The sequence below is a fragment of the Brachypodium distachyon genome, chromosome 1, assembly GCF_000005505.3.
Source record: "Brachypodium distachyon strain Bd21 chromosome 1, Brachypodium_distachyon_v3.0, whole genome shotgun sequence".
Classification (NCBI taxonomy): Eukaryota; Viridiplantae; Streptophyta; class Magnoliopsida; order Poales; family Poaceae; genus Brachypodium; species Brachypodium distachyon.
Window position 1 is genome coordinate 69567813 of NC_016131.3, and position 135748 is coordinate 69703560.

Consider the following 135748-nt stretch of genomic DNA (forward strand, 5'->3'; position numbering starts at 1 on the left):
TCATTCCAGTTTCAATTAAGTTTCGTTCTAGCATGCTGGCTCAGTCTCTCCGAGGTGCTTATAGAGGTAGTGTGTGCGTGTGTGCGTTCATAAAGGTAAGTGTACGCGCGTGTTGTAACCGTCTGCGTTTGTACTGTGTTTCTCAAATTACGCAAAGGTTTCACTTTGATTTCACTCTGGTGTTGGATTTCGCCAGAATTTGACCTATATGGTTGTACTCACATTTCACTAGGCAGAGTTGGTGTGGTAGTAGTTGTATTCCCCTATGATTACAACCGTAGCGAAATTTGACACTATTGTAGTTGTACCACTCTTCTCAAAATGCGAGATGGAACGATCTTGAAAGGGTGGTGTTGTGGCGCCGTTCAAGATAAATATTCCCCTTTGGTTATGGCGCAACGACGACAGAGGCTACGACAAGTGCATTTCTAAAGTGCCACAAAGGAGCATGTAAGTGTAATGTGAAGAGTACTAATAAAACTTCTTTGTTATTTTACGATATCGTTAGAGACACTATATATTTGTCTCTGTGTTCCGCATAACATTTAAAAACACACTAATAAAATATTTAAACATTTCGATTGCTCATAGGTACTACAATGGCTTTACAATGCATAAAACACTTAGTAAAGACATTGCACCATATGTCTATAATAAAAAAATAATGAAAATTGAGGTTGGAAGTAATCCTCAAACTAATCACTATGAGGAAGATTACATGCTTTTTCTAACCATCTAAATCTGACACAAGTTCTTCATCATGTCATGTCCATAATACAAGTAGGATGAGAAATTTATTGCATGTCCCAAACCAGTTAAGAATATTCTTAGCTATACGGATCATAGAACGTGTCTCAAATAAATTTTCTAGTGAGGTCAATTCATCATGCATCACAAAAACTCGTCTACATGATTTTTTTGTTATCTTATTAAGTCGCTAAAACATAAGCCGACATGTAATGTCTCAACCTGCGTCTCTATATTTAAGTCGGTTTCTCTATTAATTGGTATCTCTATGTTTAAGATACTGTCTGTACTCTATACCACCTCAAAGGATTCCATGTATGTTAAAATTTGCCCGTACCGTAATTTTAGGACAAATAACGAAGTGTCTCTAGGAAAATGTTTGTACGCATTTGTGTCGTTGTGAAGGTCCTGATTCCCCCGAAAAAAACAAAGAAAGAGGTAGCCGACCATTGGAACTTACTCACTTCTGATACTTAAATTCTCGTCGTGGTTTTACTCCCAGATGGAGTATCACTTTTGCTCTGTTCAAGCTCCCTCAATGCGAGCTATCAACGGACAGAACAAGAACAGTGCGGTGCAGTTTTCCACCGCATGTCATATAAACGAGCAGAGCAAGCAAAGTACCTGCATCAATGGAGGACACCGGCAAATCTTTTCCACGCGAGTAACTCTTTCCACGCTTTTGCTCTTGGGCCAGAGTGCGTAGACTGTATTTCTATCCCTAGCTAGCCTGCAGAGAGGCAGTCGAAAGAAACTCTCCACAAGTCATCGAACAGGTACAAAAGCGACCTGACCATTGCACCAGCGTCGTCACATGCCGGGCACTCGAACACGGCCGAAAAGTCCGGCTCAGGTTCACGGAGAAGTTGAAAGCTCGCCTCACGGAACCCAACAAGCACAGGGAGAGCAGAACGAGCAGCCATTCAGACACGCGCCCAAGGAAGAAACCAACTCCATAAACCCAAAAAACTCCAACGCCTACTACTCCTGACAATAATTCCAACCAACAAGGGACAGCGGTAGGTACGATGCATCTCGATCCCTCGTCGCCTTTTCTTTCCTCTTCGCCGACTTACATTGCCGTTGCACCTGATCATAAACCGTGTGCCGTAAACTCCAGGGTGACATAGCATTAATCCATACATTCCACTGTTCTAACCACCGTTTATTCCGGGCTGCGGACATGATCAGCCGCTGTAGCGTATTTGCTTCCTGATGCTTTGTTCGACACCTGTAGATTTCACGGTATTGTGTTCGACGAACATAATCAGTCGAGATACTCCTACTATTGTATTGGAAGAAGACGTCCAACTAAACGTATTTAAATATGATACGTCAAGCTATCATATTAAAGGTCAGGAGTACGGCGGCAAGAATAGATTTAAGTTCGCATTGCCGACACATTATGAGATTTAGGACGCTGCAGTTATGTGAACTGTATGCAGAACTGCAGGCCTAATTGCCTAAACAAAGATCAGGTCAGCCAACCACCATCAAAGAATACAGCAAGGGAGAGTGATGCAATGCAACCTATTTAAAGTATCTAACACCAACACATGCATGTACCTGGCGCCACACAGAAATGGAATTAATAAGGATTAGGAGAGAAAGAAGGAAGTTGTACCCATCCGATGACTGTGCACACTCAAAATCATTCGGGAGAGTTTGAATGCTCATGATCACGCACTGCAAAGTTCGCCAGGGCAGGTAGGCACCAAATTCAATTCCACTTTTATGTTCTGCTCTAGTGCCGCGTTTAAATGCGGAGGCCAGTGGCAGCAAGATGACAAGAACAAGGAAGCAAACAAGCTGAAACAACTGGAAAAGACAAGGAAGAAAACAACCGAAGGACAAAGAGACCGGAAACAACAAAAGAAACTTACTTGCAGCTCCAGCTTTACTAAGCCAAAGAAACAAAAGTAACTTAATTGTTGTAACTTCGTTCTAAGATAAAGGAACAAAAGAACAGCGAGAGCACAGAGGGGGAATGGAAGAGACTACTGCTAATCTGGCCTCTACATTACACTGTCCTCCTCTTCCTTCGTTTTGCCTAATTTTTTCACAGCTGCTGCTAGCGACAGGTTCCCCAGTAGCATTACAGGATTGGCGAGCTGCTCGGGTTCCTCTCCCACGGCTTCGCCTGAGCGCCGCGGCTGGCACCGTACGTCTCCGCGGCGCCGGCGCCGCTGCCGGCCATGCCGATCGCACCGCCCATGGGTTGCATGAACACAGAGAGGCCCCTGCTGGCCGACGGGCCAGTCGGGCTCATTCCGAGGCCCAGGAAATCCAATGTGGCTGGCTTGGCACTGAACAGCGATGACTGATGACCCATCATGAGCTCCGGGTTCCCCACCGGGCCGCCGGTCAATTCGTAGGGCAATCCCAGGCCGAGCCCGGCCGACATCATCGGGGCCGGCTCGGGCTCCAGCCGCGGGGGCCATTGCGGCAGCGAACCCTCCGGGAACGACACATGCATTGTGGCTTCCTGTTGCTGATGCTGGTGCTGGTTGTGCTGCTGGCCTGAGGACGTCGACGCCGGGGACGACGACGAGATGTCCAGGCCCAGCCCACGAAGGTAGGAGGAGCTCGACGAGGTGGCGCCCATCTGCGCGGCCTTCTGAAGCAGCGCCGTGGCGGACATGTGCGGCGACGGGGACGGGGACGGCGGCGGCGGCCGGTCAGCTAATGGTGCCGAGAACAGCGAGGACGAGGCGTCAGTCGTCAGGCACAGCGACGGTGGCTTGGCGACGACGGCGGCTTGTGCGCGCTCCTGGTACTGCAGCGGCGCCTGGGCCACGGGAGACGGCGCGAATATGCTGCCGAGGAGGCTTTGCGACGTCGCGGAGACGCTGCTGGTGCTGGCGCTGACATTGGCGCCGGTCACGGAAGGCGGCGAAGGCATCGGCGGCGTGAACTGGACGGGCTCCGGCGCGGCACTGAACTCCCGCTCTGCATGAAGCATCAAGTCTCAGCAAATCAGGAGAAAGATTAAGATTAGGACTATAGAAGTCTACTAGATTAAGAGTAAGCGCTAAAAGCTCAAGCAATAAAGACAGATGCAGAAAGCAACGAGCGCTGAGTCATGATGGGATCTTTTCGCGCGGGCTCGTGCGCACGCTTTTCTCGTCTGGTTCAAGGCTTCCGAACTCCAGAAAGGTACTCCACTCACTAACTCCACTTGGATTACATCACACAAAGGCCCTAACCACAGAATTCAGAAGCAACTTTACATGATTGTGGAAGAAACCAATAACAGCACTCGAGTCCCAAGACTGAATCAGTGAATCTCATTTCTTGCTCTAGATTTCAAATTGTGATGCGCGTGTTAAACGATTGGATTACGAGACGGGCAGTGTGCAAACTATCCGCTGCTGCAATGCAAATGCCACGACCGTTTTTTAATCTCTCATGTCGCTTCCTGACAAAACCTTGACAGTAATTTCTTCCTCGTCCCGCCACAAGGTCACGCAAACTTACAAACGCCATTACACTCCAAAATAACGCAAGCGTGTAGTACTACCGAAGCACAATACTGTCAATTTTGACCAGACCTGAACGAAAGCAGCCAAAAGCGACTGACGAACAGGGTTGGGTTGACCACTACCTTGCTCGTCGTGTTGTGGTTGCGGCTGCGGCGCGGGCTGCGCCGGAGCCGGCGGCAGTTGTTGCAGTGGCACCGGTGTGGCTGGGACCGGCGGCGGGGCAGCCGCCGCCGCTGAGCTCCCTTCCTCCGCAGCCGCTGGCACGCGCGCCTTGGCGCTCTCCTCGGCCAGCGCGTCGCAGAAGGCCCTGTGGGTGATGAAGCTGTCCCTCCTGCAGGCGCGCACAAACTTTGTCAGTCAAGCACAAATAAATGAATACCGGAGAAGAGAATCAGGGCCGGAGGGAAGCAAATTGGACGGACCGGGAGAAGAGGGTGCCGCAGTCGCAGCGGTACTCGCGGGAGCCGCAGGTCTTGGCGTGCGCCTTCCAGTCGGACTGCACGGCGTACTTCTTGGAGCACTTGTCGCACTTCCACTTCTTCTCGCCGTGCTTGCGGCAGAAGTGCTTCTTGATCCCCGTCAGATCGCCGAGCGCGCGGGACCGGTCGTGGTGCACGCAGCTGGGCTCCGGGCACACGTACACGCGCTTCCGCACCTCCTTCCCGCTCCGCTGCCGGAGCTTCCACGGCAGGTTGTGCCCGCGCCGGTGCAGCTGCAGGTTCTGGTCCCGCTGGAACCCCTTGTTGCAGATCTCGCACACGAACCTGTTGGTTGCCATCAGCGTCTTTGGCGACAGCGCGATCACCTCCGCGTCGGGATCTGCAAGAGGCAGAGAGACACCGTCAACGTCGATCTATCGATCGATCGCCCCCCACAAACCCAACACGAGCGCCTCGGTAGAATTAAACCAATCCACCGCGGCCCACGCGCGGCCGGTCAATCGATCGCAAAATTAAATAATCGATCGATCACCTGGCATGCCGGGGAGGGCACGCTTCTTCTTGGCTGGCGGGGCGGGCGGCGGCAGCAGCGCCGCGCCGGAGGCCGACACGCCGCGCTCGGCCGTCGCGGACGAGGTCTCGGCCTCCATAGCAGAATCTTGCTGATTTCTCTTCCGGAGCTGAGAGCACCACCACTAGCGACGCTGCTGCTGCGACAACTACTAGTACGGCAAGAGTCCAAGAAGCGAGCTGCCTGGAGCATAAAAGCGCGGCGCAGAAGGAAGGGGAACGAAGCGGACTTGCGCGGGAGCTACCGGCCGGTCGCGGCCGCGGGGCAACCACCGGTCGTGGACGGCGACGGGGGCGGCTGCTCGCTCGGGTCTGCTGACGAGAACGGTGGGAGGAGGAGGAGGAGGAGCAGACCAAAGCCGACTAGACCAAGTATAAAAACGAGGAAGAGAGGTGAGACCAAGCAACGGGGCAAAGAGCGGTGCATTAAGTTGGGGGTGACGCCGGTGAGGTTACCCTCAGGGGCGACGCGGAGGAATCGCTGTCGTACACGTGGGAGGGAGAGGAGAGGGGATTGGCATCTGGCTAGTGGAGTGGACCGGGGCGCCGAGCATGGCAGGCGCCTTGTCGTCTAGCGCGCCCGCTAATATTCCCTTGGACTTTTGCGGGGCCTCGTTGTTTACGGGTGCTGCTCGTACTACGGGCTGACGAGTGACAAGGAGAGCCAGCGTTTTGGACGGGACGAAAAGGAAAAGAACTCAAGAAGAAAGGAGCTGTTTTTTTTTTACAGGGAAGAGAGGATCAAGCGGCTGTCTCTCTCGCCTTTGATTGCGTCTCCTTTTGCTTACATCCGGTGATTTCTCGAGCTTCAGCCCGAGGGGACGACGTCAGCTGAAGCAAACATATCGCCCAGGTGTCGATGAATGCGTATTTTCGGGCAAGCGTAAATCTAAACTCGCCTTGCTTTCCGGACACCTTCCAGTCCGTGCTAGTATAGCTGACTGCTGCAAGTGCGAAACTAGCAGTAGCAGGTTATTAAATTGTGTGTTGATGTACAGATGCAGCACTGTAAAACGATGATGAAAGATTTCAGTTGTTGCTCTTACCTGACGGTAGCATACATAAGGAGGAAAACAAACAGACGGAACGTAGAGGAATTGGATCGCTTAAGCTGAGGGACATCTCATAGGTCAGGTCCGGGCAGAAGAGAAGTGGACCAGCACCAATAATTAGGAGCGGCCAGAGGCATTGCTTGCATTCGCAAGTAATTTCGGCCGAGTAAGTATTAGTGTCTACGTTAGACATTTGGATGCAAAGCATCGATCAGGAGTTGTAGTTGTTGGATATGCACATGACCATATCCAAAAGGACAGCTCCTCTCCTTGATTGGCACAAACTAATTGACTTCTCTGGCACGAGTAGATGCAGCCTGCAGGGAAAATGGATGCTCTTTGGCTAAACGAAATCGTGTCTTGCAAGATTTGAGCAAGACACGATTTGGCTAGAAAAAGGAGAGATCGAAAAGACCATGGTTCTATCTTCTTATGTTTGCCGTGCGAGTACTCGTAGGGGATGTATTCATCTCACACCGGCCAGTGAATGTTCAATCTCTTCTTTTTTGCACGTGTAGCACGGATTCTTTGCACGGTTAAGCCAAAACTCGTGAAAATGACCATTTAATTGCAAGGGTGTACAACATCTGAAATACGTAGTGTACATGTTACCAATAGTAGAAAACCGAATAGGTTTTGAAATGTATTGACTAACTAACAGCCTTTTCCCACAAGCTTAAGCCTTTCCAATGAACCGTTAATGCATGAATTTGAATACAATTAGATTGCTATCACATCATCCTACTTTGGCTTGTTTAGCATGGGGTAACAGAACTAAACAGCATCGGCACAAAGCTATGTGTGCAAAAACCTTTTTCAGAGAAAAGGTTGCTAGCACCGTCGATTGTGAAAAATGGGAAGATAAGCAGAAACAAGGCATGATACATGATTGATGATATGAGATTATCTTTCACGGCACTTATATTAGGAGTATTGACGAAGCTGAAATGCACGAACAAAAGAATTATTGGTAGACCAAAGGTTAATATTGTGTAAAAAAGAAATACTTCCATGCATCTAGCTTTCTCTAGCCAGGAAAGAAACCTTTCGTTTTCACCAATTATTGTCAGCTAAGTATGTAAGCACTTTGTATTTGTATGTCACTTTCGGTTTCCAGTGCTAAAGAGGAAAGTGACTTAAGAAAGATGCAGCTTTTCTGTTAAGTTCCAAAGCTTATCGATATCTGTAAAATTATTTTTCTTCATGGCATGTCATTTCTTTCGCTAAGAAAATAATACAAAGTCACAGTACTATACAAAAGTGACCGAAAACATTGAAACTCTTCATTGTGTCAGAATGACGTGGAAATATGGGATTTTCCGTTTATTTCTCGCAACGAGTATTAAAGTTTGTATTAGCATCAACCTGTCAAATGGGTTTACTAGGCAAAAGACCAATGTACCTTTTGCTCAAGAAGCACAAAAAAAAACCAATCTCTCCTTATTCTGTAGTGAGCTAGTGGTGGCATAGGTGCAAATTAATTTGTATTTCTTCCGCGTGGACATTTTGGTCTTTTTTTCTGATCAAATAAGCAAACTTCACAACATTAGTGCATTGTGAAATACAACGGCATTTCCCCTATTTTCAACAGAGGCGATACATCTTCTATAATGTCATGTTGTCTCCAATAGAAGAAATAAATTAATTGCTTGAAATTTTCAAGCTCCGGTGTCACAGGCATGAACTATATATACCTCCCCGTCCACACATAAGTGTACTTCTAGCTCTTGTTCTAAGTCAGGCAAAATTGGAAGTACATTTGTTTGCAATCATCGGCGCCTTTCCTAGCTAGGCTGATTTGCAATTACCGAAGTCGGCAGGGGAGCAAGTAGTGTCAGCAGTACTAACATCTTTCGAATTTAAGAACATTTGTAGCATGTTGTACTTTTGAAAAACACATCGGTTGGCGCATGCTACAAAGCGTTTTGAGATGACAGCGGGAGACAGAAACTGCCAAAAGGCCGGCATGGTTTTCTTCTCGCAGGACTTCTACTTAACCATCATTAGCCCATTGACTACTGTAATTGGCATCATCTAACAGCTTGTCTTTACCTTCCCATCAGGTCTACTCCACTGTATTTTAAATGGTTTGGTAATTTGGTTCAGTTAGCCCATCGTGGGGTCCGCCCGATTAACCTATCATCGTCATAATCACTTATCTTATTGAACTCTTTCTGTCCTTTTGTAGTTTCTCTTAATACGACCATGGTTTGGCACGTGTGCGGGGCCAAGCATGTATATAGTCCGAATGTCAGTGGTAGAGCGAGAGAGAGTGTGGGTGTGCAGTTGTGAATTAGGAGTACCGGTTAGTTCATGTTCTAGTATATGTACCAACCTATTAAAAATGTTTATGTTGCAGTCTTGCAGACCAACCTTGTCGCTATCTGTTTAATTTAGTTAAGAGGTTGGTTTGTCTTGCTTGTTTAGTTTAATTATCATGGACAATGAAGATTCTAACTTTCGAGTACTACAGCAAATCTTTAAACAACTGCCTGAACTCGGGATTCTACAGGGCTTGCTGAATCACTAAAACAACTGCCTGCACTCGGTGACATCCCGAATTCCGGTGCGTTCATCAGCGACGTGCACAAGCTTCGTGGCCCGATCGATCTGAATCCCAAGAGTAACCATCGCTCCACCAACTCGTATTACTTCAGCGCACCGTTCCATTCTGATCACCTCACCTACTCCGAATCCTGACGAACAATTTGTGCATGCGGTTGCAATGCAGAGTTGCAGACACAGTGTTCTCTTCTCACCGGTCCTTTTCGGCGTGCTACCACCGATGTGGTTGTCTTCTCCTGGCAGAATCGCTGTGCAACACGCCAAACCGGCCTACACCCAAAGTCAAGAATCAGCTAACCAACGCACGCCACACTGTCATCGCACACCGCCGATGGATCTATCTACACCCCAAAGGGCAAAGACATGCCATTATCTCTTTCGAACACCGGAGGCAGCTCGATCGATGCTGCGCAGATCTTGACCGCCGGCCGGGCGCACGGCCGAGGCAACTATTCTCCGCCTGCAGTGTGATACGGCCATACGGGGTACTGTACGTACTGCTCTGGTCCTTGCGTGGTGTACGCGCAGGGGGCACTTGAATTCTTTCTCTCTGCCTGGCTTGTCACCGATCACCAGGCCGCATGTTGTGCTTCGCAGAATATCAGTACTAGCCCCCTGCCTGCCTACTGCCGTGTCATTGGCGCTCGTTGTTGCTGTAGCGCCTCTGAGCCTGTAGCCTCACGCGGGTTCTCTGCGCGTGGAGGGGACACGGGCACACGCAGCTGAATCCCCGTATTCCAGCGCCGAGCGCGAGCTGGGGCTGGTACACGCGCGGGCGCGGCGGCCTACCGACTTGCCTCTCTGGTCAGCTGGTCTGGACTCTGGTGGCCTGATCTGGTAGATGCGCGCGCCGTGTCGTGCAGACGCGACGCAGCCGCGCATTGAACTCGCCGGCGACGCGATTGGGCGGGGATCTGAGACTCGTTGCTGCTGCTGCTGCTGCCGCCGAGAGTGAGTGCAGGGCCGCCTGGGTGTACGTGCGGGTGCGTGCACATTTAATGTGTTTCCCCGTTGGGACAAGGAAGCGTGCAGCTTTTATCGGAGGCGGGGTAGAGGAGCGGGCGGCGGCCGCAGCATCAGCATTGGCGCCAGGTGGAAACCGTGGAAAGAAACGATGGTGTGCGTGGAACGTGTTTGCGTGTCGGATCTTTTCTTGCCACGCGGGGTTAGTTCTATACAATTCCAGCGCGGGGATTGAACTGCTCGATCATTGTGGGACAACCGAACAATACGGCACCGTAACCACTGTGGCTACCGCTGGTACACTGGTCAGCACTGCGGACTGCCCGTATATGTTGATCGAGAAGGGCAGGTAACGGAGACCAACCCTAGTGCGATGCCTCCTACAGGTCGTACGAATTGATTGCATCCTCGTAATGGCACCGCGGTTGTACGAAGGGATTTTCATACGGAACACTGTGGATTTGAAGTCCCGTCCCTCTCCTCGTCTATGATTCCTGGAATTTTTGGTTAGTGTGCATGCTGTGTGGATGGTAACGTGCACGTGAGACCTGACAGAGCTATAAAAATAAAATTGAGCACGGGTATGTTCCACGCTCTCGAGTTTCTTGTTGTGGATTTTTCAGCCTGTTCTCGTCACATACTCACACAACAAGGTAGCTTAAACACCACGGCGTATGGAAAAACATGATTGGCTATTGAGATTTTTTTTTTGACGGTAGCTATTGAGATTTTGTTGTCTTTGTAAGCTCGTTGCGTGCTCACCCCACACGCTCCCAAACAAACATTGGTTTTGCTAATTTGAGTACCCTTTCAAGCGGTCACCACACGACGCATCTCAAGCGCGGTACCTATTTGTTTTGTGGACTTTTTTTTGACCAAGTGTTTTGTGACCTATCTTTATGTTGTCCAACTCCTGTCGGCTGGCCGTTTTCGAGGTTACACACCAAGATCGTAATCGAACACACACAATCACGAAGTACAGTAAAGTAGATGAACAACAGAAAGTAGAGAGGAACATGAGCTCTTATTAATTTCTGATCTCAAGTGTACGTACCAGAGGTAGCCTCCTCTCCTTTATATAGGCCCAATGGATAAGAGTCCATAACAAACTATTAGGTGGAGGAACGAGTCAATGGGGGTCGGTGGGGGGCGCACGACTCGGTGGCCACCCCACCCGTCGTTGGTTTCTCAACACACACCCTTGGACGATTATCCGTACGCCATATGCCTCAAAAACTCCGAAAAAACCCAGTGGGAAAACACATGGAGAAAAAGAGCATAGGATACGTTGCTATGTTGCACAGATTGCCTCGTTAAAAACATCATGCGAGAAACACAAGAAAACTCGCTGAGGGAAAAAGAGTACAACCTACTCAATCTCCAAGACGAGTACTTGATGGCCATGATCAAGATTTAACGATGAGTATGTGAAGTACCTCCCCCTGAACCTTGCATCTCTCTAAGTCTCAACATACCGATTCCACGCACACACCTTTCAAAAGTTGATGCCGGCAGTGACTTGGTGAACAAATCAGTAAGATTTTCACACGACTTAGTATGCAAGACCTTTACCTGGTTCATCTTTTGCAACTCATGTGCATAGAAAAACTTAGGATCTATATGCTTGGTGAGATCACTCTTCACGTAACCCGTTTGTACTTGTGCAACACAAGCTGCATTATCTTCATAGATAATGGTGGGGGTGTGGACGGTGTTCAGCCCACAGGTGTGCTGAATATGGCAAACCATCCGTCGAAACCATACACACACACGTGATGCTTCATATAGTGCTATGATTTCCTAGTGATTCGTCGAAGTCGATACAAGACTTTGCTTTGACGATTTCCATGAAACAACAGTTTCACCACATAGAAAACATATCCAGTCTGAGACTTAGATGTATGCGGGTCCGACAAATACCCAGCATCGGCATAGCCTATCAAAGATAGGTCTTGATTCTTTCTATAAAATATGCCAAGATCTTTGGTCCCTTGCACCTTAACACCTTTCTAATGCCTTTTGATAGGTTCAGAGCTATACCTAGCCAGCAAATTGACGGCGAACGCAATGTCCGGCCGTGTACAATTCGCGAGGTACATGAGTGCTCCAATAGCACTCAGGTAAGGAAATTCTGAACCCAGAACTTCCTCCCCCTCTTCTTTCGGCCTGAAAGGGTCTTTGTCTTGCTGTAATGACCGCCCAATCATAGGAGTATTTGAAGGATATGCCTTATCAAATCCAAATCTTTCCAACACCTTTTGAGTGTAGGTAGACTGGTGCACTAGAATCCCATCATGGGAATGTTCCAGTTGCAAACCTACACAGAACTTGGTTTTACCCAAATCCTTCATCTCAAATTCTGATTTCAAGTAGAAATTTGCTTCCTCAATATCCTCAGGTCTACCGATGATATTCAAATCATCTACGTATACCGAGATTATACAGAACCCATCTTGGGATCGCCGTATAAATACACATGGGCAGTCTTCATTGCTCGTGTAGCCCTTTTCATGTAGAAAATTGCTCAGGCGATTATACCACATTCTACCTGACTGTTTAAGTCCGTACAGTGACTTCCTGAGTTGAACATTGTATAGACCTCTGTTTGCTCTGTCTTGGTTCGGAACCGGGAGACCATCAGGTATTCTCATATAAATGTCCGAATCCAAGTCACCATACAGGTAAGCAGTAACAACATCCATCAATTTCATTTTTAAGTCCATATTGACTGCCATAGAGATCAAATATCTAAAGGTAATTCCATCCATGACCAGGGAGTAGGTTTCCTCATAATCGACCCCAGGTCGTTGAGTAAACCCCCGAGCATCTAACCTTGCTTTGTACCGTACTACCTCATTATTTTCATTTCTCTTGCGGACAAATACCCACTTATAGCCGACAGGGCGTACGTGGGGAGGGGTTCGACACACAGGTCCAAAAACCTCTCTTTTGTGCAGAGATAATAATTCGGTAGCTATTACCTTCTACCTATCTTGCCAATCCGACCTCTTCTTACAATTAGCGAGCGAGTTAGGCTCAGGGTCAAGATCGATGATTGCGGCAATTTTCTTAGCAAAGTTTATGTCGACATTAGCAGTCGCTCGGTTTATTGATTCTCCTGTGTTAACATAATCTATGGACATTTCGTCATGGGGCGCATCATTCGCATCCTCTGTCTCCACAGGATTTCCCATTCCAGGAGCGAGGTCCTTTAGTTTTTCCGCGCCGATGTGTGCGCTCACATCTCCACCGGGTGCTTCCACTGTTGGAAGGTTAAAGTCCGGAATTCCTTGCGCTCGAGATTCCGTACTTGTGCCAGGTCTCAATTGGCTCCCCTCAGTCTCTCGGGGCATTTTAGTAACCGAGTGTGATAAATCCCCCTTGTCCTTTTTCGTCGGGCGTCCCCGAGTACTTGGGATTTGAGGAACCGGATTTCTCGCCCTTTTAGGCCTTTGGACTCGAGCGGGTAGACCCACAGGATCCTTGGGTATCTCTACCCTTTCCGGTACATTGCACGCAGGCACATGTGATTTTGTCACACTTCTCAAGTCACTAAAGTGATCAGGCAGTTGATTTGCTAAAGCATGCAAATCTATTATCTTTTGGACTTCTCTATGTGTCTCGCTTGTGTGCAGGTCATTTGCGTGCATCCCCGTGGCCTAATCTATCATGCCATGAGCAACATAGTTCAGAGCTTCTAAATATAGTCTTTAAGGTAGTGTACACGGGCGACGCTACAATCTTAGTGTAGTAAAGCCCAGTGTCGAATGAAGGGAATTTTTCAACAACATGCTTACCGTGGGCATCGCGCTTTGTGATAATAGGCACTCTTTACCATTATCATCATCAGTCTCAACATGGAGGTCGTTTGCGCGGATGTCCTTAAAACTCAAGAGAGTTCGAGTCGACTCTGGGTACAATAATGCTTCCTCAATGAGCAAAGTTGTTCCCATGGGGAGTATGATAGTGGCTCGTCCAGAGCCTGCTGTTTTTGACTCGCCCCCTGCGATAGTCATTATACTCTCCGGAGTCTTTTTAATGGACTCGAAATAACAAGTTTCTCTCAAGATGGTGTTTGTGGTACAACTATCCACAAGGCACGTTTCATCCATTCGAGCGCCAGGTGTTCTAAAATATAGCATCTAATTAATTCATGAAGCGAGGAAGTAGCAACATAATTAAGTAAATGCGACATACATTTCAGAACATAACAAGCCATCAATATTAATAAAGGAACTAATGAATGAATTCAATATCCAATCGCCATAAAACAAATATGTTTTGCTCTCGTAGAGCTTACAATAAACCAATTATTCAAATGTATCAAAACACACCACCATGCAAATATAAAGGAATAAAGCAAGCTATGTAGACTCTTCCATGAGACGGCTGACGTCAAGCGCAATGTCGTCTGCGGTCACGTCATCCATGGTGAAAAGTGCTGCAGCGTCTCCCAAGTCCAGACCAGATGGAAGATTCCCCGAGGGTTCAACATCCATCGGTGTGGTGGTGTCAGTAGTGTATGCCTGTAACATCACCAAGGATGGTGGTGTAGGGATCATCTGTGGCGGCGCCACTTGGGGCACCACAGATCCTCCCCCTCTGTAGATGGTGTGGTTGGGCTCATGTGCATTGCTCGCCTTATAAGCATCCGCTACGTGCTGAGGTGCGCGACATTCGTGGGAATAATGAGACTTCCCGCCGCACCTGAAACACACTTGGGGCCCCTTGGGCACCTCGGCCTCCTTCTTGTCCTTCCCTGCCTTCTTGCCCCTCTTCTTCTCGAGGGGCTTGCGGATTTTTAAAGCGTTGGCCTGCACTTCTGGGCGCGCACTAGCCCCAGTGGTTTGATGACAAAGTTTTTTTTTGAGAACCTCGTCATGCGCCTCAGCCACTTGGAGGATGTCGACCAGCTCAGAATATTCCTTGTAGTTCGCCTGCCGGTAGCTCCGGGAGGACTGTACGGCATCCGGATGAAAGGTTGAGAGAGTCTTCTCAATCTTCTGGCTATCGGTGACTGTAACACCGCATAGATGAAGATGAGTACAAATTCGGTGTAAAGCCGAGTTGTACTCACCAACGGACCAGAAATCCGCAAACCTCAACCGGGCCCATTCCGCCTCTGCCTGGGGCTGGGTGGAGTACTTCAGCCTTTCGAACCGGCGTTTGAGGGCGGTCCATAAGGCTAAGGCACTCCGCTCAGCCATGTACTCAATCTTGAGTGTGGCGCAGAGGTGGTGGCGTAGGAAGTGCAAAGTCTGGGCATTCTCAGCCGACGTGGCGGCAGGGGCACCTTTGCCACCCAAGCCAATCGGGCTCAAGAGTTGTTTACCCTCGAGCCAGATTTCCACATCAGTTGCCCATGCAAGGTAGTTACCACCATGCTGTGCAAGTTCGTCCAACTCGCGCTTGGTGAGTGCTGACATCTGCAAATATGCATGATTCCATTTAGATTCCAATGCATAATTGCGATGAAAAATACATTTATGGTTTAATGTGGTGTTCCAATATTAAAAACATGTGATTCTATGTTTCATAATACGATTAAAAGTGTTTGAACAATTAATCTACAACATCAAAACGCACTAAATCAAAGCATGTTAATATTAATGACATGTTAAGCAAATGTAAAGGGCAAAAATACGCCCAAAGAGTACATTCCCGAAGCAATTTTGGCCTAATTATGTGATTTTAGATAAAACAGACAGTTCCAGGAACATAGATGCAAAATAACACAACAGGGATAAAATGCGTGTGATTTACTAAAACATCTCGGACTAAAACGCAAAATTCCTGGCCCAAAAAGCATTTCGGGTTGCCAGCCCATTTCCCCCATTTTTTTTCCAGCCCAGAGGCCGGCCCACCGGCCCATCCCTCGCGGCCCAGATGGGCCAGCCACGCCGGCCCCTAGGGTTTCCCCTGGGCGGCGGCGGCTGCACAACAGCGGCAGGGGGGGGCAAGGCGGAGGCGGCGGCCGGCTCCCGGGGCGGCAGGGGCCCGCGCGCACGCGGCCTGCCGGACGGCAGCGACGCGCTCTCATGCCCAGCACGGCTGTAGCCTGTGGCCAGCGTCCGTGCCCGGCGCGCTCATGAGGCGGCGACGGTCCGCGCCCGAGGCGGCCGCAGCCGACGCACGGGCAGGGGCAGCGCTCGGAGGCAGCGGGGGGGGGGGGGTGCGCTCGCGATTGGAAAATTTGGGCGGCACGGCTCGCTGCCATTCATGGCTGCGGTGGCCGACGGGGCGACGCCCGACGGCGTGGCGCCGTCTCCACCAAGAATCGGTCAACAAGTCCATGTGGCGGCAAGCGACCCGCGAGGAAAATCCAATCTTGAGGTGAAATACAACGAAAAGAAAATAATCGCAAAAACGGAATCGTAACGCACAGAAGAATCCATTTTTGCAATAAAATTTCAGATCCAATACCTCCGTGATTTTTGTCGAGAGCCTGCTTGGGGTTGGCTCGATGAAGGCTCGGGGTCGAGGTTCGTGTTGATAACGTGTTGTGCAACTCCTGCCGGCTGGCCGGTCCCGAGGTTGCACACAAGATCGTAGTTAAACACAGACACAATTACGAAGTACAGTAAAGTAGATGAACACCAGAAAGTAGAGTGTTACATAAGCTTTTATTAATTTCTGATCTCAAGTGTAGGATAGCCTGTTCTCTTTTATATAGACCCAATGGATAAGAACACACAACAAACTATTAGGTAGAGAAACGAGTCAACACGGGGGTTGGTGGGATCGGACGACTCGGTGGCCACCCCACGGTTCCTCGACACTTTACACTCGACTGGTCACGAACATTTGAGATCCGTCAATTGTGTTCGTGACAAGGCCATATTAAATTGTTGACGGCTATGGGCCAGTGCCCTTTTCGATTCCCATGGCTATGGGCCAGTTCGCCCATCTAAATGGGCCTGAGCATGTGACATGCTAAATGAGTATACTCCATGCTAAATTGTTGACGGCTGAGTTGCCGGAAGCCCATATTATTGGACATCGAGCGAAAAGGCAGAGAGGCCACGCTCTGTAAAACCCGGATCCAGTTCTAGATTTTTCCTCCCATCTTCGCCGCAGATCAAACGGCAAAACCCTAGCAACGCCGGCGAGAATCTCACCCCCCTCCGGGTATCAGCGACAGCGGAGGCGGAGGAAGCCATGGATAGCGCCCTCGCCAGCGCGGCGGCGATCGCCGACCAGCGCCAGAAGATCGAGCAGTACCGCCACATCCTCGCCTCCGTCCTCTCGTCTTCCCCACCGGACATCGCTCAGGCCAAGCGCTTCCTCACCCACAGTAACGCGCTCTACTCAAAACCTAACCGTAGATTTCTGGATTTTTGGTTTTCGTTTTGGGTCTAATGGTTGGGACTGCTGCGAGTCCAGTGGTGTCGGACGAGGTGCCGCTCGTGGTGTCGCGGCAGCTGCTGCAGACCTTCGCTCAGGAGCTGGGGAAGCTGGAGGCGGACTCTCAGAAGGAGGTTGCCCACTACGCGCTCACGCAGATCCAGCCTCGTGTGGTCTCCTTCGAGGAGCAGGTATAGCTGCTATGTAATGCCATGATATCTCAACCTGTTTTTTTGGAAGTTGGCAAACATAGAACTAAATAATCCGCACTTTCTCACTAATTATGGTACTTATGGAGCTGCTGCTGAAACGGGGGTTCATGTATTTTAGGATACTGTTATGCATTTTTGTTGATGTCTGTACTTCTCTGTCATTTTGATTTTTGTCTAGCATACTTTTCGATGGAAATACAGCGATAGGTGAGCCATGCCAGTCAATCATGCAGCAATTGCAAGACGTGTTTGGCTGTTAGCCATTAAGAAGACCTAGTGCTAGGTCAGCCAGCCAATTGCAAGCCACATGACGGTCACTTTTTCCAGCCTATTCCAGAAATTTATTAGCCCATATGGTTACTTGTGGTAGTTCGGTACTAGGAACGAACAGGAAATTATTGGTCAATGACTCAGGTTAATGGCCCGAAGTTTGTTAGCCTATTCATTTAGCTTGCATACCATGTAAAGGCTGGTAGGTAGAGATTACACAGGAAGACGATAATTAAGTGATGTGCAAGTTCGTTCCTAGATGCTTGTTAGCCTATATTGAGTAGTCTGTGGTAGTTAGAGGCTGCAGGGAAAGAAAACTGTCGGGCAGGGTTTATAGCTGTTAGTCCATTTTATTAATTACGGAGAAATGAAGGCAACACATTCTGGTGCTGTCGAGGGATTCATGTTCCTTTATAATTACTTGTATGCATGTCATCTTGTGCTGAATTTTGTATATTGTGTGAGATCTTGTGCATGTTGTTTTATAGACCGATATAGCAACCATTTGTTCCTATGGATGCATATAAGTGCAATCTGGGCTCAGTTATTGATTAAATCAATTCATTTCCTTGACCTTATTTCCAAAGATTATGTGTTTACACTTTTTGCTTGGTTTTTTGTTTGTACTTAATAGTCGTGTCTGAGTAGAGAAGACACCACAATACAGGGAACTACTGCTGCCTCTTATTCCATGCTCATAGTGTTGCATTGCATAGTAGAAACCTAAATCTATAGATTGCTTCATGCAACACGGTCCATGCTCTTTCATTGCATTTCAGATAACTGAATATCTACTGGTTGCTTCTTTAGTGTTACTGTTTGGGAGTTCTTGTTAAAGTTGCAATTTGTAAAGTTTCATGGGCTTGAACTTTGTTAAGATGTTGAAAATGGGACCAAAATTGGCAGTTAAGGAGCAGTTGTATTTATCTTTATTGCAAATATGGCAATCATGTCAGAGATCTTAGCTGTTCATTCCTAGACAGTAGTTATTATGAAAGTAAACTAAGATGGAAGAACTGTGTTCTTTTACCAAAATCCTTAGTTTTGGACGTTATGTGTCGATCGAAGGTGGTTGTTGTACAACCATGCAGGAAAAATGCATATTCATGTTGGTGGAGTGAAATTATGCATTAATTTAAGTAATAATAGTACTGCTATTTCAGTTTTTGCATATAAGTGAGAGTGAAATTCTGGTGTTTTCCCCCACTAACACCAGTAACGGATAGTATCCATCCCCACCCCCCCAACTATCACCAGTAACTGATAGTATCCCCTGCTATCACCAGTAAAAGAAGTGTTACATTATTTTTAATCCGTTACTTGGCTGGCTATTTGTGTGCAGGTTGTAGTGATTAGAGAAAAACTTGCAGAACTGTATGAATCTGAACAACAATGGTCGAAAGCAGCACAAATGCTTAGTGGGATTGACCTGGACTCAGGAATCAGGTAGACATTGGCTTTTGTCTCTCCAAACATTTGAGTGGAATTTTCTCCAAGTCGTCAAATTCTGACAATCTTTTAAATTATCAGGATGCTTGATGACACAAACAAATTATCCAAGTGTGTCCAGATTGCTCGGCTCTATTTGGAGGTTAGTGTCTTTTAGCGTTCATTGTCATTGCATTGTCTACTGGACTAATGCAGCTCTTTTTGTAGGATGATGATGCAGTGAATGCTGAAGCTTTTATTAACAAAGCATCATTTTTGGTCACAAACAGCAACCAGGAAGTTCTAAACTTACAATACAGGGTCTGTTGGTGCTGAAACAGTTTAACAACTTATCTATGTACAACTAATGGAAAAGATATATTTACTCAACTCTTTCTTTCCTATCTCTGAAGGTCTGTTATGCACGAATTTTAGATCTGAAGCGTAAATTCTTGGAAGCTGCAGTTCGATACTATGGTATATCTCAGATTGAACAGCGCCAAATTGGAGATGAGTAAGACCTACTACATTTTGTTGCTATTTTTTTTTTCTCTTCTGCAATTTGTTTTCATATAGCCTGCACCTTTTCAATTGCTCTATTGTATTGTATGCTCATCTGTTGTCTTATTGATGCAGTGGTGCCTAATTTATATCCTTCTTGCAATGTTCCAGTATTTTACTCACTACATGTATTTAAAATTTTGAATTGCCCTACTTGATAGCCATATTTTAAATTCTGCTGCATGAGTAAGACCTACTACATTTTGTTGCTACTTTTTTTTTCTCTTCTGCAATTTGTTTTCATATAGCCTACACCTTTATCACTTCCATATCTTCTCAAAAAATTATTGATGGAATATCCTTTGTGTATTTTCTTAGAGAGATTGATGAAAATGCTCTGGAACAAGCTCTTAGTGCTGCCGTGACATGCACAATATTGGCTGGTGCTGGTCCACAACGCTCTCGTGTTCTTGCTACGTTGTACAAGGTATTGGCTTTTGGCTCATGTCAGTAACCTGTGATTTCACACTGGTTTTATTTACTGTCATTTTCATTTCATGTTGTAATAATTTCTAGTAGTATCGATCATTGTAGCTCTCTGGACCTGTGTTTGCCTATTAAAAACAATTAATGTAATACAGCTTTGCTGGAGCTGTTTCACTTATTGAGAGGTTTGGACTGTCCGGGTTAAGTTGCTAACATACATGAGTTGTGGCTTACTGGTTTCCCTTACTTACCCAATATAATCTTGTGATGTCCGCCTTTCTTTGTCCATTTGGTTAAAAACAAATTTCGTTTTACAACACATTGAATTACATCCTAGAAATTTGGAAACACGCCATTGTTAAACCAGTGATAGATAACTCCATCTAAGGTCCAAAACATCCTTGTCATATGAAACTGTCTATCTGCCTTTTCTTTAACCGTGTTGCTAAATCTCTATATCTTAACTATGCAATTGTAGACTGTTCAATGTCTTTCTGATTTCTGAATGACATATTTGTTGGCTATGCTGCCTGAAGCCAACATTTAGTTATCTGCAAATTTACTTGTTTTTCAGAGTACAGCTTATGTTAGTGACTCGTTAACTATGACTTATGACATGATGTTGTGATGCTTTTGCCCCTTCCAGGATGAAAGATGCTCAAAGCTCAAGATATACCCCATACTGCAGAAGGTATCTGATGTTGATAATACTCCCCTGCATTATATTTAGAATATAAGTTATCTTCATTGACAGGGTCTATACTTTTTTCAAATATTCAGGTTTATCTTGAAAGGATTTTGAGGAAACCAGAAATTGATGCATTTGCAGAGGAGCTGAAGCCGCATCAAGTAATTCAATTTTCAGTCCTTTGTAGCTCTTTCCAAATAAGTTATCATTTATGATATTTTGACTGGAGTTTTATTGTCCAACAGAAAGCTCTGTTACCAGACAAGTCTACTGTGCTTGACAGGGCAATGATTGAGCATAATCTCCTTAGTGCCAGTAAACTTTACACTAATATCAGGTAAATGTTAATGGATATTTTTCTACTAGTACATCATTATGGTTCGTTCAATGCAGCCAGGTCAACTTATTTCTGCAGCTTTGATGAGCTTGGAACATTGTTGGGCATTGACCCCAGGAAGGTATTTTTCTTTGCTGAGGTGTTCTTTCATTTCATTCTACAAGCAATTTGGACTGCCTGGCATGTTTGTTTGTGACTTGGGAGAACGAAACTTAAAAAGATTGTGAAGCAAGAAATGAAACATAATAATTTCACAAACCAAAAGATGGAAACATAGTTTAGGATCAGTTCCTCGTTCTTATTTCTGTATCTATTGACTACAGGTATGCAAATGCAGTCACTGCTTTGCTTGATTCTGTCTGCATTTTTCTTTCGGTATAGTTGAGTAGACTTACAGAATTATATAATCTAGGATACTATGCAGTCATTTAAATTCGAGCCTTCTTACTCGTGACTTCTATACTGGCAGGCTGAGAAGATAGCATCTCGAATGATCTGTGAAGATAGAATGCGGGGTTCAATTGATCAGGTATTTTGATGAGTTCCCCTTTGGATTCATTATTTGCTATTAAGTCATGGATTTTTGGATTATATCTAACAAACCATTTTTTTTGGGATCAATTTGAGATTCATTCGTATATGATTGTTTTACAGGTTGAAGCTGTGATACACTTTGAGGATGACAGTGAAGGACTGCAGCAGTGGGACCAACAGGTTTGTTTACCAGCGCATTGTTGTATACTTTTGCACTTCATGCTCATGGTCTAAGCAGCAAATTTGTCTCCACAACTCCACAAGCACCTGCTATGTTATACAACTGTAGACTAAAAACCAATCCGTCAATTTCTAAGCGTGTATTGAATGCACTCCACACCTGCAGATTGCTGGACTTTGCCAAGCGGTGAACGACATCCTTGACAGCATGTCGAGCAAGGGCATCGCTATACCTGTCTGAGGGAGTCCAGCTGCTTCGATGGATACCTGTCTTGAGTTTGCCCATCCAGCTGCTTCGATGGTATCCATGTACTCTTGTCAACTTCCTGGATTAACAATTTTGTAGATATTTGGTGATGCAAGTGCTAGTAATATGGTCATACCTTCAGAGTCAAACCAATACTGTCGAACAATTTCATGAGAAATCCGGGTGGAAAATGCCGCCCTAAACAAGTGCTCTGGTTTTCAGCGGGTGTGATAGGCCTCTTCACTATACAGCGAATTTGTTTCCAGGAAAGGTTGGTGTTGGCGATATACGGCTACATTGGTTCTATCGGTCCTCCGAAGTCAATGGCGATTGTTTAGTTCCTCGTACTGCTGACTATTAGTATCCCGTAAAAAATGGAACTATGATCTCGACCTCAAAATGAACGAACCATGAAAAAGCTAGGGAAGATGTACCATGGCACTGTGTTGTACTGAAAAGGATACAGAAGCATTGCGGTAACTCATACGGAATGTCCTTTACAGTTTTCGTATTGCCGACTGCCGACCGGCTCCCCAAGATATACTACAGTACCTTTATTTACGTGCACATGATGCAAAGAGGGACGGGCTCTTCATATATACAACCAGCTACAACAAGAACAAGTGGGCAAAACAGAAGCACGCTAGTAGGCTTGCCCTCTACCAGAGCAAGCTAAGTTCACCATTATTCATACGTAGTACACAGGAAGGTAAAGATCAACGAGCTGCAGCAAAGCATCTAAAGGTAAAATTGTTCAGGCGCTCTGTAACACGGCGCCCTTGCGAAGACTGTAGCGTTTCCTCAGTTTCTTGGCCGTGTGGTTCTGCAAATCTCCCCAGTCGCCGCCTTCGTCTTCTTTCCTCGGCTCATCTTCGCGGCCTCTGCCTCCTTCCTCCTGTTTCCTCCTTCCTTCCTCTTCTTCACTCGGTTCATCACCTCCTCCACCGCCGCCGCCTTCCTGCTCTCTTCTACGCCTTTCTTCCTCTTCCTGCTCTCTCCTTGCTCTCTCTTCCTGCTCTCTCCTTGCTATTTCTTCCTGCTCTCTCTTTGCTTCCTCTTGCGCCTCCTGCTCTCTCCTTGCTCTTTCTTCCTCCTCCTGCTTCTGCTCTCTCCTCGCCCTCTCTTCCTCCTCTTTCTTTGCCTTCTCCTCTTCTCTCTTCCTTTCTTCCTCCTCTCGTCTCGCCCTCTCCTCCTCTTCTCTCCGTCTCCTTTCTTCCTCCTCTTGTCTCGCCCTCTCCTCTTCTTTCCTTCTCTTTTCTTCCTCCTCTTCCCTCCCCCTCTCCTCTTCTTTCCTTCTCTTTTCTTCCTCCTCTTCCCTCCGTCTCCTTTCTTCCTCCTCTCGTCTCGCCTTCTCCTCCTCTTTCCTTCTTTCTTCCTCCTCTTTCCTGGCCTTCTCCTCCTCCTCTTCTTTCCTTTTCCTTTCTTCCTCCTCTTCCTTCTTTCTCCGTTCTTCCTCCTCTCGTTCCCTCTTTTCCTTCTCCCTCTCCTGTTCCTCCTGCTCCACCTTCTTCTCCAGCTCCTCCGCGCACGAGACGCACGTCAGTATGGTCGAATCACTCTGCGCCGAGAGCAACTTCTCGACAGCAGTCGAGTTGTCCTGCCCCAGCGACAGCGCCAGTATCTCCTTGCCGATGACCTGCAGCGCCGAGAGCTTCCCGGCCAGGAACTGCGGGTGGTTCTGCCCCATGTGCGTGCTGAACCCGACGAACACGAACGAGTCGTTGTTGAATGACATCTGCGCCATCGGGTGGAACCGAGGCACCACGAACACGTCGCCTTCCTTCACCCGGAACAACGAGTTCTTGCACTTGATTTCTTCACCGCCCTTCTCGTGCGGCCCTCTTTTGCCCTCACCTGACGGGCTGCTCGGGCATACCGTCTGCACGATCCCTGAACCGTGGGTCACGATGGCGATCTCCGTCGCTTTCGGGTTCCAGTGCGGCCCCATCATGGAACCCTGCAAATCAATCAAAGGGTCAAATATGTATTTTAGCATGAGAACTGAAGAGCTACTGAATGCAGCACAGGAGCGAGCAGGGAATGTGATACAGTAAGCTAGCTCACACACCGTGGTCAGGTTCACCATGAACATGCCAATGTTGGATTCCCTCAGGTTCTGAAGGTCTTCGTTGGTCATTGTTTTGCTCCATCCGTGGCAGTTCTTCACGTCAGGCTCGCCGGAGTAGAAGTTGAACGTCTTGTCCTTGGACTTCTTGTCCTTGTCCTTCTTGTCCTTAGACTTCTTTTTCTTCTTGTTCAGGAACTGCGGGTCTCGGATTCCCCAGAACGCGTCAAAGATTTCTTCCGCCCAATTCGAAGACTCCTGTTCCTTGCCTTTCGGATTGTATGGTATGATCAATGGTGGGCTCGGCGCCGATTTGATCGGCTCCACCACTTCAGTAGGAACCTTTGGAAAATGAAACAAATTCACGTGGCTAGTCAGTGTACTCCAATTTCCACATGGCAAGGCGTGTGCATATGTACGTTTTACACTAACTGTTCAAATCCCAATCGAAGTTCTGTCTTACCCCAAAGCCCCGTCGGAGAATTTCTACTTCAAATCCTTTCAGTAGATTACTGACGTTCGAATAAGCTTCCGACGTCGGATGCTGCAATAGCGGGGGCAACACGAATGAATAAGCGGCTCACTGTACCAAAAATATAACAAGTGTCGATAATTTAGCTAAGCGAAGAGAGGGTGTTAAATACTCGTATGTACGTACAGAGGGGTCATCAGAGCTGATGGCGCTGCTACTGAAGATGGCATAGATCCGGAGACGCTCTCTGGTGGCGTTGGGGTAGCTCTGGATGTACAGGATGGTGCCCTGCTCCAAGTTGTAGACGTCTCCTCGCTCCACCTCCAGCGCGCTCGCCTCGCTGCCCCCTTCTTGTATGTACGTCACCTTACCCCGTCCTGCGGCCAAAAAATCACAACCGATATTCGCATGAACGCGTGCACTTTCTACCAGTGTTCAAGTTCAGCCGTATGTAACTAACAATCAAGTATTTTTACTTGCTGTTGGTGTTCAAGTCACGTACCGCTGTGCACGTAGAAGACCATGTCGGCGTGGAGCTCGACGGGGAGGAAGAGAGAGCCGGGCTCCATGGTGACGAACTGCAGCCGGTACACGGTGCCCGCCGCGTCGTCGGCCACGTCGGCGGCCGTGACTGTGCCGGCCTCGCTCGCCGCCACCACCCTCCGCCGCTCCTTCTCCACGACCATTCCTCCCACCGTGGCGCCCCCGTTCCATTTCTCCTCCCCGTACGCCGCCGCCGATGCCGCCGACACGAACAGGAGCAGCACGAGCCACCGCGCCGTCGCCGTCGCCATGCTAAATCAGTCTTTGTGTTTCCCTTCGCTCTCCTGGACCTCGCGCGGGTCGATCTGTGTGGAAGGAAGAACGGGAGGCATCGGGGCTTCGTATATGTACGTATAGCCGTGTGCCGGGGCGCGTCGTGCTGGGGCTGCTTGCTGGTGATGGCGTGGCGTGAGCCGGAGGCCGTGGCCGTGCATGCGCGCAACGTGTGCACTGCTTGCGGGAAGAGAGTTTGGTGGCTCGGGGTTGCGGGAGGGCGTGTCGTATGTTGGCCACTTGCTCGTCGTGGCGCAGTGAGGTGGAGCTGGTGCGGTGCGATGCGATGCATATCTCTAGTCTCTGGTGCAGCCCACTCGAAGTTTCCGTACGGCTTCGGCAGCGTCGATATCTTTGGATTGCGGATTTCAGTGTTTGTAGGAGCCGAGGACTTATCGGGAAGTAACCGCTTCATTTCAAATCGTGTTCAAATTGATTTTTTTAAAAGAAATTGATTTTTTTAATGCACGTTTGTATCGTTGTTTTGTCATCTAGTTTGGAGTGAAGTGAATTTCTGTTTTATGTGTTTTCTTAGAAGGCGAGGCCAAATGTTGACTCGAAGATTTGCTGCAAAAAAACTAGTAATTCTCAAGTTTTTTGAAGACCTTTGGTCCTTTATCCTTCCTGAGAGTTTTTGGCACAAGTCGGAGATGGTGGCTTAGAATATTTTAAATCGGGGTGGTTCGTCCGTTCTTGTTAGATTACAAGATGCATGGATATGTTCTTGAGAATCTTTACTCTTTATTTGCTTGTTTCTTTTTTATCCACTTTGTTCAACTTGTGAATGGTATTTCTATAACAGTTTAACTTCACCATCAAATCGTATATCTGGGAGATCTCTTTTTCGAAAAAATACATGCATTATTTGTTTTTCTATAGCACTAACCTATGATCACAAGCTAGTAGTAAAACACTATTGATCTAATACAATACATCAAGAGCACTTCAATCACAAAGCAGTTGGGTGGTGTTGGAGGAAGAGTTCCGAGGAGTGCCTAGGGAAGAGGCGAGTGAAGGAGGTGGAGGTCGGTCACTCACACGTGTCTCTTCACGTAACACTCACAAAACCTTCTATGTTGACGTCATGTCGGAGTGGTGGGAGGGGCATGACTCTCTTCATGCAACACTCACAAACCCTTTTATTTCAAAGTCATGTATGCCTTGCTCTAATTGCTATATTTGTCTTTATTTATCATGTAGATATATTGTCAACAGAGAGACATGAGAAGAAACCGATAGCCTTCTAAGGCAATTAATTATGAGACGAAACACAATACAAAGATATTAAAAAAGACAATACACCTACTAGACATAGGGAGGAGTATAAAAAAGGACGCAAAAGAGCATGATAACTATGCGACAATCCTAGACAAGACCAAAAAAAACCTTTTAAATCCAGAGAAAGTATTAAAAGGAGGTCTAGTTTTCAAGATCTCAACATCAGAAACACAACAACGAAAACGATTTATTATTGGGATGTTCGATTCAAAAGTTCTTACATTTTGTATATATTTTGTTGTGAAATTAATTATCTCGCGTGAGTCTCTTTTCGTGCCTAGGGTAACAAGTGACATGTGCAGTGACTGTCATGGGTGACTCGAAAAGCTTAGGTATATATACGAGCACACGCCGGTTTGTGTAGGTGGAGCCGTAGAGGAGCCCCTTAATAAGTGGCATGTCAAGTATTCCGGATGAGTTTCTCATCGTGAAAGAAAAAAATATATTTTAAAACTAAAGTTAATGAGAAAAAGTCTCAATAAAAAAACATGCAAAAAGGAAAAGACTAAACTAAAAGAAAACCTGAGGAACCATCTTGGGCCGGGTCTGAATGAAGAACTTGTGACCTGTCAGGGGCTGATTGGCCGTCCGCGTGATGCGAGCATTGGGCCAAAATTCCTTTGTCCGGCCGAGATACTATTGTAGTGAAATTATCACATCAGGGCGCGAGGAAGTGATGTGGCCTTGGGCCTCACCGATTGTTTTTTTTTTAAGAATGTCGGTCAATTAGTTTCCGTCAGTTATTTCTTGAACTTGAGTACTCGTAGTTGTGAACTGCAGTGTTTCTTGAACTTGTCAAGTAGTAGTCGATTTTGAAAAAACATTACGGAGTAGTAGTAGTGATTTGATAAAACACACACCCCACAACGAGTTGTCTTTCATCAAAGATTCATCACTGTCCGGAGCTGTATGGTACTCCGTATTCCTTTTTTTTTACGACTGAATAGGAATATTCCAACTGATAAGCAAATAAGTCCACTTGGGATCGAAACGACCGAGAGGACAAATATGGGATATGGCACAGTACTGATATCGCAAGCCCTACCTTGCACACGTGCACTTTCCTTTGGTATCGATGATTAAAAATTGGCAGTTTGGACAATAGTGTGCTCTACATCGCAAACTCCTTCGATTTGTATATAGTCTCGAGATTATCACGGACATTGGTCATGTACGTATCATTCGCATCCATGTTTAGAAATCTCCGGGGCAGAATCCATACCCACCAGTACAAATATACATCTAGATACCGAAGCTTCGGGACCAATTAAACACGTCCACATTACGTACCTAGCTACTGAGTAGTCAACTCCGTGGACTTGTTCTGCTGCCCATGGCCATCTTCCTTGACGCCGTCAACATCACCACCACCACCACCGAAGAGCCTCTCGGTATCCTCGAGGCTCCTCCCCCTCGTCTCCGGCAGGAAGAAGAACATGAACACCCATCCGGCGGTCGCCACACCAGCATATAGGAAGAAGCTGCCGGCGAGCGTGATCTTCTTGGATAGCGAGTAAAACGACATGGTAATGGCCCCGCTCATGATCCGGTTCATGGCCGTCCCGAGCGCGCACCCCTGCGCACGCAGCCGCAGCGGGAAGATCTCGGAGCTGTACACCCACGCGATGGGGCCCATCCCGATGGAGAACGACGCCACGAACGTCAGCACGGACGCGATGCTCACCCCGGACAGCGCCGGCGTCGCGCCGCCGTCGGCGCGGCCGATCACGTGGAGCGCCGAGGCGAGCGTGAGCAGCGAGGCCACCATGCCGCCCGCGCTGGTCAGGAGCAGCGGCCGGCGTCCCACGCGGTCCAGGAGGAACGTCGCCACCAGGATGAAGAGCGTCTTGCTCGCGCCCACCGAGATGGTGGCGCCCAGCGTGTTGGCGTCCGTCTTGATGCCGGCACTCTCGAACACCCGCGGGCTGTAGAGCACCACGGAGTCGATCCCCGAGGCCTGCTGGAAGAACTGCAGGCCCAGGCAGGCGATGAGGATCCGGCGCACGGGCGGCGTCGGGTGGAGCAGGAGCTCCTTCAGGACGCCTTCCCCGTGGGTGCGCTTGCTCTTGCGGGCGATGGCCGCGACCTCGTCGTCGTCGGATACCCCCTCGGGGATGCCGACGGCGTTCTTGATGTCCTCGAGCCGCGCCACGGCCTCCTCGGGGGTGTCGGACGTCTTGTCGAGCACTTTGCGCGCGTCCGCGATGCGGCCCTGCATGACGAGCCACCGCGGGGACTCCGGCATGGCGAGCACGGCCACGGCGAGGAAGACGGGAGGCACGGCGCCCGCGAGGAACATGGCGCGCCAGCCGACCCGGAGCGGGAGGCCGTGGAAGGCGTAGTTGGAGATGTAGCCCAGGAGCACCCCGGTGTTGATGAACACCTCCGGGAAGGACGTGAGCAGGCCCCGGGCCGACGTGGGCGCGACCTCGGCCGTGTACACGGGCGCGATCATGAGCGCGTAGCCCACGCCGACGCCGGCCACGAAGCGGCCCACCATGAGGACCGCGTAGCTCGGGGCCAGGCCCATGATGAGCGCGCCCGCGAAGAAGATGACCGCCGCGAGCACCATGGTGTACCGCCGCCCGATCCAGTCGGACGTCCGGCCGGCGGCGAGAGAGCCGACCAGGGAGAAGATGTTGATGATGCCCGCCAGGATCTCGATGTCCGTGTCCGTCACCTTCAGGTCCTTCTTTATGAAGATCTGCGCGCCGCTCATCACCGACACATCTGCTCGGCGCATGCATGTACTGTATTTATCAGGTCTTTCTAATAGCTGGGCGCATGCATGTATTTATCACATCGTAGTTAGCTTTCTGGCAAGAGGGGTGCACGAACCGTAGCCGAGAAGGATGGAGTTCATGGAGGCGAGGACGGCGCAGGCGAGGGCGTACTTGTTGAGCGGCGCACGTTTCGCCGGCGCCTCGGCGGCGGGGGTGTCGGCGGCGGCGGCGGCGTCCTTCGACATGGCGAAACGGGAGGCCGGAGAGACAGAATCGGCGTCTACGCAGGGACCAGGGATGGATGGAGTTTGTATGTGACGTGGCTCTCGGCACACTCTACCTGTGCCCTGCTCCTGCCGAGACACTGCCGACTCTGTCTCACGCTACTGTGACCGGCGTTCGTCTTCAAATACCCTGCGAGTGAGGACCTATAGCTAGGGTGTTGCTATCGTTTGAATGGAAAATGTCGAACGAATCTGCGAGATAGTCTCATACTCCTTTTTCTTCCTTTGACTCGTAGTCTTGCACAGTGTACTCTTCTTGTGGTTAACCCTCTTTTGTGCCGAGGGGGCTTTAAACGTACGTGATATACAGAATGTACTTCCATTATACATGCATTTTGTCTACCTTTTACATGGAAAGTGGAATGTCTCACAAATCTGCATCTCCGAAGAGTGGTGGACTGAAGCTCGTAAGCACGTCCCCAAAAGCCTGCGGAGAGATTTCAATACTATCACAATCCTTGTCCATTGGAGGCTATGGAAGGAAACGCAATGTCAGAATTTTCCAACAAGAAGCAGCCACGGTCGAGCGGGTGGTTGATCTGATAATTGAGGATCTTCGCTCCTGGAAAGCAGCAGGCTGCATTGTGGCGTTTTGATTTTTTCTGTTGTCTTTCATGTGGTTTTCCTAAGCTGCTCAGTGGTGCCGTGTGGTGCAGATACCTCTCTGCTCCTTGTAGGTCTTTGCTTACTCTTTGTACCTCCTTGTACCCTGCCTTTTATTCCTTAATATAATTTCGGCTCGGCCCTTCGAATGTCTCACAAAAGCTCTCATCGCTTATCAAGGGTGAATTTGTGTACAATTGTGATTGCAATTTCAAAAGCGCAGGTGTGCTGCACAATATAGCTAATTTATGTTGTTTTCAAAAGAGAAAGATGCCACTTTACACTCAGATTTTCTGGGTTAATTACTTAATTTTCGCACGTGGCAAGGTAGTGACGGTGCCACAAATTCCTACCAATCGCGTAAAGCAGACAACGACCTAGAGTATCCCAGAACTGCCGTTCCTATATATGATTTCTTTCATCCATTAAAGGTTAAGAGGAGCAGCGCGTGCACGTATGTTCATGTTATATCTAGGAGCATGATGTGACCAACTGGTAGTTTGGACAATGTGTCTTGCATGTCAGGACTACGGATTTATCAGATCTCACCATGATATATTTGTCGTTGACTCGTTGCTAACCCGTATAGGTTTTGTCGAATCGGGTGTTCTGATCGCTTCTCTTATCTTTCTGCAAAGATTATCCCAAGTGTTCTCTTGGACAATTCTTGTACAGTAGGAAGAAATAAACAATTTTCATATCGAATTATCGTGGCCGAAAAGCTGTTGAATAGTACTAGGAGATCCAGTGGCGTGCATGTATCCATTGCTCATAGGAATTATCTCATCGAAATGCATATGAATGAATCGTGGTGGTGCCACGTAATATCGTCATCTGCATCTATCGATCGTCTTGCGTAATATTCTACCGCTCATCTCATGTTCCACGGATCAAGGGGTAGTATGCCCTCCAGTAGACCAGGCCACTCGGTCCCTGTAGTTCAGTCTTGTGAACGCGAAGCAAAGAAAATGTCACCGGCCGGCAAAGAGGCTAGCTTATTGCAACCTGACACTGCGTCATGTTGAACTTTGGCTCAGATTGACTAGTCCAAGGTTTCGTTTTTCCCGTGAGAAGAGTATTTTTCAGTTTTCTACGTGACAATCACCCATGACTCCGTGGCAGCCACCATGCAAAGCGAGACGGGTCCGGCTGAAGCACTGACTCCTGAGCTCGACCGTGCAAGTGCAGGACACCAGGAAAGGATGCTTGACTGAAGAATTCTGGCGTCAATGAAAGCCACTGGCCGCAGAAACGACATGGAAATTCTTGCCTTCGTTTTACTTGTAGGTCCCAATCGCCAATAATTTAGGACGCCTGGCTCTTACACGGTTACGCCTTTGTCGGTCTTTTCACGGTGATTCAATCGGATTGCGGTTCGCGACAACGCAGGCGATCAGTTTCAGTCTCTGCGCCACCTCTTTTTTTCATTTTGTTATTGTTGATCGTGGGCGGCTGCCATTTTTAAGTATAGCATAGTCTTGGAAGGATTCATTTTTTCTCTCGTCCTGCATCAGGAATTTTTGACTGGCACCTACCGTGTTGGACCGCGACGTCTTAATTTTACCCTGACATAAAAGGTGTGACGCGTACACATTGCCTTCGTGCACGTAGCTTTGGAATCAGCGGCAGATTTGCTGAATCTGATGTTATTTTGTTGCCGAGCGATGCATCCCCAGCACTATTGGTACGAGCTCTCGTGTTTTTGGCCAGGACAGAAGAGGCTTGGAGCAACAGAGGTATTCATGTGGATATCCTAGCTTCTCTGCTAAACTGCTTATGACGTGTGACTGTGAAACGTAGTAAAACGGCTACCACAGGAGTAAGCTAGTGCGGCGGCAGAGTTAAAAGAAGAAAATGAAGGGGAATAAAAATCTCAGTCCACTAGTTCAGCGGCTTAGCCTAATGTGTGTTGCGACTTGCGACCAGTCGATTCTTCGTCGGAATCTTCCCCCGACGACGTCACCGGCGAGAGGGAAGGGGCAGGTCACACGTCACAGTTGAGTTGATGCTTCGCCGGCGTACGATGAGACGAGGAAGACAGCCACAAAGTTGCCTCCTGGACTTGCAGGGCCCACGTCCATAGTAGTGTCAACTGGGCTGTTCTCATCGCTTCCACGGGCCACGACCCAGCGATCCACCTCGCCTGTAGGCTGGCGGAGATGCGGCCGAATATTTTGCAACGCAGCCCATACGCGGGGGAGACTAGTCCACGATCAGCATGGAGCCCGCGGCCCGCTTTGTAAAGTGGGTGTAGCGAAGCACGGTATGGCGTATGGGCTGGGCTGAGAGTTTTGATCAGCATGGAGCCCGCGGCCCGCTTTGTAAAGTGGGGCTGGCCCGCTACTGTAGCGAAGCACTGAGCCTGGGCTGGCGAGAGCCCATAATCGTTTTGTTTTCTCCTTTGTCTTTTTCCAGAGCGAGACGAACAGACGAAATCATTACGATTCTCAAAAAAAAAAGACGAAATCATTACGGTGCCGATTGCCGATGGAGACGAACTGACCCCAGCGGCCCAGCCCCATCCCCATGGCTCTCACGGTGCACGGAAGATTTTCTTTTTTCGAAAAGGACGATGCAGGGAAGATGATCTCGGAAGGAGACGAGGTAAATTTGCTAAAGGTAAGAAAAGTGTCTACGACGCACAAGTCGGTGTCCTGTAATTTCAGAAATCAGGCGCCATCCGCTTCTATTGGCTATCCTCTTCTCTTTGTGCATTTTCCGTAAAGGTTGGTCTTTGGTCGATCGAGTAGGTGGACCGTAATTTCAACGTCGCCATCAGTCATCAGCATGAACAGGGGCGAATAGATGATCCGTGATACGGCTACAAATACTATGGCTACCTGCGGCCCGGCTGCTTAGACCTTGTCTAAGGCTTGACATTGAAATACTGAATTGACGCCTGACGGAGCTTACGAGCTGGGAGACGTGCACGCAGGAGTAAAATAATCCAGTGCTGCAGGCTATGGTGGATCTCCTGACGTCCTTCGGGATTTGACATCCGCAGATGGGCAGGATCTTTCTTATTTTCTCCCCTGATCGATATGGTGTAGAGATTCACGCTTCCGTAATAAAGCAGTGCAAGGGCTCGATTGTTCAGTGTCAGAAGAGGAAGAGTTCCCTATTTTGTTCATTTCGGACGCAAGAGACAGCCGCGTCTCACACTTACCGAAAGAAGCACTCACCGTCATTCGAGGTTGCACAAAAGACTATCCAGGGACCTTCTGTTCCGGCCAGGTAGCTAAAACTTGAACTTCAATGTCTGTCTGGATTCGGTACGAGCACAGTTGAGAGTACACGATCGTTTTGAAGGACGCACCATCACATGTTCATCAATCATCATCATCACTTTATCAGCAGGACAAAGTGAGTAATTGTATGATGGATGGCTTCTCTCCGGATCTACTGTAATACGTATATAACACGAATTGTTGGTGTCAAAATCACTGCAATTAGGTACTCCTCCGTTCCTAAATACTCCATAAGATAGTGTAGCGTTGTCACGAGTTTTAAAATTTGACCAATTTTATGTTCCTGTATATGTGACTGGGACATAGAGTTCAACATGGAAAATATACATTTATATTGCACAAATCAAAATCTGGATAATGAGAACCTTGTGGAGCATAATTCCAGTCTGCAAGTGTACTTAATTGTAGTCACAAAGTACTGTGAGAAGAATTTACCTTGTGCTAATCTGTCCATAAGTTCATAACAGTTCCTTTTAGCCAAAAATATGCCTTTTACCGCGAAAATTGACTACAATCTTTGTCACAACTCATAACCAGTACATGACATATAACAACAATTGTCGTAGTCGGTTTTTGCCACTATCACACGTAATTCATTAAAACAACCTATCACCCTGCTCTTTTAGGAACAACACCGAGTGCAAGATGTAGATACCCATACGCACACAAATACACACAATATAATAATGCTGAGAAAATACCAAGTAGTGGAGTTTGAAGCACGAGAGGTAGCGGTTACCGCCACATTAATTGCGCATTGTTCGCACTCTGTCGCCAAATTGACGTGTGGGGATTTGGTATATTTCCTCTGATTTGAGAGCTGGGGTTCTGTATACAAAATAAACAGGCTATGGATTTGGGCCTTCTTCTTTATGTGATTTTGATAATTGTTTGCAAAATAAACAGGCTAGGAAGAGGTGTGGCCTACTTCAAGTGCATAATGTCTGCGCTGCATTGCCACTGTAACATGCCGCATTGCCACGTACGTTACCAATATCATCTGATGACGTACACCAGTTTAGACTAAATTGAACCAAAAGCCCTAGTTTATAATGTATAATTTTTAATCTTCAACTTAAAATCATTATAGGTGCAAAGTTCATTTTTTGTGTAGAATTAATTACATCATGACCAAACTACCTAGTCTTGAAAAATGAGGCACCAAAAAACGTAAAAAAAGAAGAAGTTAAGAAACCAAAAGTGACTTTTGCTATTATACATGCTTGCTCAACTTCATGAGTCGCCAGCTTGGAGAAGGCGAGAGTAGCACTTAGGATGATGCATTCCAGTTTGATACGCGCTTGGTCGACCCGGGAACCCAGTAATCTTTTCCTTGTGCAGAGGCCAGGGATCGCTTGCCCTTTTCAAAAAATAATAATATTTTTCTCCTTTGGTTTGGTCATCATATAAAGCCAGGTAGAACTGCTTTTGATTTTAAAAAGTGATGCTTGCGGGCGATTATAGGACGAGAAACATATTTATATCTGTCAAAAGGTATAAGTGATGGTTATGTGTATAAGTCGACCCACAAACTAATGGTTATTTTCAAAAACAAACAGACAAAAATCATGTAAATGATCAATGAATGACACAAAAGTACACATGTGCACTCGGACTCAGTCATATAATACACACACGCATGTACATCGCTAGATATGCTACTTACTCATACACTCGTACAGAATCACTGCGCCAAAGCATAACACCAGGCTGTGGAAAATCAGCTGTGATATAGTGCGAATCGTGCACGACATGGGTGAAAAAGATCCGTCACGGGCCACACCGGCTCACCGGAGCCTTTCTACGTCGGTTCGTCACGTCTGTGGAAAATCAGCTGATCTTTCTGCCCGTAAAGCGCTGCTGGGTGTCCCTACATGTTGGCCAAGAGCACAAAGACCAACAACAACCGTTGTGCACGGAAGCCTAAAAAGCTTGGAAATCTAAGCAACGTGTCCGGAATCTAGAGATTCGCCGAATATAAGCTTTGGACCACACCAAGGACGACATGTGTACGGAGTACGGACGTGCATAGCTAGCAGCTCACACACTGTCACTGTTGAGCGACGAGCTCAGTAGACTTCTTGCGCTCATGGCGCACGGCCACGACGGCGCCGCCGTCGACGTCGTCGTCCGTGTCCTTGCCGAAGAGCTTCCCGGTGTCCTCGAGGCTCTTGCCCATGGTCTCCGGCAGGAAGAAGTACATGAACACCCAGCCGGCGGTCGCGACGCAGGCGTAGAGGTAGAAGCTCCCGGCAATGGTGATCGTGTGTGAGAGCGAGAGGAAAGACATGGTGGTCGCCCCGCTCATGAGCCTGTTGAGCCCCGTGCCGATGGCGGCGGCCTGCGCCCGGAGCCGCAGCGGGTAGATCTCGGAGCAGTAGACCCACGCCACGGGGCCGAGCCCGGACGCGAACGACGCCACGAAGGAGAGCATGGCCGCGATGCTCACGGCGCCCAGGGCTTTCGACTCCGACTCCGGGCGCCGGTCCATCATGAGCAGGGACGTGGCCAGCGTGAAGAGGAAGATGGCCATGCCGCCGCCGCTGGCAAGAAGCAGCGGCCGCCGCCCGACGCGGTCGAGCAGCAGCGTGGAGATCGGGATGAAGAAGGTCTTGCAGACGCCGACGGCCATGGACGCGCCCAGGGAGTTTGTCTTGGACTTGATGCCGGCCTGCTCGAACACCCGCGGGCTGTACATCACCACGCAGTCCACGCCCGTGGCCTGCTGGATGAACATGAGCCCGAGCCCTGCCACCAGCATGCGCCGGACCGGCCGGCTCGGGTTGATCAGCAGCTCCTTCCACACGCCTTGCCCGCGCGCGGCCTCGTTGGCGCGCACGATGGCCACGACGTCGTCGGCATCGGTCGCGTCCGCCGGGATGCCCACGACTCTCTTGATGTCCAGCAGCCGCTCCTCGGCCTCCTCGGGGGAGTCAGAGGTCCTCTGGAGCACGTACCGCGCGTCGTCGATGCGGCCGCGCATGACGAGCCACCTCGGGGACTCGGGCATGGCGAGCACGGCGAAGCCGAGGAAGATGGGCGGCACGGCGCCGACGAGGAACATGGCGCGCCAGCTGAGGTGCACGGGGAGGCGCGCGAAGGCGAAGTTGGAGACGTAGCCGAGGAGGATGCCGAAGTTGTTGAAGACCTCGGGGAAGGAGGTGAGGAAGCCCCTGGCGGAGGTTGGCGCGACCTCGGCCGTGTACACGGGCGCGATCATGAGCGCGTAGCCGACGCCGATGCCGGCCACGAAGCGGCCGGCCATGAGGAAGGCGTAGTTCGGGGCCAGGCCCATGAGGAGCGCGCCCGTGAAGAAGATGGCGGCCGCGAGGACCATGGTGTACCGCCGGCCCAGCCAGTCCGACGTCAGCCCCGCCGCCAGCGAGCCGAACAGCGAGTAGATGTTGATGACGCCGGCCAGTATCTCGATCTGCGTGTCCGTGATCTTCAGGTCCTCCTTCATGAACAGCTGAGCGCCGCTCATCACCGAGATGTCTGCTGACGCAATTAACTGGTTAATTTTACACGCCTAGCTTGCATCCGCACGCGTGACGGCGAAAGTAGTTAGAGGTGGAAATGCACGTGACGTACCATATCCGAGGAGGACGGAGTTCATGGAGGCGAGGAGCGCGCAGGCGAAGGCGTACTTGTTGATGGGAGGGCGCTTCGCCGGCGCCACGGCCACCGGGACGGCATCGGCCGTAGTGTCCGTGCCCGTGCTCATCATGGCGCGGAATTAAGATGAGGAGCTTGTGGTGATCTCTCTCGGCTGTGTCTTGGTGTGCCGGCCTATTTTGCTCTGTCCTGGCCGCTAGCGCTCTATTATTGTTTGTACGTTAGGTCTCTGGCGAGTGGCCGTGCCAAGCTTCACTTCTCACTGCATGAGTTGTTGTTTGTGGCTCTTGTGCTCGGCCCTGTTTTATATGCGGGGCTGCTGGTGACCGTGAGTGAAACAACGAGTACTGAAGCAATAAGTGCACGTTTCGCTGTAGCGGCAAATTTACGTATTTGATGGAAAATGATATGGACTGTCGTCCTCGGATCCACAGTGTAGACTGTACATCATCGTACGTATTTTGGTCGTAAACTAGTGAATTCATAAATCAATGGCCTGAGGAAGCTATATATGTACTCCGTATGTTGGTCCCCGGACGTATGGCCAACTGACGAGGGATTCAATAGTTGGCAAGCCATTGCGACGACCCAGTCAATATTTCGTCATCCTACAAGTTGGCAGCACCGGTGATTGTTTAGTACTCCGTAGACAACAAAAGTTTAAAACTCACTCTACAACTAATAAAGCAAAAAACCCTCTCGAGATTTTTTCTTTGTGTGTGACCAATCTCATCTCCTGCAATTCATTAAGATGAACAGAATGATCCGGTGAATTAGTGAAACCAGACTAGAAACCATACAAAGCACGGGTTATATCCAAGATTTTTTTTCAAGACTTCGGATTAAACCCATCGTTCGTTTACAAGTTACATAGAGCAGACAGAGAAGAGAAGGAGGCTGTCTGCTACAACGACTATAATAACACCATGTTTCTCTGAATATACACCCAACGTTCAAAAAAAAAAGGGACAGAGAAGAGAAGGAGGCTGGCTAATTTACCATACACCTGCAGGCGGCTGGCGTTTAGGATAACACGTTTTGTTTGTGCAGTACAGTGTCGACATTGTCGCCCCACCACACAAGTAACGGTGACACGCAGCATCCAAGGCCAAGGGCTCACCCGCGCACAAAACTCGTGTCGTCAGGTTGCCATCGCGCGCGCATTTTGATTTTCTCCACCGCGTCAACCCGGCGTCACCGTTACATATATCCCCGGAAACGGCCACTTTGTAATTGTACTAACTCCTTTCAATCCATATTAGTTGTCAAAATATTACATGTATCTAGACGTTTTTAGTCATAGATACGTCTAAATTTGGACAATTTTAGTCATAGATACCAGGCTGCACCATCAGCTGGTATGCTGACCCGTCGATCGATAGATACGTCAATAATTGGAGCGATACGTGCGTACGTACGTACCGTACTGCTGTTGCTCCCGTATTTCCAGGTGAGCCTGACCGCGCTACACATTAAGTTTCAGTGTTTGCTCCCCTTGGAGACTGTGGTACAGATTTTTCTACCTTATCGTAATGTAGACTGCGACTCTAAACACGCACCTAGCATAGGCTGCTAAGTGCTAAGGCTGGGCCTTTGCCTCCTGGCTCGGCTCCGGTGGCTATACTATTTTTGTGCATCTTTGTCACGCATTGCTACCACGGATCGATCGATCCGTCACAAAGCTATAGCTGGTCCGTCCAAGCGCGACCTCCACGCCTTTATTGTGTCCATACCAAGGTGACCAGGATGTGCGCAGCAATCTCGTGAAATTGCGTACGCCCGTTGCTCACGCGGATCTCCGGACATGGAACCCAGCAACGCCACGTACGCCCATCGTCGATCAATTAATCGGAGTAATTAGCACCGACAGATCAGAGTCTTGTTCATCATTCATCAACATGATACCCAGATTTTCGATGTCTGCAGTGAACTTGCCGAAGACTTGAATCCTGTTTTGCCCGTAGTCATTATCATGTCTGCGACAAGCACAATCACTGGTGTAAACGGCCGTGCTCAGACTAGTGGAACCGGAAGGAAGGAAGGAAGGCTGTGATGTGTGAATGATCAAAGGAGGTCGAGGGAGGTGGTGGAGCGTGTTGTGGTCCATGGAAGCGCCAGCGACCCGTGTCCGTGTCAGCCACTGTAGACTTCCCGGTACCGGTCGAAAGGGACGAGACAACCCCGCCGGCCACAGAGGCGTACTCTCAGCCAGCCTCTGGCCCTTTGCTGCCATTTGCAATTCCTACTTGCTCGATTCGATCGATTGCTTTTACTCCGGTTCTTTTCCTTGGGGATCTCACAAAGATCGCGATTGACACGATCGGAATACGGCTTCGCGGTCAGTAATTAAACACACTGTACCAGTTCTTGACTCTTCCCAGAATCTTGTTTCTGAATTCAGGCTCTCTTCTTCTCTCTACCAATTACAATCCTGCTGCGAGCTGCATCAACGTACAGTCCGGGTAGTGAACGCGTACCTAACGTGTCTGACGTCCCTCACCAAATACTCCAAAAATAATGTAATCTTGGGCCCTGCCCCCTGCCTGCCACTAATCAAGTTAATCTGCGCCTGTTGCGTCCTTACACGTAGCTAGGGAATGCGTTATCAGCATCTGCTTTTCCAAGCCACCGGATCGAATGCTTTACCATGAGCAGGAGTATTAAATTCCTGCTATCCCCAATGTGTTTCAGCTTTATCACCATCTCACTCCACCCACGATACTATTTTACCTATATATACACAGGTGCACGTTGTTTTCTTTGGATCGTTTTCTTGTGCAGGGATGCAGCATTGCAGCTGCTATCTCTGCAGTGATCAAGAAACCTTCGCTGTCCGATACTCCTACCCTGCCAAAGTGCCAATCGCCTCACATCATCGTGCAGCACGGCTGCACGGCCCTATATACTTCACCCAGGTTCCGTCCTCGTGAGAAGACGGATGGCTGATGAGGACGCCCACGAGCCATATTTGCTGATATTTTCTGATATCAAGAACAAGCTAGGGTGCATAGGACCATCCAAAATATCTTGGAGGGTTGCCTGTGCGTTACATGGGATCGGGACGGAACGACTGGGAGCCAATGCTGGGTCAAGATTTAGCTGGATCCGAACAAAACAGCAACCTTCCTTCCTTTTTCTAAAGAAGCACAGTGAACATCTTTCCAAAAAATTTAGAAGCACACGAAAGCTTCCTTCATTGCATTTCAGAAAGGGTTGGCAGGACAAAAAAGGTCAAGGTCTCTCTTCTCTGTTTTTTTTTTACCGATTTGATGGATCTCCTTTATCCGAACTTTAAGCTACAGTCTGTTCTCTTGGTGCCTGATTGATAGAACTACAAAGTTGCCAAGTTGATAAGTTTCAAACGAAAAAGGTTGCCAACTTGATAGGCTTCAGAATTTGGACGATACTGCTGCCACTAAGTACTATGAACTTTGAACCCCAACTACATGGATATGATAATCATTTTATTAATCCAAGAACAGATTTTTATATAGAGAGATTGATGAGTGCAGGGCTCACTCCAGCGCACCTTGAGGAAGGACCTACCACTGATGAAGAAAGCCAAAGAGCAAAACTGCATCTGCCACGAATTCCTAGCCTCTTCACGTGGATTTGCCTTTTATTTTCTAGATCCACCTGTTAAAATTCATGGCATGTCCATGAAGGTGACGAACTTGGCCGCGGGCCTCTCAAAACCGGAAATCCATTTCATAGATTGCTGCTGATAAAGAATCTTATAAAGATGGTGTGCCTTTTGCAATGGAAATGATGTGGTTCAGACTTTTTTGGCACGCTAGCTGCAGGCCTGCAAGGAGCTGCGTACCGGGATCGGTCGAACTGGATGCGTGATGCCGTTATCTCAATACTAGTTCTAGCAATGATCATGGCGCAAGTCATATTTTGGAGTTCCATAGGATTTGCACGGATGCATGTAATCATGTCGCCTTTTGAGCCGATCTGTGCTTCCTCTTCCTTTGCTGATACTCCCTGATATGCGTGAGCACCTGTGGATTTGGGTACAATGTAACCTGACCACTCTCCAGTCGATCTCCACTGCAATTGGGACTCAAAAACAAGCAGAAAGAAACATGATTGCAGAGATGTCATTATCTTCTCGCCCCTGCAAATCTGACGATGCATATTAGAATCTTAAAGAGATGCACGCTGAGCATAACATGACCTTATGGAGCTCGACACGCACGCACGTACGATTCGTCCCTTTACCAATAGATTGGCCAAAGACGACCGTACGCCGGAATTGCGCCGAGCACCAACAATCTAATGGAGGAGCCCGCGATCAGATCACGGCATTACGCGATGACATGATATATATATCCTGTAAAGTTAGATCCCATCCTACCGTGGAAAGGCGCCCAAAGCTGATTAGGAGACGGATGGAACAGGCGGCCACGTCTCGAAGGACTAGAAAGAAAATCGCCCGGGACAAAATTTAAACCGCCCATCCACTCACGTCAATCGGCCGTTGCGGTCGATCAATTGGTTCGCACCATCTTCGGATGCTTTCGTTACGTTAATTTTTAGTTTAGGCAGCAGCCAAAAAGTCTCCGGATAGAGGGGAACCGATAGTGATCGCCGGGCGGCTAATCGAGTGGATCCTGCGGTTAAATGCGGGGCCATTGGGCTTAGGGGTAAAAGACTGGCCGCCATGAAAGCGTCTCCCGCCCGTGTTTAACTTGGAAACTCCTCTCCAGTTCTTGAAAATAAAGGGGAAAGTTTGTTACCGCGTGCTTCTCCCCTTGATCAAAATTGCAAGATCAATGAAGTATAATGAACTTGCTTGGCATACTTTGCTTGACTTGCTTACTGGAAGGTTGGGTATAGTAGCAGGTGAAGCGGCCGCATCTGATCCGTATTTTCTTGACCTAAGCTAAGCTCTCTGTTCCCTCTGAGCTCAGTATCACTGTTTAAGCTGAGGTACCTCGATTTCAGAATGTGGCAAAATAAAATCCTTTTTTTTTCCAACTGCAGAAGGACGATTATGTTGCCATTTCAGTGTCACTAAACATGATTTCATTCAGTTTCTTCCCATCTAAGGCTGCTAGGAAGATGCAACCATTTAATTTGTACTGTTTGACAGTGTGGGTGTCCTTTGTTGTTTGTTCCCTTTCAATTTCTTTCGTTGTCCTCTGTTGGAGCATACCCGAGATGTCATTCTCGGTGGAGGACTTCAGAATTACGAATTGCTAGACCCAATTTTGTACGCTTCTCTCAAAATTTCCACGGACAGCAGCATGTCATCATGATGATATTGAATGGAAGTGGGAAAAGCAACTTGACACAAAAATATGTGGTTGCAAAAGCGAGAATTCTGAAATTACGGTGGCATTAACACTGTCACAAACATTTTTTTTTACGAACACTGTCACAAACATTTCAAGTGGCTCTGATAAATTTTGTCCCCTCCCAAGGATACTATTAATTGTTATCTCCTAAATACAAGTTGCAAAATTTTCATATCAAACTGGCTTGCAAACTTTCCTTCAAAAAAAGAAGAAGAACAAACTGGCTTGCAAACTCAATCATGAAGTGCAGACTTGCTGCTATGCACCTGTGCTGCCTGTGATCTGTTCCAAAGCAACAGGTTTCTGCTTGCGAAAAGTTCTTTGTTCATATTCTGCATCATGCAGATGCAACAGACAAATTTGTTCTTGTCGAAGGTTCTCTGCTCCTTGTTGCATCTTGTAAGTGATGCTGGACAAGGCCACATGCGAGTACGCGATATGTGCTCTTTTTTTTTCCAACGGTTCACAAAGTGCCATCAAAGAGTACTAGAATATGCTTAAAAAAGAACATTGTGATATTTTTGGGAAATGTACGCCAACTTGACATCTTGAGGTCAATACGGTGTAATCGATGATATGATGGGTTATATGATAGTGTAGTCCAAGATAGGACGTACCACAGGACCCCATTTGTCCATTATTGGGCTAAATTGCGAAACTTAGCAATACCAAGGCATAGATTTATGGAATGGAAGAACGATTGATAGTGGTGCGTCGGTTTGACACCACTGCGAGCGGGTATTCAGATCAGGAAAAAAAAGATATCCACAACCTTATTCATGTCTTTTTGACGGTAATGGATCGAATTCTGCATGTTTTAGCTGCAGCGGTACCAAATTTTCTTTTTTAGGGAAAGGATGGTCGACCCCCATCATTCGATTAAGGAGAAGCACCGTACAAGAGGGGGATCAAAGATTGGTCGCCCCTAAGAAGAAAAAGGAAGAAGAAAGAAAAAAAACGGAACAAGGCGAACTAATCTCTTGGGTCCGAAGAGCATGCCCTTAATCTACCCTGGTAATCTTCCCATACTAAGTGGGCCACATGCAGCGCCGTGGCAGCCGTCCCCTTGATGATTCTCCTGTTGCGCTCTTTCCAAACCCCCCCACCCCCCAAGTGTAGATCAGACGCCGGCTGAGATCGCGCTTTGCCTCCTTAGGGAGGCCATGAATAATGTCATCCCAGGACAAGCTAACCGAGTTTGAAATGGGGAGGGCTATCAGTGTGCCCGACTCCAAGATTGGATAAGTTCTCACACCTCCTTGAAGAAGGAGCAGTGTAGACAGATGGAGGATCGTCTCCGGTGGATGCGGCAAAGCTGGCAAATCGGGTTGTGGGCCATTGCCGGTTCGCCAGGTTGTTTGCGGTGAGGATTCGCCCGTGGGATACCATCGACGCAAAGAATCTACTGCGCCCTCTAAGCCGATGCCTCCGAGTAAGAGCCCGTGACCGTCCATCTCCAGCGGATGCCATCCTGCCGTGCGGAGAGGGAAATTCCCCGCAGGCAGCTCCAGAGCTCCACGAAATCCGCGAGCTGCTGCGGCGTGGCAATCTTGAGCAGAGAGCGCACCCAGTGGTGGGATGGTTGTGGAATGGCAAAATTTTACCGTCGTGGGCTGGTTGTGGGCTTGTGGCACGACCGCACGAAGCTTACGGGCCAGGTGAAAGTAAACTTCCAAAGAGTCGCAAACTTCCAAACCGAGCAGGCCCCGAAGTCGTGAGGTTGGGGCGGCCAGCTGCTTTTTGTTTTTTTTGAGGGGGGCGCAGCCAGCTGCTGCAAGCCTGCAATAGGGTACATCAGATTACGGCCCACTTCTTTGATTCTGGTCAAACCTTGGTCGCTGTTTCTTCCACCTTTCGACTTCCACGAGTCCAGATCGTGAATTCAGAATTCCTAACGACCGTCTCTTACCCGGCCACAGCAGCCGCCTCCGTGTCCCAGCACCGCGGTGCCGATGCGGCCGTGACGCCGCCAGGCCTGGTGGAAGCGCCGCAGAGGCGCGTCGCTCGCTTCTAGCCGTGGCAGGTCTCGAGGTCCGTCTCTCACTTTCTCGCCCTTTCCGTCTCTCCTCCAATCCTCTCCATGGAAACTGGGAAACCTACTTGGCGCGGGCGTGTGGCCTGTGGGTGCTCCCGGGTCGCATCCGCACTGTACGTGTTCGTCGAAATGCGTGGCAGTTTATTTTGAAATCTCACACCACCTCACCGCCACGGCACGGCACGGCAATAGTGTTCGCAACGTCCTTTTTCATGAATTTAAAGTACTGTACTCGCCTTTGAACAAGTGCACCGTCCGTTTTCAAGAATTAAAGTACTGTACTCGCCTTTGAATTATTGTACTGCACCGGCCATTTGTGATTGCCCGCTTGATGTCACACGTGTGCAAAGTGCAACCATGCGTGGAAACCGTTCAATGGCTGAATTTCAAAAATATAAAACGAGAGGAATAATAAACTTTCCGAATGCAGAGAGAGAGAGGTCATGTGAAGCCTCTAGCAAACAGACAAGAAAGATCAAAAGAAGAAATGAAGAATCAGTATCTGTGATTGTGATCTGACAGCACACATATTTTATAACTTTTGTGTGACTATAATCTTTCGCCCAGCCCGGCCACAAATTCGGTTTCTCAGATTTGATAGCGTACTCTTGGTTCTTGATTCTTCAGCTGCTTCCTCCTCATCTCTCTCAGCTAGCCTAGCTGCGACCGTCATCATGGGCACCAAGGCCATGTCAGATTTCTTTCCTTTGCTTCTATGGTTATCTTAACATTTCCTTGCAGCAGCATCTGCAAAGATGTTAGCTTTGATCACATGCTACCAAATCCTTCATTCACAAAGAGTGAAACGGAGAGAAATAGTTTAACTTTTTTTTTGCATAGTTGTTGTATGCTCTGCTCGATGTCCTCTTCTTCCTTGTTTCTTGAAAAATATTAAGCTCGTGGTTCTTGTGCAGGGAAGCATTTGTGTCCAATGAGACCGCCCTATTCATGAATAAGCATCCTCCACATGTATTTAAACCGGTAAATTTTGGCTCTCCCTTTGCAACTGTTCTTAGATTTGTTCGCCTTCTATTTATGGAGTGATTGATTGATTTGAGAGACACTAATCTTGCTAGTGAATACTTGGTGTGAGTACTTGGTCAGCTAAGTTGTGCAGGAACACAAGAGTAAGGCGTTTTTATCTGTATAGACAAGTTATTGCACTGTTATGGTTACGGGAAGGAAGAGTACAACTGAACCAATACCCTTTTTTGGCAGTAGTTTTCTTTGATTCTCTAGATAAATTGAATTGCTTGATAAAGAAGATTCCTGTGAGCTGTCTCTGCCACATACCTTAGCTGAAAGGGTTCAGCATTGACTTATCCTACCAAATATATCTAATCATGTCAAGCAAGCTTCAATGTTCTCCTGTAATTATTCTTGCTTGTTGTAACAAATCCATTTTAGATTCATTCAACCCCCTTGAACTTTTCAAAATATATCAGGCATAGAATTTGTTTCATGCTGATCCACGCCCTCAGTTTCCATGTGTCTTTTGGCAAATGAGAGTTAGAAAAGTAATACAGTACTCCCTCCGATCCATATTAATTGTCGAAATATTACATGTATCTAGACGCTTTTTAGACATAGATACAACCATATTTTGGGCAAATTTGAGACAACTAATATGGATCGGAGGGAGTAGTATTTTTAGGATGCAGAAGCCCTATGTATTTTACCATTGAGATAACCGTTGCCATTCTGATAGTTTTACTGCATTAAGTGTTAGATTCCAAACTCGGTTACCATAAGTGGCAATTTATCCTCCTATAGACACATGTCTCTACATATTAATGCATTCTGGCCTAGAACACTTATCTTAGAACTTGTGTTTTCTCTCTGGTTTTGCAGATGTCTCTACCATCAATAATTGTAAAACTCACTTTGGGATTACTCTGGTGCATCATCCACTTATCAATCAGCCTTTTTAGTTTATGTTATCATCTGATTTGCAATCTAGAGTATTATCTTATTTCATCTGGATTGTTGCCGAAGTATCGAAATCTCCAACTGGAGAGAGTCAAGTACCTGGCCATTGTCGTAGATAGCAGAGAAGCTAATAATGCCGTGAAGCTCAAGCAGCTTTTGTGTTGGCTCTCAACTATTGGCGTGAAGCATGTATGTCTCTACGACATTGACGGTAAGACAATAGACCACTCTTTGAATTTTTAGGTTACTACTGTTTTCAGTCTGAAGTTTATCTTCATCAGTCACTTATCTACTTGCAGCATATTTCCTTTTGTGAAAATGAACATGACTATAAGAAATATCCAGAAACTTGAAGTAACAATACAGAGCTATCAGATTTTTTGGAGAGCAGGGGTAGAACAATTCAAAGTAATAGCCATGATGCTTAGTACATTTCAGCTTCTGATATTTATTGAAGCATGAGAAGCATTTACGAGTATACAAAAGCAGCACCTTACCATTATATATTTCACTGTAGGAGCGATAAAGAAATATTTTGAACCTGGTATGAATGGCTCAGGAGATGGCAGTTCAGCAGATTCTTTGGTAAGTTACATACCTGAGCTATTTCTATTGTTTCTTTTTCTGTCTGAAGCCTTACGGTCTGTCTTGTTCCCTGCTAGATACTATATCCTTTCTTTGGTGGTTTATTTAAATCATGGGTTATTGAAACATGTAGGATGTCAACGCAAACACCAAAGCCTTACACTGTTGTCATGGGGAGATGTCGATAGAGTGTATTTCTGGTTGTGATGGCAAGGAAGGAATCGCAAAAGCAGCCAACTTACTTTGCTCAATGTATTTCAATGGTGATAAATATACCCATGGAGTTGATAAAAGCGAGTTAGTATTCACAGAAGCTGACATGGCCAGTGCGTTGAAATCCATAGGTATGCTAAAAAAAGTACCCCCTTTTCATACTTGCTATATTTGATACCAAGTACAACTCTAGAGTAGCACTCAAGGTCCTGCTTTTTCCGTTAGGTTATGGTGGACCAGAACCTGATCTTCTTCTTGTGTATGGTCCTGCTAGATGCCATTTAGGCTTTCCCGCATGGAGGTTGCGGTATACTGAGATTATGTAAGTTCTCTCATCATATTAGTCTTCCTAGTTCTAAGCTCTGCATAGATCCTGTCTTATAATACACATGCAATCACATTATAATACACAGAATTCTTATCCTTACTTGCAGTGACCTAATGATACTCCCTCCATAATAAGTGTCTTGGATTTAGTACAACTTTGTACTAAATTTAAGACACTTATTATGCATCGGAGGGAGTAGATAAATAATGCCGCTGGAGTTCCCTTATACTCCTGTGGCATCACAGCAACAATCTTTCTCAAATTTTGCAGTTTCAGAAGAAAAGTTTTTCTTGAATTTCCTTTAGAACCCATCCAACCAGTATATAGTTCAATTCAGTATCTGTCAAGCATCCAAATTAATGTCTGTGGGTTGCCCTCCCTGAAAATACTCGGACTCATAATAGGATTTATTTCAAGTCATTTGGTAATTCTCCAAAGGATTATATTTAGTACAGCTTATAAACTTTGCTTGAAACAAATAATCATTCCATCTGAAGTCTGGTTGAACAAATTAATATTACTATATTTCCATCATTGGAAAATCTCCACTGTTTATTTTCCAGGCATATGGGACAACTGAAATCAATGAAATACGGTGCCCTCGTGAAAGCCTTCTACAACTTCTCAAAGAAATACCAAAACTATGGTTAGTGTGATTTCAAAACCCTGAACTGTACCACACTGAAATTAATTTTTGCTGTTACTTGTGTCTTATATATAAACAGCTACTCCCTCCGATACATAATAAGTGTCACTGATTTAGTATAAAGTTGTATTAAATAAGTGACACTTATTGTGGATCAGAGGGTGTACCTTTTAGTTTTCAACATTTATCCTGGCCTTATAATTAAAAAGTTATCCCCCCCCCCCCCAAAAAAAAACATGATGCCATAATTTTTAATAGACTCCTTTTTATTGCTGCAAAAGTCACACCAAATTATTCGCCACATGACAGCCTTTTATATTAGCTCTGTTTTGTAACAATTCTTACAGAAAGAGTGACCCCTAATCCCCTGTGATATTTTCCATTTTCAGCACTACCTACACTTCTCCTTCATTCATAGCCCTGAACGCGCTAGCATGTTTTGATGCTTGGCAGATACAGTTTGTACTCATTTGGCCAACTAATGTTTTGCATCTCAGGTAAATGAGAGGTGGTAGTTCTATGAAGACCGGCGTGTCATGTAGAAAAGGACTCCTGGCATTGTTTTGCCTTTCTCCTTTGATAGTTACGAGCAGTCATCACAAATTCACATGCTGTATTAGCAAGATTAGAATCGTTACTGATAGAATATACGGGAATCGATCCCATTGTATTTGACCATGAAGAATAAAGGACCTGCTCTCGAGTGAGCATACGAGCAAACATGCTGGTTGATATCAGCATTATTCTTTTTTTTAAGGCGTGTATATTAATTAAGAACCAAGATGATATCAGCATTTTCTGTACCTGAATCACGGCGATCACTTTGCTTCATATTATGCAGGACTGCAGGAGTCGCCAAAATGATTTGTCTTTTGACTCCTCGTCTGTTCCTCGTTTCCTGATGAGAATCAGCCACTTGCAATTGAGCTATTAAATGTTGTTTTATGTGTTGTCTGTGGATTAGGATAGTATTCACCATACCATTACCCGTATTGTTTGCAAATGATCAGTCATGTTCTCTATTTTAATTTTTTTCCATTTCTTCGTTCGGTTTCGTTTCTACCTTTTCTGTTAAAAACGCTGTACGTTCTGGCCTGCCTATAATAGCAGAGTCCTGATTGCAAACAAGCAGGTCTCTTTCTACCTCACAGCAGACAGGCTACAGCTGATTCTCAAGAATCTGTAGCCCCGCCAAAGTGAGTCTGAGGGTTTTCTGAAATTCTTCACGTACATCTTGCACTTACAGCAATCGAAGAGGTCTTGCATGCTAACACAAAGGGCAATAGGAGGGAACGACCCGGTCGTATAGGATTTTTCTTTTGAGGGGCCGCGTATTTACCGGAGGGAGGTGGAGCCGTGGAGGGGCCTAACGTGGTGTTGTTTCCGTGTTCCGGGAAGCAGGCGGGGCTAAAGTGCAAAATAGTAGTACTAAGGGTAGATTCATCTAAAATCACTCACGGGACTACAGTGCAAAATGTACGCGGGCTTAAATCCCTCACCGTGTTGGATCGCTCCAACTCTCGAAGCTTCTTGTTTTCTCTTCGCATCAGGAAACGGAACCCCCCCCCCCCCTTCCTCTCCGTTGTTCGCATCGCGTCTAGGGTTTAAGGGAAAGTGCGATGTCGGCACCGTGGTGGGATTCCGACTGGAAGGACCGCTCTGGGCCTGAGTACCGCGTCCATGTTGGCAACCTCGCCTGGGGCACCGACGAGCGCTCTCTCAAGGACGCCTTCGCCGACCACGGTCCTATCGGCGCCGAGGTGAGTGGGTTTCGGTCTCTGTTTCGTTGCTGCAAGTTTGTTTGTTTTTAATTGTGGCTGGATATGTGCATGCTACCTCGTCGTTTTCTAGGATTAGATTAGCTTGGGGTCCATATTTGTTTGACCTGTTTCCATCAGATCTGTGGTGGAACTGACACGTGCTCGATCTATATGTTCCCTTATCCCCAACACTGATTTTCTAAAATTAAATACTCGCCGGTCCCTCGTGGTCACATTCCACAAGCTTATGCCTTTTCCCCTGATATCACTCGTGTCGCCTTTTCATCTATGCTGCGTGTTTTTACCAATTTGTAAAGAATTTGGGATGATATAATATAGTCCCACTTGAGATTTGATAGTGATTTATATTCTATCTGCCTAGCTGGAGCATGCATGTTGCGCCTGTTCGCCGTCGATGCTTGTAATCGGTAGTTGGATGAGATTGTCGCAAGATGTCCTCGAACTGTTCCTTTGGCCTCTGCTTTCTTCTCTGTGTCTTCTGGGACCTGGGCGCATATAAGAAGAGAGTACTATCTGCACGCACGGCTCTGGTTCTTGCAAAGACGCAAGGATCCATGGCGACCTCTATCGGCCACAGAAGCAGCTGCGGAAACCTTATTCTCTACCTCGGACACCTGCTTTACTTCTTTGTTTTGTGTTGAGATTCGTCGTCCTGTAGCCGTTGGGCCCCTTTCGCGCAAATTGTGTATTGGCTTGCCGAATTGGCAGAGCATCGTGCAAGCCCATTGCTTTGCTCGATGATCTCAGAAAGGTAAGTTTCTTATTAGCCAACATACCCTCTGATGGCTACGGAGGACAGTAAGTGCATCATCCTGATACATCCGCATGCATGCATTAGTGCATTACTACATCATGCTGAAATCGAAGCTCATGGTTACTCTCCTAGTTCGTCCGACATGTTTCTCACTGATTATGTCCATGGCCGACTCTTCCAAGCATGTTTCTCACTGATTACGTCCATGGCCGACTCTTCCCAGCATGATTCTCACTGATTATGTCCATGGCCGACACTTCCTGTCCCTGATTCTTGCTTCCGACGGCAGCCTGCTCATAAAAACTATTATTATAGCGGTCTTACTTCAAACATCACTGACTAACTCATATCTGGTCTTGATCTGCACCCTGCATTAGCTCCTTCCTTCGCCAGCGAGAGTTACTTTGGGCAGGCCTCTTTATTGATGGGTGTTAACGAGCCTGTATGGACATCATGTTTGTTTACATATTGTTTAGGGAGATCTTGCTAAGAACATGTAGCGTATTCTGATTGTTTTTTTATTGGCTGCAGGGGTTGTTTTCGATGTTTGCATTAGCTTTCTTTATTATCTCATAACAAATCTGAACTGTACGTTAACGTTGACATAATCTTCACCGTAGAATTTATATTGCTTTAATAATATACTGTATTAGATACCAGTACACTTGGTTTTCCAAATCGAGAATATCTTGCTAATTCTGGAACAAAATATCATGATTTTGGACTGGATCTCACCTCGGAATGGTCACTAAACGGAAGTTGGCGCTACCATTAGGGAGTTTAATGTTAATCAAATTGCAGGAGTACAAGATGTGGTGGAGGAACATGCAGCCTATGTGCTGTTTATTTTTGTGCTTTCCACGTGTTTTCTTTCCAAATTTGTGTACAATAATAATAATTTTGTCCATGTCTGTTCTAAATGTGCAACTATTTGTGAAATTTCAATGTGTCTTAACTAGGTTGTGAGTGTATGATTTTCCAGATCGTCTACGACCAGGAGATGGACAGGTCCCGTGGGTTCGGTTTCGTCAACTTCAACGACCACAAGTCCATGAGTGACGCCATCCAGCGCATGAACGGTCAGGAGCTTGATGGCCGCAGCATCACCGTCAACCAGGCCAATCACCGTGCCCGCAAATGGAGGGCATGAACAACTGCTAGGAGGTCACCCACCAGCTTATGAACTTACTGTGTCGTTTAAGTTAAGTCTCGTGTGGTAGTTCAGTTTATGGTCGTCAAATGGAACCTATCAAGTCTCGTGTAGTAGTAAAGTTTATGCTCGCCAAATGAAACCTATCAAGTGCCGTGTGGTTGTTCAGTTTATGGTCATCATATTGAAACTACCGACTGTGTGTTGCACATTGTCCGGCTATGACTTGTGATTGTTGAACGTCTAGTATCGTTTAATCAGCTGCAGTGTTGAAATGGAAATGTTGCTTCGCTTTGTTGTTTGTTTGGATGGTTTCACCTGAGTGGTTGTCAAGCAGTGGCGGTCAGTATATATACCAACGTTTGATCATTCTCCATGCTTACCATTTGACAAGCTGCTTCCTGTTGTAAACACCAGGCATTCAGCATTTTCTTGAACTGGACCGCATTGACTTCTCTTGCTGAATGCTCGTCTTACATGCAGCTTACTGTTGGGAAAGTATGTTGCAGTGTAAACACTTGTACTTCGTATGCTTTTAATTTTCACATATTTGGATGAGGTAAACAGTTAGTACTAACCAACCTGAGATGCTTCATGTTTTAAGGCCCACATGCTCGCGCTCTCAGTTTTACCAGGTGAGAAGCGAAACCAAAGAGTAGAGGTATATCGTCCCTTCGGGGACATCCGATAAAAGTGGAAAGAGTAGAGGTATATCTGGCAGGTTTTCAGGAAAAAAAACCGATATGTTCGGTATTTAGAGATTGGACGGGATTAAATATGATTTGTTAGGGTCAATACGATATTTCCGGCCACCATATGTTTAGAAGGCTCTAGATATTGCGCCTCTGTAAATATTCATCCTCCAGGCTCATTCCAACAATCCAACGCACAAGCCATTATTCGTCCTCTCACGGGAAACAGACCCTCCATTCTTCGCATCGCCATCAGGGTTCAGCGGAAGTTCGATGGCTTGCCCGTGGCGGGATGAGTGGATGACGACTGGCAGAGGGCTGTGCCTGATCAGCGCGCCCTTGACGCACTCGTAAACAACGCGCGCCGCGGCACCGAGGTGGCTGGGTTTCACTTCTGTTTGTTGCTGATCTGTACATGTTTTTATTTTAGTAGCCGATCTGTACATGTTTTGTCGTTGTTTTCTAAGGTTTGGATTCACTTTGATTGTACTTATTTTTTTTGTTTGGAATTTGTTGATGAATCTTGCCCATGTCTGTTTTAGATGTGTAATATATTTTGTGAAATTTCCATGTCTCTTAGGTCTTCATTAGGCCGTACCAGTTCGTGATTCCTCAGAAAGTCACTGATCGGGAGACAGGCATATCCCGTGGGTCCGAGAATAGCGAGTCGAGGGACAAAGCCGTCCAGGGCAAGAACGGCCAGGAGCGCGGCGGCGGCCACACCAGCACCGTCGACAAGGCCAAGGCCAATGACCGCCCCCGCAAAGCTTGTATCGGTGTCGTTGAGTTAGCAGGCCAATGACCACCTGCCACAGAAGGTTGTTTAGTTTTTGGTCGTGAAATGGAACCAGGTCTCGTGGTCGTTTAGTTTTTAGTCGTGAAATGGAGCCTATAAGGTTGTACATGTCGGTGTCGTGAAGCTACCAAGTCTCGTGTCACACGTTCATTTGCTTATGGTTGAGATGTTGGAACCTACCAACTGCAGTGTTGAAATGGAAAATGTCGCTTCTCTTCTGTGATTTTGGCGCGTCTGATCGCGGCCTCTAGGCTGGTCACAGTGGGAGCAATAAAAATGGTAACTAAAAAATGAGACTTCTATGTTACCACAAATAAAATGTCAACTAAGCAATTTGAGTGATGTGACATGTTATTAATAAGAAAAGAGAGGGTTGGAGTAACTAGATATGTTACCATCACATAACACTTCCCAAGATACAATGAGTTTATAAAACTAATAAATGAGACTTCTATGTTACCACAAATATAAGTAGTAACATCTACTAGTAACATATGCATGTTACTAGTTTATGTTACTCCACACTATGACCAACCTTATCTTACAGCTATACGCTTTGCCGTCTTTTATCTTGCGGCATTACTCATCTCTTATCTTGCGGCATTACTCATGGAGCTTTAAATCAGATCCTTATGGTGTTAAACATACTGGACAATTCTCCAAATGTCCAGAACAGCTACTGCTTCGTCTCGGAAGTCACCCACTCCCACACCAGACATTCTGCAATTTTCACATATTATAACTTCATAAATAAATGGCACCACATTTAAAAGTACACTCGACGGAACCCATACCCATCTTTCTTATACAAAAGTATTTGGAAATTTCACATATTTGGATGTGTTGTATTCTTATTCCGTTCAGATCCAAAGAAACGCTTAAATCAGAATTCTTTGAGCTAGATGTCTAAAGTTCAACAGATTCGGCACCATTGGCTCAAAGCTCTGTGATCAAACTACATCATCAAAATCTTGTCTATACTCAACTTATAATAACTTTAAATTTCTACAACGGTTCAAGGTTAAGAAAATCAACAAGTTGATTCAATTAGCATTTGGTTCTAATTAGTGTATCTAGTATCCAATTGCACTAAATAGTTGAGCCAATTCCAGTACTAGCTCAATTAACCAGTAGCTCACCCCAGAGGAATTGCTGACATTCTTGATATTGGTATCCCCAAATATTACTGTTCTAAACATAAAAATAATTTATTGCCAAGTATTTGAAGAGAAAGTAGTACACGAACAATCCCAAGAACCCAAGAGTGTACAATGTATGTACAGTACATATTAAACAGAGAGCACTTTACATGTTGTTACAGAGGCATTCGCAGAAGTCAGGCATATGTTACATTGACAACGGTAGAAGCATTCTTTGCTTACTTCTCTTGTGCTTTCTCTCCTCCTTGGTTAGTCTCATACACATATAGAGAAGTGCAGCAACACACAAAAAGGAGAAAGCAAGTCCTATGAATTTGAAATAAAAAGCAACACATGTGAAAACAAGTAAAGCAAAAAACAGTAATTCCCATATGACGAGCAGGACGTCAATCCTGCACCAACAAACATCAAATAGCTGTTAAATCAGCATGCAAGCAAAATTTCAAACTATGGTGCAAATAATATAGGACCTGAACATAATCGCCTGCTTGCACACTAATACTGTTTTGTGTTGGAAACATGTAGTGACAGGGTGTAGTCAACAATCAATATTACACTAGCATTGTTAAGGAAAACCTGTAATGTCACACTCACCCTTAAAGGTCAGCCACGAAGAGCTGCTCAGAGGAGGCGAACCATTTTGGGGGTTTAGTTCAACATTGATCGTTTGCTTTCCCGTTTAACAGTTCGTGTATAACAGCGAATTAATAATGAATTTCCAGCTCATTTAGCCACATGCACAAGTGCATAAGATGTCAAAAGAAACAATCTGGAAACTTAGTTTTAAGATAATGGTAACAATGCAATACTAGCTAAAACCAAACAGAGAAACTATGGCCAACCTTATCTAACTAACAGAAATTGGCAAAACTAATTTAGCATAAACCCGGAGATATTGAACACAGGATCGATCAGGTATTCGGACCTCAGGACCTGCCCACGAGAACTCCACCCCTTTACTCCAGTAGGTACATCGAGAAGGAATTGGAAAATTCAGGGTTAGGGTTTGCTTACCACGAGGAGCTGGAGCTTGAGGTGGAGGTGGAGGAGAGGAAGGATGAGGTTGCCCAGGCGTGCCTGTATCGCGCCTGATACTCCTTAACCTGCTCCACCAAGGGCTGCCGCTGCAGCCCCTGGTCGACCTCCGTTCCTCGCGCCATCCTTCTCCGACGCCCGACGGCGACGGCGGGGCCGCGGTGGTGCGGCCGTGCAACTGGATCTATCTGAGTTTGTGACCGCGACTAACAGTGTTGGGCTTTGGGCCCATTTTCTCGTGTGTTGTTTTCCTAGGGAGCCGAGACACACTCACTCAGGCTGGAGTTAGTTGTACTTGTACGGGTGAAACGGGGTTTTCGCCTGACTGCGTGAGCCGTCCGGAGCCCAGCGAGCAGCTACCCAAACCCAAAGCCCGCCGCCCGAGAGTCTCCACACGCGCGCCGCCGCCGCCGCCGCCGCCGCCATGTCGCAGCCGTGGCAGTGCCCCTACTGCCGAGCGTCCGGCCCGGCGCGGTGCGCCACCACGCAGCCGCCGCTCTCCCGCGCTGTCTCCGAGTGCACCGCCTGCGCCCGCCTCGTCCTCGAGCGCCATCTCCACACCCACCCCTTCTTCCCCCTCGTCCCCTCCATCCACCCGCTCCCCCTCGTCACCGCCGACCTCCCCACGCCCTCCTCCCCATCCACCAACGACGACGACGACCCCTTCCTCCCCGCCGGCTTCGTCTCCGCCTTCTCGGCCTTCTCCCTCGAGCGCCACCCCGTCCTCGCCCGCTCCGCCTCCGCCTTCTCCGGCCACCTCGCCGAGCTCGAGCGCGCGCTCGCCGTCGACTCCCCTGCCTCCTCGACCCCGGACCCGTCCGGGCCCATGGTCTCCGTCGAGAGTCTCCGCGCCTACCTCCAGATCGTGGACGTCGCGTCCATACTGAGGCTGGACCGGGACATAGCCGACCACGCGTTCGAGCTCTTCAAGGAGTGCTCCACCGCGACCTGCCTCAGGAACCGCAGCGTCGAGGCGCTGGCTACCGCCGCACTCGTCCAGGCCATCCGCGAGGCGCAGGAGCCCAGGACGCTGCAGGTTTGTTCCGCTCTCATGCTCTGTATATGCTTGTCGAAATGCTCCCGTGCATAGATAGATAGGTAGAGGTGTGTGTTTCTCCAAACAACCAGGCAATTGTAGGTTCTGAAAAAATCATGCGAGATTCCACAATGATTTAATTGATTTAAAATTGACGATTTTGTTCATTAATTCCAATCAGCTAGTAATTTAGGTCACCAAACAACTCAACATATGGTCCCTGTATGGACTGAATTGCTGTTGGATGATATGCTGCTTTGCAGTATACAGATTTGCTGACCGTAGCCCCCAAATCAATTTAGTGTCAAGGCGCTCTACTTAGTATTGCCTTATATGGAGCACCCGATTGTGTTAACTACTTAATTTCAACATATAGGGATAGCAAATTTATATTTTGCTTGATTCTTAAAATTTGTTCCTTTTTGCCAAATTATATGACTATCTGTCTGGGAATTACTCCCTCCGTTCCTAAATACTTGTCGCTGTTTTAGTTCAAGTTTGCACTAAAACAGTGACAAGTATTTAGGAACGGAGGGAGTACTACCTTACTATGTGAGCACTGGAGTTATTAAAGATTAGGATAAATTCAACTGTCACAAATACCATGATTCAACCTAACTACAACAGATGACATGCTTCGTTGCCAAACGACTGAACCGAATGTCGAGTCAGTCATGGAACATAGCATGTGTTCTATAAGTACTCCCTCCGCCCCATAATTCTTGTTTGGACTAACACAACGACAAGAATTATGGGACGGTGGGAGTAGTAAAAACTTGGTGCAGCATTTTTGCTTAATCCTGCAAAAAAAATCCCATTAGCACTGACCCATCTTCTGTTTACTGCATGTCCAGGAAATCTCTACTGCTAGCAATCTTCCTCAGAAAGAGATAGGAAAATACATCAAAATACTTGGCGAATCATTGAAACTAAGCCAACCTCTTAATAGCAATTCAATAGCAGTTCACATGCCTCGGTTTTGCAACCTCCTTCAGCTCAATAAATCAGCTCAGGTATCAGATAGGCCGAAAACCTGAAATATTTTGAAACGTAATATGTACTGCTTTTAAGATACCACATTCCGTTTCTTCAGGAACTTGCAGCCCACATTGGCGAGGTGGTTGTTAATAAATGCTTCTGCACACGGCGAAATCCTATAAGCATATCTGCTGCTGCTATCTACCTTGCATGCCAGCTTGAAGACAAGCGCAAGACTCAGGCAGAGATCTGTAAGGTAACAGGCCTTACAGAGGTAACTTTGCGTAAAGTTTATAAAGAACTGTTGGAAAATTGGGATGATTTGCTACCCCCTGACTACACACCAGCTACACCACCAGAGAAAGCTTTCCCTATGACAACCATATTTTCAGCTCGCTCATCTAGCGGAAAAGATCTTTACCAGGATAAGCTGTTGGATAGCATTAAGCAAAAGAGCTCTGAAACTGTAGAGCTTGATCACATGGTACTTGTAAAAGAGGAAGAAGACCGAAAAGCTGGTCCACTTGGCCGATCTCTTTCAAAACCTGAGCCCCATGACTTGAACCAGGCATGCTGGCAGCAGAATGTTCCATTCTCAACATCTCCGAAATTGGACCGTGACAAGATGGAAACAGGCATTCGTGGGTTTAACCTTAATGAGGCATCATGCCCAATGGATTCTGATAAGGCAGACATAACAGTGAAGCCAGGCTTTGCGGATAGATGGTTAACTGAACCAAAGGTGCATCCATCTTCTCCCAGTAGGCAGCCTGTACCATGGCAGCTTAAGCAATCGGCACCAGCAACTGGATCATCACATTCTAGGATTCGTGGGATGCAGTTGGACCTTCTGGCTGCACGAGGAAAAAGGAGTGCCGGGGATGGTGGCGATGGCTTTGATAAAGAGGGGAAGTGAAGGTTGCAGCTGATCATGTTTATATAATGAACTTAGAGAAATCAGCTCTGTAAATATAGATGTTCATCTCTAGTCGAGATTAATTTGAAAACTCGAGATTAATTTGAAAACGTCTGTAGGTCTGATGCATCATGCAGGTGCTCATTTCTTTTGCGCCATAAGTTTACCAATGTTGAAAATTTTACCATTAATTAATTAGCCTTTTAACTCTGTGATGATTACATTCTCACCACGTTTAGTTCAATAATGGCATGCATTACTATTTGGTTATTGCTACGTGCAATCCGCAAAAATCTGCTCGTTGCAGAAAATGAATGCACACCTTCCACTCAACTTTTGTGTAATTTCACACAAACTTTATGTGTTTATCTCTCTTCGACTTCTTTGTTCCAGCTTTACTAAGTTCAATTTGCATAGAAAAAGTCTTCCTTTTTGCAAATAGCATAAAAAAAGTTTTTCTATTCAACACTTTTCTCTAGCTAGTACTCACATTATGTACCTAGCAAAGTAAACTGTCGACGATATGCTTTTAGTTACCATGCAGGACAACATTGTTACTTAGACATGAAATATAACTGTCCAAATCTGACTCAGATTTGGATGTCTGATAGTCTTATGGACTATGAAATGAAGGAACGATACGTACCTGCCGGACAAGAATCAAACTAAAAAAACTATCACACATTAGATGTATAGAATGTACGTGCATCCATTAGACAACCAATGTGTGATCTATGGCCCCGAACAACAAATGTCACACATTAGACAATAGATTAAGGATAACGATAGACATATGCTCGTGTCAATAAGTACTACTCCGAAGGGAGTATGGAGTACTGTACTACTACGGAGTACTTATTTCTCTTTAAAGGGTCTGTGTGACTGTGTCAATACTAGAATGGACGCCCATCCATTCCGATTTCAGCAATTCCATCTAGCAGCTTGAGCCATATCAGCTTAATCTGAGTGTCACTTCTCAACATCTACTCATCATAGGAAAAGCTTCGATCTTACTACTACTACGGAGTACTAGGCTATCAGACCACTGGATCCTCCCTCAGCAGAAATGGTGCTCAACTTTTGAGCTGCAGGTCAGGTTGCTTCTTGTCATGCAGCACTGCAGTGCAACAGGGCACACTCGATCCATACTTAGAGACAGAGGATTGATTCTGTGCCCCATGGAGTAACAGGCGAAGCATCTTTGGTTGGTTCACTGGTCCTTGTCCGCCAGCGTTTTGTGGCTGCTCCTCTCGGCGAGCACTGCCTTTGTCTTCTCCAGCACGCCGAAGAAGATGGAACCGCCAATGCCGATCCACAGCACTCGTGGCTCGATGCCCTGCAAACATCATCAGGAATTAGGCCCCCACAATATGGCATCTCCACAACAATGGATTCTCCTAAAATTATCACCACACGCTCACACTGTTAAAAAAAACACTATTCATCAGATCTGCAGCTAATTTCACAATGTTTGTCTTGGGACATGCGGTGTAAGAAGAGCGCTAGCGGTGCTAAATACAAGGCGCCGATCACCCAATCGTATGAAAATCCAACAGAAGAGTACTTTCAAATCATGTTTTGGAACTTGTTGGATGAACAGGCAAAGCATCCTCATTAGCATCCGCTCAACTCATAACTTTTTATGTGGAGGTAAAGTGTTTTAAACTGCTTTCTACCAAATAAAAACATTTAAAGTGTTTATATCTTTCGCAATGTACCCTCAAGAATGCCACAGGGCCTTCCTCCCTCAAGATAGTCTGAGCACAGCTTACAATTCCAGAGTATTGCTTTGTTTGCCCCTGCAATTGGAGATGGAACCAATGCATAAATAGATCATTATGCAAAAGAGGGCTTTGGTGTCAAATGTTCTATCAAAAAATGAAGTATCCACCTGAACCATCAACCTTGTCTTCAGGACATCAAGGGGTGTTGTTATAGCGCCAGTAATCGCACCTAGCAGAAATGAGATACATGGTATATGATAAGATAATAGTCTTGGGTCAAAGAGGAGACATGAGAGCAGGAAAAGTGGCAAACCAAATGCTCTAGGAGAAGAAAAACAGATGGGAGTCAAAAGATTGAATTGACAAATAGGGTAGTACCGGCAAAAGCACCAATAAGTGCATTCTCTGGATCATTCAACTCCCTCTTTGCCTGTAAAGGTTCTTGAAAAATGAGTTACAGTTCAAAATGGATAACAGCTGGAAACTAGTGCTCTGTGAGTAAACTAACAAAGCTACTCAGTCACAATGCATGTGGACAAGATTTGAAAACTGCACTAAAAACATGTTTGCGTAATTGAGTTCTGGCATAAGGATACATCAGCAATGCAATGCCGTGAAAGTCACTAAGGTCCCAAATTTATGGCATGCTATTTAACTGAACAATACTCGTATGATACAACATTTAGGAAGGTGTGAATACTCTTTTTTTTTTACAGCGGAAGGTGTGAATACTCAATTCCATATCAAGGCTGCAAGTGTTTTGAGGTGTATAAACAAGAAAGGACATGTTGATGGAAGTGACTCGGCAGAATGAATAATAGATATATAATACATTATCCCGGCAATGGTAGACTTAGTACCACAAGCTTGTAACCAATTCGAAGCTGCTCGTATATGCAGAACTGAATGGCATCAAAGGGAAGATCTCGAAGTAAAAATGAACCATAACCCTGCAAACCAAAATAAACTTAGACTTTTTCTGAAACATGCGACAGTAAGGAAAACTTAGTGTTATATCTTTTAAAAGATTGTTCACTGAATAAGAGGTCAGAAGATACATACAGCGTAAAGACCTTTAAATCCTTCTTTGCGAACTATGAGACGAACAGCATTAGGCGCAGACCTGAATTGACCAGTTTGCATTCTTTGTTTGATCACCTGAATGCAATGCAATCTATTTTCAATGACATAAACCATTTGGTGTACAGAATATTAAAACATACAGACCTCTGTGGGGACACGGAAGAGAGAGGCAGCAAAACCTCCAACGGCCCCTGCAGTCTGTAGCATCCTCATTCAGAAAACAAGGCTGAATAAAACACATGCTGAAGGAAGCATACATAAAGATGGCATAATGTAACACTATTGATGCTTTATCATTAAAAGGGCCATCAATAAGCTCACAGGTGTAGACATGAAAGTTAAAAAAATATGAATGTGTCTCACTTTGAGTAAATTAGCTATTCCAACATAAAGTGTGTGCAGACTTACAAGATGAGCAACTGCACTTAAATTTTCAGGAAGCACATCTAGTAGTTTCTTTTTCGTTGGTTCATATATTCCCACAAACAAAGCAGAAGCCCTGTAATAAGTTAAGGATTAGCTTAAGAAAATTACATAGGCAGAAACAATGTATATTGGAACAAATGTGAGTGGCTCATCTCATGGCAAGTAAGCAAAAGTGAAGCTATGAATAATGGATATGCACCTTTTTTAAAGAAATTGTAAAGCAACAGATGCGATATGAATACGAGTATGCATGTACTAGTATGAATGGTTAACATGTTCTAGACTCACGGTAGAACACCGACAAGATTTCCACCTAATCCAGAATAGAGGCCTTCCCATTGAATTTGACTTCCAGCTTGAACAGCCTGCAGATTGAAAAAAAAAACAAATCAGACAAAATATACATTCTGGTCTTCTATATTGCCTGCAAGCCTTAATAAAATTAAGAAAAAGGTGATACAAGCATACTTAGGATTAGGAATTGGTGGAAAATGTAGGCACGCTTGATAAGCATACTGCAATCCCCAAGCACAACCAGTGTTCTCATTCACTCAATCCTTTTGCATTGGACACAAGTCCTTGCTCTCTAGTGAAGAGCAATTGCTCATTGTCTTTCCAGTGTTCCCCCTCTTCTTAAGAATAAGAAGCGCAGTCACTCGAGCCATTCATCCAAATGAAGGGTATTTGTTATATTTTTCATTCAAAATGCCATGTATACAGTGCCTTGCCATACATGCAATAGGCTATAGGAGACTTAGATTTGTGTCAGATTTAGACATGGCCTCCAGTGCAGATAATTACTACAGGGATCTTGATTGTGTGGCACTGTCAGACACTGGCATCTCTAACCTAGTAACCAGGTAACTCTGGGCACGCACAATCAGTGTCTCGTAAGATAAAGCCTTGATTCGAAGCAGGTTATGGAGTCTAACTGACTCACCATTACAAGAGGGCAAAATCGAGACCACAAGCGAGTTCTAGCTATTACAAAATTCATGTACTTCCTCCGTCCAACAAAGGATGTCTCAACTTTGACTAAATTTAAATGCATCTATACACTAAGTCATGTATACATCTAAATTTTGACAAACTTGAGACGTATTTTGTTGGACGGAGGGAGTACGACCGAAGTTCACATAGTGCGCCAGTGCAGAACTGACTCACCTGAAGCCTGGTTTTGATGGTGTCAATCGGGTACAGAGCCGCCTCCACCACAACACCAGCGGCTCCTCCAGCTATGACGCCCTCTGGACAGAATCGCACATCACATCGAAATCAGATGCAATGCAGTTACAAAGAATTATGGAACGGAGGAGTACCAATTTAACAAGCAGCAGCAGAAAGACAGAGGGAGGATGAGCTGACGTACCACACAGAACCTGGAGGAAATTGAACGGCCTCTCTTGTCCGCACCCGCCCATGCCTGATTTCTCTCCTGTGAGGAGGAACCGAGGAAAACGAAAGCTGAAGTTGCAGCCCCCCTTGCCCCCGGCCCCTCGAAAAGAAAAGAAAAATGACAAACTTTAGCGGGGCAAGAGGAGTTGGACCTGCGCCGGGCAGGAAAGCTTCCAGTGGTTGGAGGTATTCGGGGAATGAGACGAGAAGAGAGGGATTTCGCGCCTGAGAGCAACCCCAAGAGGAGCCGCGGGGGGAAGCAGAGTGGACCGAGGAGGAGGAAGGGTTTTAAGCCTAGCTCTCCCATTCTCTCGGGGACTAGACCGGCATATCTGTACGGCCTAATGGGCCAAGCCCATCCTGTTTCCATCACGAGATCTCCTTCCTTACCGCCTCCCTACGTGGCCGTGTATATAACTTACTCTAAAATTCGCTCAAAAAAAAAACTTACTCTAAAGAAAAACGTGGCCGTGTATAACTTATCAATGGAATTCGCTTAAAAAAAATTATCAATGAAAGAGGTGAAAAAGAAGACTCGTCATCCTGCCTAAGATATTTACTATCCTTATTAATTATCAAAATATTATATATATTTAGATGTTTTTTAACATAAATACATTCATATTTGGATAAATTTGAGACAACTAATATGAATCGAAGGGAGTAATATCGAACCACTTTCAGATTACACCTCGGCACCTTGCTTCTCGAGTTCTCACTTGGAGCATTTAAAAAACTAATTGTTTATTTACCTGGTACTTGATTGTGTAAATATATACTTCTCCGGTGTTCTCATGGAAACCCACCGTGGAAAAAGCATGGACTAGCGAAGCCTATGAAGAAGCTCTGTCGATGCTACAATTTACCGTGTGTTCAGCGAAACATATGGTTCATATCGTGTTAATCATGACGAATTAATTAACTAAACTTCACGCCTTTCGTGGAGTATATGGGATCAGCGAGAAATTTGATTGCACATGTTTCTATCATCATTTCAGTTTCAATAGCAGCACGTTAATAGTAACACCCACCACAAGTAGCTACGAAACGAGATGCAATTACTCTCGCCTCTTTTGTACAGTCTGCGTCTTGCAACCGAAACGGAGATGCCTTTACATGTGTTCACCTACTAGCTACCGACAGGATCAAAGCACTTTATAATGTTTGCCATTCTTGCTCCCGAGAGAGTTCAACATATTACCAACCACATGGTCCTATTTCTTTTCGAATCATCAACACTGCCTCAAGGCTGCATCAACCAAAACTCAAGAAATCGTTTGGCTGTTATTCAGTGTTGGGTTAAACAAAGTGGGAATGCGAGGCTACAGGAAACAAGTCAGGAGTGCTACCACAGATTCTCGTTACCGAAGCCCAAAATCAACAATTTCTCACTGGCGGCCTAAAAGGAGTTATGTTCAGGTCCGTCGGAGTTAATTAGGAGCACCCTCCTCTGTATTTTCTCCAATATATCTGGGCGACCCGGATTGTTGGCGGCGGCACCCCGTCTAGATCCTAGATCCGATGGACGACGGTCCCACGAAGGGGTGGTTTCTCCATTCTTGGCGCAAGAGGAAATCGAACATCCATGACATCACGTTGATGGCCATTTTCCTCAAGCGATCTGGAAGATTTTGTTCATGAACAAGCTCTTTGTTGGCAAGGTACTATGATACATGATGCCAAATGCCAATTGACAGCCGTGGTAGCGGTTGACTTCTGGTTGTATCCCTTGTCATTACGTGTTATATACTCATCATATCATGCCTTGCAAAGGATGCAAATTGATGAACACTGGGTTTATTTGTTCCATGTGGTTTGTGATAATGTGGAATTTTGCACATTGGGTTTATTTGCTTCCTATATGGTTTGTAATGTTGTGAAATGATGACCACTGGATTTTTTTTTCCCCGGGGTTTGTAATAATCGGGATGATGAACACCACATTTATTTGTTTCCAGTGGTTTTGTAATATCATGGAATGATTTATGTTGTTCTATAGTCTATTTCCAATGGGGTTTGTAAGTATTGTGGAATGACATAGTACATCGGTACTTTTTTATTTGTTTTCTTTCATTTCATATAATTCTATTGTTTAATTAATCCAGAACTAGCAGAATCAACATGTTGTTTTAGCTCAATCTCTAGTGCACACAATATTGACTGTTGTTTCTCATATGAATTTTGTTTGCTTAATAGTAGTAAAGATAGTACTCCGTACAATAGATAACTCCATGACACAAAAAATTATTATTCATCGACTTATTGAAGCATGTATGAAAATAAAGTTTCTAAAGTATAGTCTGAAATATAGATATTCCTATAGTTCATTTTGTTGCATATTTCAATGTTTAGTGCGTGTGTGCGCACGTCCGTGTGTGCGTGTGTATCAAATGAGGTATTTTTAAAAATTAGCTACTCGTGGACTTGAATATAGCATTTATGCAATGATCAGATCCGTGTGTCTTTCTTGGCATGGCCGTCGGTGGCCTCAGATTTGGAAATAGAGAAGCATGTGTCATGTCTCCAGTTGTGTTCTTTTAGCCAAGTCTTCGTTCCTATTTTTACGGGCGGATGACTATTGCGGGTCGTAAAGCTTATGGTTGTTTGTTTTGTGTTTGTTGGTCGAGGTAGCTGTATGCTCTCGACATACGTCTAGTTTTGTACTCCCTCTGCTCATAAAAGGATGTCGCGTCCTCCTCCATGCCCGGTGCAAATCAAATTTTGCAAAAAGATCACCAAACGTCCGGATCATTTCAAATTTGGAATTTAAACCTGAATTTAAACCAAGTCTTCGTCCCGCGGTCGTCGCGCCACCGGAGGCACGCGGAGCTCCTGCCAGCCTCCCGCCAGAGCTCGCGCGCGCGGATATCCATCGGTCTGCTTGCGTTTCCGTCCCGCTGTCCTTGCGCCGCCGAAGGCAAGCGGAGCTCCTGCCGCCAGAGCTCGCGGACGCGCCGGGCAGGCGGCTAGCCGCGCTCCCTCCTACGGCCGCGCCTCTCCCTCTGCAGCTCCCTCCTTCGCTGCTCCCTCGCTGTCTTACGCCGCTACGTCGAGGAAGGAGGTCACCGAAGGGCCTGGACGAGGACGAGGTCGTCGCTTTCCTCTGCAGCCTCAATTTCACTCCCTGCTAGTCGAGGAAGGAGGTCGCCGGCGGGCCTGCTGGCCGCGCCCTCCGCCGCCGCCGCCGACGCCCGTGCAGCCGGCTCGCTCCTCTTCTCCCCGCGCTTCATCTTCGTCCTCGGCATCGCCATCGTGCTCCTCCTATCAGCAATCTCCAAGCGCCAGGCCCAGGACCCCTTATCCTCTTCCTCCTACAGCAGCCAGATCCCAATTGATGGACAAATTCCTCTATTGAACCTAAACAGTTAAATTTCACAAGAAAAATCAGCCTCAATTTCACTCCCTGTGTGCGTCGGGTTCAATTTCACAAGAAAAATCAGTCCAGACCAGTTAACTGAACCCACAACCAGGAACTGACATTGACTGCTGCATCTTTGCACATTCACTGAAGTTGATTGAAGAAAAATTGATGCAAAGATAGCTAGCCTGTGGGCGAGTACTGAAGCAAAATTGGACATTGACTGAACTGAAGCAAATTTGGACATTCTCTGAACTGAAGCAAATTTGGACATTCACTGAACTGAAGCAAATTTGGACATTCACAACAAGGAACTGAAATTGACTGCTGTGCTTACCTGAACTGAAGTTGAACATTCACAACCAGGAACTGACACTGATTGCTATGCTTACCTGAAGTGAAGTTGTGCCTGAAGTCTCTGCAATTGTGCATGAACCTGAACTGCAGTTGTAAGAGTAACAAAGCACAGAGATTACTCCTAGTTACAGTATTGTATCAGAACATGGCATGGCACAGAGATTACAATAAACCAAGAGCTACATACTCCCTATTTCACAGTTAATGGATGTGCATTGAAAGATTAAGAGACTAGAGTTAACTGAATTTAATATTTCTAGTTATTTGAATGAATATGTTCTTTGTTCTTGCAAATCATTAGCATGGCAACACATATCTTTTTGTTCTGGTCTTCCTAAATTTGGTGATATGGCAACACATATCCTACTGGTCTGCCTAAAATTGGTGATACTTTTGTCCCGAATTATGCCTCTCATTGATATGTCATGGTAGTCCAATTGATCTTTTTTTCCTTTGACTTGTATGGCCATCTAGAGTTAACCGAGGAGGGACAATAACAACCAATTTTCAGTTCAGAGAACATGGATGACCAGAACAGTTAACTGAACATGCTAATTGAACATGCTGTACCAATTTTCAGTTCAGAACACTGGAATAGAGTTAACTGAATTTATTTTGACTAGAGTTATTTTTCTCTTTTGGCCTCTGCTGCAACTAGCATGATTGTCTCCAATTTCATTCAATGCACAGAACAGCAACAGCAATTAAAAATCTGAAAATGTATACTGTACTCCAGGTCAATTTCATTCGAAAAATCCAAGCATATAGCAGCTTTATTGGTGCTTTGAATAGTTAAAAGAGCAATTGAAAATTTAATGCGCTAACATGAATGCTAAGCTAAGTTAGAATACTACTGAAACGAAATGACACTAAATATGTTCAAAGAGCAACATATGTAGGGTCAATGCCACAAGCTGAGTTCAATGCACAAGAACTGCAAACAAACAGCTTTTCTTTGTTTTCACTAAGGAAAAGAAACATGAACATCTTACAGGCCATTACACAGGCACAAGCTGAGTTCAATGCACATAACATTTTATTAGAGAGAAAAGAAGCAGAGAGTACAAGTTACAAATTACAAGAGGAATTCCCTGAAACACAAACAATAAGACAATATGAAATCTGCAGTTTAATTTCCTGAAACCTGAAATCTTACAGGCCAGACCTAAGGGCTATTCCCAGCCTGAAAGTTAAACCAGCTCCAACTGACAAATGTGCATTTCCACTGAAAGGAACCATGTCATGGCCTACTAACCCCAACCATGTCATGCCCTACTAACCCCAACCATTATTGGCACCATCCAGAACCATAGATACACAGATATCACACAAACCATAATCCTAACATCAAGTCCTTATCTAACTGAACAAACACTAACTGACCAAACAGTAACTGAACCAAACTCTAAGAGTAGGTGAGCATCAGAGATTCAGAAACACTTGCAAAGCATCAGAGATTCAGAAATTCAGAAACATGGCAATCCTAGCTAGCTGTATCAACAAAAATAGACACCATGATCATCAAAAGTTGTTGCCCATGTATCAACAAGAACCAAGCTGGATTCACCTGATATCGTATTGCTCGAAGTTGGTTAGATAAAAAGGCCTTCTTTTGTGATACTCCCAAACGGAGCTTGCAGGAGATGGGGAACGACGAGGAGGAGGGCCCGCCGGTCGCCGAACCACCCACTTCCGCGCCGCCGCCCTCTTCCGCGCTGCTGCCCGCCATGGAGGACAAAGGTGGAAGCCACGGTGGAGGAGGCGCCACCCGCCAGCCATGGAGAACAAAGGTGGAAGCCACGGTGGAGGAGGCGCCACCCGCCAGCCATGGAGAACAAAGGTGGAAGCCACGGTGGAGGAGGCGCCACCCGCCGCCCGCTGTCGCCTCACTCGTCCCCATGCCCTCCAGATCGAATCCAAGGTGGAGGAGCCACCGAGCCACCTCAATCTTCTGCTGTTGAACCAACTTCGAGGAGGAGCAGCGCGGCACGGGCGACGGGCGAGGTGCGGCGGAGCAGGACATCACACGAGAGGAAACGAGGGCCACGATGCTTGTCGGAGAAAACACGAGGAGGGTTTCACAAAAAGGAGGGCGCGATATCCTTTTCTGGACAGAAGGAGTACTCGGCTTTGCACGTTTTCCTTACGTTTTAATATATATTACCGTGTATGTTTCCACAGAAATCATAGTAGGACTGGACGAGCCCCGTGAGATTTCTGGCTAGCTATATGTCAAACGCTACTATATGAAATTCAAAAATGTCACCGTAAATCATTTAAAAAAATACTATTCCGTACTACAATGAGTCAAAAGATACCAACGCAGTTTCATGATCTAAAAATAAAAACTACAGTGGCATTTTTTGAATAAAACAAGAATTATAGTGGCACATATGACAAATTAACCCATTTAACAAATCCGAAGGGCTCAAACGACAAAAGCACCCCGAACTGGATAATGGACCGCGATAGGGCAGCAGAGGCCTTCAGAAAACCAACGGCTCCCGGACTTGCCCCTCACCTCTTCTTCCCCTCTCATCCCCGCTTCCTCGCCTCGCCATGGCCGTCTCCGCCTCCACCTCCTCCACGCTCCCCCTCCTCTTCCTCCACCGCGCCACCACAAGCCCTAACCCCACAGCGCTCTCTTTCACCTCCTCCCTCCGCGCATCCCCACTGCGCTCCCGGGCCGCGGCCTCGCCCACCGAGGTCCTCGCCGACGACCTACCCTCCGACACGCCACCAGTAAGTGACTTCGCGTATATGTTGTGCAGATCTTGTAAATTTCTACGTAGATTTAATCGCATGGAGGCGTTGGCACGGCTTGTATTCGTAGGAGTTTGTTGTTCGGTGATTATAATTGCCGTGCTTGTGGTTTCAGGTGGGCGAGGGAGCGGGAATTCCGATGCCATCGTCCATTGGGGATGATGGGGAGCAGGTACCTTATCCAATAGCTAAAATATTCATGTTATATTTTCTCATGATTCATTCACTTATGTCATTGTTAGCATATTGCCTTGTTCATCGTTGATTGCTGCGGATGTTGCATATAACCATAACAAATGAAATGAGTATGTTGGTAACCTGACTTAAAATGGATTTAATGTAGGACTTAATATAGCGGATATTGACATTACATGGGCTGGGAATTTTCATGGCTTATTGACTAGACAAATGATGGACTGCATTTAAGTCGTCACATACCTTAAGGGTGATTTACTTCAGTAAAATGCTAGCACCACGCCCATGTGCTGCTTCAGACTTTAAAAAATACTCCCTCCGTCCCACATTAAGTGACGAAATATTACATGTATCTAGATGTTTTTTGGGTATAGATACATCCATATTTGGACAAATTTGAGCTACTTAATATGGGACGGAGCGAGTACAATACATGTTTAAAGAGAATGATGTGCTTTCATTCTCCGTGTCGGATCAATAATCCATGCCCACTGACATCTGAGTCTAATCAAATGGTAGTGCAGTCTGAAGATGATGGACCACCGCCACCAATTTAGATCTTTATAAAAGTATAAGGAACTAGAGATAAAGAAAAGATTGCTTGTGTGAATGTGTGTTGGATGTGGGAATGTGTGTTACCTTAGATAATGTGATGCCCTTATTTTTTGGGTGTTAATGCCTAGTTGCCGCTTGCCAGCCTGCAGTCCACTTTTCTAAGAGGTTGTACATGAAATGAGGTGATATCTGTCCCAACAATCTTTCCTTTTTCAAGTGAGTGAGGACGATATCCAAAATGTATGTGGCAAATTATGTCGGTTGCTTCATGTTCAACAGTGATGAGGTCTTCCACGTTTAACTGAATGATATAATACTCCCTGGATGTTGATAGTCTAACTGCTTGTGTTTCCATGTATCACTTCGAAGTTTCTGCCCATTCCTGCAATATGCCTTGCCTCTTGGCATTGATAAATCTTGTCAAATGTACTTTTGGTGCTACTGGAAAAGGAGGACCCCTGGAATGAGAAGAACATATGGAATGGCTTATGCTCTACATAGCTAGAAAAATCAAAACAGGCAAATGCAATGCTGTTAAGCTCCTTTTTTTTTTTGGTGTGTGTGTGGGGGGGGGGGGGGGTGATCTAAACCATTGTTATCAGCATGTGCAGATTTACTATGAATCACTGGTTTGTGATTTGGAAGTTTAGTATAACTAACTTTTTAGTTAGGCACTTTATTGCTCCTCTGTAGCCATTCTGTTGAACACCTTTTACTCGTGTTGTAGTCTTGTAGGTACCTCCAAGTCGATAAGACATAGTTCACTGAATTTTCTCTAACCATCTCCCTTCAATTCTCAATCATTTTCCAATGTTTTTATTATCTTCTGTTCTATACTCACTCTATATTTTGTTTTGTTTTTCGAAAAGGAGGACTTTCCCCTGGCCTCTGCATAAATCTATGCACACAGCCATATACTCTCTATATTTAGTGCATAAAAGCAAGGATTTTATACCAATATTGGAGTCATTCTTCCACTATTAGCTCTTGTTGTATCTTAGTCTGACGGACCGATTTGCTGAGTTTGTGAACTGAGAGAAAGCAAATTATCACCAAAACTGATTAACCCTTTTAGGTATAATATGTGCATGTTTGTTCATCTCCGTTCCAATCTTATTTCTAAGTGTTCTTGTTTCTCATACCAGTAGTATTGGACAAACTTAGGGTGTGTTTGATTCTCTTACTAGGCTTGCCTAGCCCTGACAATTCACCGTGTGCAGTTAGCCCATCTGAGATATGCTTGCATGTGCAGAGCAATCAATTTGGTTCAATCACTTCAATCCTAGCTGTGCACATGTTTTTGCATTGTAGTTGTCCAGTTTGGTGATGCCTATTTTCATCTTGGCAAAGATGGTGTTTTCTCACGCGTAGTTCTTGCTGCAAGAGCTAGCTGATTCGGCTCTCCTTGCTGGGCTAGCATTATCTAGCTGTCAGAAGCAATCTTGCTTCTAAAAGCAAAATAAAATAAAAATACAGCTCTAGCCTCCAACACCCAACCTATCCAAGCCAGGCTAATACGGTTCTAGCCTAACATCCAAACGTTCCCTTAATTGTGATCTGCCAGCGACTGCCCCTCACATTGTATGCTTTGTTTCTTGCTTCACGTTTATCATTTGTTAAGCATGTACATCGTGCATGTCTGTGTGCAGTTGCTGTTTGGTACTACTGCCGGAAAAGAAACTTTTGTGAGGCCTTGTGCACAGCTGCACTCCTCCTTCAGTGATTCCTTCAACGTGTCTCAAGAGAAAATAGTGATAACAAACAGTCATGGAGAGAAACTTTTTGGTGTTTTGCACGAAGCCGGATCTAAAGACATCGTGGTGTTATGCCATGGATTTAGGTCGTCAAAGCAAAGTAAAACCATAGCTGGTCTCACTGATGCCTTAACATCAGAGAAGATTAGTGTATTTTGTTTTGATTTTTCTGGCAACGGGGAAAGTGATGGTACATTTCAGTATGGCAACTACTACAAAGAGGTGTCTGATTTGCATGCGGTAATACAATATTTCAAGGAACACCAGCGGTATACCCGTGCAATTGCTGGCCACAGCAAGGGAGGAGATGTGGTCATCATTTATGCATCAATGTATCAAGATGTATCTAGTATTATCAACATATCTGGAAGATTTGATCTGAAACGTGGAATTGGAGAACGCCTTGGCAATGATTATATGGAAAGGATAAGTAAACATGGTTTCATTGACGTGGAACAGAAAACGGGACATTTCATGTACCGTGTAACCAAAGAAAGTCTAATGGATCGTCTCAATACAGATATGCAGACTGCATGCATGTCCATTGACCCTAATTGCAGGGTGTTGACAGTTCACGGTTCAGATGATGATGTTGTGCCATCAGAGGATGCTCTAGAATTTGATAAATATATATGCAACCACAAATTGCACGTTATTGAAGGAGCTGATCATCGATATGCATTCCATCAACTTGAGTTGGCTAACATTGTAATCAAATTTATTAGATCTGGGTGAGAGAGGATGTTTTGAACAAATGTAACCATGACAATGCATCTTTTATCCCAATATTCTCATGAATTTTGATTGGAGTTTCATTGGATTGATTTTAGTATATATCGCTTTGTATGTCTATTTCTTTCCCAAATTCTACAAAATAGAGGTGGACAAGGTTTTTACCTACAAAGTTTCCTTATCCGATTTAGTTGGAAATATAAAATGTTCATGCTTCTGACACTACTAGTTGTATCTCATGGAGAAGTGTAACATGTATTTCCGTCATACAGGAAGTTTTTAAGATTTCTTTCTTGCAGTGAAAGTTCCTTACTGTAATTTTCATATCTTGCCTGATTATCAAATCTTACACGAGTGCATATTTTGATCTAGTGTTTCTTCATGTTGCATCGTGCTATTGTTTGTAGAACTAACACCATTTGGTATCAATATTTTCTGTATCCAGCTGGCACCCAAGCAGAAGATCAGAATCAAGCTGAGGTCTTACTGGGTACCATTGATTGAGGACTCCTGCAAGCAGATCATTGAAGCTGCAAAAACAACTAATGCAAAGACTATGGGTCCTGTTCCTCTGCCAACCAAGAAGAGAATATATTGTGTGCTCAATTCTCCCCATGTGCATAAAGATTCAAGGTTCCATTTCGAGATCCGGACGCACCAGCGACTGATTGATATCATGTACCCGACTGCCCAGACAATCGATTCTTTGATGCAACTCCAGCTCCCTGCCGGAGTGGATGTCGAGGTCAAGCTATGATCCCACCAGACCGGATTGCAAATTAAATTTTTGTGCATTGCAATGCTCTTTTCTGCAGACATTCTAGTTGATCCTTTTGCTGTCTGAGACTTCAAAATATGCAGAGCCTGTAACAGGGAAAAATGTTCAGATATGAAACATCTTCCCAGTTGAAGTACTGAACTATATTATGGTACATACCAGTGTCCTGGTTACATTTCAATTTATTTCAGGGAGCAGAATTCTCTGGCCTAGAGTGTCAGTAACAGTACAGTAGCGGCAAATTGCCAGCCAATTCAATGAGCATCTGTTCCTTATTTCTTCGTCCCATCATAATCGGTTGATTCAACTAGAAAACGCTCTACTCATACTGGTTGCACTGATTTTTGTGCTGATTCAACGTACCGGCAAAGGTTCTAATTTTCTCTCAAAAACAGTCCATATTTGCAAAGCAACTTCTGTCAGTAGCTGTCCTAAGATTGAACTTGACACCCGCCGAAAGGAAACTGTGTCTGCACTGTGCAGATGTAGAAGTCAGCTAGAAATCACACATTCACAATCGTTATAGACACTGCAAATCAACCTTGCTGACACTAGTTTTTTCTACAGCACCTTGATGACACTAGTTGTGTTTCTTCCTGTTGCACTATATTGAAGGTGCAGTCCATATGCAGTTGATGAGCTGTTGTTCATGTGGATCGAGTGGTGTTCCTGGTAGGTAATGAAGGAAGAAAAAAGTTGGTCTTTAGCAGCCTTCACATTGCAGCCCCCATAGAATCAGTGTATTGATCTTTTACATGCCATTCTTTTTTGTCTTCTCCATTCGAAAACGACCGGAGCATTGTCGAGACTGTCATCATCGACAAGAAAATACATAATTTATGCTTGGGGATGGCCCACCAGTCACGAGCTTAATTGCGTGCCTCCTTCGGTGCGTTGGTCTTCTGTTCTATTTTTATTGTTGTGCCCGGCTGCTTGATGACTAGATGAGTCGGATGCTATCTTCGATCCGCTCACTTTGAATCGCTTATGTTCCTCTTGAAATGCAGAATAACTGACGGAAATATGTCACCGTCAGGCGTCAGGTTACTGACTCAATGCTGCTTCATATTGAGCTGGACAATTAGTAGAGTTCTTCACGTATAAACGCTAAACGTTCTTGTCCTTTCCCAATGTAGCAACGACGTCGGTCGGTCGAATAATTAGTCCTACTGCCAATCCCAGCAAAATGCAGATATCCGCTTTGATTTTAGGCAAAAGTATATCGCTCACAACAGTAGGAGAATCGCCGTCGTATACAGATAAAAAATCTGCCCACCATATCATCTCGACAGCGATTGCTCTAACCTGTAGTAGATATGTGACCTGTGTTCAGTGCTCCACTTCACATATTTCCCCCCGTTTGCAGCAAATTTCAATGCATATTGGACTGACTATTGGTACATAGTACTGTACTGTATATCTCAATATCTGTGGGGCTTAGCGTCTCTTGCGAATTCCTCTGTTTCCTTTTCGAAAAAGAAAAGAGATTGGACACTTGCGGCGGCGGCTTATCGACTCCGAGTGCGCTAGCTCTTTGACCCTTTGGCGACCATCGGCAGCCGGGAGCCGGCAGGCGTTGCTTTCACCGGCCCCGTGTGGTGTGTCACTTGTTACGTTCGCGGCAATAATCGCAGGGCTGGATCGGCTGTAACACGGCAATTTTGGGATCCGGGTGCTGGTGTGGCTAACCACGTACGTAGAGAATAGAAACATGGCTCCGGCTCAAATTAGAAAGATAAGAACTGCAGATGGTGAGGTCTGAGGTGCGATCACACATAAACAGCCAGCACACATGTCAGCTTGTGAGTTCTTTTTGCGGGTGATGAGTCAGGTAGTGGTTTTAAAGGCACAGATGCAGGCATATGCAGGATGCGTTCATTTCGGCTTCTAGACCCGGCTTATCTGAGAAGATGTTCTCATCCGGCTTTCTGAAGAAATCGATGTCTAAATTTGATTATGCTTCCAAACTAGTTTGGTCTAAAGTATTTTGAAAGTCTAACTAAATTTGGGACGCGGCTTCTCCAAGAAACTGGACAAGGACAGCTTTTAAGAGAAGCCGGTACATGAAGCCGAAAAGAACTGGGCCGCAATGGGAATTAGGAAACCGATGTATACCTTGAGTCTTGACTAAATTGTTTCGAGGCATTTTTAGTCGAATGTGGCTTCTCTAAGAAGTTCGGAGAGGGCAGCTTTTGAGAGAAGCCGGTCCCTGAAGCCGAAAAGAACTAGGCCGCAATGGGAATTAGAGAAGCCGATGTATACCTTGAGTCTTGACTAAATTGTTTCGAGGCATTTTTAGTCGGATGCAGCTTCTCCAAGAAGCTGGGGAGGATAGGTTTTGAGAGAAGCCGGTCTAGGAAGCCGAAAAGAACTGGACCGCAATGTGAGTTAGAGAAACCAATGTATACTTTGAGTCTTGACTAAATTGTTTCGAGGCATTTTTAGTCGGATGCGGCTTCTCCAAGAAGCTGGGGAGGGCAGCTTTTGAGAGAAGCCGGTTCAGGAAGCCGAAAAGAATTGAACCGCAATGTGAATTAGAGAAACCAATGTATACTCGAGTCTTGACTAAATTATTTCGAGACATTTTTAGTACATGTCGTGAGTGAGGTAATTAACCGTGTCAACTGCTAGCTAGTATACTAATTTCAGAGCTAGATAAGCTTATGCAAGCAAGATGCGCCAGCAGCTACATATTGTTTCGGCAACGCAAACGCTATTCCCTTGCGATGTCATGTAACTCCTGAGCATCTATTTCCTGAGCTGAGTTCCCACACGTATGTCCTTGCATCATCACTGGGTTTTTCTGTGTGTTGAGAGCTTTGCTTGTGTATCAAGGAGGCTGAGGTAGACCTTGGTCAAAGTCCAAGATTACACTTACACCCATGTGGTGGGCCCCATATTTTTGTGCTGTTAGAATTGGTCAAGCTGCAGCCCGACGACTTCCCTAGCAGGTGTCGTATCGTAGCTCGTCACTCCAAACGTCACCATTTCATCCCGCCTGGGATCCGCTGCGGTGTGAGTTGGGACGTCTGCATGTTTTGCCGTATTGCAGCGTGCATAACGAATCATCAATCCCATAGTCATCCTGAAGAATCTCAAAATCGTTAATTTGACCCAATGGTATCCGTCTCCCCTGTGCCATCATCCATGGCACTTAACAGCCACTGATGGTCAACACTAGATCCAGAGCGGAACTGCATACCAGGAGTAGATTATACGGAGCACCAGTACTACCTAAGCGTCCGTTTCGTAATTCTTGTCTTAAATTTGTCCAAAATAAATATATCTATTTTTAAAAATTATTTAGATACATATAATATTTCGACAAAAAAATATGTAACGAAGGGAGTAGTAAAGTCGCCATGTTGATATAGTTTGGGCTTTACATGTGCCTTCCTTATTTTTCGCAGACTTCTATGTACATGTACTGATGCTAAAAATCGTACGGAGTACTGAACAAGTGAACAAAACATGTGCCAAATTTTGCACAAAAAAGCAGCGCCTGTTCGAGACTTGTGGACGGTGTGGCGCCACCGTCACCGTGTGCGTGTATGTATTCATCAGATTTTGATTTCGAGTGGTGGGCACAAAAAGGAAGGGCCGGTGGCCAAGGATCTAATAAGCAAACATTCCCACGGAATCCGCTTGCCCGGCCCGACGTGACACGATGCTCGCCGCGCACAGAACGCGCACCTATCTTATTCTTAGCCACACGAACGACAGGACCGTGGTCCGCAGAGACTCCAAGTTGCCGTGCGCCTCTCGTCTCGCCGCATTTCCGTTTCCCCGTCGCCCTTTTACGACGAAAATGCCTTCGATCCGTTGTTGGCCTGCAAGGTAAAAACACCGGGAAAATGCTTGTCGGTAAGCCGTGCGTGTCGCTTCGTGCGAATAAGCGTCCGTTTCTAGATCGCCGGGAAATTGGCATTTCGATTTTTCTTTTTTTCAAATCGGGCGACTTCCCCCATTTTTCATTTCATCAAACGGAAACAACATAATCTCAAGTATTACAGCAAAGCAGTAAAAGGCCATTTCGATTTTTCGGCTACACCTTTCATCCCGGCCTATTCTCCTCGAGATATACTGTTGGCTCCGTGTCCTGATTTCCGCCTGAAAGGAAGTAGTAGTAAGTTGCTTTCGGAATCTCTTGTTCCGCACCATCCGTTGGCTAGGCCGATATCCTTGCGGCATATGCTCGCGTTCCATCGACCAAGGCTATCCCGTCTCCTCGAGATTTCCCCAGTTCTCCACGTCCATCCATGTATGTACAGCATATATACGCCGATACGAGATACACGACAGTTGTAGAATCATCGGAGATGGAGCGTGGAACAAGCAGTGAGCCACATGGTGGTGACAGTGTTGAGAAACATAAATAACGGCACGGGCTGGTGGTGCCTTGCCACGGAAGCAGCCTGGAGCAAATGTGTGCGTGAGCGAGGCTTCGTTTCCTGGCGCCATGTGTACATGTCTGCCAGGCACGCTTCTTCTGTGAAACTTCCCCTGCCTCTTGCCTCTCCTCCGATCCTTCTGCCTCCTCTGTCCTGTCGTCACCATCCTCCCACCGCGAACACGTATATATAGGTGGGCGAACGCCCGTTTCTTCTGTAACTCCCCCACATCTTCCCTCGATCGCTTACACCTCTCTCCCCTCTTCCCCTCGATCGCTTACACATCTCCCTCTCTCGATCATCCTCGATCGCTTGCTTACCACCTCTCCTATTTCTATCTCTAAGCTTCCGCTTCGGACATGGCTGCCTGCGTCGACAAGTGGAACCCGACATACTCCAGCTGCAGACTCTCCGATGCTATCCGCTACCGGTTCATGCCGGACTGCGCCATGGCCGACTGCCCCGTGTCCGCCGCTGACGCTGACGTGAACGTCGTCTGCCGCGACGACGTCTGGGACGAGCTGCGCTCCGAGGCGCGCGCCGACGCGGACGCCGAGCCGCTGCTGGGCATGTTCTACGCCGACCTCGTCCTCTCGCGCCCGTCCCTGGAGTCCGCCCTCGCCGCGCACCTGGCCGCCAAGCTCTGCATCCCGGGCGCGCTGCCGCAGGACGCGCTCCGGGACCTCCTGGCGGGCGCCCTGGCCGCGCACCCGGAGGCGATCCGCGACACGCGCGCCGACCTCCTGGCGGCGCGCGACCGCGACCCGGCATGCGGCAAGATGGTCCACTGCTTCCTCTACTACAAGGGCTTCCTCGCCCTGCAGGCGCACCGCGCCGCGCACGCGCTCTGGTCCGAGGGCCGCGCGGCGCCGGCGCTGCTCCTCCAGAGCCGCGCCTCCGAGGTGTTCGGCGTCGACATCCACCCCGGGGCGCGCATCGGGGGCGGCATCCTGCTCGACCACGCCACGGGAGTCGTCATCGGGGAGACGGCCGTCGTCGGCCACGACGTGTCCATCCTGCACGCCGTGACGCTGGGCGGCACGGGCAAGGCCTCTGGCGACCGGCACCCCAAGGTTGGGGACGGGGTGCTCATCGGCGCCGGGGCCAGCGTGCTCGGCAATGTGCGCATTGGTGATGGCGCCAAGATCGGCGCGGGCGCGGTGGTGCTCCGAGACGTGCCGTGCGGGACCACGGCCGTCGGGAATCCGGCGAAGGCAATCGGCAAGAAGGCGGCGCCCCCGCGGCGGCCGGAAGAGCAGCCCGGGGTGACCATGGAGCAGAGGTGGTCAGATTACGTGATTTAAAAGGTCTTGTTAGTACGGGTTTAGTGCAAGCAAGAGAGTTTCCCTCCAAATGGTTGATGACTACTCTTATCCAAGAGCTCAGTTAGGCATTGAGCCTGGAGTAAATCCCATACTGTTTATTTATTTTTCTCTCTCTTTTTGTAATGGAATAACGAGAAATGCAGCTGATCAATTATTAGCTCCGTAGATATTGCACTGCTTCATCCTTTTCTCTAAAATTACTTTTTTTTGTTAGAGCAGTTTCGTCATCTTAAATACGAAATATATGCTTTCATGAACAGATTTGCATTTCTGAGAGAGGGTGTTTTTCATTACTGTTTTGTCGCACCAAAGTTGTTTGGTTTTTAGTTAGAGATAAGTCGATTTTTTAGCTGTCGGATCTGATTTGTTTTTAAGATTTGAAACGAACGACGGGTGGGTTGAGTTTTGGCTAGAGTAGCTGATCCATGTTGTAGATACGGAGTTCAGATGAACCCACGCAAATTCTGGAGACACCTTTATATGTATTAATATTTGTAATGAAAAATTATGAAATTACACAAGATTCAATACCGTGAACTCATATGATTTCATTTCTGAATCCTAATCCAATGGTTCTAGCAAGTCAACTGAGATTTGGGGTTTTTATTTCAAATTCAGACCTCAAAGATACCCACATCATTTTCATTATTGGGATACAACATAACACCAGAGTCTCTGAACCATGGTTATCACGCTGCGTTCTTTTTGGCTTCTAGAACCGGCTTCTCCCAGAAGCTGATATCATCTAACTTGCAGAAGCCGCATCTCAGATTTAGCTATGCATCCAAACTAGTTTAGGCCAAACTAGTTTGGTAACATAATCAAATTTAGGTGGCGGTTTCTTCAGAAAGCTGGGGGAGGGCAGTTTCTCGGAAAAGCCGGTTCAAGAAGCTAAAATGAACCGTTGCAACTTCCAAGCATAGACAAGCATCGGCCAGAAATGCCACTCACCCCACATATGGCAAGGAGATCTCCATGGCAAGATAGAACGAACCCAAACCTCTTACGAGGTGAGGTGATTACAAATAAAGCAAAAAGCCTTCAGTCACCGATAACAATCAGGTTGTATTTTTTTTTTAAATAGATAAATCAGGTTGTACTTCTCCCATCCATCGCACGGGAGCCGGGATTCCTTCTCGAAATTGCAGTTCAAGCGCTAGAAGCAATCGACGCCTTGTTTGACATCTTCTATCCCCAGTAGATCTGTCCAAAACTTCATAAACGCAAAGATACATACGGCACAACCGCACAAACATCAACAAAAACGACGCATTCGCCCATTTTCTATCAGAAACGTATCATTTCCGGGCTTCCAAACTCCGCACTCAGCAGCACAAAGTTGACAGATTAAACAACCATATGAAGCATTTTACTCCCGCCCTGTAGGGTAGGACGGTGGCTAGGGTTAATTGGTAGCCAAGATGAACAACGGTCTGAGATAGACTGCCTGAACTTCGAAGGACGCCAGGCCGTCATCTGGCAGATGTTTTGATAGGCTCCTTCAACGGAATCAGGGCATAAAATACCGCACGCCAAAAGAATCTGACTCCCAGACTATGAAAAGAACAGTTCTATTCCGTCGCCACTAATTTGACTGCTCGTCTTTTTTTCCAGAGAATCAATTTTTTTGCGGGTAATTGTCCAGAGAATCAATAGAGAAATGGAGTAGCAGTTTCGTAATTCAACTGCACAGATAAATAATTGACGGTATGAATTGACCACACAACGCTGTAGGATTTCTGTGGATGCGGTGGCCGAGCTACAGGCCTAGATCAACTGGCTGCGAACTGACGGCTACCCGATGACGGCGATGTCAGCCTGTAGCTTTTCTTCAAAAGAGAAATCTGGTTGCAAAGCGGAAGATGTACGTTTTAGGTTTTCCTTGAGCGAAGTCAACTTTGATAGCCTGCAGGATATAGCTTGTGGGAAACTGGCCTTGGATCCTGATTCTCTGATCTGAAATCTACAAGAATCGAGTTCCTTTTAGCTGACTAGGTCCCCGCTATGGATAGACTCGTTTTTAGATCTACAAGAATCTATGTGACAGTAGCAGTTTTTAGATCTCGTTAATTTTGATTTTGTGCAATGCGAATGATAAACTCATTCGAGTCCTTGCCTTGCGTTTGAACCAGAGTTCAAGAACGTGCCGCCAAAAACAGCTCGGCCCGCGAACGCTCATTGTACGAGGAAAAGAATCAGCTCTAGGAGTAGTAGGCCTCTCGTAACTGGGCGCCATGGATGTTGCCTCGCGCAGAACGATAGCTTCGGCCTTCAACCGAAAGGCCTTTACTGACTGCCCTAATGAAGGCCCAGTTCGGAGGTGCAGCCCGACAGGGCCTGCATTGCATTTTACGAGTTATCTGGGGTCTCTCCTGCTCGGAAAGGCGACGCCTGGTGACATGGCTATGAACGAAGCTGGCCAGAACTACTCCACAGCGGCAGCAGCAGCTGTCCTTGATGACTGCTCCAGGCTAACGTCAAACTTTGTGAAGATCTCTTTCAGGCACAGCCCTAGGGAAGCAAATTCGGTAGCGCAGCTAGCAGATTTAGCAAAATCCAATCATGTTCTGGTTCCATTTTCCTCCCCCGAGCATAGCTACTCTGTTAATTAAAGATGTAACTCTGGTTATAAATGAATAAAGAGGTTCTATGTGGTCAAAAAAAAAACTCCTGGAGACATGCTCTGGCGGATTGTTCGATGGCCAAATGTGTTTGGGCCCTACTTGAGGAGGGACTTACCGAGCATGTTATTCAAAATGATATTCCTGATGCAAAACTTTGGTTGTTTATGATGATGGAATCTATTGTCTCCGTGTGACTTTGCTATTATTTTGACTACCTTGTGGGCAGTATGATGGGCAAGACGGAGGCTGTTCACGAAGAGAAGTTTCAAAGTCCTTTTATCCACTTTTGCTTTTATTCAGAGCTTCGTGGAAGATCTTTCTATTGCGGTTGATGAGAACAACGTCGATCGAGCTATTCCAGGAGGGAGAAGTGGAACCTGTCGGCAAGCTACTCATTGATGGATTGCTCCTCCCTTGAGCGCATGCAAAATCAATGTGGATGTCGATTTTGCTAGATCAGGCAATGCCGGTGCTTGTGCTGCAATATGCAGAGATGATACATGCAAGTTCCTTGGCGCATCTTCTATCACAGTGTCTGTTTGTCAGTCAGACCCAACATCCATGGAGGCGATGGCATGTAACGAAGCCATGTCGCTGGCGCAAGATCTACATTTAACCCAATTTGTGCTGGCATCTGATTGTTCAACTATGATTTATGTTCTCAAAATCGGGAGCTTGGGTTATTACATCGCGATCCTGAAGGAGGTTGGTGATAGGAGCGAGTTGTTCTCTGATGTGTTGTTCAAACATGAGAAACACTCTTTTAATGTAGATGCCCACAATTTAGCTATGGCGGCCTCACAATTGTCGATGGGTCGCCAGGTGTGGCTTCTTGGAACTCCAGATATTGCTTGTATTCCGATGTCTGCTAAGGTTGAATAAAGTTGGTTGTTCCCCTAAAAAAAAGGAAAGGCGACCGAGAAGCCCTCGCTTGCCCGGCCGTGACAATGGCAACGTCAACTTCACACACTCGTCTTCGCTTTTGCTTTCACAACCTGCCCCCGCTAGCTTCCTTTCGCCGAACTACGCCATCGTCGTGTTCTTTGCCACGTCGTCCGGCGCAACCCCCTGCCATAACTCGTAAGCATGTCGCAAGTCTCTGCCATGTAAAATTATGTCTGTATGCGACTGGAATTCTTCTCGTTGTTTTGATCCGTCCAACGGTCAACTCTCGTATGGTTAATTGCGCATGGCATCTTGAATATTACAGGATACACATGTTTAATTGTGCGAAGGGAAAGCATAGATTCCTTTTCAAGTAGTTGGAAGTGGATTAAATTTTCTATAAAATCTAGTGCAATGACTTTTAAAGGAAAATTTCTTATGAGTTACAATCCCACTAATAACACAATTCGGCGTAGAAACAATTGCAGAGGTTAGCATCCTCAAAAAGAATATTTTTAAACTAAAAGGTCCTCATGTTCCTAATTTAAATTTATCGAGTGTGACAGGTTTACATCGAGGACACATCTGCAAGTCGCCTGACGAGCGTGGACGAGCGCCCAGAAAACAGGCGACCAATCATCCTTGCAGCACAGTAAAAGTGAGCCATCTTCCTCAAAAGAAAAAGGGCGAGCAATCAACAACTTTCAGAATTATTTTTTTGAAAAAAAGTGAGCTTCCATACGTACGGTACAGTGTCATCACTCCGCTAATCGGCTCATCTACCAGGGGCAAAACCGTGACACCGCCCACCGTCACGCTTGTTCCTCTGTGGGATCCAAAAAGCCGTTTTACCTCCCCGCACCGCATCATCCCTCTTCCACCTGCACCCGGTCTTGTGGCACAACTCCCTGATTCCTGGACCCACAATGCCGAATGCCCTGCAAATCCTTCGTAAACGCGGTGCTGGCAGCGGCTTCAGCCAGGGCCAAAAGGCACATGGGAAAAGGAGAACAAAGCACGGGAAAATACACAAGAAAGTCCCCGTTTTCCGTGGTTTACAATTACACCCGGTCCTCCAACACCCAGAGCAGCCCACCTTAACGTATCTCATCACTGGCAGTGGACCCAGCCCATGTTCTCCGGAAACGCGGTGTATTTTGCTTCCTGGACCACCGCTAAAGGTAGGGAAAAGAGGATTAAAAAAGAAGAAAAACGGGCCGAAATTTACAAGCGAACAAAAGCTCCACTGCCCCTGTCTGCAATGGCGTCTCGAGGTTTTCCACGGGCGCCTTCGTCCTCTCCCACTCGCTCTCGGGTAGAGGCCACAGCGCCACCTCCTAGCCCTAGCTCTCTCGCCTCGGCCTCCGTTCCGATGGGCTCCTCCTCCCCGTCGCCCTCGCCACCGCCGCCGCCGCCGCCGATGATAGGGAGGGCGGGCAACCTCACTGTCTTCATCACGCCGCCGTCACCTGCAAGTACCCCGCGCTCCTCGCGGCCGTCCGAGTCCCCGAGGTCGGATTTGTCCACCCCTGCCTCCCGCACGGCGCCCGCGCCGCCGGTCTCGCCGTCGCCGCAGAAAAGGGCGAGTCCGCCCCCGTCACCGGTCAAGTTCTCTCCCCCTGCGCTCCCCGTGAAGGTCTTCCCGTCACCGGTGCAGGTACCCCCAGCGCAGTACGAAAAGGCTTCTGCGGGGGACAAGCACGACGGATCGGCTTTCGCCTTCTTCTGGGATGCCGTCGCGCGCGTGCAGGAAGGTGATGCGATGGGGAATAAGATTTGTTCCCCTGTTTTTTTTCTTTTACTTGGCATTTCAGTTTTGCTTCCCATTTCGTGGATTTGGGGGTTCTTATTCTTCGGAATTGCCGCAGCGCACGCAAGCCTGGACGAGTACGTCGCGAACTGGTTCGGATTGGATCAGTCCAAGTACCAGTGGGCGCTCAACGACTACTACGAGAACACCGGCAAGGTTCGTCGTGCTCTTCTGTTTCCCCTCTGCGAATCTCAACAATTTCCGTCTAACCTCGAGGAACCGGATTCCATCTTTGTCGTTTTGGTCGCTTCATACACATTGTTGTTGTAATTCTTAACCGGATCTGAGAATCTGAGATAGAGTTTCGTGCTAATTGTGGTTGTTAGTGTGACGTTTGGTTGGTGAGTTGCATATGTGGTCGATGCTGCTGTAGTTATTTGTTGAGATCGTACAAGTGTTTATTCGTGTCTTCTCAGTGTGTCTTTTGTGGTACGTGTGGTTATCGGTTTGGGCCTGAAAGGCATTCGTGTTGTGGAGAATATATGCAAAGAGTTTAGGTAGTGGTGGTGCTAGTATCTACTGCAAAACTCAAGTCCATCTGCATGTTGCAATATCTGTAAAGTGGAAACTAAAGATAGGCCAGAAACACAAGGCAAGAATAGATACCTAATCACACCTTCTTAGCTCCAAACAAGAATGATGGGGAATCATCCTGGGAAAGAAAATTTGCACTAGGCTTGTCATATTGTCTAGAGTAGCATACTTTGAAGCTTTTGTAAAGTTGTTCCCTTGTTCTAGCTTTGGGTGCACCTGCTGTTTGAGTTAATTATTATCTCTCAACATACTTATGATCACTTTATGTTTATTCTGAAAATCATAATTGGTGAAATGACAAAAAAAATAACTTTGCTGTTATGTAATTTGCATTGCTCAAGTGCTCAAGTAGTCAAGTGCTTATCCCATGTCACCGTTTGGGGCCTACTTGGAATTGGTGTATTTTTCGTGGGGGACTGGTGTTTAGTTCAAAATATACCCATTCCAAGCTGCCCCTTAAACCGTTGTGTTATTAAACATTGGCCAAAATTCAAACAGGACAGCAGATTGATGGGAAGTGTGATTAGGAATCTTGGAGATGTTAGAGCGCACAACGGTCCGGCCCAGGTCCACGAGAGCTCACAACCAACCAAGGCCTCAAGCCTAACTCAGCCCAAAATACTGATCTGATAGGTGTGGTTTGCTCCACCTTATATATATGTTATGCTCCCCCAGAGTCAATTACCAATGTGGGACTAAACCTAACATTCTCCCCCGGGCCCTGATGCCGAGTACTTTCCCGCGATCAGTATGAGCTCCTGTTACTAGTACATCAGCCACACGGCTCTGATACCACTGGTTAGAGTGCACACTGGTTCGGCCCAACTTCTCATACATGAGCTAGCCCCTTACCGGCATAGGTCCACAGGAGCCCACAACCAACCAAGGCCTCAAGCTTAACTCAACCCAAAAGACCGATTTGATAGGTGATGCTTGCTGCACCTTATATGTTGTGCTCCCGCACAGTCAATCATTGATGTGGGAACCTAACAGGAGAAACAATGCATATCACCAGCGTCTTGATACAGTTTCAAAATAGATGGCTACGATGCCATTTCTGAATCTGTATATATGCAGTCAATCTATCCAAGGCGTATTTACAAAGGTCATTGTGAACAACCTAGCCTACTTATGGCAAAATTTCACATCCACAGCACATTTTGGGGATGATTGTGGTTTAACAGCCACATCTTGTTTGCCATTATTGTACAAAGGTATTTGCTCGGAGATGTGATGAGAACACAAACATAAGGGATACCATGAGATTTTACCCTTAAACAAATACTATGATATTACATTAGTAGCAAGTTGGTAGACGCATGGATTTGTAGCACATATAATACTTGTACTTAGTAAGGATTGAGTCATTCACCAGAGTTTTATACTTCTTCCAGTCAAAACAAAGTCATTTTTTACATTGATGCAGGCTCCAAACCCTAAGTTTGACTACATTGTGTATTAAAATGTGATAAAATATAAATCTGTTATAATATTTTGAAAGCACTTTTCAAGTCATGTCATAAATATTCAAAAAGATCTCGATAGGCAAAGTTTGTAATGCTTGACCGCGTGTAATCTAAAATGATTTGTTTTTTTGTACGGGATGGAGTATGATGCTGTGAATTGTGATGCAGCATTTCCTCTTTCAAAATAAGATCATCCTCTACCCTTGCGGAAAAAAAAGACCATCCTCTACCTTAGTTATCTTACTATTGTCAAGGCTTGAAAACCATGCTGCTTAGATTTATGAAAATGAGTCTATAAAAATATATCCAAATGTGTCCTTTATTGTATCAACTTGCACTTAGAGCTTTGGCATGGTAATGAGCTGGCACATTCATATGCCTTTTCCCATTGGGTGATAGCTTTTTACTCCCTTCTATTCGGCTTCCAGGATGGGCTTCCCCTAGAAGCTGCTCTCCCCCAGCTTGAGAGCAGCTTCTCCAGGAAGCCCATCCTGGAAGCTGAAAAGAAGGGGGCTTTATCTAGTGATTTGTGATGCAGCATTTCCTCTTTCAAAATAAGATCATCCTCTACCCTTGCGGAAAAAAAAGACCATCCTCTACCTTAGTTATCTTACTATTGTCAAGGCTTGAAAACCATGCTGCTTAGATTTATGAAAATGAGTCTATAAAAATATATCCAAATGTGTCCTTTATTGTATCAACTTGCACTTAGAGCTTTGGCATGGTAATGAGCTGGCACATTCATATGCCTTTTCCCATTGGGTGATAGCTTTTTACTCCCTTCTATTCGGCTTCCAGGATGGGCTTCCCCTAGAAGCTGCTCTCCCCCAGCTTGAGAGCAGCTTCTCCAGGAAGCCCATCCTGGAAGCTGAAAAGAAGGGGGCTTTATCTAGTGATGAACACATGCATGCAGTTCCTTCCTAACCTTCACAGTTTCACTACCACCCACCCCATATTTCCATTTGTCCCATTCAACTAGGATTTGTATCAGCGAACGTTGTTTATCATTTCACAAGTATTCGTATATACGGATGGAGTTATTGCTTGCTACCTCCGAATATAAGATGTTCTAGTTTTTTCCTAAGTGAAACTTGGCCAAGTTTATAGCAAAATGTACCAACATCTACAATATCAAATAATTATACTACTTCCTCCGTCCAACAAAGGATGTCTCAACTTTGACTAAATTTGAATGCATCTATACACTAAGTCATGCCTAGATACATCCAAATTTTGACAAACTTGAGACATCTTTTGTTGGACGGAGGGAGTATTAGATATATATCATATCAGATTTAATAAAACTAATTTAGAGTCGTAGATGTTGGTACATTTTTCTACAAAGTTGGTTAAACTTTTTAGAAGTTTGACTTAGGACAAACCTAGACCATCTTATATTTAGGAACGGAGGGAGTATTAACGTTCTTTTTTTTTCCTTTTATCCCCGATTAGACATCAGGAATGTGTGCTTCAGCGTTTCCTCGTTTGTGTTGTTTCATTCAAGGCAATTGGCAATTGGAGCTTTGATAGAGAAAGTTTACAAGTTGAGTTTGTGACGTCTGCCCGATTGCATTGCAGGAAGTGGAATGTGGCAAAGCTGGGAAACCAAAGGAGCTTCTTACTACTAAAGTGCAGAAAGTTTAAAAGGTTGGTCCACTTGGTAAAATATTCACCATTTCTTTTTCTCATCCTGCTATTTGACTGATCGATTGCATGTTGTTATTCGCAGCAATTTATTCCCATGTTGATGTGTGTAGCTAAGCGAATGCATGAAATATTATTAGATGTTCTTTTTGGGGCTTCAAGGGTGCTGTCTCTTTATCTGCCTGAAGTAGTATGATCTTGCACACAAGGCGCCAAGGCAGCAGTTGGATCACGGAGAGAGCCTCAAGTTGATTTTTGTTCGCTCCTTTCGGGTCTGCTGTAATCGTACCTAAGGTTGTGTGGAACGCAAATTGCCGTGTTTGCAGTGGCTAGTTATTGCGGTTCTTGACATGCCTGAATCCCTGATCACCGTGTCTTGAAATTGAAATGGCTAATTGCTCTGGTTCTTAACATCCTTGATCACCGTGTCCTGCCTGCAGTTGTGGTTTTTCTTTTCTTCCGAGAATAAGCAGTGGTAGATTGCACGCCATGATCTATGGGGCGGAGCCAGGATTTGAACATAGAGAGGGCAAAAAAGATAGTATCACACAAGTTGTTGGCGGTGTTTTTCTGTTCAACTTCAAGCATTTTTTTTCGTTCGGAAAGGAAGATAAGACCGGCATCTGCAGCGATATGCACAAAGCGCTCGTCCTCGATCATAATTCTTCTGTTCTGTCCGGTCCATATTAATTGTCAAAATATGACATGTATCAAGGCGCTTTTTAGGTATAGATGCATTCGTATTTGATAAATTTGAGACAATTAATATGAATCGGAGGGAGTAGAAGAAATATACATCTATGGTCAGTGAGTTAATCACTTTGATCTTCTATGAAGTCGTACTAATTAAGCACACTAGGTTGTTTAATCAATCGATAATGGCACTAAGCTAATAGCTAGCAGCGTTAAGTTTTCTTTTTAAGGGGGGTAATCAGGTATAGAGATACATACGGTAAGCATCACAAAAGCACCACGGCAGTCTGACAGGAACTTGGTGCGATGCGGATGAGAAACTCATTCAGGAACATTAGCTCCGCCCGCGAACGAAAACAGCTCGGCCCACGAGGCTCGAGTAGGCCTCTAGTTTTTCTTTTTTGTTTTTAGGGGAGAGGAGGCCTCCAGTAAGTGTGCTGACAACAGCTCGGCCCGCGAACGAAGAATAAAACGAAAGGCCTTTCCTTACTGTCCGGAATAAAAGCCCAGTTCCGAGGAGAAGCCCAACAGGGCCTCTTTACGACCCCTGTCTGGTCTCTGCTACTCGGGAAAGGCGGCCGCGAAGCCCCCGCTCGCTCGGCCGCGACAATGGCGACATCGACTTCACCCACCCGTCTTCGCTTTTGCTTTCACGTCCTTCGGGCTTCGGCCGCTTCCCGTCCGCCGAACCACGCCACACCGTCGTGTTCCTTGCCCGGTACAACCGTCGGCCGTAAACTCGTAAGCACGTTCCAAGTCCTCTGTCATGTTAAATCCTGTCTGTATGCGACGAGAATTCTTCTCCTTGTTTTGGTCCGTCCAACAGTCAACTCTCTTCTCCCTTTTCCCCCATCACGTACTACCTGCAATCTTATCTACCATCGATCGTATATCACGCGTGCTGCCATGCCGCGCACGCCAGGGAAGAAACGTACGTGCCCGTCGCGTGGCGCCAAGCAAGCGCGCCCAAAGTCCAAACCCAGCCGCGCACTCTTCCGTCCCGTCGGAACCAGAGGACACACGAAACCGTATCGTAGAGTGAGCCAAGGGGCTCGGGTTCAAGAGCAACCGCCCAATTCCCGTCTCCACCTAAACGCGCACCGGCTACAGCAGCCAGCAGCACCAGCTGACCAGCTGTGTTATTGCCTACTGTTTGCGTATACAGGAGCCTGCATCGTCCAGACAGCATGCTGCTGCAGCTCCCTGCCATGATCGGCTGCTGGACTTTATTTTTCGATCCTGATCTGTTGCACCCATGCATGTCCTTGATGAATTTCATCCCCATGGCTCAAAGATCAGCTAGCTCGTCTAGCCTCATTAGTTCGTTCACATGGACATGGAGCTAGGATACAGCAAGTAGTAGCATAGCGGCCTTCGTGGTTGCTTGGACTAGGATCTGGCTTTCCTCGATCGAGCGCTGCCGCTCTGCTTGTTTTGAGCCTCCTTGTTGTCTTGCGATCGCACGCACCCGCGTGTAGGATTGCTGATTGGTCTTCAGCCTCACTCATGCCCACCTTGCTTGCTCATTTTGGGCTTGGGTCCGTCGGTCCATCTCAACAAAGAGGCACCACGTTATGGAGACCTTTTCTGCCTTTTCCTTCTTGATGGTACGTTTCAGCTTTACGGAGTTTCCGTAGTTATACTTCCAAAGTCTCAAAATAAATGACGTGAAATATTTGTATAGACAGAGAGAGTATTATTTTCACATCAGAAAAAAGGTGGGTCGTGACGTATGTATATATATATACTGCTAGAACGTAATTCCGTGTATACTGAGTAGGTCCATCAAATGGTACATATACGTTTCGAAAACCAACTTTACAAAGGACACACGCATATGCATTGCTGCCGGGGGAATCGTCGTGTGCTACTGCTTGTTCCATGAGACCATGGCAATGAATGCCTGCTCGCCTGCGTCCTGGCAGATGCAGCAGAGAGAGCTTAGGTACGTCAAGCACGCCCCGCCAAAGTCCTTAAATAAGCAAGCTTACAAACAATCCGATATTAATGCGTCGAGGCCCTGTGTGTGTGGTCGGCTCGACCTGCATGATCACAACCCCCTTAGGTTGGCTCTCCCTGGCCACTTCTCCCTGTTTGCTTACTCGTGACGTGCATGCATGCATGAATTCAGAGGTTTTTACCTAGCTAGAGCTGCAGTGGTGACAGCGCCGCCTAGCAATAGCCAGCATCCAGTTTTCTTGATCTGACGCGTGACGTCGTGTGTTCAGTTGGTCTGCAAAGCTGGCTGGCTCTCGGTTGGCCGGCCCAGCTAGCTAGCCTCTTTGACTCCGTGGCACGTATATGCATGGATGGATCCGTTGATCCCCGTGTTAACCGATTTGTTTATGCCCGTCAATGACGCCGTGTTTAGGGGACTCCCCACGTGAGGGGCTATATCCTTGGATACATCTCCCTGCCCCTTGCCCCCGTACTTAATTAACTTAGGATTTTGTGTTTGTGCGGGGAATCTCTGTTGCTGCTGCAACGTGCCTCTCTCGCTTACTATGCACATCGTGTACTAGTAGGATTCTCTTTTCTGTTTGTGCTCGGAGTATAATTAAGCACAACAGTAGCCCTAGCTCATCTTTATCGGTTTCAGGTTTCAGAACCGGTGCTTCTTTTTTTTTTGCGAGAAGCAACAAGTACTTAAATGGGGGAGAGTCTCAGAGTCAACGGTATATCTGTCAGGTGATTAGAAAACAACACTTGATTCGTGTAAACAAGGCCATCCGCAAGCTACTGTTGGGCAAAAGTTGTTCGATCGGAATTCCATTAGATTACTAGACCTCAAACTAATGCAAGCTAAGCTATGTAGTCCCACGGCGGAGCCAGAAATTTTGGCCAATATGTTCGTTCAAAATTTCAGAATAAACTAACGATAATATTTATGATCTTAGACCATCTAAAAACAAGAGTATATCACTCAAAAGGAGCACAAAAAACAAAAATAACATATCTTGTATAATCATCACATTAAAACTAAAGGACGAAGACATACCGGTTGAATGAAATTCTATAACCATCTTTTTACGTATATGAGAAGTAGTGAAAAAAAACAACTTTGTAGCTTTATGGGCAGCTTTGCTCTTCCTGAAAAATCAAACAAAAGTAAAAAACGATAGTGTTAATTTCACAAGTATTAAGATAAATACAATTAGGTGAAATATATGAAGTCACGCTGGTGTAAAGCACTCACATCTCAAAGTTTTCCTTGTCGATTTTTTATCTTCTTGAAAACGGTAAGCACTTCTTCATTGGTAATGGTAGAAAACATGTCTTTCTCCACATAGCAAATTAGACAATCACTCATGAATTGGTCACCCATTTTATTACGCAATTTTTTCTTGACAACATTCATAGCTGAAAAGCATCTCTCCACTGATGCTGTAGCAACCGGCAATATGAGTACTAACTTCTGAAGCTGATAGACCAAAGGAAAAGTATTATGCTTATTTGTTTGCACCATTAATTTAGCAAGGTTGGTAATCCCATCCAAATTGACAAACCGTTCATCTGCTCTTACATTGTCAATGTAAGTGCGAAGCTCGGGAACAAGATCATCCTTTATTGTTTCTGAACCAAAATCATCTGGATAAAACTCAGATAGCTTCACCAAGCTCTCCAAATTAAAAGCAGCAAATGAGTCTTTTGGATTGAAAGAAGCCATGTGACCAAGCAATGCAGAATTTGCCTCACGAAAACGGTCATCAAACTCTTGAAGTTGCCAATCAGTAACAGAATTAAGGCACTCTATTTGGTAGTGCTGGAGGTTTGTCTTGTTGGTCTTTTGTCGTGGTTTATGCCGATTGACATATTGCTCATGCATATCTTCATTCTCAATGTGATGTTCTTCACAGAATGTATTTGCCTTCTCTAGAAGTGTGTCCCATCCATCCTCCCGTAGTTCTTGCAGCTCATTCCTGGTTGACTTCACACATGACATGGCATTCAGGATGTCTTGATCCTTCTTTTGTAAAGACTGTGACAAAGTATTTGCACTTCCTAATATATGCAGCATCATGTGCAAATAAAACACAAAATCAAAGGTCTCAAAGTATACCGCAAGACCACGTGCCTAGCTTTTCTTGTCACTCTTTCCTTCCTTCTCAAGATATTTCAAAACTGAAACAATAGCCGGATACAATTTCACTAGACTTGAGAGGGTTCTGTAGTGTGAACCCCAACGCGTGTCACCAGCTCTTTGAAGAGTTTGCTCTTGATTTAACCCTGTGCCAGTGCTGATCCGTCCACTTCCAATGGCTTTTTGTACTTCCTCTCGATGTTTCTCCCTAATCATGTCTTTTCTTTTGCAAGAAGCTCCAACCACATTAAATAAAAAGGAGATCATATAGAAAAAATCTGCAATATCTTCATGCTTCTTTGCTACTGCCACAATAACTAATTGGAGCTGGTGAGCAAAACAATGCACATAATATGCTGATCCGTTTTCTTGCAATATCTTGGCTTTCAAGCCATTGAACTCACCACGCATGTTGCTTGCTCCATCGTAGCATTGCCCTCTGACCTGTTTTATGCTTAAGCCAATATCAGCGAATAATTTTTGGAGAGCATTCTTAAGACATATTGCTGATGTTTTCTTCACATGTACAACTCCAACCAGTCGTTCAATGATAAATGCATCTTTGCTAAGATATCTCAAGACAACAGCCATTTGCTCTTTGTCAGACACATCGGAAGCCTCGTCAATCAACAAACTGAACACATTACCTCCAATTTCTTCAGTAATAGAATTCATAGTTATCTGCACAAAAGAATAAAAAACTTATTAAGATCAATCATAGCTTGCAAGAAAAAAAATACACAACTGAATTTAATCATGATATTACCTTTGCAAAATAACTAGTAATTTCCTTTTGAATATCTTCACATATCCATTGACAATTTTCTGGAGCATTTCTAATGGCCTTTTGATTAGTATCATTTTGTTTTCCCAAAGTCTATACCAACTCTCGAAAGTTCCTCTTATTTTTCGACTCTTTTGATTCATCGTGGCCACGAAATGCTAATCCTTGCCGTAGCAAGTATCTAACTGAATCAATTGAAGCATTAAGCCGAATTCGATTTTGTTTCTTTGTAAAATCAGTTTGCTTATCAAGAGCAGCCTGAATTGATTGATCTTGATTCATCAAAGCATCACATCTTTTTACTGCTACATTATGAAAGCTGTTAACTTTACCCTTACCCACATGGGTGTCTAGTCTATCTTTTTTGTTCCAACCGTTCTAGCCGTTAATTGCAAATGCATCATTTCCTGCCTGCCCCTCATTGCAATCTCTGAAAAGATAGCAGCACAAACAAAAAGCCTTATTCACCTTGTCACTGTACTCAAGCCAATTACCATACTTGTTGAACCATTCTGGATTAAATTTTTGCCGCTCATCTCCAATGTCCCTGTACGGATAAACAAATTTTGGTGGCGGCCTGTAAGGTCCCCTTGTTAAATATCTTCTCCTAATCTCATCTTGATTTCTAGGATTTCCCGTATACTCTGAAATTCTCTTCTGATCAGCTGGATTAGGAGGCAGTTCATCTAAATTAATTTCTCTCTGACCAGAAGGTTTTGGCAGACTAGCAGAAGTAGAATCTGATTGTTTTTGTCTAACGGGTGGCCTTGAAGTGCTTGGATCATTATCTAAATCTAACGATCGTTTCTTCTTCTCATAATATCGTTACATAGCCTAGATAAATCAAGCAATCAAAGCACACAGAGAAAAAACAGAACATTAGGGATCATGCTAGACACTAGACAGGATCACAGGACTTACAATTGAGGATTTGAGGGAGAGGACGTGCTCGCGTACCTTAGTTTTCAGAACTCTGAAGATTGCAGGATTGCCGCCTGCCGTCGCCGACGTCTGGGCGATGTCAATTGACAGAGACGAGGCAGTTAGGGGATTCAGAATTTGGGGTTTCCTTGTTTTGGGTGCCAGATAAGGGAACGACGCGAGAATCGGAGGAATACGAGACGGCGCGGTGCGTAGAGAGTCCGGCAGCAGCGTCGTATAGATTGAAGAGAGACAGATCGATCTTTCGTGGCCTCGTGGGTTGAGAGCTAGCTGGGCTGTTAGTCAATTAGTTGCCTAGTTGGCTAATTGGGCCTGACTTACCACTCAGTATATGAGCTATCACCTTTCTCCAGCCCGGCAGCAGAGGTCGATAGCTCGATGCAGTCGATGGGTTCGATCGTGATTTCTCGTTGGGTTCAGCCAAGCAACCACGTACCTGTTCCTTTGGTGACCGGCAAAAGTCATTGGTGTCGGGAGCACCCAATGCATTAACGGCAGCTCCGCCCCTACTGCACCCAATGCATTAACGACAGCTCCGCCCTACTACAACTATCCACATATACTGTATTAGTAGTACAATTTGAAGAAGTGGTAAAGTGCTTTGCACGACAGTGATGAGTTGGCGCGAGACCTTCAGGAATTAGGATCATGGCCTCTGCATGCTTTTGTGGTAGCTGTTGTTCTCGGAGAAACTGTCCTCTCCCAGCTTCTTGGAGAAGCCGTCATCTAAATTTCATTAGGCTACTAAACTAGTTTGGCCTAAACTACTTTAAAAGTCTAGCTAAATTTGTGATGTGGTTTCTCTAGAAATTTAGGTGAGGGCAACTTTTAGGAGAAGTTGGTCCTAAAAGCCGAAAAGAACGCACCCGTTGTTCTTGCATGCAAAGTGGCTGGCTAGTTTATCTCGGGATGGGCAGCATGCAACGCAGTACTATCAAAAAGCTGCCTCCAGAGACAAGGACATTGCCTTTCATGGGACGAGCAGCAAGTAAACAGCCCGAAAATGTGTTCCCATAACGGCCCAAATGGAACGAACCTCCCTGAAGCGACCGTCCCGTACGCGGGTTCGATCTCTGTGCTTTTAGTGCTAGTCCCTGAATCGACTCACTAGCACACACAGTTTCAAGATGTAATATCATAGAACAAAGGTCTCAATATTACAACGCATCATTCAAAATTTAAAAGTACTTACAAGCTCGCATAACCTCATGGGTTAGCTGGAAATAAAACGGAAGATACGAAGGCTACATCAACACCACGGTGAGAGCGTGTTGGAATATAGGCCCGTAACCCAAACAAGCAGAACGTAATCTTACTCTTCATCGGAGCTTCCTGCATCATTAAATGATGCAGCCACTAGGGTCAATACATTGAATGTATTGGCAAGATCACTAAGAGTTATATCAGAACCTACCAAGTATATGCATAATGTGGCAAAGTGGGATTCAAGGCTATTTGCATGAAAGCTTCGTTGTATTGTCCTATCTTTTAATTAAAGAGAATTTTATCACTATTGGACATGGGGTAGACACACCCATGCTCCTATTAAACTGAGTATACATATCAATGTTCCTAAACCCAAGTTCAAACCATTCATTTTATTTGGAAATTAGAATGAGTGAGACTTTCCTTACAACTCCACATCCAGTTGCTCAAAATTTGTCCATTGCCGGGGACACGGCTAAGTACTTAGTTTTGACGCTCTCGAGAGTTTGTACACATTCCCCACAAGAAACCGACGGGTTAATCCCTTGCTGTCCTCAGGGTAGAGTAGCAACGGCGTCGATTACGAGATTTTCAGAGGTAATTCCCTAAACCACGAGAGAATCACGCCCCCCTACACATTCTACCTCAGTACAATTCCTCGGGTCTAGGTTCATACAACTTACTCTTGTCTCGCCAGAGCCCATATAGCATTGTGGTTGTACTGGAAGCTACTAAATAGGAAACTAGTCCAGTCTCGGTAACCCCAGGTGGCATTCCACGGTTACAACATAGGCGCTCCCCGAATGCACGGGAGAAACGTCCATGGACGATCCCTTCCCAAATCCACGGGATGTCGACTCAGAGGGACCCATAGAAATGGACCTGACGCCACTAATCCTCAAAATCATCAAAACCGCCCACCGAGGATGGTTCATTGAATTAATTGTTTTGCCTTACTCTAGTAAAACATTTCATTTCTCAATAGGCATAACAATATCATAATGTAGTAATTTACCCGCGATACTACCATATCCTAGCATTCAACTACAATCGATCGCAATTTGGTAGTAAGGTAATGTCAAAGGTAAACTATACTACCTGGGATTTATAGCTAGCATAGAGGTACAAGTAATATTTCTAATGCATCTAATAAAACAACTAGTGCATAGTAAAAATATTTGGGAGATGATCAAAGTGAACTTGCCTTGTCCAAGGTTGTGGTAGTTCTCGCACTCTTCGCAACAACAAGGTTCACAATCCACACAATCTAAAATAAAAGAAAGCACACACACTCACAAGAAACATGCCATTCAATACAAAAACATGCTATGATGCATATGTCATGACAATGCACACATAGGTTGCTTCTAAATGTGACTTGTTTAGTTTTTTGTTTTGAAAAGCTTCACAAAAGATTTGAACAGATTATACAATAACAAAGAGATACTTACTTTGTATGAAACAAGGATGGACTTTAATTAAAAGCTTATATGATTTTTGTAAAGCATGGAGCAAGATTAAATTTGTGTGGCCATATCATTTACAAAATAATTTCCCTTCTGGTCCTAATGGACAGAGAACATACTCAAATTATTTTTCAGCAAGCTAACATGATCAAAACTAGTTTGAAATAATTCATTTGAATATTAAACCAAAATTAAGCATTCTGTAATTTGTTTTTGGTAAAGTTGTTCAAAGTTAAAATTAGACTATGCCAAAAGATTGTTCAGGTTGTGAGGATTCCAGAAAGGTATAGAACTTCAAATTTGGACAAACGGTTTGAAGTTCCAGGGGCTTTTCTGCAAAGTTACTTTTTAATTCGGCCGAGAAATAAATTTTAATTTGATACGGGACATGTGGCGCTATCCTATAGGCCGGTACCGGTTCGGTTAGGGTTTTAATCTCAGCCGTTCATGGAGATCCGACGGCAGAGAGGGGAGACGGCTGACTGGGCGGCGCTAGGGTTCGCCGGAGATGAGGAAGACTGCGGCGGCGGCTTCGGGCGGCGACTTCAGGCGGCGATGGCACGGCGACTCGGGCGGCGGTTAGGCTCGGGGAAGTAGGGGAACGGGTGCGGCTCGGCGAAGCGGTCCCGGCAGCGGTTGCGGCTTCGCTCGGGGAGCTCGGACCCGACGTCCAGGACGACGAAGGGCAGCGGCCGGCGGCGACGGGCTCTGGTCTGTGGCGGTCCAAAACAGAAAACGACCGCGTCACACGGTGCGCGCGAGAGAGAGAGGGGAAGGAAGAGGGGGTCGGCCGTGCGAAAAGCTCACCGGGACGACAGCGACGGCGAGGAGACGGCGGCGATAGAGAGCTTTCTCCGGCGAGGAATTGCGACGAAGCGAGGGCGAAATTGAGCGTGGGAGTTGGGGCAAAAGCGAGAGAAAAGAGGGGGCTTCGGGGTGACGCGCACAGGTTTGTGGAAGGGGGCTCGTGCGCGGAAGAATGGCGCGGAGTCGTGGGCGTGCTCGCGCGTCGTGGCCGGAGATTTCGGCCGGGCGGTTGGAGAAGATGACGGGCGGGGCTGGGCCGGTTTGGTCTGGTTCGCCCATTTGGCCGGGTTGGCCGCGGTTTTTTTTTCCTTTTTCTTTTTCTATTTTCTGTTTTTGAACACCAAAATTGATTCAAAGCTCCAAATCACTCAAATAAATTGCAACAAAATTTATAAAATCATATTTTCATATGATCTAACTTTTGGGACAAGAATTTTCTCAAAATAAAATACTTAAAAATACCTTTGCCTATAAAATTAGCCTTTAAGGCCTTTTAGACTATCAAAATAATTTGTTTTTCAAAACAATTTTAAAAACCAAACTATGGAATAGCTATATATATGCATTAAATCCTTTTTTATGCCAAAACCCTCATGGGTTAAAATGCAATTATTCAAAAGTAAGAACAAGGGTCAAATTCAAATAAAAGTACTTTTGTAAAAGGGTTTTCTGGTTAATTTAGGGTTTTTAAACGTGGTTAAATGCAAGGGTGGCACGATGTTTATGAAATGCAATGCAAATGGAGAGTTTTGAAAATTAGAATGTTACACTCCCTTGCAACCTGTTGTTCTTGGCGGCAGGTTACGCCCATGCACTGGAGCATTTCGCGCCCGGTTGCTTCTGATTGTACTAGCTAGAATTAGTTGGGGTCTTCGTCTCTCGGGAGTTAATGCTGAGATGGTCTTCACTCTTCAGCCTATCATCTTCACCGAGTAAAAAGAACACACTACCAAAATATAAAAAAAAGGAAAAAAAAGGATATAGATTGTTGGATGAAACGCGAACATGTAAAGCCTGTAGTTACAGCTAAAATACGTCCGATTGTGCAACTTGGAAAAATACAAAATTATGTAAACTTTGGCATGTTAACTAGACAAAATAACAAACTATTTGGTCCATATTCGTTATTTTTGGAGCCAAAAGCAGCACCAGGCCGTGCATGTTGACTAGTGATCCGTACTCCAGCAGTACTATTTGAAGTTTGTACATTTGTTGCCTGTCTCTTCGATTAGCAACAGCTGCACTCCAGATCCTTGTTAGAGGGAAAAAGAAGCAGAGCCCAGGTACAACCAGGGAGGTTTGCCTGCATCGCGGCATCAAGAACCGGTACTGGCATTTAACTAGCTCGGGAATAGTAGGCATTTAAATGTTGCAGGGTACCCATCTGTCTTCGACTTTGAATGCTTTCCTTCGATGATCTGTAAATTCGTGCACGTACTTATACCGTGCCTGCAACCTCTGTTTTTATCGGATGTCCCCGAAGGGACTGGCAACCTCTGCTTTGGGAGGACATATGGTAGCTGGCTCCATTCGTTTGATTGTGTTTCAGCTGGGTGCTGATATGTATCTTAAACTTCAAATCCGATATCTGCATCCATGAGATGACGCGATGGATCGATCCCTTTTCTACCTTTTGACCGCAAGGAAGGGAGGTAGATCGTCGACCGATCGATCCAAAGCACGTACGGCTTCCAGACACATGCAACACCTACGGGAACAGAGGAAAAGCCGAAAAGGAGACGGGCCGGAGGAGGAAGAGCAGCTAGCACTGCAGCATGCAGCAGCCGGTGGATCGAGCAAGCAAACGAAACAAAAGGAAGATTCCACGGATAGCTTCCATCTCACTCGTGACTTTACGCGGCCCGTGATCGTTATGTGCATGCAAAAGCTGAGGGCTGTGGCGTTCGATTGGACTCGAGATCACCACCAGCCACGGAGAAGAACCCAATTCTCCGCTGCCCGGATGGGGCGCAAGCGGGACAAAAGCTCACGTCCATGGCTTTTGGATTCGGAAGGCGCGCAAGCCGAGCCCACGCAGCTAGCTCGTACACACACAGCGCCGGCCTCATCAGTCATCACCGACCATCGCCTGATAACTGATAAGGTGCCCATCCCTGACACGTTCAGGCAGTGATCTGTAATAATTGTCGAGCTTTAAGCTTGCCACGGCGCGTTAATTACTACTCCAGTCCGTATCACGGAGCAATCTACCATGAACGCTGTAGCTAGCATCTCGATCGATCTCTCGCGCACAGTGGAGCGCCCCGGCACATACTTACGTACCTGCAGCCAGCAGGAATCCGGCCGGCTGCCCGAGAGAGTTGGCTAGGTACCGTCCAAACGAGGAGTTAACGTGAAGGGTCCCAGACTCTCTGCTTCTGCTTCCGGGGAGCTAGCACTCATGCATGCGGCCGGGCAGATAGACGACGCGGAATCTGCTGTGCGGGCTAGGCTAAACAGAGCGTTTTCGACGCACATGCATTGCGTAGGTATTTAGGCAGGAATGCAGCATGTAGGGTGTGGCAGAGCAGGAACCGGGCTGCTGTTCATATACTCTCGTATCATCAGTTCATCATCGCCCGCTGCATTGCTTCGCCGGCCGGCCGGCCAGTTTCGTGGCTGCCCGTGTGCTGCTCTGGCCAGCGAGCGTTAAGGCTTATCTCTTATTTTCTCTTTACCTTGTTTAAGTGAACAAAAATATTAGGCTATAGGCATGCGATACTTGAATAAAGCTTAGGACATCCACAATAATAGAGTTAATATCAACTGGAGTCAGTAAAATAACACATCCAATGAAGTACCAAGTTGTACAATGGTAAAAAAAAAACATTAACGCTTAGCCGACTCTTAGACGATTTTTCTTAAAGAGTCTGTTCTCTTCTCTCTCATCTTTCTTTTTCATCCACATACTGTCTGCGAATTTCAAGTAATACTCAATCAAAAGTCAGCCTTTGCGGATGCCCTTACATTATAGCATCACTATGGTCGAAGGATCTCTGGCCTAATGGTTAGGGGCTCTTGTGAAACCCTGGAGGTCATAGGTTCGACTCCCTAGCTTGGGAGCGAATTTTCAGGCTTGGGTTAAAAAAATCTTCTCGTCCGTCCCACACCAAAGCACGGGTCTAAGGTCCAGCCCGATCTCCAAGACCAAGGTTCGGAGAATTTCAGGACTTGCGTGAGAAGTTCTTTTTCTTACAAGAAAAGCCCCGGGGCTGTCAGCTCCCCGCGGGTCCTGTTTTTTTATAGTATCACTATGGATATCCTTTCATCATCGGCCCTGGCAACTCGGCTTATCATGCTGTCACCCTATAGATTTCTATATTCACCTAAAGGTTCGGAATTTGAAAAGGTGAAGTGCCCAGTGAAAACTACGCTTCGTGAAAAATATGCAAACTCATGACGTGAGCGGTCGGATCTATCGGCAACGTGCGATGCGACATAGGTTAAAGGTGGGATTTCTAAATAACCATTTAGCTCTATGCCAACGGTAAATGAGGGGGTTATATATGTGCAAAGTAGAGTTAAGTGGTTGTTTGAAATCCCACATTTGAACTTATGTCATTCATTTTTTATCCAACAGCTACGGTTGTAAGTTTCAGTGAATTCCAGTTTTCACTCGACTGGATACTTCGTCGTTTAAAGAGGACGGGTGATCTGTGTCCTATGTACGTAGATTCATCGGTATCGGTATCTGATCCTTAAGAGCATCCTTCCGTTCAAAACTCATTTTCATATATTTGATGTAGTTTTTTGTGTCTATATGGTCTCGCTATTCGGAGGCTGGGTGTTGAACTCTTTTGGGTTGTATTTGCTTGATGCAATCACTAGAATCAATAGAATAAACGTTACGAAAAAATAATTACGGGTTTGCTATATTTAAGTCATCTGGTTTAGTTAGGGACAAGTTCATTGCTCAGCCATTGTATCTAGATTGTGCTTTAGGATTCTGGACAAACGATGAAGATGAGGAAGTGGAAAATATGTATGGCGTCCAAGTATTAATCCGATGGTTTTGATGCTATAAGACTGAGATATAGCCACACTCGTATAATTAAGGATGGGTGTGAGTTATGTGGGATAGTCATGTGACTGTTGTATCGATAGGTAGATAAAGATACGACTGATTACCAAAAATTACTGTGAATTAGTAGTAATTTTTTTTGTTTAACTGTTTGCCCTGTTCTTATTTGATCCTGTGAACCATATCTTCGAATCTGAAACGACGGATGGCACATTCATCTTCATGTGTCTCAAAAAAGTGAGACGTCAAAAAGGAAGGCCTTGAAGGAAAAAAAAAAGGTTGAAACGTCAAAACGGCATGCATAAAGCAAGAGTGGATCCAGCACCTAGCAGCCTGTCTCTCGCAACCTTCCGAGCCGCGGAGTAAACAACGTTGATGTGAGGGTTCATCATCAGCCAGAAGAAAAAAAAACTAAAAAAGAAACCTTGATGTGAGTGACGTCCAATACACAATGTTTTGTCTATGCATCGAAAGGATGCAGTACGCGCACCATAGCCAATGGCGCAAGCTAGCCGTTGTGTCCTCGTTCCACTTTTCTCGGCGGAACACGGGACCCGAAATCCACACGAGCTAAGCCACCGTTTTACGAAGAAATGTTTTTGTCGTCAGCCTCAGCATCGTCCAGAAGACGGCGATTCTTAATTAATGTAAGCATCACCTATTGCCTAGCGACACTGTTGAATTTGATAGTGCAGTAGACCATAGCAATGTGCCCGGAGTCCGGTGCTTCCATGAAATGCCATATGCACTAGTACATCACTACGTGCTAGAATTAGAGAATCCAAGAGTTTACGCATTAAACTTGCAAACTGCACGCGATTAATCGCGCAAGAGCTCCAACTATCATGCATCGGATGCAATCGGGAAGCTTTACCTGCCTATGATATGAGCCTCTATCAATGGGTGTCGGGTCGGCATGCAAGGCAACGCGCCGGCCTGCCGTAATGCCAAAAATTGAGAAGAAGAAAAATGACGCGGCCGGTGGAGTAAAACAACGTGCGCCGTGCGATGCTGTCTCCTTCACACCGTCGTACTCCCCGTTGGCTTCCCGAGGAGGAGAAAACACGTCGTGAAAAAACAAACAACGACGCAAATAGTTTACGAGAGGAGTACTCTCTTTAGGGCAGGACGACGCCTCCTCGACGTTGCGCGCATCTCCATGTACTCTCCTTTGGCCCGTCCCGCTTGGCCCCATCCCCTCGTTCACTCCCAACACCGGATACCCTCCACTCGCAGAGCAGAGCAGTTCGTCACAGCCGCCCCAGACTCCCAGAGTGCCACACGCAAAACTCTCTCCACGCCGGTGCCGGGAGTCCATGCACCTCCGGTCGGATCCTTTTGCTTTACGGCGACCGGGTTATTATACTATTTGCAGTGATACCGGGGGGTGGAGTGATTAGTCCGCTCACTCTCAGCTTCCATTATTGGTTCCAAGAAGGCTTTAATCGCCTTTTGTGGCCTGTGCCCCCACACGAACGATACGGGCAATCAGAACAGAGTCAAAACCCCGCCTCCTCCCTATATATACGCGCCTCGCCCGGTCTCACTCTCGTCTCTCGCTCCCCTTCCCCTGTCCTCCCCCACGAAGCCGAGCACCGTGCAGTGCGTCCTCTGCATCGGCCTCGACGCTCGGCAGGGCCGCGTGTATGGGGTCACGGCAGGACAGGGAGAAGGGAGGAGACGAAGCCGAGGCCGTGGCGCCGGAGCCGGAGGAGAAGCGCGTGCAGCTGGCGGGCGCCGCCTACAACATCAACGACAACGCCGACATCCTGTCGGAGATCCTGTCCCGGCTGGACGGGCGCTCGCTGGCGGCGGCCGCCGGCGTGTGCCGGCTCTGGGCCGCCGTGTCGCGCCGGGACGCCGTCTGGGAGGCGCTCTGCCTCCGCCACGTGGGGCCCACGGCCAGGTCGGGCCTCGGCGCCACCCGGGCCGTCGTGGGCGCGCTCGGCGGGTACCGCCGCCTCTACCGCCTCTGCCTCGGCCCGGCCCTCGACCGCCTGGGCCTGGCGGCCCACGCGCAGGCCCGCGCCCGCCTCTCGCTGTCCCTCTCGCTCTCGCTCTTCTCCATCGACTGCTACGAGCGCCTCGGCGGCGCCGGCGCCGGCGCCGGTGCAGGGAGGCCGCCGCCGCCCCCGTCGTCGCTGCTCTTCCTCTGCAAGCCCGTCGACGTGTCATGATCGATTCCATTGCCTCATTCCTTCTCGATCGCTCATTCAATGCGGGCCGTCCGATCCGGTTGTCGTCGCGTTCCTGGCCGGCGTGCGCGCGCAACCTGTTCGACGACGGCCCGCGGTTAAGATAGTCTCTCTCGTTTATTTTACCACCCACAATAAGAATTGATTATGCATTGAATTAGCTGTACCGGAGGGCCATTGAATATGGAAATAATTAGTGATTTTTAAATTCAGTCTTCTCCCTCTCGCCCTCTGTTTTAACGTTCCTCGGTGTACGCTTGGGCTTTGTTTGCGTCCGCTTGGCGACTTGCTGTTTCTAAGCACGCGGTTTGTATGGCTTCCCCGTGTAGTTGCTTCGGCTGGATGCTTGCGTGCAAGTCGCGCATGTGATCCCATTGCACTTACGTACTAATCACCTCAACCTCGCTGTTGCTTTCGAGGTGATCCATGAGTGACCGATCGAGATGATGGATGCCGATAGATCTCTCGCCGGATGATACAATTGTCGCAATCTGCACGCCTTTTTGCCGAAAAAAGGCAAGTTGTTAGCTTCTACTGGATACACTCGTCACGGCTCGCCCAAACTGCTACTGCTGCCCGGGCCTCCGGGAACCGCCAGCGAACTGGACCACCGGCTGCATAGTGGGGGGTGTTCTTGGGAGTTGGGATACTAGTTCCATAGGTACCGTAGGCCGAATAAACGCAACAATGCTGGTAAATGCTTTACAAGGGTATTGGTAGGACATAGGGTATGCGGAGTATTTGTGTAGCCAAAATATTGATACGGAGTAGATGTTTTTGTTGCCCATGAGCTAGTCAAAGTTTGCAAGGAAAATCAACTACGGAGCAGGATTTATTAGTGAAGAACGCATTGGCTAGTCAAAAAGTTGATCGATCAAGCAAGCACAAAAGTTTAGCCATGACCAAAAAAAATTAGCTACAGTGGACATTAAGACTAAAAAAGTTTAGCCTTGACCAAAGAATTAGTAGGGTGAACTTTGGACTAAATCTAGCCATGAGCTATTTGGGACAATGTCCAAACAACACCCGCCCTGAAGGTAGCCACGCAGGATTCACCCAAACGAATTTCTCCAAAGTTTTTAGAGGTGATACCGCTGAAATTAGTTACCGGTCCTACTGCAGTCCTACTTGTAACTTCCCGGCTCGTCCCCTACTGGAACGAAATCGCTTCACGGGCTCCGATGAATGCAGAAATTTTGTCCCTGATGCGTGGCAGGGGTGAGCAGGCGGGGGGTACGGAACTACGGACTGGGTCGGCTCCCGCTCCGCCATTTCAGGCTTTTTGCAGAGAGCGGCACCCGGAAATCGACAGGCACGCAGTCAAAAGGTTAATAAAACGGACGGCGCGAACACGTTCACCGCTTCCCCGGCACGTCCGAGTCGTCGGTCATCCGCGGACGCTGGCTGAAATGCCTAGCCATGCATTGATCGTGGAGCTGTCTCTAGCTGGATCTACGGCCACATCAACGGCCCACGCACGTCGCGATGTACGTGGTCTCTGGTCCGGCCAGGCGCCGGCAGGACGTGCGACCGGACCGAAAGCGCGCCGGGGAGCATTCCGGATCGGGAAATAAAACGGCCTTCTTTTCTATTCTGGAAAGGGCAGAGGCAGCTGGCTCGTGCTGCGCGTGCATGCATGGGACGGTGTTGTCACGTCGATCGACCAGCTGGCTACACAGACGCACACAGAGGAGTGACGCAACAGTAGCGTAAAATGGAGCTGCCCCAAGCTGCCATGCGTAATAAACCGATCTTGCTCCAGTTGGGAGGAGTATTTTTTTTAGGGCGGTTGGGAGGAGTATTTGGCTGAACACGGGGCAGATTTTTATACTAGCATGAGCTTTCCCGGCGCTGCGCGCGCCGGAGTGCTCTGCATTCGCCTGGCAGAATGGCATGAATTTAATACGACTCTGCTACTGAAATCGGGACAACTAATGCGAGCTCTCTCTAGCTTAGCATTTTGCAGTCTGAGATCCTGGAAATGCGCAGGGGCGTGACATACATAAATCCTGAAAGTTTTTTTTTGTGAGCTACGGACCCTGCACCAACATGGCCGAATCGATCATACGGGTTACATTCATTGCTCATCGGGCACCCACAAGCCACAGGGCCACAAACACGGAGAAAGCTAGCAGGATCGTCGTTCAACTGCCATCCACGTCCACACGCGGTGAACACATACTTGTGTTACGCGGGCGTCCTCCACCGGTTGGGGAATCTCTGGCCTCCGTGTAAACGACATAGAGAGTGCAGCTTCGTAGCCTTCACAAGACAGGCAGATCAGGCGCAGAGCGCGTACGTTCTTTGTCGTCCGTGGACAATATAGGTCGTCATGCATGCAAATTAAGCTCTGCCCAGCTGCTATGCATCTAGCTAAGCTAGTAGAGTACGTACACCCATCATATCATACGTACTCGGTAGTCGCATCGATCAATCGAGATCGACCCTACAACGCAACAACACATCCAGAAGAGATCCCTAGCGCCGCGCAAACGACACCGAGATAAATATCAAGAGTCCATGAGCTGAATGCTTTCTCACACAGAACACAACACATGCATCGATTCATGGCATATTCGCATGGCCGTCGACCTGCCACCGGGAGTTCACGAGGCGGGCAAAGCCGCAAAGAAACGTTGGATTTCTCGGGGAACGACCGGCCAACAATGTGTCTTTACGAACTAGCGGCCGATCGATGGTGGTTTCGTACGGTCCGCTTCGCAGGGTTCTTGGATCCATTGAGTAGCACGTTACAACTGCCAAGACCGGCTGGCCGTCCTGGTCGCGCTGGCTAGCTAGCTCGATCGGATGCAACTAATGCATGCAGGGGAGAGCGTCACGTGTGAGAAGATGCTGTGTGCAACCTCCCAAGACCATGCATGCATGTCCGTATCTCTTGCATATATGACAAGCTCCCGTGCCAGGGCCAAAAAGGATCTAGACCGATTGCATGCATGCATGCAGAGATTTGTTCATCCACGAGTGAAAACTTGCAACGAAGGTTTACGTAACTACTACGTTTTTCGGGGATATTGCCACTGCTGGATGCATCAGGTGTGTTCTTGGAAGGACGGTCATTAGTTTTTCCTAATTTGTGCAGGCGGCCATGAGACGCCGTGACTACTGGCGTCGTACGTGGATAAAATTTTAAGTAGCGTAGATAAAATTCATATGCATCATGTGTGGTAACTAGCAAATATATATGGACCATCTGCAAGACAGCGGAAAATTTGGATCAGAGCTTGCAGTCATATTTGTACCGCTACGGAGCCTGCCAAGCTGCAGGCAGATCAGGCATGCATGCAGGAAAAAACCCGACGGAGGCAGGTTCTGCATCGGCATGACAGTTAGGTATGCCGCATTCAAATCTTCTGTCAAATTAGGTACATGCATGATTCACGTTAGATTTTGAAACGAGAGACGGGCCGGCTAGTAAACACTCCCTCCGCGTCTCAAAATAAGTGACGTGAAATTATATAGATTTTTATACAAATTCATGTCACTTATTTTAGGGTGGACATCTCAATTTGATTCATTCATGCTAGGTTTTCACACGGATTACTCGCCTGCAACCAAGTCCAAACATTGCAATGATACTTGTTCTAATCAGCGGGTTGAAGATAGCTAAATGTAATCGTCAAAAAGGTAGCTAGATGTTGTGCTTTCTACTTTGGTTTTAGTATTCCTCCCTTTATTTTTTTGTTTTGCTATTGATAAGTCGTTTGTTTTTAGTTAGATATCGATCGACATATTAGCCGTCGGATGACATTCAAATTTTAATCCAACGGTTCTGAAATGTCAACTAATATTTAAGGCTCATTTCTTTAAAAAAGTTGACTTAGAAATAAAATAATCACACCCATATTTTATTTTGTTAATTCTTTTTGAGAGTTGTGCTAAGAACGCAACAATTCGAGAAAACTCTATAGTTGGGCATTTTGAGAATCCACCCTACATGAGAGGCTAGGCCCAACAGCTATGATTGGGCCTTAACTCTTTGCATCTCCTTGAGATTTCCAGTGGCAGATGACATTTGTTCCGCTCGTAAGTATGCGGTCCATGTTTGGCCCATATAGATGTTCGGGCCAACAACGCTTTTTCAGGAGAATTCTCAGGAGAAAGAACAAAGCGGGGAGCCCGCTTGGACTCCGGCCTTCTTTTTTTTCGTGATCAGCTTAAACTTCCGGGTCCCGGCCTTGACCTGAAAAAAAAGGAGAGCTACGGAGCAACTTACTCATTTGCCTCTTCGGAGCTTTTAAACTTGCGTAGTGTTTTAAATTGTGCTTCATCATGTTCCATATACGCGCGTCACTTTTTCTGTTGTTCTACCAACAATATTCTTCCCTGCAGTGAAACAAAAATGTTTTGTAGTGAGCTGAGCTTTGTTCCTTGAAAGCAACTTTATGTGTTAGTCCAGTACATATTTTCCGCAAAATTATTGTTTTGTTCTACCGTGCATCAAAATTGTTCTGCAATCAATGCCCCACGATTCTTCTTCTTGACCGCATGTTCTTCCTTCCAGAGAGTAGCAATAGTCTGCACCAGTGCATTCACAAATTTGCACCCACCCAAATAAGTGATGGCAAGTGCTTCCGTGCTCTTCCAAATTGCGCCGAGAGATCCACGTCTTCCGTTTGCTTTAAAGTTCGTGCAAGAAAATATGTTTGGAGAAGCACTTCCCGTAACCGTAAGCCGTAAAGGATTTGGTTCCTTTCATTATTCTTTTGGTGATCTCCAGTGTTATGGTCCGGTATAGAAGTAGTTCTGCGGTTCTGCCACTTCTGATTATCACAAAACACCACATGCGTGCACCCACTACCCACCTTGATCGCTACTGTGATGGCATCCAAAGACTCGCGTCAACAGCAAAACAACAGACCTGCCATGAATCCTGCCGCCGCCCACAGCGATCGACACACCACTTTCTAGCTTCTTTTTTATTACGCATATCACTAGGACAAACACCTCCGATCACTTCACATCATATACAGAGAAACCGGCCGGTCGTTCGTCTGTTCGTTCGTGTCGTGTCCCAGAGGCTTTTATAGCTAACGCTGACACCCATGTCAACAGCAACAAACTAAAAAGAAGAAGAAAGAAAACAACGGATAGGGGCAGCAGGCATGGATCATATCGATCATAGCTACATACGGTCGTTCAGTCCTCCAGATTTGGTGTTAAAACCTAGCAAGAGAGAGCCACACGCAGCGATCGGGAGGGGCTTGGATTGACGGGTCGGTCACTTCCTCCCTTTGCCTTCGCCGTAGAGCCGGAAGAGGTTGAAAGCCGAGAGCAGCGAGATGCCGACCATGCTGGCGCTGGCCGCGATGGCGCAGGCCACGCCTCCGCCCGCCTGCGTGCAGAACCGCTGGTAGAGATGGCACGTCTTCATCCACTGGAACTCCACCTGCCCGTACTTGCCTATCAGCGCCGCCTCCATCGCCACCGCCACCGCCCCGATTATGATGTACGCCATCACCTGAGAATCCAGCCACATTTTACATATAATCAGTCGTTGACACTTGGGAAGAAAAGAGTTAGGAGTAGTATGCTGTAAGAGCTTCAGATCGCACAAGATCAAAATCGGTCGGTGCTGCCATGTGGTGGTACACTGTGATCAGCAGAAACCATATCGTGAGGCTTATTTTTTGTGTGCCGGCTCAGTAGATACTAGAAGCAGCCGTGCCGAACTCGTCCGACGAAATGAACAGTGCAGTGGTACCACGATATGTTTGTGGGAGTTCAATGATAGGAATAGGCAATTGAAGAACCCCGGGGCAGGGCTTCACATTAATAGCAGCACGTGGCGTTGCGATGCTTCTGAACTTTCTGAACTCACCTACTAATACGTCCTACCAGTATATATGCACCCACTGTCCATCCAGGTGCTCGATGAATTCAGGCAGCAAACATATGCACATGTTTCATATTTGACCGTGAGCCATCATTCATTTGGAGATGTGGCAAACATGCACGAGCGATCTCCATGCTTTGCACCGTTAACCCTGTTGCATCTCTCTCTGTACATCTTTTTTTTAGGGATGCATGTTGAGTACAGAAGCGCAGGGTTACTGAAGAAAAAATGCATCACGATGCTGGGGTCGTTGTTATATGGATCTATGTTGCTAATATTGCGCGTCATAATAATTGCAACATTTTTTTTATTTTCTTGAGAGAGTCCTAGTTGAAAGTGTTTTCTGGTCATAATGATTTGTCAATTTTCATGGAACATACCAAAATGTAGGTAGGCGTTGATTGTGATATATGACCTGCTGTACGGGCTTGCTCTGATGCCCAGCATTACTGCAGCAGCTAGATGGCAAGACGTGATTGTGACACGACGATAGCCCAATCTATAATTTCTAGCATCATAGCAGTGTCCCATATGCTATGAATGCAAGATCCAAGCAGTACTTTACACTTCTACATTAGACTTTTTGGTGAAGGTCTCAGTATGGTCAGCAAGTTTTTTTATTCGATTTTCTGTGTCTGAACTCTGAAGATGATAAAGAAAAATATCCCTTGCGTCAGTAAATCCATGCAGTTCCCCGGAAAAAAAAATTAAATTCATGTGGTTTCATCTGTTCTTTCAAAAAAAAATTAGGATATTTTTTGTTCTTCAAAATACATTGTTTATGTCAATTTGAGAGATCAATTGTTAGTATTTGGGCGGGTGAATTCGATCGATTACATACTGTGGGTCAGTTTTATCATACAGTACTACTGTTCTCTTCTCTTGGGAAAAAAAACGAACTACCAAACATCCGTTCTTGGACTCCTTGATAGGGGAATTAACGTCTGTTTTTTCAGGGGAATAGTTTGCTATGAAGATACTACCCTTAACATTTCAATGTGTGTCTAAGAAAACATGCAATATGTGCTGAAACTTGGTTTTAGGTAGGATTTCGCTTATACGCAATTAATCATCTCATTCTTTGTACAGTGGAAACTCTGTTCTATGTCAAGAAAAACAGAACAGCATCATTTACACCTAAAATATGTGTTGAAACTTGGTTTTAGGTAGGACTTTTTTTGCGGGATTTTTTTTAGGTAGGACTTCACTTATATGCAATTAATCATCTCATTCTTTATACAGTGGAAACTCTGTTCCATGTCAAGAAAAACAGAGCAGCATCATTTACACCTAAAATATGTGTTGCAACTTGGTTTTAGGTAGGACTTCACTTATATGCAATTAATCATCTCATTCTTTATACAGTAGAAACCCTGTTCCATGTCAAGAACAACAGAACAGCATCATTTAAACCTAAAATGTAAGCCGTCATAGACGAAAACTCACTCCTTGATAGTGATAGACAATGAGACAACCATGCTATGTTAACGAAAGCAAAATGACAAGGAAAGCTGATGGTGACAACAAAGACTTGCCTGATCACAAGAGAAGATAGCCCATGCCAAGGGCCTGCTGAGAAGGATACCGCCTCTCACAATGCTCAGCAAGCACCTTGCACCCTGTATGAGGCTATAACAAGCAACCATCCCACTCGCTATCACCAAAATCCTGCATGAAAGCAAAAATGACCTTAATTTAGTAGTGTATTCTGCGCCTTTGATCACTGCTTCTTCAGACTTGAAGACAGAAAGAAGAGAAAATCAGCGTTATGAGGGCCTCACACTCTATTTATCTACGTACTAGCTTGTACTCCTCATGTTTTTCTAAGAGATTAGTACTCCATGCATTCGCCAAACATGAACATTATGGAGTATCTGACGACTTGGTGGCCCTGATTAGCTTTTCAGTAGTTTGTCTATACTTGGCACATAACACGACTCCATCCATTGGCCCAATATGAACTTATGAAGATGGTCCTGCTAGCTACCTTGCAGGTGTTAAATATGGACAGCAAAAGAACTAACAAACACACAAGCCTAATGACTTGAATACCACCCATTGATGCCTGCCAAACATCCTGAATCATTGACCATGGAGAACTGCTGGAACACCATTCGAATTTTCACCCAACGAGTAATTCACAAAAGAATGTGGTAAAAACTGTAAAACAAAAATCCTAGATGTGCCTCAACCGTGCTTGCCGGTAGGCGAGGTGAGAGAGTCAGGCCATGCATTTACAGGTCCCATGCCATGAATGATCGAAACAACAATTTAACGCTGCATCGGGCAGCCAGTAGCCACAACACGTGGTAGGTAGGTAGCCAGCGGCTACTCAACTCAACAAGAGTGGAAGCACCGATCCAGACGGAACACTAGTCTTCTTGCTAGCACCCCATTTCTCACTTGGCAAAGAAAACACAGAGAAAACCCCCCTTCTTTTTCCCCTGTGATGTTTGATGTCAAGGACAAGCCCGTACCATTAATGGAGTTTTCCTGCACTTGGTACGGCCACGACTGCCCATCTGTCCACATGCAAGCAAAAGCGTTCCCGGTGCAGCCACGCCATGACACGGCGGCACGATATGTATATGGGAGATGGCCGTTGGCTCCGACAGGGAAATAAAACAGCCCAACCGTGCTCTCCTCCGCGGCTTTAAGCGGCTGTTCCCTCTGCAACGACGTACGTCTACGGGTGGTTTGCTCTGCTCGTGTTGATTTCCCACTTCATTTGCTCGTGCGTGCATTAAGCGTTGAACTGCTCATAATGCTAAGCTAAATACTCCGTACGGAGTAAACCTAATAGACGCACCAAATTAGGGAAGCTTTTTTTCAGTAAATCAGCTTGCGATGATACCTTAGAAAAGGAAGTGGTACTGGGACATCGATGAAGTTACTGTCACTAGGTAGGTTGTAAGTAGTGGCTGGATACTGCACAACCGCTAGGCAAGGTACCGATTACCGAAATGGTACTCGTTGCGTGAAAGCAACAGAGAATCTTGGATCAATGGGTTTCCATCGATGACCAGTAGAAACTAACAATATCGTTGGAAGATTGCTGTATCGTGAACAACCATAGCACTGTCCGGTGTTTATTAAAAAATGAAAAAGGTTCCGCTTTGCTGCTGCACTGTTTGACGGCTTCAGTGAGACCGCGACTAGTCAGTCAAGAGGGAAAATTTAGGCGTCCATTGGGGGAGGAAGAGCTTTGCTTACACGAGGGATTGCATGTCGGTGTAGCGGGCGACCTTCTGGATGGAGAAGAAGGTGCGCGACTGGCGGTCGGCGCCGAGGAGGGCGGCGGCGAGCACGGCGAGGCCGCACGCCGCGCACCGCAGGAACACCTCGGCGGCGCGCACCCGCCGCTCCAGCGACGCCGACACGCGCCCGCCGGGCCCGTAGTAGCACACGGGGACATTGCCGGGGCTCACGCCGTCGCCTCCGGCTCCGGCTCCGTTGGCCGCTTGCCTCATGGCTGCTACCTGGTGGTCTCTGGTTTTCCTCTGCTTTTACTATCGAAACGGAGTGCTGCGTTTGCTACTACTACTGACTACCGAGGACTGATGGAGACGAGAGAGCCGGAGAGAACCCCGAGCGGCGTAGCTCTGCTGTCTGCTGTGTGTTTGTGTACGCTGCGGGGAGCGGGAGGTATTAAAAAGGGCAGAGCTGAAGCAGAGGATCGTAAATGAGCAGTGTCTTGGCTAGGCGCACTCCACCAACCGGTTTGTGAATTTAATGGCTGGATCAAACGTTTACTCCGAGTAAAAGTATTGGTTTTACTACGCATATTCATGCACCGGAGTATACCAATGGAGTGTACGTGTAACATGTGGCGAGATTGAGATGATGGGTCGCTCTGCCACGAACCAGAAGAGGAGATTCATTGAAGATTACTAGATGTGCCCTCTTTGTCAGGGGCTTGGAAGTTGGGAGAGCAGATGACAAAGAAAATGCATTTCAGATCATCACAAAAGAGAAATTTATCATAAAAACAAACAAGGTTTAGACCGTGATTATATGTAACAACTTATAGGAAAAAGTGTTAGGCCATCCACATTGGTAGGATCAGTATCAACTCTCAAGTTGATGTGCCGGACCAGTTTTTTGGAGGTGCTCATAGCGGTAGGGTGTGCGTGCGTGCATTTATGGGGATTAGTGTGCGTGCGTGTTGTGAGCGTTTGCGTCTGTACTGTGTTTCGTAAAAAAATACTAATTCTAGATGATTTGTTAGAATTAAATATTATGGTGTATAATGATAAAAATGTCGACTCATTGCTGACGCTTAGTCGAATCTTGGCTAAGAATCCGAATCTTCTAGAACCGTCAATTATTTTCTCAATGTTGTTTTCCTTTCCCTGGATCAACGAATTTCAAATGAGAGTCCATTAAGAATCAACCTTTGTGGATGCCTTCAGAAAATAAACTAGTCGACTAGGAAAAATATCTGAAACCTATGTAGCTAATAAGATGATAATACCGATTTGACTTTCGTCAGGGGCGGAGGCAGAAAAAAAACGTAGGAAGGGCTAGAATAGAAGAGATGATTTATTGTGTGTGTGTGTGGGGGGGGGGGGGGGGGAGTATAAAAACTGAAGCTTGTAAGATAAAATTACAAAGGTTATGAAGGGGTTTAAGTAAAATTCCAAATCTTAGGGGGGACCAGGGCCCGTGCTGGCCTGGGTGCTGCCTCCGCCACTGACTTTGGTAACAGCCATGCTTATGCATGGTCTATAAATGTATTACCATCAAGATGCAACCTACTAAAAGGTTGTTACTCCTCTCTTCCCAAAATATAAGTCATATAAGTCTTCTCATAAGACAAATTATTCAAATTTGACATATATTTTTATCAAGTAATGATTTGATATTGTATCATATACGGAGTATGATCTTTTTCTATAAACTTGGCCAAATTTTCAAAAGTTTGACCAAGGACAAAACTTATATGACTTATATTTTGAGAAGTAGGGGGTATTATTTTAACTTTGTATATAAATTCAACTATATTTTGGTTAGAAAATAAAATGAAGGTGTTTTTTCAATTTTTAATCAATCCATTCCAATGACCCCGACTTTTATTATACTTGTTAATTTATTCTGGCCTTTAGATAATTGCTCAAATCACTTTTTGGTCGGTGTTTTAAAACCAGACGAGTTTGACCATTATTAGTTGTTGAAACCGAACATGTTCTGTTCACAATTTGAGATACAGTTCTGAATTACATGGTAGTGGCCTCACAGAGGAGACGACCTAGTGAGTACGATTTTTAAAAAGAAACTCAATGTGCTTGGTAAAATAGAAAATTTTAAATAATCAGTTTTAGTGAAATTTGGGAAATATTAGGGACAAAGAAAAAACCTATAAATTAACAATTGGGATTTGTTTGTAAAAAAATGCATAGTAATTGAAAATAATCAACAATTATTTTAACCAATAGGAAATTTGAAACTCACTAATAATTGACATCATGCATTAATATATTATATATGCTTATATCTAGTTAAAACTTAATCATTCACAAATCTTTTTTATTTATGGATAATTTCATATGTAGGTTCCTTCAAGAATATTCATATTCCCCTTCTGTTTGGTGTACTTTTCTCGGATTTACATTCACGGGATTTTAGTAGGATTACTGTGGATTTTTTATTCCTTGAATGTTGTATTTTTTTTATTTTCCTTAATATCCTACCTTTGTTCCCATCGATTTTTCTATCAGTGAATGTGCTGGTTTTATTCTTTGTCTATTTCTGTTTGTTGGCAGCCTTGTTTTGGCCTTGTCGAGCTCTATTGGAGCAATGCCTTTGGAAACCTTGGACCTTTGTATTTTTTTTTTGAGAAACACAGTACAAACGCAGACGCTCACAACTAGGGGTTGGCATTCGGTCATGACCGGAAGTTCGCTTTGTAATTTTGGTCTTTTTTTATTGGGTCTCTAATATATAAAACTTGAACTTTACTGAGGAACTTTGCTACCCGAAATTTCGGTTACCCGAAGTTTCGTTCTTTAGTTCGGTCATGACCGAACTTCAGAAAGATGGGTGATAGTTCGAAAACAAAACATGATTTGGTACCAATTTTAGCAACATTTCACTCATATTTCTCACATAATTTTCACATTAATGTGGGCACTGGAGATTAGGAAAGTGAAACCGTCGATTGCCTCTCTTGTGCCATGATTTTTGCATTCAGAGTAGTTGGTGCCTAGATTGTATCAGGAAAATGAGTTGATTTTTACAAAGTTTGGTCCTATTCGGTCTTTTGTGGATTGATACCCGAATTACTAGAATAAAATTCGGTCTATAATTTTTTCCACCCAATAATCTAATCAGACTTTTCGGTCCTCGGTCTTTATGTCCACCCCTACTCACAACACGCACGTACACTCACCCTAACGCACAGACGCACACCCTACCCATATGAGTACCTCCGAAAGACTGAGCCGATAGATCTTGAGAGATTGACGAAGTCACCGCAGTTAAATCCTGGAATAATCTAGAAAAATGTTATATCCACGTCAAGCTAGGAATTGAACCGGGTTGGTTGGTTCCGCCACAAGAAACCAGACCACTTAAGTTAGGTTCAGTTTACGGAAACCTTGGACCTTTGTGGAGTATCTAGTTTCTTAAGTAAACCGTGTGGCGAATCATCATGTTATTATTCACTATGCAGAACCATTTCCCCGCACAACGAAAACGCATAATTGTGTTTACAACCTAATCACAAAAGTAAGTGACGAACACCAGAGAAGGGAGAGGGCAGGCCAAAATTGCGCCGGCAAAGCTGATCCAGAATTCAGGGCTCCTTGTAGGCTTGTATCCACAAAGAAACAAAGACGTGAATATGTACATGCACCATTCAGCACATGCATCCTGCTCTCGTTACGCACAGCAAGACAAAGTATGGCAACAAGTCTACGTTGTGTTTCCCAGACATGGCTGCACGAAAAATGTCGTTTGTATACAAATCCCAAACACGATAAGGACTCCCGTATCTGAAGATACACATTTTTTTAGCGCAGATTCTTAGTCGTCGCGTCCATGCATGGTGTATGTTGGTAGTTGGTACAGTAGTAAAACAATGGTTTCCCGATATATTTTGGGCAACCTTTTGACGCCCGTGTCCCCCTTCCAGCACGGGGAATTAAGATGGACAGACCGCAGGAGTTCAAAAAAAAAAAAAAGATGGACAGACCGCAGTGTGTTGCCCTGTGTAGCCAAGCAATGTGCATTGCACCGGAGGTAACGTGGCTAAGCCGTCTAGGTGACTCGTTTTTACTTTCGCGTGACCTTTGCCCGAGCTGCGAAGGAAGTTACGAAGCGCACGCGCGAGACGTTCCCGCTGGGAAAGAAGGGGCGAAGAACTCGACATGGGCAACAGTACAGTGGGCCGGCCCCGGCCGGCGATTCAGAACAACTGTCGCGGAGTCCAGATACAGAGCTCTTTCCTTCCACACCGATATCCGGATGCCAGTTTAAAGCACGCATAGAACCCGGGAGACTTTGAAGCGGTTTGGACGACTGCGAATGAGATGTTCGTTTGCTGGAGAGAGCCAAGTCGATCTCTTTCCTCCCGTCGTTGTAAACAACAAACACACGTATGCATCGGGATAAATTGAAGGTACTCGGTCTCAACGGCACGTTGAACCATGTACATGGCCGATGATGCCGATCGATCGACGGATCGACGTCGCCCGTGCGTCCGGTGCCTTTCGCGTTTGGAATGAAAGGATCCGCCAGTTCGAGGCATTGAAGCCGTGCACACAAAGCCTGACAAGGACGGAATGAAAGGACCACCACACTAGCTATAGCTCAGTCGAATTCGTGGATCGATATGAATGCCCACCGCACAATGCCACTAGCTCGTTCAGCGGAAGGAACATAATAGTGCAGGGGCGGCGCAACTGCTGCTTCAACGCCGTATCGGCACGCTCGCTAGCTGGTCCGCCGATAACGCTGCTGCTGCTCGTCGACAGCATTGATGTCAGAATGAAACATGTAGGTCTGATTCAGCTTGGTGTTCACAGAAGCAAAGAGAACCGTCTGGTATTCCGTAGCATTTTAGGCATGGTGGATTCGGGCGGGGGTAGCAGATGAACATCTCTTTCATGCACATAAACTTGGCTCATTATGCTTGAACGGCGGCGTGTGAGACGAGTGCAGATGCGCGTCCTTTTCGCCGAGTAATTAGCAACAGAACAGAGGGGGGGGGGGGGGGGGGGGTGGGGGGGTGTAGCGCCATTAAAAACGCGCGAAAAGCAAGTAAGATCGGTTGCCCTTCTGCTTGGGGCATTGCCCATTGCCAGGCGCAAAGCCCACAGCTTTGAGTCGCCCCGAAGATCCCGTCTTTTCCGTTCGCGTGCAGCTGCAGAGAGGAACACCGCAAAGCGAGTGGGTAACTGAAGGATTTTGCCTCTTTTCTGAAAGAGAAGTGGTTAAACTGAGGAATTGAGGATTGCCTGGTGCGACCGAATCGTTGCTCTTTGCAGCGTCCGCACCTCAATTAGCCATTCCGTCCGCAGGCACCTACTTGATCAGATATTGACATTTCACAGGGAAGAACCATAGAACGGGTACGGTTGTTGTTGGCATTGAATCACCCGTATCACCAGAGGAATGTTCTCTCTGGGTACAAACTGGGCTGCCGTTGCCTGCGAGGCTGCGACGCTGCGAATTTGTGATCAGGCCGCGGGCGGGATACCCAGTGGACCGGCAGCCCAGTTGTCCGCTCGGCCCGGTTAGGCCCAGTAAGAACGCTGCCTAATCTGATGCCATACGGCCCGGCATAGTATTTCTTTTTTTCAGTTTTCTTCGCGTAAAGCCTAGCCGAGTTTGTGAATTCCGTCCTCTGGCCCAGGCTGATGGTCCTCGTACTCGTAGTACACGCATCCTGGCCCCTCTAGACATCAACTCCTCCATCATATACGGCGATACAACTAGCTTACAAGCCGAAGAGAACACCAGCGGGCCGGGACACAATACGTTAAGCCATGCGACGCCATGGATCGTTTGAGCTGACACGACACGCCCTGTGCACAAATTCCGATCCTAAACAACGGAACAAGAAAGGCACGCCGCTATCCTGCGAGCGCGTACCAACTCGTCCCGGCCATTGGCCAAGCCAGCAAACGGCAACGACAGAGAGGATGCAAGGCTGCACGCCACCACCCTGCCCTGCCACCCTGTCGATCGATTGCCGATGCCGCCCCGCATGCACATATGGCGGTACCGTCTCCGGCCGATCTCGCTCTCTAGCTCGTGCTGGCTTATTACGCACGCCGGTCCGGCCGGTTGGCGGGCGCGTACGTAAATATGCAGGGAACAGCTGGGCGCCAAGCGCAACGCGACAGGCCGGAAAAGAAAAGCAGCCGTGAGCGATTGATCCATCCATGTACCGATCGAACGGGCGCCTGTCACGCGCGCAGCCGGGCCGGAGTTTCTCGTTCGCCGGAGCGCATGATTACGCACCCTCCCTCCCAAGTACTCCCGTCCTAGGAAGCCTATATGGCTTGCGCGCCTGCGGCCGGAGAAAGTCGGGCGCTAGCGGACACGCTCGTGATGACGTGCAAGAAGAGACAGGTGACGCGTGATCGACGCCCGGCCGGCCGGCCGGCTATCATTGTTCCAAGGAAACGTACGCACGCGCGTCCCCTCATCGGCATCGATTCCCTGTTTCCCTGGAACGATATGCATGCGTAGGAGCCGCATCCCGGGGCCCTGCTGGTACTCTGAAGGTGTTTCATGCGTCGACGGTCTATTTTTTCAGTAAATCTGTATATACAACCGTAGCTTGATTGCGGAATGTGCATGTTTAAACAGCTGTGTGTAACATTATTGCGCAACTAGCTATATATATGTAGCAGAAATTTTGTGACACGGCATGCATCGGGTATATAAAAGTAGAAGCACACATTTTACACGTGTATCCAGGTATCTGTCGTCGCCGTGGTTTCTAGTTTGCTGTGTCTACATATCTTGTCCAAGCATCTTAAGTTACTCCCTTGCTCCTCCTGATGTTTCTTTGGTTCGGAGTGGAACACGTACGTACATACGTTGGGGGGATGAAGATTGCATGCACCTGACGCCGATCGGCGACATGGCAGGGGATCGGGGGACGGCGAAGCATGGGAGGGCAGGCAAATTGGGATCAGAACTAAGGCCGTGGGATGTGTACGCGTGTTCTAGCAGCTGGAGGTTTAGGTTCGCTCCAGACCGGCTAGTGGATCGAGATCGATGCTGGTTGCTGGGGGGATGCAGGTGGTAACGGAGGGGAGATGGAGATCAGGCTCTCTGTATCCCGATGCATGCCAACATCTGGATGCATGCACGGCGGACGGGTGAGGCGGTGATACACTGTACACGGACAGGGTGATTCTACAATTCTATAAGAAAAAAAGGTTTTGCTATTGATAAGTCGACCGTTTTTAGTTAGAGATCGATTTCAATCGACAGGTTAGCCATTGGATATTAATCCAACAATAGCAAGTGAGAGATGAGAGAATGGAGATGATCACCAGATCTTAATCCAACGGTTTTGAAACGTCGACTGATATTTGAGACTCATTTCTTAAAAAACACGCGACTTAGAAATAGCCATATATATATATATTTATTTATTTACCCATAATATGTGGAAGTATCAATGTAATTTCATAGAGTCATTCGATCTGAATGCTACATGAAGAACATAAGCCAGATGACGGAACGCGGAGACCTAGGATGTAGAAGATCCTAACATGAGCGATTCGGCAGATTTGGATTCCTTTCCTATATATCCACTCATGTGGTACTTCATCATATGATTTATATAAGATCCATCTGTCTAGAGATCGTCATATACATCTAGAAAGCCGTATGCTTTGGAAGAAGCTTGTACAGTTTGGGAAGGGGTTTTTTGAGAGAAAAGAAGAATCTACTTCAACCGATATGCCCTTAGGCACGGCCATGCATAACATAGAAATCACACGTGGAAGGGGTGGCCAATTAGCTAGAGCAGCAGGTGCTGTAGCAAAACTTATTGCAAAAGAGGGTAAATCAGCCACTTTAAGATTACCATCTGGGGAGGTCCGTTTAGTATCCCAAAACTGCTTAGCAATAGTCAGACAAGTGGGTAATGTTGGGGTGAACCAAAATAGTTTGGGTAGAGCCGGATCTAAGTGTTGGCTAGGTAAACGCCCCATAGTAAGAGGGGTAGTTATGAACCCTGTGGACCACCCCCATGGGGGCGGTGAAGGGAAAGCCCCCATTGGTAGAAAAAAACCCACAACCCCTTGGGGTTATCCTGTGCTTGGAAGAAGAACTAGGAAAAGGAAAAAATATAGCGATAGTGTTATTCTTCGTCGCCGTAAGTAAATACGTAACTAGGAATATGGAAAATTGCATTTTTTGCATTTGCAATAATGCGATGGGCGAACGACGGGAATTGAACCAGCGCATGGTGGATTCACAATCCACTGCCTTGATCCACTTGGCTACATCCGCCCCTTATCCAGCTACAAGATTTTTCTCTTTTTTCCATTCATCATTATTCTATTTATTCTGACCTCCATACTTTGATCGAGATATTGGACATAGATTGCCGCTCTTTAAAAAGGAAAAAAAAAGGAGTAATCAGCTGTGACACGAAAAAAAACGAATCCTTTTGTAGCTCATCATTTATTGGCAAAAATAGAAAAGGTCAATACGAAGGAGGAGAAAGAAACAATAGTAACGTGGTCCCGGGCATCTAGCATTCTACCCACAATGGTTGGCCATACAATCGCGATTCATAATGGAAAGGAACATATACCTATTTACATAACAAATCCTATGGTAGGTCGCAAATTGGGGGAATTCGTACCTACTCGGCATTTCACGAGTTATGAAAATGCAAGAAAGGATACTCAATCTCGTCCTTAACTGATATATATATATATGGTTCAAGGAATAGCGAGCCCAACCTCCCCTAAATCCACCGATGCTGTAATGAGAAGACACCACTCAAGGGGAGAAGACACCACTCGAGGGTAAGCCAAATTAAGCCTCTAACGCACTGATTCAGAGCAAAGTGAAGATCACCACGGCGAACACCCTCCGCGCATAGATGAACCCTCGCAATCCAATGCCCCCGAAGGACCTCGTGCCGACCTAGCTAGCCGCTACCAACCACGAGTCAACCTTTGTTGCTAGTTGAGTCTTCAAGACATCGCCTATAGGGAGGAAACAGCTTCAAAGACGTTGCCTTTGCCCGATCCGGTACAACCCAAAATTAAGGTTTTCACTCAGAGGGCACACGACCATAGTGATAGAGGCATATGATATCTGGCCACAACAACGCCTCCAAGGATGATAATTCACCCAAGGGTGCCATCATCGCTGGGGCCAGCGGAAATTAGAGAATGGGTTTCCACTTGGAGCTAGGAATCAAACCAAACGAACCAACCATCAGGGCCAGTCAATATCGGAACCAAATTGACTGACGTACTCCGCATGCCCGCATACACCCCACATTCCCTAGGTCTAGATCAAGAAGCCGCTACGTACTCGGCCAGATGAGAAGTACCACCAAGAGGCTTCCACTACCGATAACCTGCCTATCAGAGGTGCAACCCCGTCCCTTGACCCCCCTTCCGCATCGCATTGTGTGGGATAGCATAGAACCGCTTGGTCCTTTGGAGGCCAGGGACCATGCTCTGAATAGTAGTTGATTCAAAATGGAACCATTTATCGTAGATACATCTGTTGTTTTAGTTTTCTCGGGCATGGTTTGAATTCGGCCTGAACATTTTACATGTGAGACAAGGCCGATGTATATTGTATCCATGCATGGCATGATCAAATTTTGTTCTACTTTAAGGGGGTTTCCGAGGTTGGGTGCACTAGATATTCCTCGTGAACCAAGTAAGATTGTTCTATTTCAGTACTTGTTCTGTTTTAAGGGTAAATCCATGAGATTGTTCTGTATGGAATTATGCTACCTCTCATAGTCAAGGCCAAATCTGATTAAGTTTTTTTTTGTTAATTACTCCTCATATTATTTTGTGCAAATGCCCAAACATCATGATCATCACACACGACTATGCGCGCGCGTGTGTGGTGATATGCGTACATTTTTCACTTCTCCTTTGTATTAGAAAAAAATGGCGCACAAGCTGAGCATATGAATAAATTAATTAAGTCCCACGCATGGATTCCGTCAAGAATCAACTGAAGCATCGATGAGGAACTTGACATATCCCCGACATTGATTTGTATTTATGTAATTATTATACGATACATGAAACCAGTGATCGATCAATGGCCAATGATAACATAACATAATTGAGATGGATCAGTAAGTTGCGACACGAGCGGTCCCTTTCTGGCAAAACAGTGACACGGTTCTCGTTTGACAAGGGAAAGGAAACACGCACGTACAGTAGCTAAACATTCACACATGCGGACACATGTACGCCCGCGCCCACAAGTCCAGAGAATCAGAATACTGCTTGCTGGTTGTACAAAGGTCATAAAAGAATAAGATAAAAAAAAACTAGTTAAGTAGTCGATCAGGAGGTTTCCCTTCGATCCTCTTGCAGGGGGAGGGAGTAATTAAATATGGGTAAGTACATATGTTTTCTCCTTGTTGGCATAACGTATGATTTGGGCCTACGACTCTTTGCATCCTTGATCTCATTTTAAAACGTCCAACGCACACTGCACGCTGTAGAATAATCGAACAGGTTACTCAAACCTACCCCCTCTGAAAAGTGAAAAGCTTGAACTTGCTCCAACACAACTGCACCAGGTAAAAAACAGAATCCGACCACAAAGCAAGCTTGGCTAGCAATATTTATACCTACCCTTAACTCTTCATCTGGCAGCTGGTTGATTGGTCACGAACTCGTCCTTGGCCCTGGTTAAGTTGCAACCAAACAACAGAAAACATCAAAGCGACCTCAACCCCCACACCACAACACGCAGCTCCACCACGCAAAACCCCAAGCTATACATAGGTCCATCAATTAGGGAATTAAATTGAGATCGAAGCGGAGTTGGAATTAATGGTTCGCACCGCCATGGATATCAGCATATGCATGGCACGCGGGCGAGCTCTCCTGTCCCAATCCATCGCCGATCGTCCATGACATCAAACAAGGCAACGATAAACATTGCGGAACAAGGAGGACGGGGACAAAGCAAAGCTAAATAAGCTAGAGCTAAGGGAGAGCCAGCAACCCTCTCGGAAAAGAAAAGGTCTCAGGGCCCCCACCCCGCTTCGATCCGGGGCAAGAGTTAGAGGACAAAGACCACCACGAAATCCTATATGACCATATTCCCCTCCTTGATCTCGCGCCAAGCGCTAGCCTCCACGCTGCTTTGTACTACCTCTCCACCCTTACTCTCGCCTTCGCCCGCAACTTTAAAAAGTGGCACCTCAAGCCCTCACATCCAATCACCAAACCCCGGCCCTCCCCCGGCCTACCACCCTACTCCCCAAGGCATTTTCCCCCTTGGACTTTCCAACCCTCGCCCTGATTCCCTTTCCTCTTCCTCAATCCATCGACTGCAAATTAATTTGCTTTGTTAGTTTGCCAACAAAGTGGGCTTGGATTGGATCCGTTGGGGTTGAGTTGGCACAGAAACACATGCAATCAGTTGAGTACGCATGGTGATCGAGTAGTGCAAGAGGACAACCCTCCCTCGGCTCCCTAGCTCCCCTTACATATATATATACACACACACACATACCCCTGCTTGCTCCCTCCAACCTCTCCTCAACTCAACCAGTGATCTATCCATCGATCGGTCTATTTGCAGCTAGCTAGCTCTCCAACCAAACAGCACACACCTCACATCACACACTGATCTAGCTAGCTACATGCATATGTAGGTTAAGCCAACCCTTGGCGACAACAAGAAGCACACTTGCTAATCGTCAGCAATCTCTCCGATGAGAAGGCAGGGCAATGAGGCTTCCCCTTCTATCATCCACTCATCCTCCATAGCTCTTCTCCAGGAGAGGTTCCGGAACCTGCAGAGGGTGAAGGAGATGAGAGAAGGCAGAGAGCTGCAGAGGGTGCACCGCTCCCCTGATAGTACCGACCGAGCCGGGTCGCCTGCGCCGGCTCTCAACCTTAGCCTACAACCGGTGGCGAGCGGGGGCAACGAGCAGCCAAGGTGGTTCTTGCACCCGGACCTTGTCCGGCCGTCGAGGCCTCTGCAAGGTCCGGCCGGGTACGGCGGGCTCGGCGTCAACGGCGTCCAGGCCACCTCGCAGCCGCCGGCAGCGAGCTCGTGGGGGGACGTGACGAGAATGCAGAATTCAGGCTATAGGGGTGATGTAGACGTGGACACCTCGCTTCATCTGTAATCTACATGCTGTGGGCCGCCCTGCTGTTCTTTCGTTGTTTTGTACGGCTCCTGAGTTCCGGGCTTATTTGCAGTACTACTTCCTGGGATTACTTTTGCTTTGAAGGTTTCCTAGATACAAACCTACATGTCTGAATCTTCAAGGTGCTTAACTAGTAATGTTTATTAGACATTTGTCCCGAACATCGACACGATTCTCAACTTACAATTTTGTGATAACTTTTAGAAGCCGTATATATAATGGCAGAGAAAATCTCCCCATGCCATTATCTGCCAAAAGAATCACTATATTATGAAAGTAACTTAAGTCAAATTAAATTATGTGATTTCGCATGTCATTATAATATTGTTCAACATTTTTTTTTAGAATACACCAAATCTAGTGTATATCATCCATTAAAGGACACAAAGCTAAACATGTTCGATAGTCAAAGTCGCAACGAAACAAAGTGATAACAAAATATTACTTCAATTAATGAAGATAACAAAAATCAAAAGACAAACGCAATACACACACTTTTAGAAGCAGGTCATACATGTCATGTAGAGGGAAATTAAAATTAAGATGAAAAAAGGGTAATATATGAAGCATCTGCTGATTATTTAGCTTAACTTGTTCCTATGCGCATTCTCAACTTGCAATATGGGAAGGAGATGCTTCACATGCATCACGCATGGCCTACCTGATCACTTTAAGAATGTCTACTGCCTCTTCGTCAGAAACTGAAATAGATCACGGACAGTGTGTGATCACAGCCGCCAGTGCCACTGGCCACCTATTCAATATAGAGTGCCCAAACCGTGAACTCATAAATCTCGAGCCGACACAGACTAGTTTATTTTTTTTTAAAGCACGGTGAAAAAAAGACCAAAAGTTTAATCATGAAGACACATGCATGCATACCGCTACGCAGAGCTGATAAAAGCACGAACACTTGATCTGAATCATGATGGAGTATTTTACTGCAATCGAAATAAGGTACATTACTACTTATATAATTTTAGAGCATAGAATCCTCGAATCATGCGGTCTTCGTCGTTTTCGTGTCGCTTACTACTAGATATTGACCGGTGTGGAAACAAAGCTTCTGATGAAGTGGAGCAGCACCACGTGACCCCCGCCGTCACCGCCAATGGCCGTGTGCCACATAGATGAACATTGCCAGCAGCATATATTGGCAGCAGCTGCAGCATATATTGGCAGCAGCTGCAGCATCTTCCTCCCATTGCCTTTTCCTGCCTCATCGTATGCGTAATATCGGACCGGAAGCTCCAATCGTACGAGCTCAGATGTCACAGGCTTTCCCTCTTCTCTCTCATCAATGCAGATCACGAGGATCTCCATCCATCCATAGGAAATTAATCGTGCGTCGCTGTGCAGTCAAGGGAGCAAGCTAGGCTGAAAAGGCTACTGCCATTGTAATAGTACAACGTTGCGAAACAGTTCAGCTGTTCAGGCATTGTCGTGTTTTCTTCGCTGGTAGTCTGCTCCTCTCTTATTTTCCTGGAATTGAACAGTCAACACCCTTGAGTTTCTCTCTTTCCAAAAGAACCAGCATGAGCAAGGTGTCAATCCACTTTCTGCTTCAGCCGCGCTTCTTTTCTTTCTTTCTGTTGTGGCCATTCCTCAAGATCAAGAACATCTGTAGCAGGCGCCCCAAACCCGCCGGCTACAAGTTTCAAACCAAACTGAATAACCTCTCCAATTACATACCAGCCAAACAAGCTCCGTCACTCAGTTGTTTCCCCAATGTCTCCGTCAAACCAAACTGAATATATGCTGGGACGAAGGACATCCAGGAAGGTGCTTCCACAGAACAAGTGCTGTTTTGACAATCTGGTTATGCTTGTTGCTTCGAAGATTTGGAAGGAAAGAAACAACAGAATTTTCAACCAAACCTGCCTAACCTACAGGGCACTCACGAACGAATAATATCAGAGTACAGGTTGTGATCTTTCACCGGCAGTAAGAGCCTTGGAATACTCAATTCTGGGCCGTCTTGGGTCATTTTGCTAGGCTTGGTCTGGTTTTCTTGACATGTACACTGTAATCCTGTGTCATGTGTTCTGTAAGATGTTGTAGAACTCTTTCTCTATCTTAATATATGTACGTGCAGCTCTCGTGCTTGTCTCTGAAAAAAAATTCATATATGCTGGAATGCCAAGCAGCATACCAATTTCTGAACCAACTGCGCCCATGAAGTCAGCTAGGGCACGCCAATGTGCCAATCCAGACTGCACTAAATGCAGGGATGCATCTATTCAGCTCCTTATGTAAGTTCAGCTACACAATTCGTTGTTCCTGTTGAATTGCCAAGATTAGGAGCTTACAGGCAGCTCTTGCATAGTGATTATGCATGTGTAAAACCAAATATAGGCAATATATCGCAAGTTAAACATTTCTAGTCCACATCCTGCTTAACTAATCAGCAGACAGAATGGTAATGTTGATGCCACCAACCACTGGCGGAGCTACTGCCCGGCGACCCTGGGCAGCTGCCCGGGCTCAGCCGGAAAATTTATGCTAATCAGCATAGTTATATGAAGGCTAAGATATGTTTTTTCTTAAGCTTAAATACTGATCAGTATAGCTTTTGCCCGGGCTGCTCGAGCTGGCTGGCTTCGCCACAGCCCACAGCCACCAACAAATGACTGGGGCTTGTAGTGACACAGTAAGAAAACTCAAGAGTTCAAAACACGGAGAAAAAAAGTTTCTGAACTGATTTCGAACCTAAATACTCCCTCTGATCCTAAATTCTTGACTCAAATTTGCCCAAATATGGATGTATCTATTCTTAAAAAGCATCTAGATACATGTAATATTTCGACAACAATTTAGGATCGGAGGGAGTATTAGATATATACTAAAACTAATGTCCCAGTGTCCCACAGCAATCACAAAATAATTTCATGAATTAGTAAATGATGTGTCTCATCACATCAAATAAATTCAGTCCGTGCACACCTTTCTAACAAGAACATGTTTATTAACGCATGAACACCTATGTAAAAAATCAGCCACCTTTGTGGCTTCGTTGCAGCTCCAAAATAAATGTATATCTACTGTCCTATCTCCAGGATCATATTTACAGATCCAAAACCAGACAGTGTACAACAAATATACAAATATTTTCACTGATGCACAGATATGGTATCATACAAGTCAACCTCGTTCATGCAGTGCCATGTGGCGCTACAGGTAGACTACCCATTGTTATATTGGCTTCAAAAGGGATCTCTCAGTTCATTTCGACAAGGAGCAGTAAGCAGATGCAAGAAACTTAACTTCCTCTTGTTTGAAGGAAATGGTTTAATCATTTTGTATATAAATAATGTTTACCTTACGCTGCTTATAGCAACACCTTCAGCTGATGAACCAGAAACTTCAATCTTTGTCTTTGAGAGCACAACCTTACAGCATTAAGATCACAAAGAACAGTGCACGGACCATGGAATGAGACATATCAGCCAAACTGCATGGTTTCCAAAATGTTCAGGTAAGCATTATCATGAATAAAAACAGGGAGTTGTGAAGGAGGGAAAGAAACCAGAAACACAATTATAAGAAATAGGTATTTAACAGAAATTGATCACTCACCTTGATAAGCAAGAGCACCAACAGGAACAGAATGGCTAGAGTACTCAGATCCCTTCCTTTCCCAAAAGGTTAACCAGGAAATTCCACAGTACATCCTGCAGACAAGATGTAATAGCAATAAAACCATCTTAGCACTTGCACATACATAAAAATATTTAGAACTAAAGCACCTGGAATTGAAGTCTGGACCTGAGATATGAAACAGAGGTTGGTAGTGTAAAATGATGGGCATATTCGACATGTAAAACAGCTCAATTGGGTATGAACTTGTTGCCCAGGTAAATCGGTCACATTTGGAAGATTATGACGATAAGAAGCCTCATGTAGGGCAGACAGTATAAGTTCTAGATCAACAGGGGGGACAATGGAATCCGAACTGCTACAAATTGAGCATACCACTGCTGATGGTTGTGGAGCTAAACATCTTCCAGATGATATTCTCACTGTATGACACAAGTCTACCATGAGCCAAGTCAACATAGAACAATATGCCAACAAGACAGACCTGCCAGATATTGGTAGCAACGAACAGAAATGCCAGAAGAAAAATCATAACCTTCCAAAAGAAGTTCATCCAGACAGATGACAATGAAGCCAGCAAAGAAAAGCTGAAGTATAATGAGAATAACATTCTCTATCCTAAGTTGGCATACAGACATACATGACAGAGTCCAGATAAAACATATGCCACAGCTTCCCAAATAGCGACCAGGAGATGAAGCAAGTTTTGTCACCTTTTCTGAATAAAAAGAAGGTATTATGCGTCACAACTCATAAGACAATTACGGTATATAGGAAATTTTGAAGTAAATCACTGGAATTAAAGTCTGTACCTGCGGTTAGAAATGGAGGTTGCTCATCAGTGTAGAGTAAAGAATGATGGACATATTCAGCTTGTAACAGCTAAACTGTATATATGAACCTCGCAGCCCACAGGCATTCTTTGCTCTCACCGGAAGCACAACACTGAAGCCTTTAGGAACAGATATCAATGAGGAAGACCAAGAAAATAGCAAAACAAGGAAGACGTCCTGTAGCCATCCCACTCACTCTAGGTGGATATCTCTGACGCATCAGGTCTCACAAGAACAAGCCCTAATTGCTGAAGTGCATCAAGTCCAGCGGATTCTGCTGAAGACTACTCTTTCAATGCTTCCCTTGCTAAAATGGTGCGTGCATGGGAACTAGGATTCCGACGATTTGTTTCCATGATATGAAGAAATTCCATGCACAAATCTTTGTACCCAGCCCCAAGCAGTCCATTGATGAGGATAGTCCATACAATCTCATCAGCATTTAAAGCCCTTGATAGCATTTTTTCGAAAACAAACCGAGCTTCTTTCCTTCTGTGTAATTGGCATAGAGTACATATTAGTTCTTTATAACCAGTAAGGTGGAGCTCACAACGTTGATCAGACATATGTTTGAATACATCCATAGCCAGGTCAACTTTCAGGGCTCTCAAAAGTGAAATTAAAAAATGCTTATATGTATCCTGGTTTGGACATTGACTCTGACTAACCATGCTTCTGTACAGATTATTTGCCTCAAACCATCTACCACTTCTGCTTAATCGAGATAACAGTGCATCATACAGCTGACGAGATAGCTCAAAATCCAGTTCTGCTAACTTAGAAGACAAGACTGAAATAACATCTTTGTTAATGATTTGATCATCAAAAGTAGAGGTTGAGGCTGCATTTGGCAAGGCCACAAGTTTATGGTACACCATCTCATTTTGCAACCCTTTAATCAAAACATCATAAGTTTGCAAGGTTGGTTGACATCCAGCATTTATCATTTCGCCCAGAAAATCGAAGGCACGGTCAACTTTGCCTGACATTACACATACTTCAATCATCTTAACATATGTAACTTCATCTGGAATAAGCCCTTGCTTCTTCAGTTCTGAAAACATTTCCTCAGCTTCTTCTACCCTGCCTTCTTGACCTAGAGCTTGGATAAGAGAACTGTAAGTATGCAAATTAGGTAAGCAACCATGTTTGACCATCTTGTTGAACATTTCAAGGGCCAAAGGAATGGCACCATTATTGCAAAGCCCATTAATAACAGTACTGTAAGTGACTACATCTGGGGATATCTTTTCTTCAAGCATCACTTTGCAAAGTTCCTCTGCACCAGAAAAATTATTCTGCTTAGTCAGACCATGGATTAAAACATTGTAGGTTTGAACATTTGGTCTGCAACCACTTCTCTTCATGCGTTCCAACATTCTTGCTGCACAGTCCAGTTTCTCGTCCTTGCAGTATCCGCTTATGAGCGCAGTGTAGGTAACTTCATTTGGGCATAACCCACGATCCATCATTTCGTTGAACATTCCAGAAGCCAATTCCATTTTACTTATCTTGCAAAAACCAGAAATCAGTTCAGTATAGGACCACTCATCAGGTTGACACCCATTAGCCTTCATAAGCTCTAGAACTCTAATAGCCACATCAGTATCCCCTGAGTCACAGTATCCTTTGATGATGATGTTGTATGTGACAAGTGTAGGTGTAGGCCTTCCCTTCAACATGTTGGTCAGCATTGACATTGCCTTCTCGGTATCACCAATTGTGCAGTAGCCCCTGATCAATTCATTGTATGAACTGGTGTTCGGTAAACAACCATGTTTGCCCATCATATTAAAAACAATAAGTGCAGAATCAATTTCCATATTCTCCATCAGAACATTCATCAAAGCATTATATGTCACTGTATTAGGAACCACACCATCTCTTGACATCCTATGAAACAGTCCAATGGCCATCCTTGATACACGCTGCCCACTTATAAGTGATGTGTATGTATACACATTTGGTTTGCATCCCTTTTTTTTCATATCGATGAATATCTTCCAGGCATCTTCAATGCGCCCCATGTCACATAATGCAACAATAGGGGCAGTAAAAGTGTGAACTGTCGGCAGAACACCATGCCGTGTCATTTCACTAATAAAATCCAACGCCTCATTCACCCTCCCACTGTTGCAGAGCCCATTGATTAGGGTTGAGTATGTTGCGGCGTTTGGCTCACACCCCTCTTCATCCATCCGATTGAAAATCTCAAATGCTGAATCCAAGTCACGGTTCCTACAATACCCAAGAATCATCGACGTGTAGGTGAACGTGTCGGGTTTCATCCCGGATTTGAACACCTTATTTATGATTGACTCTGCATCCCTAACATTGCCATCCTTGCACAATGCATTGATCACGGAATTGTAGATAAGTAAATTTGGCTGCAGACCTTCTCTGAGAATCTGGTGGTACCTGTCCATGACAGTGCTTGTCATGTTAAGCTTGTTCAGCTGGATCAACAGGGTTGTGTACGTGAAGAGACCCATCTTGGGCCCTCTCTGGCTGAACATATCCAAGTAATTCAACGCTTGCGTCATCTCCGCTTTGTTGCTGCAGGATTTGATCATGTGGATGCGGGCGCGTCCCACTGCGGCAGGGCGGTCACGGGACTCCAGCAGACGCATGGCGACCTTGGCGAACGTGTCCGGCCCGTATTTGTGGGAATGCTCCCGCGAGAGGAAGAGCAGGAACTCGAGCGCGCGGACAGGGACTAGGCACCTGGCTGCTACGAAGGCGGCCTTCTCGGGTGTGAGAGACGCGAGCAGGGTGCTGCGCTGCCAATCAGGCTGCGCCAGACACGAGAGCGCACGCTTAGTCAGGGTGGCTTTTCTCGGCCGTGGCTGCGTCAGCTCCTCCGGCCTTTGGCTAGGGCTACCCACGGGGTCTTCTGGAGGTGGTTTCTCGGATCCCAGGCCACCTTTCTCCAGTGAGGAAGAGGAGAAGGCGGAGAGAAGGGGGTGGGGGAGCGGTTTGAAGTGGGCGGCGGCGGATGCGGCGCGCGGGAGGAGGGATAAGGGGCGGAGGCGACGGATGGGCGAAGGGGGCGACGGCGCCATGGTAGGACGAGGAGGAAGATGAAGTCCAATTGGAGGTGGGGGATCCCATCGCGTCATGGGAGAAGAAGGGTGGCCATGTGGGGTGGCGGTGGCCAAGGGATGGATTCCGAGGGCAGCGGCCAGGGAGAGTCGGAGAGAGCTACACGAAGGACGAACTCCGTAGGTTGAAGGAAAGAGAGATGGGCCGTAGTGGGCTACCGATTCTTAAAGAGGAAGTGTTGTCGCTTGGGCTACATCCAGGCCGAATCTAGCAATAATATCTTGTAGGCTAAGGCCCACATGTAGCCCATAAGCTGAGCACGACCTGGTCTGGCCTGTCGCGGCTAACCTAACCGCCGCCCATGAGACGCCGTGTGCGCGGGGTGGGAAGCGGCGGCTCGGAAGCGCAGCAGCCGCTGACCAGCCGGCCGGTCTGCCGATGTTGTCTCGTCCTGCGGGCTACGGTGGCCGGACGGCAGCGACATTTGATCGGTTCGCCGTGAACGGGCCAGCGGCGGCGACGGCTAATCCCGATGGGAACGGCGAGCGTACGTATCTCTGTGCTCGATCTGCGGTTGTCAATTAAGGGTAGCTAAGCAAGCAGCGCGCTTCTTGTTGCCCCGGTAAAGGTACAACTAGCAAACAAGACTAATGGGGCGCGCACTCTTGTGTTTGATTTGATATCCCAATGTTGAGATGCACAACTAAGATGTTAGCAGAGCACAACATGGAAATCCTTAATTTGCCTTTCACCATGTTGCTCTCACTGTCGCACGAGATCCAGCACCACTCCGGATTACGGAATAAAATACACTATGCATTCGGCCAAATGCAAAACCTCTTTATAAAGTGTAAATGCTATCAGGTACACAATGATACATATACAAAAAACTTGAAAAACCCCAAAGCACTACTCATTTTTTTTGTGATGAATCATGATATCAACCTTCACCCAATTGCTAGCCAACACACACCACGAGTACACACACTGATGTGGATGTCCAGCTAGCCCACCACGCATCTTCTCTTTTTTTTTTCCCTCTCAACCACATCTTGCAAAAATCCTGGAGCGCTCCAACTGCAGCACAACTCCATTATTTACCTTTCTGCAAACACACGCCGTTCTGTTCTGTCTTCTGTGCTGTATGCTCTATAAATCACTCTTACACACTTCTCTTTGTACATCGCTAGATGCGTCTCCTTCAGACGTTCTCAGCCGACTTCGGAGCGAATTTCTTAACTGCGTCGCCGACAGACATGAATATATTGTCTTCACCGATGAGCTCTGTGAAGTTCGCTGACCGGAGCTTCTGGATCACTGCTGGCCCCGGATTGGCGAGAATCAGCTGTAAGTGGAACACATGGAATTTTTTTTCTTAGTGGAGCGTTTCTTCCATGAACATTCTTGTGGTAGCAGCTAGTAGCTCTAGAATTTGAATGCTGGTTTTGGTACTTTACCTGAATTTTGCGCTTTTCAAGTGCTTTTAACAACTCCTCCAAGGCATGGATCCCACTTGTGTCAATATCAGTTACCGCTGTTGAAGAGCTAGATCAGTATTTTAAACCATTATAATAAATAAATTATTAATTTCTGCATTCTGAAAATTTGGTAAACCCATCAATCTATCATGTTCTTACGAGATAGCTCAACAATCAGAAACTCTGTTTTCGACAATTTCTGTTCCTGCTGTTGTTCTTCCTCATCTCTCAGCCATCTCAGGATTCTGAAAATAGTAAATGAAGCATTGTTATTTTTCTTTACTATGATAGTAAGTGAAGCATTGTTTCCCGTGATTCCTATACTGGTCATCATACACAGTCACTGAAATAAGGACATATATCTTGAATATAAGTAGTTTACCTCTCTTTAACATAATTGGAGTTCGTGAAGTAGATGGCTGAGTCCACTCTTACAATCAGAACCCCAGGCACCTTGGTAGCTTCTGGGTATTGTTCAACATTCCTATAGATAAATGTTCTTGGAAGGTTACCAAGTAAAGCTGTTCTCGGCCGTGTTACTTGGAGAAGAATTTTGGCAAGAGATATTGCAACCTATTCCATACAAGTTCAACAATCATCAGCTGATGCCAATAGCGGGGTTTCAATTGTAAATAACATGAAAGAAATTGTAGAGATACACACCGCAATGAGCAAGCCGTACTCCACTGATGCAAATATGACTCCAAAGAATGCTCCTAGGCATGCCACGAAGTCCATCTTATCAACCTTCCAGATAAGGTATGCTGACTCATAATCAACTAGGCCAACAACTGCATTTATGATGATGGAAGCTAGGATGGCATTGGGCGTGTACTTGAACAATGGAGTGATCAACAACAGTGTGAGCATTACAACAATTGCCATAACAACATTAGATACTGCTGTTTTGCAGCCAGCCATGTAATTGACTGCTGATCGTGAGAAAGAACCTGCAGCAAACACACAATTTCAATTCATTCCGAGTGTTTCTACGGCAATAAATAACCAGCTGTTCGTTGTTTTATATAAAAAAAAATAGAATGGGTATATTTTTATAGCCTGTAGATTTTGTCAGTTACCTGTGGCCACGTAGCACGAAGTCATTGAACCTACA

The 135748-nt window shown here is 46.1% G+C and overlaps 19 protein-coding genes, 3 long non-coding RNA genes and 2 pseudogenes across 38 annotated transcripts in view; 11 read left to right on the plus strand and 13 right to left on the minus strand.

Annotated features, from left to right (window-relative positions):
- Positions 1-2608: 2608 nt before the first annotated feature.
- On the minus strand, positions 2609-5640 carry LOC100834136 (protein indeterminate-domain 2). Its single transcript, XM_010230729.3, has 4 exons — positions 5202-5640; positions 4652-5048; positions 4352-4560; positions 2609-3696 (listed from the first exon to the last, which is right to left on the minus strand). The coding sequence occupies exons 1-4, from the start codon at positions 5317-5319 to the stop codon at positions 2843-2845; spliced, it is 1578 nt and encodes a 525-aa protein (XP_010229031.1). The 5' UTR covers positions 5320-5640; the 3' UTR covers positions 2609-2842.
- An 8543-nt stretch (positions 5641-14183) lies between these two features.
- On the minus strand, positions 14184-15245 carry LOC104582401. The gene is made up of 3 exons (XM_010231923.1): positions 14897-15245; positions 14538-14836; positions 14184-14345 (listed from the first exon to the last, which is right to left on the minus strand). Exons 1-3 carry the CDS (start codon positions 15243-15245, stop codon positions 14184-14186), a joined length of 810 nt encoding a protein of 269 aa, XP_010230225.1.
- A 1542-nt stretch (positions 15246-16787) lies between these two features.
- LOC100834438 (COP9 signalosome complex subunit 4) lies at positions 16788-22292 on the plus strand. Of its 4 annotated transcripts, none has more exons than XM_024456788.1 (14): positions 16788-17113; positions 17203-17354; positions 18988-19091; positions 19176-19236; positions 19302-19394; positions 19487-19587; positions 19953-20061; positions 20707-20751; positions 20841-20909; positions 20994-21085; positions 21146-21206; positions 21555-21614; positions 21740-21799; positions 21966-22292. In XM_024456788.1, the coding sequence occupies exons 1-14, from the start codon at positions 16978-16980 to the stop codon at positions 22038-22040; spliced, it is 1218 nt and encodes a 405-aa protein (XP_024312556.1). In that variant the 5' UTR covers positions 16788-16977; the 3' UTR covers positions 22041-22292. The 4 variants fall into 4 exon arrangements, with proteins under 4 accessions (XP_024312556.1, XP_003558584.1, XP_010229032.1 ...); XM_003558536.3 differs by having other exon boundaries at positions 21164-21206; positions 21966-22267; XM_010230730.3 differs by having other exon boundaries at positions 20994-21063; positions 21142-21206; positions 21966-22048.
- Positions 22293-22451: 159 nt separating this feature from the next.
- On the minus strand, positions 22452-25651 carry LOC100839669 (vicilin-like seed storage protein At2g18540). Its single transcript, XM_024456787.1, has 5 exons — positions 25086-25651; positions 24770-24960; positions 24575-24655; positions 24115-24453; positions 22452-24003 (listed from the first exon to the last, which is right to left on the minus strand). The coding sequence occupies exons 1-5, from the start codon at positions 25375-25377 to the stop codon at positions 22801-22803; spliced, it is 2106 nt and encodes a 701-aa protein (XP_024312555.1). The 5' UTR covers positions 25378-25651; the 3' UTR covers positions 22452-22800.
- Positions 25652-27782: 2131 nt separating this feature from the next.
- LOC100835049 (polyol transporter 5) lies at positions 27783-29872 on the minus strand. The gene is made up of 2 exons (XM_003558538.4): positions 29516-29872; positions 27783-29407 (listed from the first exon to the last, which is right to left on the minus strand). The coding sequence occupies exons 1-2, from the start codon at positions 29643-29645 to the stop codon at positions 27972-27974; spliced, it is 1566 nt and encodes a 521-aa protein (XP_003558586.1). The 5' UTR covers positions 29646-29872; the 3' UTR covers positions 27783-27971.
- A 5205-nt stretch (positions 29873-35077) lies between these two features.
- Positions 35078-37442, minus strand: LOC100834742 (putative polyol transporter 1). Its single transcript, XM_003558537.4, has 2 exons — positions 37127-37442; positions 35078-37030 (listed from the first exon to the last, which is right to left on the minus strand). The coding sequence occupies exons 1-2, from the start codon at positions 37260-37262 to the stop codon at positions 35586-35588; spliced, it is 1581 nt and encodes a 526-aa protein (XP_003558585.1). The 5' UTR covers positions 37263-37442; the 3' UTR covers positions 35078-35585.
- Positions 37443-39843: 2401 nt separating this feature from the next.
- Positions 39844-41046, plus strand: LOC112271482. The gene is made up of 2 exons (XR_002964548.1): positions 39844-40380; positions 40480-41046. It is a non-coding gene; the product is annotated as an uncharacterized LOC112271482 (long non-coding RNA).
- On the minus strand, positions 40412-41643 carry LOC106865748. Of its 6 annotated transcripts, none has more exons than XR_001405076.2 (2): positions 41511-41643; positions 40412-41270 (listed from the first exon to the last, which is right to left on the minus strand). It is a non-coding gene; the product is annotated as an uncharacterized LOC106865748 (long non-coding RNA). The 6 variants fall into 6 exon arrangements; XR_002964530.1 differs by having other exon boundaries at positions 40412-41278; XR_002964545.1 differs by lacking the exon at positions 41511-41643 and adding an exon at positions 41356-41496.
- Positions 41644-44304: 2661 nt separating this feature from the next.
- On the plus strand, positions 44305-49062 carry LOC100835975 (dehydrodolichyl diphosphate synthase complex subunit nus1). 3 transcript variants are annotated; one of them, XM_024458032.1, is made up of 8 exons: positions 44305-44484; positions 45403-45469; positions 46340-46628; positions 46935-47002; positions 47136-47346; positions 47441-47537; positions 48107-48189; positions 48579-49062. In XM_024458032.1, the coding sequence occupies exons 2-8, from the start codon at positions 45437-45439 to the stop codon at positions 48605-48607; spliced, it is 810 nt and encodes a 269-aa protein (XP_024313800.1). In that variant the 5' UTR covers positions 44305-44484; positions 45403-45436; the 3' UTR covers positions 48608-49062. The 3 variants fall into 3 exon arrangements, with proteins under 3 accessions (XP_024313800.1, XP_024313799.1, XP_003558589.1); XM_024458031.1 differs by lacking the exon at positions 44305-44484 and adding an exon at positions 44906-45179; XM_003558541.3 differs by lacking the exon at positions 44305-44484 and adding an exon at positions 44907-45179 and having other exon boundaries at positions 48687-49062.
- A 640-nt stretch (positions 49063-49702) lies between these two features.
- Positions 49703-52175, plus strand: LOC100836284 (glycine-rich RNA-binding protein GRP2A). The gene is made up of 2 exons (XM_003558542.4): positions 49703-49949; positions 51707-52175. Exons 1-2 carry the CDS (start codon positions 49809-49811, stop codon positions 51872-51874), a joined length of 309 nt encoding a protein of 102 aa, XP_003558590.1. The 5' UTR covers positions 49703-49808; the 3' UTR covers positions 51875-52175.
- A 1560-nt stretch (positions 52176-53735) lies between these two features.
- Positions 53736-55821, minus strand: LOC100839975. Of its 2 annotated transcripts, XM_024458035.1 has the most exons (3): positions 55537-55821; positions 54672-54914; positions 53736-54082 (listed from the first exon to the last, which is right to left on the minus strand). In XM_024458035.1, the coding sequence occupies exons 1-2, from the start codon at positions 55680-55682 to the stop codon at positions 54710-54712; spliced, it is 351 nt and encodes a 116-aa protein (XP_024313803.1). In that variant the 5' UTR covers positions 55683-55821; the 3' UTR covers positions 53736-54082; positions 54672-54709. The 2 variants fall into 2 exon arrangements, with proteins under 2 accessions (XP_024313803.1, XP_010229036.1); XM_010230734.3 differs by lacking the exon at positions 53736-54082 and having other exon boundaries at positions 54555-54914.
- A 68-nt stretch (positions 55822-55889) lies between these two features.
- On the plus strand, positions 55890-58705 carry LOC100835667 (plant-specific TFIIB-related protein 1). The gene is made up of 3 exons (XM_003558540.4): positions 55890-56593; positions 57448-57606; positions 57687-58705. The coding sequence occupies exons 1-3, from the start codon at positions 55982-55984 to the stop codon at positions 58485-58487; spliced, it is 1572 nt and encodes a 523-aa protein (XP_003558588.1). The 5' UTR covers positions 55890-55981; the 3' UTR covers positions 58488-58705.
- Positions 58706-59178: 473 nt separating this feature from the next.
- On the minus strand, positions 59179-63427 carry LOC100835358 (S-adenosylmethionine carrier 1, chloroplastic/mitochondrial). The gene is made up of 12 exons (XM_014900042.2): positions 63268-63427; positions 63090-63155; positions 62885-62967; positions 62009-62085; positions 61703-61793; positions 61439-61492; positions 61274-61369; positions 61072-61161; positions 60590-60641; positions 60379-60440; positions 60206-60286; positions 59179-59823 (listed from the first exon to the last, which is right to left on the minus strand). The coding sequence occupies exons 2-12, from the start codon at positions 63139-63141 to the stop codon at positions 59698-59700; spliced, it is 864 nt and encodes a 287-aa protein (XP_014755528.1). The 5' UTR covers positions 63142-63155; positions 63268-63427; the 3' UTR covers positions 59179-59697.
- A 2361-nt stretch (positions 63428-65788) lies between these two features.
- LOC112270181 lies at positions 65789-68946 on the minus strand. 2 transcript variants are annotated; one of them, XM_024458034.1, is made up of 3 exons: positions 68398-68946; positions 66866-66909; positions 65789-66472 (listed from the first exon to the last, which is right to left on the minus strand). In XM_024458034.1, the coding sequence occupies exons 1-3, from the start codon at positions 68851-68853 to the stop codon at positions 66427-66429; spliced, it is 546 nt and encodes a 181-aa protein (XP_024313802.1). In that variant the 5' UTR covers positions 68854-68946; the 3' UTR covers positions 65789-66426. The 2 variants fall into 2 exon arrangements, with proteins under 2 accessions (XP_024313802.1, XP_024313801.1); XM_024458033.1 differs by having other exon boundaries at positions 66866-66914.
- Positions 68947-69281: 335 nt separating this feature from the next.
- Positions 69282-73882, plus strand: LOC100836589 (cyanelle 30S ribosomal protein S10). Of its 2 annotated transcripts, none has more exons than XM_010230735.3 (3): positions 69282-69572; positions 69709-69765; positions 71993-72921. In XM_010230735.3, the coding sequence occupies exons 1-3, from the start codon at positions 69390-69392 to the stop codon at positions 72830-72832; spliced, it is 1080 nt and encodes a 359-aa protein (XP_010229037.1). In that variant the 5' UTR covers positions 69282-69389; the 3' UTR covers positions 72833-72921. The 2 variants fall into 2 exon arrangements, with proteins under 2 accessions (XP_010229037.1, XP_003558591.1); XM_003558543.4 differs by lacking the exon at positions 71993-72921 and adding an exon at positions 73275-73882 and having other exon boundaries at positions 69300-69572.
- Positions 73883-77891: 4009 nt separating this feature from the next.
- Positions 77892-79503, plus strand: LOC100837003 (probable serine acetyltransferase 4). Its single transcript, XM_010230736.3, has one exon. It carries the CDS (start codon positions 78358-78360, stop codon positions 79300-79302), a length of 945 nt encoding a protein of 314 aa, XP_010229038.1. The 5' UTR covers positions 77892-78357; the 3' UTR covers positions 79303-79503.
- A 4536-nt stretch (positions 79504-84039) lies between these two features.
- Positions 84040-88704, plus strand: LOC100837308 (vegetative cell wall protein gp1). Its single transcript, XM_003558545.4, has 4 exons — positions 84040-84586; positions 84701-84798; positions 88221-88289; positions 88372-88704. The coding sequence occupies exons 1-3, from the start codon at positions 84094-84096 to the stop codon at positions 88284-88286; spliced, it is 657 nt and encodes a 218-aa protein (XP_003558593.2). The 5' UTR covers positions 84040-84093; the 3' UTR covers positions 88287-88289; positions 88372-88704.
- Positions 88705-92178: 3474 nt separating this feature from the next.
- LOC112270815 lies at positions 92179-94380 on the minus strand (annotated as a pseudogene).
- Positions 94381-103543: 9163 nt separating this feature from the next.
- LOC100840591 (F-box protein SNE) lies at positions 103544-104693 on the plus strand. Its single transcript, XM_003561900.4, has one exon. The coding sequence runs from the start codon at positions 103933-103935 to the stop codon at positions 104461-104463; it is 531 nt and encodes a 176-aa protein (XP_003561948.1). The 5' UTR covers positions 103544-103932; the 3' UTR covers positions 104464-104693.
- A 4668-nt stretch (positions 104694-109361) lies between these two features.
- On the minus strand, positions 109362-113977 carry LOC100837609 (CASP-like protein 2U2). The gene is made up of 3 exons (XM_003558546.4): positions 113549-113977; positions 111871-112003; positions 109362-109960 (listed from the first exon to the last, which is right to left on the minus strand). The coding sequence occupies exons 1-3, from the start codon at positions 113803-113805 to the stop codon at positions 109721-109723; spliced, it is 630 nt and encodes a 209-aa protein (XP_003558594.1). The 5' UTR covers positions 113806-113977; the 3' UTR covers positions 109362-109720.
- Positions 113978-124718: 10741 nt separating this feature from the next.
- LOC100837919 lies at positions 124719-125845 on the plus strand. Its single transcript, XM_010230738.3, has one exon. The coding sequence runs from the start codon at positions 125244-125246 to the stop codon at positions 125661-125663; it is 420 nt and encodes a 139-aa protein (XP_010229040.1). The 5' UTR covers positions 124719-125243; the 3' UTR covers positions 125664-125845.
- Positions 125846-126478: 633 nt separating this feature from the next.
- On the minus strand, positions 126479-133306 carry LOC100838221 (annotated as a pseudogene).
- Positions 133307-133975: 669 nt separating this feature from the next.
- The window catches only part of LOC100838829 (sulfate transporter 1.2), a 3657-nt gene continuing 1884 nt past the window's right edge, over positions 133976-135748 (minus strand). Inside the window, exons 8-13 of the mRNA XM_024456786.1 lie at positions 135714-135748; positions 135298-135584; positions 135017-135207; positions 134794-134879; positions 134614-134690; positions 133976-134501 (exon numbers count right to left, since the gene is read on the minus strand). The exon at positions 135714-135748 is cut by the window's right edge and continues 92 nt beyond it. Of these exons, the coding sequence (XP_024312554.1) occupies positions 134358-134501; positions 134614-134690; positions 134794-134879; positions 135017-135207; positions 135298-135584; positions 135714-135748 (820 nt within the window). The 3' untranslated portion in view covers positions 133976-134357. The remainder of the gene's footprint in view (positions 134502-134613; positions 134691-134793; positions 134880-135016; positions 135208-135297; positions 135585-135713) is intronic.
- The window catches only part of LOC106865892, a 3050-nt gene continuing 1662 nt past the window's right edge, over positions 134361-135748 (plus strand). For 2 of the 4 annotated variants that reach the window (XR_002961706.1, XR_001405467.2), the window contains exon 1: positions 134361-134503. This is a non-coding gene — a long non-coding RNA (uncharacterized LOC106865892). The remainder of the gene's footprint in view (positions 134504-135748) is intronic. The other 2 variants (XR_002961707.1, XR_002961708.1) reach the window with 1 other exon arrangement.

Bases quoted from the DNA above. Each gene is read 5' to 3' on its own strand.
- LOC112270181 (XM_024458033.1), bottom strand. From the start codon at position 68,853: ATGTCCTGCTCCGCCGCACCTCGCCCGTCGCCCGTGCCGCGCTGCTCC. The intron at 66,915-68,397 runs GTGAATCCAGCT...TTACAACTGCAG, and splicing joins TTCGAGCAATACGATATCAG to TTCAGGTTCATGCACAATTG. The intron at 66,473-66,865 runs GTAAGCATAGCA...TTAACTGTTTAG, and splicing joins CAGGCACAACTTCACTTCAG to GTTCAATAGAGGAATTTGTC.
- LOC100840591 (XM_003561900.4), top strand. From the start codon at position 103,933: ATGGGGTCACGGCAGGACAGGGAGAAGGGAGGAGACGAAGCCGAGGCC.
- LOC100839975 (XM_024458035.1), bottom strand. From the start codon at position 55,682: ATGGCGCGAGGAACGGAGGTCGACCAGGGGCTGCAGCGGCAGCCCTTG. The intron at 54,915-55,536 runs GTAAGCAAACCC...TTGTTGGTGCAG, and splicing joins TCAAGCTCCAGCTCCTCGTG to GATTGACGTCCTGCTCGTCA.
- LOC104582401 (XM_010231923.1), bottom strand. From the start codon at position 15,245: ATGTCAGCACTCACCAAGCGCGAGTTGGACGAACTTGCACAGCATGGT. The intron at 14,837-14,896 runs GTGAGTACAACT...GCGGTGTTACAG, and splicing joins TGCGGATTTCTGGTCCGTTG to TCACCGATAGCCAGAAGATT. The intron at 14,346-14,537 runs GTGTGTTTCAGG...GTGATGTTACAG, and splicing joins AGGTGCCCAAGGGGCCCCAA to GCATACACTACTGACACCAC.
- LOC100835049 (XM_003558538.4), bottom strand. From the start codon at position 29,645: ATGTCGAAGGACGCCGCCGCCGCCGCCGACACCCCCGCCGCCGAGGCG. The intron at 29,408-29,515 runs GTTCGTGCACCC...TGCGCCGAGCAG, and splicing joins CTCCATCCTTCTCGGCTACG to ATGTGTCGGTGATGAGCGGC.
- LOC100837308 (XM_003558545.4), top strand. From the start codon at position 84,094: ATGGCGTCTCGAGGTTTTCCACGGGCGCCTTCGTCCTCTCCCACTCGC. The intron at 84,587-84,700 runs GTGATGCGATGG...GAATTGCCGCAG, and splicing joins CGTCGCGCGCGTGCAGGAAG to CGCACGCAAGCCTGGACGAG. The intron at 84,799-88,220 runs GTTCGTCGTGCT...ATTGCATTGCAG, and splicing joins ACTACGAGAACACCGGCAAG to GAAGTGGAATGTGGCAAAGC.
- LOC100837919 (XM_010230738.3), top strand. From the start codon at position 125,244: ATGAGAAGGCAGGGCAATGAGGCTTCCCCTTCTATCATCCACTCATCC.
- LOC100835975 (XM_024458031.1), top strand. The intron at 45,470-46,339 runs GTAAATTTTGGC...CTGGTTTTGCAG, and splicing joins CTCCACATGTATTTAAACCG to ATGTCTCTACCATCAATAAT. The intron at 47,538-48,106 runs GTAAGTTCTCTC...TTTATTTTCCAG, and splicing joins TTGCGGTATACTGAGATTAT to GCATATGGGACAACTGAAAT.
- LOC100835667 (XM_003558540.4), top strand. From the start codon at position 55,982: ATGTCGCAGCCGTGGCAGTGCCCCTACTGCCGAGCGTCCGGCCCGGCG. The intron at 56,594-57,447 runs GTTTGTTCCGCT...CTGCATGTCCAG, and splicing joins AGGAGCCCAGGACGCTGCAG to GAAATCTCTACTGCTAGCAA. The intron at 57,607-57,686 runs GTATCAGATAGG...CCGTTTCTTCAG, and splicing joins AGCTCAATAAATCAGCTCAG to GAACTTGCAGCCCACATTGG.
- LOC100836284 (XM_003558542.4), top strand. From the start codon at position 49,809: ATGTCGGCACCGTGGTGGGATTCCGACTGGAAGGACCGCTCTGGGCCT. The intron at 49,950-51,706 runs GTGAGTGGGTTT...ATGATTTTCCAG, and splicing joins ACGGTCCTATCGGCGCCGAG to ATCGTCTACGACCAGGAGAT.
- LOC100834438 (XM_024456788.1), top strand. From the start codon at position 16,978: ATGGATAGCGCCCTCGCCAGCGCGGCGGCGATCGCCGACCAGCGCCAG. The intron at 20,752-20,840 runs GTATCTGATGTT...TCAAATATTCAG, and splicing joins TATACCCCATACTGCAGAAG to GTTTATCTTGAAAGGATTTT. The intron at 21,086-21,145 runs GTAAATGTTAAT...CAATGCAGCCAG, and splicing joins AAACTTTACACTAATATCAG to GTCAACTTATTTCTGCAGCT.
- LOC100837609 (XM_003558546.4), bottom strand. From the start codon at position 113,805: ATGAGGCAAGCGGCCAACGGAGCCGGAGCCGGAGGCGACGGCGTGAGC. The intron at 112,004-113,548 runs GTAAGCAAAGCT...GCTTTCATGCAG, and splicing joins ACCGACATGCAATCCCTCGT to GATTTTGGTGATAGCGAGTG. The intron at 109,961-111,870 runs GCAAGTCTTTGT...CTGGATTCTCAG, and splicing joins CTATCTTCTCTTGTGATCAG to GTGATGGCGTACATCATAAT.
- LOC100837003 (XM_010230736.3), top strand. From the start codon at position 78,358: ATGGCTGCCTGCGTCGACAAGTGGAACCCGACATACTCCAGCTGCAGA.
- LOC100834136 (XM_010230729.3), bottom strand. From the start codon at position 5,319: ATGGAGGCCGAGACCTCGTCCGCGACGGCCGAGCGCGGCGTGTCGGCC. The intron at 5,049-5,201 runs GTGATCGATCGA...TGCCTCTTGCAG, and splicing joins TGCCCTCCCCGGCATGCCAG to ATCCCGACGCGGAGGTGATC. The intron at 4,561-4,651 runs GTCCGTCCAATT...GCGCGCCTGCAG, and splicing joins TGCGGCACCCTCTTCTCCCG to GAGGGACAGCTTCATCACCC.
- LOC100836589 (XM_010230735.3), top strand. From the start codon at position 69,390: ATGGCCGTCTCCGCCTCCACCTCCTCCACGCTCCCCCTCCTCTTCCTC. The intron at 69,573-69,708 runs GTAAGTGACTTC...TTGTGGTTTCAG, and splicing joins TACCCTCCGACACGCCACCA to GTGGGCGAGGGAGCGGGAAT. The intron at 69,766-71,992 runs GTACCTTATCCA...GTCTGTGTGCAG, and splicing joins TTGGGGATGATGGGGAGCAG to TTGCTGTTTGGTACTACTGC.
- LOC100834742 (XM_003558537.4), bottom strand. From the start codon at position 37,262: ATGATGAGCACGGGCACGGACACTACGGCCGATGCCGTCCCGGTGGCC. The intron at 37,031-37,126 runs GTACGTCACGTG...TTGCGTCAGCAG, and splicing joins CTCCGTCCTCCTCGGATATG to ACATCTCGGTGATGAGCGGC.
- LOC100839669 (XM_024456787.1), bottom strand. From the start codon at position 25,377: ATGGCGACGGCGACGGCGCGGTGGCTCGTGCTGCTCCTGTTCGTGTCG. The intron at 24,961-25,085 runs GTACGTGACTTG...TTTTGGCCGCAG, and splicing joins GGTCTTCTACGTGCACAGCG to GACGGGGTAAGGTGACGTAC. The intron at 24,004-24,114 runs GTGTGTGAGCTA...ATTGATTTGCAG, and splicing joins TCATGGTGAACCTGACCACG to GGTTCCATGATGGGGCCGCA.
- LOC100835358 (XM_014900042.2), bottom strand. From the start codon at position 63,141: ATGGGCGGGTGCGGACAAGAGAGGCCGTTCAATTTCCTCCAGGTTCTG. The intron at 62,968-63,089 runs GTACGTCAGCTC...GATTCTGTCCAG, and splicing joins TTTCCTCCAGGTTCTGTGTG to AGGGCGTCATAGCTGGAGGA. The intron at 61,370-61,438 runs GTCTGTATGTTT...CATTGCATTCAG, and splicing joins TCTTCCGTGTCCCCACAGAG to GTGATCAAACAAAGAATGCA.